General features: G+C 36.2%; 4 protein-coding genes across 4 annotated transcripts; all 4 read right to left on the reverse strand.

Annotated features, from left to right (window-relative positions):
* Positions 1-1,285: 1,285 nt before the first annotated feature.
* Positions 1,286-43,919, reverse strand: LOC144433845 (somatostatin receptor type 5-like). The gene is made up of 3 exons (XM_078122266.1): positions 43,887-43,919; positions 42,675-42,769; positions 1,286-2,417 (listed from the first exon to the last, which is right to left on the reverse strand). Exons 1-3 carry the CDS (start codon positions 43,917-43,919, stop codon positions 1,286-1,288), a joined length of 1,260 nt encoding a protein of 419 aa, XP_077978392.1.
* A 1,923-nt stretch (positions 43,920-45,842) lies between these two features.
* On the reverse strand, positions 45,843-64,322 carry LOC144436139 (calcium-activated chloride channel regulator 1-like). Its single transcript, XM_078124843.1, has 11 exons — positions 64,043-64,322; positions 58,361-58,655; positions 56,643-56,941; positions 55,474-55,725; positions 54,644-54,868; positions 53,474-53,782; positions 52,817-53,047; positions 50,871-51,150; positions 49,754-49,915; positions 48,498-48,716; positions 45,843-47,938 (listed from the first exon to the last, which is right to left on the reverse strand). Exons 1-11 carry the CDS (start codon positions 64,211-64,213, stop codon positions 47,454-47,456), a joined length of 2,928 nt encoding a protein of 975 aa, XP_077980969.1. The 5' UTR covers positions 64,214-64,322; the 3' UTR covers positions 45,843-47,453.
* Positions 64,323-71,818: 7,496 nt separating this feature from the next.
* Positions 71,819-85,788, reverse strand: LOC144433931 (calcium-activated chloride channel regulator 4A-like). The gene is made up of 11 exons (XM_078122379.1): positions 85,618-85,788; positions 81,627-81,921; positions 77,629-77,912; positions 76,990-77,232; positions 76,277-76,501; positions 75,407-75,703; positions 74,805-75,047; positions 73,970-74,246; positions 73,210-73,389; positions 72,582-72,821; positions 71,819-72,297 (listed from the first exon to the last, which is right to left on the reverse strand). Exons 1-11 carry the CDS (start codon positions 85,786-85,788, stop codon positions 71,819-71,821), a joined length of 2,934 nt encoding a protein of 977 aa, XP_077978505.1.
* A 10,698-nt stretch (positions 85,789-96,486) lies between these two features.
* Positions 96,487-106,685, reverse strand: LOC144434186 (calcium-activated chloride channel regulator 3A-1-like). The gene is made up of 11 exons (XM_078122675.1): positions 106,506-106,685; positions 104,421-104,715; positions 101,854-102,134; positions 101,375-101,623; positions 100,429-100,653; positions 99,815-100,111; positions 99,478-99,708; positions 98,900-99,164; positions 98,386-98,565; positions 97,380-97,604; positions 96,487-97,088 (listed from the first exon to the last, which is right to left on the reverse strand). The coding sequence occupies exons 1-11, from the start codon at positions 106,683-106,685 to the stop codon at positions 96,487-96,489; spliced, it is 3,030 nt and encodes a 1,009-aa protein (XP_077978801.1).
* Between the last annotated feature and the right edge of the window lie 23,623 nt (positions 106,686-130,308).

A 130,308-nucleotide genomic window follows, 5' to 3' on the forward strand; every position in this document is an offset into this window, starting at 1 on the left:
TCACAGTGAACATTTATTTTTAATTAAGATCGACATTTTCTTAAAATTAACTATTTTAGATTCAAAATGGCCGCCGAATACGGTGTTGACTCTATGGGAAAATGAAAGATTTATTTTTTTCTTCAGGACCAGGGACAATCGTTCATATCGCACAGTATTACATGTAAGATGTTTGAATAACTTTAGTTTTCAAGCATTGATTGTTGCTGAGGTGTACGCTGCCTTAGGCATAATAAAAAAATTATGTGGCTCCGATTACACCCAATTTTAGAATATATAGGAGGGGTAGGTAGAATTTTTATTTTATTACATTATATTGTTTTTCTTGTGTGGGTGTCTAGATCAGGTTTTCCATTGATTTCCAAATGGTCTCTGCGTTATTTATTTCTTCCTATCAGATGTACAGCCATTACAGATTGGAAGAACAGTTTTATATTGACATTTAAGTTGATGTCAGTTTCCGCATCAACTATTTCTCGTGACACCACCAATTTTTGCGATTTTATTTTTTTTTCTCGAATACGTAAACATAAGTTGAGGATCGGCAGTGAAAAACTAGGAGGGGTCAGGTAACCGGAACCAAGCAATTATTTTTTAGGCCTTCACATGAATTTATCACTAATTCGTGGAACAAAAACTATATCAAAGCTCTGGCGAAGAAGAGGGTTCATAGGTTAATAATATTCAGCATAACAGGTCGGACGGAGAAGTACAAACCGATCAGCAGATTCAGATTTTCAGAAATATGGAGACTAACGAAGTATTTGTGAATTATAACGATATGAATGCCTCGAAATTAAAGGAAGACAAAATCCAAGTGTATGGACTACACAAAAACCAAAAAAATACAAACACTGAAGTAAACAACTATATCATTACTTTACAGATAGAAGCCTAGACGGTTCCATTTCAAACTAAATGAACTGAGAGTGCCCCAGTGGGTTTGTTTAGAAAGACCGAATGAATGAACAAACAAACATACAAACGAGCGTGCGCATTCACAAACACGGGACTGACAGACAGAGAGACAGACTGACTGGCACCCACCCACATAAAGTATGGGAGCTCCGGATGCTGCTTTTAAGGATGGATGGTTGTTAAATCGCCCCTTCCTTTGTAAAATGTTAAACCTTAGCGAAGAAGTCCATTCACAGAGTCGATCGCGACTACACATCCCGAGCGGCTACGGGGCAAAAAAATTAGTAATCATAATACTTCCAATTCGAGGAAATATGAATTTGTTAATCGAAAATGACTTATCAGTATTTTGTTGGGCGTTGTTGAACTAAATGCTGAGATTCTTCAAAATAAGCTCTCTCCGTTTCATATCTTCGGGATCAATAATGACATTGGTTGTCAAAGTATTGCTGTTACATGTAGTTGAAGATCTGCGTGCACTGGTATATTTGTGACGCAAGGGTCTGAAAGTGAACGCTTGTACGAAAGCTCGTCGACAGCGAGCGCTGGTGATAGTGTATATCAGAGGATTAACAGACGAGTTGATGAGCAGCAGCCATCTGTTGAGAGCATATATGCAAATGGAGAAGTTTCCGCCTGGAACCACATGTGTTGCCATGTAGATCACCTGCATGACGTATTTGTAGAAAGCCGGCAAAGTGCAGATGAAAAATACCACTGATATAGCCATGCAAGTTACAAGAACTTGTCTTTCATCCGACTTTCTCGTGTTGATACGGTCTTTGCGTAACTTCTTGACTGAATGTTTAAAATTCTTAACCGTGAGGGAGTACATGGTCGCTACTGTTATCATCGATGATAGGAACACAAGCATGTAGACGACGCAGACGGCGAGATCTGCCCTCTTAGCCAAGACTGGGTGCGTTGGTTTTATCGAACAGTATACGACCTTCGGAACAGCGCAAACCATGCCAAGAAGCCACGAGGCTGCAACGAGGGCCGCGACCCGACCTCTAGTGTTGAACAACCTTGCTTTCAAAGGGTTACAAATGCCGAGGTATCTCTCTATGCTGACTATCGTAACCATCCAGAGAGACACAAAAAGTAAGACGGTGTGCAGAAATGTAATAGTGCATTGAAATGGGTGAGGTCTGTATTCTGGATCGTACAACGCTATCGCGAAATAGAGAACTACTGTAAACAATAATGACATGTCGGATACTGCCAAGTTCACTAAGTATCCGTTCGTTAGAGTTCTCATACACTTCACGCGGCAAAAGACAAACACGAAAGATGCGTTCAACAGGAGACCAATTATACAAATTATAGAGCCTCCGACGTAATATGGATTGCCAGTAACACCACAAGTAAAATCATCATCATCATCGACAGTTCCATTACCAGTATCTGTCCCGGAATTCACAACGATAGCGTCAGATATATTATATGCAGTATCCATGGATACGTTGAGAATCATGGCAAGTTTCCTATTGTTGATCCTGGTGAGTACAAGGTATGAAAACATTGAGTCAATTCTCTATTGTTATTGAATGTTGTAGCACTGTAATCTATAGAAAATATTTGTTATCACTATTTCATTCAAACGCCGTGTTTATTGGAATGAACGAAACACCCTTCCACAACGGAGATTATTGATTGCGGTAATTATTGTCAGAAAACTTTGCTTTCCGTATTACAATTCAAACACACTTGACTCGCAGTCTACATATAAGTATAACTCATATAGGTCAGTTACTCATATCAAACTAACCTCGGGAGATGTGCAGTAGTGCCATTGAACTAATTCTACTTATACCTGACCGATAATTCAAGTTGCAATCATTGCGCTATATAGTGACGTTCACTTTTCTTTCCTTTTCTTTTTTTTTCGGGGGGTGTTCTAATTGGAAAACTCAGCCGACGCAGAGAAAATCAATAAAACCATTGTTCTGTTTCACTCTCAGACTCTCCTTCTCATCTGTTTTATGCAGCTAGCCAGAAAGTCACGTTTTACATCACTCAATTTCCTATTCGTTTGAATTGATACCATCATACTATATGTTTATGTACTGTAATGAGTTACATTATCGGCAGATGTTCTTTGTCTCAGCATATTGTAAAAAAGATATATTAATAAAAACATGAAAACATATTGATAGTGTCATATAGCAAAATTTATTGTATCTCGGGTACGTATTCATACTGTACCAACAGTATTGAACGTCAGCGGTATAACTCAATTGTAAAGATATATGTATACGCATTCTTCGCAAAAAAGTCAAACGTTACGAGTTTAAGAAACTGGGAATTAATTCCGTCATGCAGTGAATGCTGGTACTTGAAAAGAAAATGACGAAAAGAGACTTCTTATCTCCCAATACTCGTTAGGTATATTGCTCTAGTTAGACTACACGTAAACTACCCAATTATAACACTTTATCACAACACTGCCTAACGACTATGTATAGTCTTTGAGAGATGGTTTCGGGCCATCGGAGAAATCCACAAAGTCACTTGGGTTCACCATTTCAATACTGCATCAGTGTTGTTTGGTTAGTTTCATAGAAAATGTATGATAGTAAATAACCTAGCAAGCAATGTGACGTATTTATCATCCAACTGAAACCCTTAGTGGCTAGCAGACTGTCTTGAGACTGTTGACTGTTCCATACATATGTATAGCTAATGCTGACTCCTGCGAACATTCCTGTGTTACGTTCACAACAAACGAACGTGGAACTATAAAAAGATTGTAATCACTGTACTATAATATGAACTCTAAAGTAATTAAGTTGATATTACAGTTAAGCTATAACTTTGGCCCGTGTGCCTGTGTATATAGAACTATGAATTATTAACCAATGACTCCAGCATTGGTGGAAACATTGAAGCCGACGTTCTCGACTACATATACGCAAATTAGAAGGCGATACACACAAGAATATGTGGATTTCACTAATTTAGACGTCCGAAATTTGTTTTCAAACTGATGAAACGGAATACATTTCATGGAATATTACACCTTCTACAAGTGATGTTGATCACCTGTACACCTAATGCTTGTTAATGTATAGATACTATACAATATAAATATTGCCTGGCCCGATAGATGGGTTGAAAATGAAAATTAGTACGACAACGAATAGCGATATTCAAAACATCAAAATTCTGAAGATGATGATGACGAGAAAACTGGATCCACAAGCTTTTTTACCTCCCACTCAGCAGGACTTCTGGAAACGTACAGAAATAAAACTCACCTCTATTTTTTAAATTCTTGAAAAGGCCGATCCTTGCACGGTGTTGCTTTAGTCTAGATTACCAAGTGAAGTAGAAAGCATTTATGCTTCTGGTACAGTCACTGGGGATGTACTTGGGTGTCTGAAGTCTAATGTGCAGCTGAAGCAATCGTTCAAATGTATATTAACTTGAAATGATTGCGGACAATTTTACTAATCCTTTCCCATACAACACGCAACAATACCACAGTCTGGTGCGACTCGTCAGTTTTGCTTGGCCAAATTTGCATGTGAATATACTTTCAAATTAAAATATTTTCCCACAATGCAATGCAATGCACATCAGTGTAATACCTACCCGGGCCTACTTAAACGCATTAAGTATATACGAAGAGATGAACACTTTTCTATTCCAAAATTATGATAAGAGTATGTTCGTAAAATTATTTCTCAGATAACGTCATGTAGTTATGTGATGGAGAACCTGATCCATATCCATTTCTGATTAATCCTCTACAATACCATATAATACATAATACAATATGTTCCTTGTCCCATTACACCTCGACACTCTTTAAAATATGTTTTAGCATATTATTCTAACGAAATAATAATTCAAGTACACAGCCAATCACAGTCATATACACTAAGGGATTTAAGCATAGTGGTATCCGCTGCAACACGATAACATCGCATTTCCCCCACCATAAGTAGTCTACTACGAGAAACTAGGGAAAAGTGATTGTTATTCTAATGGCACACAGGAAAACAAACATCGTGACTTGGTTATTAACAGGGATCGAATAGAGTTATGGAGACAGTTGCTGACGAGGTTTTCTCTTCAAATCATATTTTTCCCAACTGAAGCTTGTTTTTCGATAGTGATTACTAATCTGAGTGGACTGGGGACATATGATTACACAGTTATAATGAAGAATTTAAATTTTATTGACTTACTCGCCTATCAGGGGGCTATGATTATTTCGAAAATTGTTCCTTTTCTTTTGCGATTGCTTTTTATCAGAATGATAAGCGGGGGATGTGCGTTATCACTACGTCATAAGTGTTGGTAGTGTCATCGTAACCATGTTATTATACATACTACCACACTTAATAAGTCTGTTCATACATCTACAAAATGCAATAAATATGTTCTGTACGTTATATACACTTAAAGCCCAGTCTATCAATTCCACCCTTTGCTTGAACTCTACTATAGTGTTTGATACCAACAAATATTTCATCATGTATGGAAAATAGAAATGGGCTTTATTTTGTAACCAAGTGGGCTGGGCTTGGTGCTGTCTGATGTCATGGAAAGGTTATGACCACTAAATTAGATACTGTCGTTTAGAGATATTGTATTTTAATATTGTGTTTATATTACACTAATTGTGTATATTTACTGCACTGTCAATCATCTTAATAATCAAAGGATATCCTATCCTCCAAATAGACGGACACCAATATACACACACACACACACACACACACACACACACACACACACACACACGTACGTACGTACAGACTCAACTTATAGGATTGCTGCTCATAATACGCGAGATTTACTACCTGGATAAATTCGGGTCCATGAGACTTCTAGATTTGGTTATAATGTAAAACTGTGGCGACGTCACAACATGTGATTGAGTGTGAATGAAACGATAAATTGACATACCACTTCGTTTCCTTTATAAAAGTCCAAATTGCTCATCACATTGTGACGGAGAGTGAGTGGGCAGAATGTCGAAGGAAGACGTAGAACCTCCACAGGAATCCCAATTACATCTATGTACATGGGCTGTAATCATTTTTGACTTCAAGTTAGAAGTATGATAATCAAAATGAGAAGTATTCATGACAGAACTACTCACCTGCGTAGACCCAATGTGAATTTTTCAATTTCATGGGCAGTGGTAAACCTGGGTCGTGATATATACAGATAACATGCAACGCGTATGTATAGATACTAGTATATACGTGTTTGTGTCGTCTGCTTGTGGATGTATATATGTATGTATATATGTCTGCTTGCCTGCCTGCCTGCCTGCCTGTCTGTCTGCGATATCGTGACATCTTCTCCATAAAGACTAGTTCGTAGATCATCCTATGGTCATATTGTCTCCTAACTATATTTTCGACAGATATCCGGCGTCTTTAAGCATGCCGCGGGTAAATCAATGTGTCTTGTAATTTCGAAGGCGATATTTTCCTTGGATAAGAGCACCCAATAATAAGTAACTTTTCAAAATGCTGATTACTCGTCAAAATTATTTCAATGTCTAGATCTGATCCTATTTGATGAAATCGTGACTTGGTCGATGACTTATAAGCAAATATCTATGATACATGGCAAGTTCCCATCACACAAACGAGAAGGATGACTGCATGCAGCATTTCATTTTCAGGTCACCTAGATCGAGTCAGACTGATCATTTGTACATGTACAGGTATATAACATATATCTACTTGTAGTCTACAGTTAATAACTTGGATGTTCAGTCTTTGACGGGAAAGATAATGGTGTCAAATACACTACAGTAGCGATGACCCGGATTTTTCCATGATATTACCATATGTTGTATGTATACAAAGCAAAGTCATCGTAAACTGTAAATGATGAAAGATGGTCACATTTTAATACAGTTAATGATTCTTACAGAGTTACTAGCTGGTAAAATACCTTGTGTATCAGTTTACTTCAACTATAAAATGGCCAACACAGTCGCCGACATAATATCACATTTTTTAAGGTACGCGTATGTTTGCAAAGATCAACAGAGATCTAATCATTCGCTCTGAATGAAGCAATTTCGTTGTTAAACGAATCGCGCAATGCTCGATAACACTCTCCGAGGTCGTAAACTCGGTATACAAAGACTAAGGACGTGCAACTCCGCCGAAAGTATCCATCCTGAGTACTACTTGAATTTATCAAGAAAGCTCAGTCGCCTGCTAGATTTATTCCCCAGTCAGGTTTGCTGCAATTCAATTGTAATATGGAATTGCGCATCAATGTTAGTGAATATCTGATGGAAATGTTAATTTAAAAGCGTCGGTGAGATGTTCTCCCGAATACCTTGGATTATGACGGACCTAAAGTGCTTTTCAATTATTACCCATGGCACGGATCTATAGCGGCACAATTGTCCTTTACATCTTCAACTCCCTGGGGAGCAAACAATCAATTGCAGCCTCTATAAGGCCTAATAAAAAAATTGTTTGGTTCCGGTACCCGACCGTACCTACTTTTTCACGCCGACCCCAAACTTATTTTACGTATTCGAGAAAAAAAAATTAAAATAAAATCGCGAACAAGTCTCGCAAGAAATAGTGCATGAGGAAACTGCTATCAACTTAGAAAGACAATATAAAATGTTCTTCCAATCTGTAGAGAATCTGATGAGAAGAAGCCAATAACACAGAGACCATATGGAAAAGAACGGAAAACATACTACCTGAACTAGACACTCACATATTAAACAAATATATATAATAAAAAATAAAACAAAAAATCTACCTACCCCACCTATTCTAAAATTGAGCGTAATCGGAACCACACAATTTTTGTTGTTAGGCCTAAGAGCATATAATTAAAGCATTCATATTACAAGGTCTACCCTACCAGGTCCCAATTATACAGCTGGGTTCCCTAAGGCGCAATCGTGGTTCAAATCTTGCCCAAAGACTTTAGCCATTCAAAAACAAAGGGCAGCGACGGGGATCGAACCTGGAACCGGCAGCTTCCAAGCCAGCCACTCTCACCATTTGCCCGTCATGACTCCACATTGTCATGGATATTGTCGCTGCTGGACTGTAGAAGTTATATCATATATCCCTAGACAAGCTAACGTCACAATACGTTCATTGAAAACAACACACGGAAACTACAGTTGGTTAGAAACGAAGTATTTCTTTTTCCTGGGTATTGCAAGATGTTCTTAGTCGTACCGACAGACTCTGTGTTTCTCACCAGTTGTATCATTTCACACACAAGTGAAAGTGTTGTCTTCTAGTTGTCAAAAGACACTTTATGTGATCAGAGTTTACTTTTGTAAAGGAGTTTGTCATTAAATGTGTTAGGGATGAAGAAATCCGAATATCTGAATGTGTGTTGATAATCCAGTGGTGAGCAATGTTCATAACGAGTCATTCAAGTTCAATATTTCTAGTTTGTTGTTGGTTGATTGGTTGGGTGGGTGGGTGGATGGATAGATGGATGGATGCTAATAATATGAATAGTAGCGAAGAACATTTACATTAATACAATTATTTAAATGTACATGTCGACAAAACAATGACTTTGGTGGTACAGAGTTGAAGTTCAGTTTTCAACTTGTACTGTCAGAGATGTGACGTTAACTGTCACTGGAAATAAGAAGACAATCAGCCAGTACACGGAGTGCCATGAAAAATTAGTGGAAAGTTAATTCCATGGATTAACCATTTCCAGTAAATATTTGATTTAGTTTTTTCCAATGGGAGATCATTAACAAAACACAATGTTCACAATTGGACTAACATTAACAATACATAGCGAAATGTTAAAGCTATAGCATAGAGAGTACATATACCACTAAACATTCGCTGCAAAGGCTGTGTAGACATTGATCACATTCATCTTCAAGAACAAATATTTTCATATCCGAAACTGGCTGTAAGTTTTCGGACAGTCCATTATTAATTACACGTGGGCAAGATTGTCTTTTCGCGCTGATATAAATTTGTCAGTTTATAATGTACATGCGAGATGGAGATAATTCAATAATTTGTATAGCTGGAAAGATGAAATATCCGTAGATCCCTGTGGATGACTTGGAGACGATTAGGTCACCAGGTGTGTACATAGCGTGTACTAATCTGACAATTAAAATCACCTCGTACACATGGCAGACTGATCAACATTCCCTTGTGTGTTAAATGCGGCTGACTACTTACCTTAATGGTCAAACTGTTCAATAAAGATTCACTTGACGCTAGGCCTAGATGCGTGTTCATCCCGTCTGATGGAGTATGTACATGTTTATGTTCATTAACAAGAAGTGACAGTTCATTCAAGATGTTTTAGTGTATATACAGGTACACACTGTACATATTACACCTTACGCAATGTAGTACTTAAACATGGAAAAAGTTGTTTAAAGGGGGATATATATATATATATATATATATATATATATATATATATATATATATATATATATATATATATATATATATGTTACACCCAAACTGTGAAATTGTCCAATTCATGAAATGTGCATGTAACTTTGCCCAGTTCATGAAATAGTCAACCTTATGCAAATGAGAGTATAGATTATGATCTAAAAGGAGCGAAATTAATTTTTATGGGGAAGAGTTTTGAACTGGGGTGTTGATTATCGAACTCTATTAAAAACACAAGAAATACTGAATTATTATAAAATAAGAATTGTGAAGTCACTGTGATGAGTTTGTAAAAACAAGATAATAAAGTTGTTTGATTCTTATTCTTTTTTGTGTGTGTCCTATAAAAGATGCTCGTTTCAAGTACTGAGCATATCTTACAATACCCACTCATAACCTGGGCAACACGATTGACTATTTCATGAACTGGGCAAAGTTGCCTACCCATTTCATGAATTGGGCAATTTCATAGATTGGGTGTAACATATATATATATATATATATATATATATATATATATATATATATATATATATATATATATATATATTAGCAATGTACAGTATCAATTCATGTGTGTATGACAAAGGTACGCTAGCATATTGAATATTTTGAAAATTGTTTATTCATTTTTGCTAACAACTCTCAGAATTCACATCGTTGATCTGCAAAATGTCTTTATCTTTAACATCTTACAAATCTTCGCATTGGACAACTTTATAAGACATGTAGTGCAAAGAAATGTGATATTGACATAGGGTCGTATTTTCGCATTACAATGGAAACTGATCAGATTCTACAATCAGCACTCAGGGGTTGATCATAACCAAGTTTAATATTTCTTTGGCTTTCAGTCTGTCTGACAAGATCTAATAACACGCCGTAAATGACGATTAAACTTTAGTTTTCTGTCTAGATTTTCCGGCATGGAGGTTCCGAACGTGATTTTCCACTGGAACCTACGGAACCGGTAAATAATTATTCTATCAACAATCGCCGTAGAATTTCTCTCAAATTCTGTGTACACAAAATGGCACCAGAGATGAAAAGTGTGTGCAGATCTTTAGAATTAGCAGGAAGACTTCAAAAGGGAGTCATTTGACTCTTGAAATACAAAATGGCAATTACAGAATAAAAGAACGATAGAAAACAGGAAATTTCGGCGCCATAACGTGAAGGCATAGTTGTGACATGACATGTATTGGTAAGGGCACACACCATTCACTAACCTAAGCTTATCACTTAGAAAACAGAACTCTCTGTCAAGGAAAGTGTAATAAAGATATATGTATATGAACTTGGTGACAGAGATATCTTATTATGGCAACGATCCACGCTACAACTTAATATTTAGATTACTCCATTTTCCACTTGCACACCGCCAATCTGAACATACTTCCGTTTTTAGCTTCCTCATTCTTCTAATACAAGACATGCTCCATATAAATATAGTTACGTTTGCTGTCATAATATACGACTGGACAAAGCAATTACCGCTCACCTAGGTGACGTATACTACATCAATAGTTTGAACACTGCTTACATGCGCACTACTTATTATATTTCTATCCCCATAAAATATTCTTTTCAGCGAGACACACTTTTTATGAGCGGATCACAGCAGATTATCGATAGAATAATTTGATTTTGGGAAGAGTCAAAATGTCGTTTGTAGATGAAAAGCACTGACAAAGTAAATCTAGATCCATTTCAATATTCATAGATCCTTATCTTCTACGTGACAAGTTCGTGTGACCGCCTAATGTGAAAGTCTCTCTGTCTTTATGCAACATAGCCCCTGTAATGTTTTCTGAAAAAGCACTTATCAAAATAGATCTAGCGTTACGGTATAAAGCTACTTTAAGCGTTTACTCACTTGAATGAAAGAACTGCCTTTCTAAGCAACTGTCATATACAAACGTCAGCTTTCTCTTTTATGAAACCGATCTTGTAGCTAGGGTAGTTTTACTTACAATAATTTGCTGGATTACTTGCATGAATGAACCCAGACTACAAGTAATCACACTGTGTCGGAATACATTACCTTAGAATAACAATTCAGCCGATTGAAAGGATACCCTTTACGAAAGTCTTTTCGCAATGCGCAGTGCCTTATACATTCCTAACTGTCACCTTAAACCAAGATGTGTTCGTTGACAGGTCCACAAACTTGTAGCCCAAAAGTCATATCCTGTTCAAAGATCTAAATATATGAATCACACGATACGCAGAAAGTCCCAAAAGTATTCATCCATGGTCGGAGGACTGCTATGCATTATACTGCCACTACAATAAAGTTTTCAACATTGTTCTAACGTTTCAGTTTCTAGTTAGTTGGTCGTATCTAATGCTGATTTCATTCATCAGTCAATTATATTAATATAGTGTGTCGTTTAATTTTTCCATAGGGTAGCCTATACCTTCAATGAGTGAAAGCATATTGCAGTCTTTGTCCAATTTACATCAAATATGTATACTTGACTTAATATCGTAAACACATTTTCAAGAAATTAGATAAATGATCATACAGTTACAGCAGTACATTTAAGTTATATATACAGGTTTTCCAGTTGACCCACAAGACACATGAGCGTGACTATCGTGAATGGCTGGTTGTATGGGAAAACATTCAGGAGCAAGCAAAAATATAAAGTTACATAATGCGTCATTGGTAGGCTTCAAGTGCCGAAGTGGGTGTATTGTACCTCTTTTTACATTCTATTTCCTTCTTAATAAGAGAGTGGAATTGGCTGTTCACTGTACCACCTTATACATCGGTGAAACAGCGTCCTAGAGCGTCGGCACCATGCTCATTGAACATCATAAATTCGTCATTCTGTTCCTGAAACACATACGACTTCTGACAAGAACAACGTTATGACCTTTAGCTAGTTATTAACCCATGGGAAACATGGTATACCCCTCAACCTAGCTCGACTAAACACAACATACCATATTATTTCTGAATTTCTAGCATTTCCTTGACATGGCTTTGCTGTGGGATCTGAACACTTAGAGTAATACATCTAAACTATTTCCTTAGATGATAGCAGAAAATCATTTTTATAATCACTATAATCATAGACCGTGCATGCATACAAACATATTCTACTGTACACAACAAATTAGCAGTGATAAATGTATGAATAAATCAATCAAACATATTGATCTTGTATTTTTAATGTCTCTTGGTATTTGGCAACATATTGAAAACAGTACGAAATACAAACAAAATCGGCGCCTAGAATTGCTGATTTCATTAAGGTGAATCGTGTGCCGTTTTTGTCTCTCTGATCTATCGCAATGTTATTTATCCCCATTTTACAATGGAAATCATTACTTATTCCGTGACGTGTTCGTAAGTGTTAAATAAGTATATTTCAAAAATCACCTGGCAAGGTGCTTAGATACAAATCCAGGGACCTTTGCCAATGTGCATTAGATAATTTCAATCTTGGAAAAGACGTTAAAATTATATTGTGAGTGATTTTAGTCTGAGACTATCTCAGACAAATGAGAACAGCAAATGTTTTAGAAGATGACAAAAATTATGTACAAATTGCCAAGGCTGAAATAACAGCTCTTGGCAGAGACCTGCCTTTGTAATTGCTTTAATGTCTCTTAAGTGTTCAATCTTGAAAGTATGTTAAAACTCTCCAAGTTGTTATCAAGCACCTCTTGTGAATTGCTCAGGGGTCATTATCGTTTTTTTTCGTGCCATGAGCCAATTAGTGTCTTTTCAAAAGTTGACATTGCACTGGTTTACATACATCTTTTTTGAAAGTCTGTATAGATGCATAGAATTTCAGTCACGACTCAATACCCATTCACTGTTTAACATTACCAATCCCTTTGCTTACAATTCAAGTTGAACCATTAATATTTTACGATCTCTGCTGACTTTATATCAGTTAAAGTTTAGTTATAACAGAGATATGATTAAACGGTGAAACTGTTCAATTCATGAAATGAGTAGGCAATTTTGCCCAGTTCATGAAATGGGCAATCGTACGCACTTTAGAGTATACCTTATGATCTGAAAGGGGAGAAATTACATTTTTGGGGCAAGACATTTTTTTAACAGGGGCTTGGAAACGTTGGGGGCAAATAATTAAATAAAAAGGTGACGGAGGCTTTCAGACCTCCAGCACCACTTCCACACTGTCCTTCACTTGCTCACATCTTCTACCTAGTTTTCAACCATACCATATCTTATTGTACTGTGTATTTGGTTATCAAATTACCTTGTCGTTCTGCCTCGGCTTCTATTCGAAACCAGGACCCTGTAGTTGAGAGACCTACCTCCTACTCCATAGTCTAAGAGTAACTGCATTTTAAAGTTTCCTCGCGTAAACAAATGTGTGATCCAACAATTATATTTTTTCAAATTTCCCTGTTAGGCGGTATCAGCTTAGTTTATTAAACACGAAAGTTTAACCAAATCCTAGTTTTAACCAATCTGAGTTTCTCATAACCTGTATTCGCGTTAATGCTATGTTGCCCCTGTCAACGGACATCGGCTTCCAGGTATAACACCCATTGTCGTAAACCAAATTCCCTTTAACCCCCAGGTGGTTTAGAATGTACCTCGACGCTAACACTTGTCAGCCACTTACTAGACACCTAGTGAATAAGGGAATCAGCAATAATTACATGGGGAAGGGCCTAGAATGGGGGTCACATTTCATAAATCGTATTTGTAGAAAATAAAGTGAGGGTCCTATCGCTGCTATTTTTGGTCATGCTTTTGAGAAAGGAAAAAAGGAGGGAGATTTGGGGGATGGTCACATTTTATATAAACAATGAATAGACTGGGCTTGATGTCCACGCCCCCCCCCCCCCTTGTAATTACGGAACGTTCCCCAAAACATGTCAGAATAACAAACCCGAGCTCGGAGATGAAAAACACTTAGCTATTAATAATAAGACGTTCTTGTACCACAACCAAGGGTACTTATTACTGATCGACAGGCTTTATCAAACTGCCGCCTCGCGATAAAGCCAACAGACGGACAGTTTGACAAAGCCTGTCCACCTAAACAAGCGAAACATTACTCACACGCTGAGTTTCTAATACCATAAATGGCTAACCCATACATGTATAGAAAAAAACTAATCTGTCGGAGTGTAAACATTTACATATTTCAGGAGTCACATGAATGAGTACATCCCAGGCACAGTACAAAAGGCATTGTCACAGAATTTAATATTTGTAATGACAGGTGACTATCTAGATATTGAAATTCACACCTCATGCAGAAACATCATCTTAAATCATCCACAAACGATACTCCTGTCTGAATCGAAGCAACATGGAATAGAAATGAAACATAAAATGATACTGAAAATAAGCATTTGGAAATGATTTTGGAATATTGTATTTTTTGATTTCAAATGAACAAAGAGTTGGCTAGATTACATTAAATGGAGCAATAACCGATAAAAGGGAAAATCGATTAATTATAAACAGCAAATAAATTATAGATAATAATTTTTAGACTGAGACTGCCTTTTGGACCGGGATAAACAGTTCTATATTGAATAAGGTGGGTGTACGTTAAATATTAATAAATATTAATGTATGCCACGACATTAAACATTGGAAATCCTGAAAGGTGAAATATTGTTTTTGTATGATAATCCTTTTACATAACTTACTTTGTTCTTGTATTGTAAACACTGCCATTTGATAGTGGGCATTGCCATGTAGATATTAAACTTGTGATTTACTTTTAGTTAGTTATCTCTACGTTTAAGACGCAACAATCATACTTTATTAAATTCCTCCACCCCCAATATGTGTTTGTGTGTGGGGGGGGGGGGGGTGTTGTATCTCACACAGATCTTTTATCACCTTTTATGCCATTAGAACCTAGATTATAATCTTACAGTAACGGTAATGAAGAGCCGCTATCAAGGTGACACTAAATCAGTGCTTATTCATGAATATTTTCCAAATGAAACTTCCTTCTGTAGATGAATTTTACTTGTTTTTGAATATTTAGTGAATGCAATTTGCAATACTGTCACCGGATAGTTATTTGTCTAACGTCAATCTTGATATGTTACTTACTGCTTTGACTAAATATCACTTACATTTCAATGTTTTGATGTTACCAATATTAAACACGTTTCTTTATGTGATACTGGAATTGGTCATTTCATGCACTTGGTAATTTTCCTTTTATTCATTTCATGGAGTTATCGAAATATATCTGGAGATTGACAACTGTACACAATACATCGTTAATTGGGTTATTATCTCTAAGGTGTACGTGGCAGCTTGCTCTAATGAGACAATTCAAACGATGCAATCTATGTTAAAAATACTGAGAAATCCAATCTTCTCAATAAGTGATCGGAGCTTATTCCAAGTTTAGACATGAAAATAAATATTACCTAGGTAACTACATCAGAAAAAACCCATATGATTAACCGGGACATCTCTTGTTCTTAATTTGCTAGCAAACTGTGCGTTAACATGCATAGACCTTATCAAATTTATGCAGCCATGTGATAACCACAGGAGCGAGGAACTCTGATTTATGGCTTTATGCAAATTGAAACAAACAACGAAACTACCTGCATCGTGCACGTTAGGGGTAGCGTTCTAGGACTGTTGAACGATTATTTTGGGGACAAAACGTTCCATAGACACACAAACCGTACAGGGGGGCATTAAACGTTGAATTGGAAGATGGCAATCCACGTTTAATTTTCATTGTTCGCCTTTTTATTAGACCTAATTACAGTTATCTAGTCACAGCTTCTGTAATTTTTAATATAGTATTAATCATCTACAAATGTCCTAGAATGTAGGGAACTGTTCACGACCTTAATGTAAAGAGATAAGATTTTTCAGTCATCGAAATTGATTTTTCGTGACATCGACAATAGCTATACACAGAAACATTGTTATTCCCAATCATGTACTCTTTTGTTCCAGGTTATTAAAGAGGTTGAATGTTTCCATGAATTTCAATAATTCAGTTTAGAAGAACTGTAAGTCTACTAAATTGTTAACATAATCGTGTTGTTTTGCTACTGATTTATTGACTCATTATAGAATGACTAGAACAGTATTAACGTAGAATAATTACATGGTGATGCAAGGAGCCTTCACCCTAAGTCAACCAAGTTTTACTTGTCAAGTATCATTCATCCCCTGAAGTATACTCTGTCATTCGAATACACTTATAAACTTACAAAACTGTGCTTAAGTGAAATAGGAAATAAGCTTTATAGACATTCCAATTTGTCTGGAATGTATTTTGACTTTAAAACGTGGAAAACATGTTATGACCGTAAAAAATTACCCACACATATATAAGAATAAACATATTCCTCACTTGTATTGTCCATGGTGACTGAGGCTATTTCATTTCAGACAACTAGTTTCATTGCAATCTACTTTTATTGCATTACTTGACTAGCTAGATGTGTCAGTCATGAGTTCTGAACACTGACAAACCTTTTAAAATACACGACTTACACAAGATAAGGCTTGATGAGAACTTTACAAACCGTGCACTGAATATTTCTTGGAGAGAGTCTATTGAAATTATTCTTATGGACAATGTACTAATGAGACTTCCTGTAGTAGTATATTGGTAAGAAGGAAAACACATTTCAGTTTGAATAACTCGCTATGCCTGCCTTGCCATGAATACAATCATCTCGTTAATATCTATTAATCTTATTGGAGCTTGTTCTTTACACATCTAGTCTGTGAAAAAATATGTAAAACAGTGTGTCTTAACTGACAACGTTTCCTCCACCTCGACATAATTATATTGACAAATCTTCAGCATCATAGTAGTATATGGCATAATTAGTGGTTTATACATCTTCGAGTGACCAAGGCAGGCTTGGTTTCACCACAGTGAGCTCGAGTTTGTCAAAAGAATTTGCCTCTTATTCGAACCTAACAGGAAATACTGAGCAAAAAAGGTTGAGAAGGCTAAAAGTTATGAGTTCTGATGACATCTTTACATGCATTGTTACCTTGGAAATGAGTAAGGTGACCTCCTGTTTTCTACCTATTATCACTAAGCATAGATGTTGAATAATAATTTTTGTGGTGTTTTTGACATCACCTTAAAAAGTAGTATTTCGCCTTAAGTGCAATTGGTTTCCAGTGCAAATTATACAAAATTGTGTTTTGGTTTGACATTTATAATTCTTCTCTAAAGCTTATTTCTGATAAGTTTTGAGGAAGGTCGTTATATATACGTGGCAATCAAACAACCAACCTATGTTATGCATGTAAACCTGAAAACTAGAACTCATATTTTTTATCATTATCCACAGATTCCATGAAAATGGGAAACAAAATAGTAAAAAGAGGGAACGAAATATGAGGGGGACAATTTATTAATATTCACAAGTCTCGATTCACTAGTTAAATTAAAAACTTTTGTATACGGGTCCACTAAGCAAAACTGTGCTGCAGACATGGTGAATTGTATATCTATATTAGTGTGTTTGTCTGTCTGTCTGTCTGTGTGTGTGTGTGTGTGTGTGTGTGTGAACAATTTAACGTCAAAACTTCATCGGTGTACGTTAGTGATATATTTCTTTGAGTATTTAGTTGGACTGTTCTAGACGGCGGCATATATCAAGATTCAAGAATATACTAATAATGCTTTGATTTGAAGAACAAATCTAAAAGTACTGGGCAGATTTACCTGCAATTTGATGTATGACCTTTATATGGTGCATAGTGTCCAAGACTGTTAATATGCAAATTAGGTTTACAACTGAAACCTTTCATAAAGAAAACCTATTTTTCTTAAATTATTGGATTGATTTGTAGTAAAGTTGTTTTTAAGAATGTAAATAACATGATTGTTTTCAAACCCACATAGCCGTCCACATAGTTTAGATGTGAACAATAAGTGTAGAAATATATATTTGGGCAAAACTCTTAAGCGCTCAAAGTATTACGCGTATGAGCGAGTAGGATACTCTTACTGATGAATATGAATAATTACGAAGATTGTAGACATACAAATTTTAAAAAAAACTTACAGTTGGAAATTCATTAGCATTTAATTGTTCGAGATTTGTTAATATTATAGTTCAGACTGAAAGTTGGGATAACCATGCGATATTCTAATCATCGTCTCGCATTTCTCTCCGATAGGAAACGAAGACAAACACAAATGCGAGACTGGCACAAAACATTGCTTGATTAGAGCGTAGAAGCTAGCAAGTACTCTCGACTTTTTTTGGAAAAGCCTTCATTTAAAGTCTACTTGTGGACAATAGCATGATGAGCAGGCAGCTGCGTTACGAACCAGGATATTGAGAGACCCATTATGTGAACAGTCCCTGACTGAGAGCGCAATGCGTTACTTGAAATGTAATTGGCTCATTAAGATGGCATTCTCCACGACATGTGATCTTGAAATCCATACCTTTATATATTTCTTTACAAATTCTAGCTAGTAAATAGGATCTACGTGTTCTACCATTAGATATCACGATTGTACAATATTATTTCATTACTTTTGATACGTAGGTAGTGTCGCAATACTCGTTTAGGTACATTTCGAACTCCTCTAATAATAATGTACTCCATTGTTAGAATTTCCCAAAACGATTCTGACACACGTTTTTAGCGGCAGTAATTTAAGTAAACCCTTCATCACTTGTATGGAATTTCCATGATCTGTCTGTCTGTCTGTCTATCTATCTTAAATATATCCACCCACCCATCCATCCATCCATCCAACCACCTTAACAAGACACAAAAATGTGCATACTAGATAAATAAGGTGGGAATTCCGACTAAGCTTATTCCAACGAATTGACTTCAGACCTGCAATTTCTAACATAATTTCATTGTAGAATTACACGTTTAATTTTCTTGCAGCTGACTTGAATGACAAAGATGCTTCTACATGTTGTTTCGTTGGCGTGAACAGAAGCCACGTGTACATAAAATAATTAGCGATTCACCGGAGTATGAATTCTCTATCTCGATCACTCTTTACAATGTTATTGAATGGTATACCTGACTATCATTTTTGGAATAATTAATGCGCAACAACTCTCACCCATGATATTCTCTTTTTGTCGCCTTTTAAATCAAAATACATCGCAAAATACATAATAATGTTCATACATCGTTTACAATTGATTGCAGTTTCGTGCTTTTCCGAATGTTCTGGCAATATTGTTCCCATGGTATTTGCACAACACGTATATTTTGTAATACTACTTAGACTGTGTGCGTAGACGATGTATATCTGCGTGAACAGTCACTGATCAAAACAAGTCACAGAGGCTTTGGCTTAGATTTGTTTAAAATAAAGTGCCATCGAAGAAATAGCTCCGGATGTAGTTCAAATGCCTGTCTTCTTGACAAAACAGTGACATGTTATTAGTTTGTCAGTCTTCCAATTGCAATTTGTAACCCAAGGGCATGATTATTGGTTACTCACTTAAGAATTCACCCTAATAGAGCAAGTTCTAATCTCCTCTTCGTGGCAAGTTCTATAAACATTATCATGAAAACCTGTGGGACAACGAAATCCTGACATGCTATTTTCGAAACAAAACACTTCATTCAGCTGGGAATTTCATCTTAACACAACATATCGTTAATAACTACCAACCGGGTGATACGGAGATACTGTGTAACATCTAATTAATGGGGTCTGAATTTCCCACTGTCCCTCCCTCATCAGTCGTGGCTCAAATTTCATACCATATTCAATAATTTAGATATCTCTGTGCAGTTGGCTCTCAAAAAGACGAATTATATTTCATCGGCCTAGGTACACTTACAGAATACTTAAAAAGACGAATTATATGTCATCGGCCTAGGTACACTAACATAATACTTAAAGCAATGCAGGTGTTACAATATTCTGTTTCAGTTTATATCGGGTGATGGATCACTACTGGCCATTATCCCGAAGCGAGTGAACGATGTCAAAAACAAGGTAATGTTATAAATATATTTGAACGAAAAGTTTCGGTTGGGCTGCCACTAGAACAATGCCCAAAACATCCTGAAAGTAAAATTTCAGACTTTTCTAATAGCAGAGTGTCAATTAATGTTTCTCCGAGAACAGTTCAATCATTCGACTACAATATGGCACTGAAATGTTACTTCGCTGACCTTTTTGTATTCGGTATCGAGGCTGTTTATAATTAAAACCGATAGAATGATAGTTCAAGAGACTTAAATTAAAATACTCCCTAGCAATTGTTGTTGGCTTTATATATAAAATTCAACCACTGCAATAGGTTGGATATTATATGATTCATATTGTGTAGAACAAAGATGTTAAGGATATTCTAGAACAAAAACACACTTTGGAAATTCCTAAATAGGTAAAGCTACGATTAAAATGGCCCTTAAAGACCGAAGATTATTGTAAGATCCAAGGCCTACCGCGGTGTTAGGATACCTTACATGTAGCATCTGGATATTCTATGTAAATAGCATTCACTATGTGAATAATTAATGTGTGAGAGTATTCCGACATTTTATGGACAGATCACCTGACGTGATAACGACGCGTAATGTCTGATTCAGCAGTGAACATGGGATATTGCAGCAGATATTGAGTTGGCCAATTACTATGGTAAAACTCGACGTCGCCTATTAACAAAATTTATCAAATAAAACAATGTTGCCCTCAAGCTCGAAGTCGCAATTTACTTTGCAAATCATTTATCAACTATTAAAACGCTCAACTTATATTAATTGCCTTATTTAAGCTTTTGCAGTATTGTCTGGTATTTTGTGCAGCATTGCAATTTTCAATTGTCCTGGTGCTGTGTGTTAATTTCCCAAGCACAAAATTCATATTCGTGTGAAAGACATACTAATAACGTAACATGTAAATCTCCAACGGGGTCGGGAATATACCATCTGTTGAATCATAGACACTGTTTGTGGTTGAATGATGTATGAATATATTAAGGGAATTCAGCGAGGGTAAAAACTGACATTTCTTCTTATCTCTGCAATCATCCAGACGATTTATTCCTACATTCACTCACTCACTCACTCACTCACTCACTCACTCAGTCAGTGTCTATGTAATTTCATTCTGCTCACACAGGGAGTTTTAACATATATTTTTGACAACAAAGTTCATGTTTCATATAAAGTTTGATAATATAGCTTGTAGTTTTAATGTCTCATTTAATGATTTTCAGAAATTAGGCTATATCTTAAGAATGCACCTTCAAATTGAATATAATTTGGTACATACTTCAAACAAAACAAAGGGCACATGCCCTGAAAAGCTTGTTGGTGTAGCTTTTAGTTTAAATGAGTCATTTGCATACTTAAAGATTTTCAATAATTAAGCTATATATGACGAGTGTAAGCTTCAAGTTTTATATAATTTGGTACATACATTCATGATGCCAGGGTGTGCATGTCTCACAAAGCTTATTGATATAATGCGCAGTTTTTATGATTCATTTGTCTAATTAATGAATTTCAATAATTATGTTATATATTAAGAATGCACTCTGCAAACTCAACATAATGTGGTACTTACATTAATGAAAACAAATTCCATGTGCCATATAAAGCTTAATAATGTTGCTTTTAAAATGACCCATTTGCATAATTAATGATTTGTAATAAGGCTCAATCTTAAGAATGCAAGTTTCAAGGTGTCGTTCAAATCCGTTACATTACAGTAACTGCAGATAGATGAAGGTAAAACCAAACTGATATAAGATATTTACTGACTGGTCTCACAAGCAACTCTCCCAATTGCAAGTTGTCATTCTATACCTTTGAAGTGTGAGATGTCTCCTCCAGACCTTTGAGCAAGATTTTACATATTTGAACGCAATACACATACATGCATTTTTTATTTGTCCTGTTGTGTCGTATCCTGTTACCATTAATAAAGGCAGACTTGCTCCCACGCTGTTAAGACAATACTGGTGAGGCAGATGTTTCAAGCTAATGGGTCATTAGACAAGTACTCCAATTTCTGTATGGATTGGTTTATTAAACAACAAGGTGTATAAAGTAGACTTCAACATACAGCCAGAGGGTTCTACTTACTGTCATGTTGCTCGATATCAGTACCAAACCTTGGTTTATCCTTTGACGTGTGATGTGTATAATTCTTCGATACATTTGTACAATGAGTCACAGTTAAGGTCGTTAGTTATATACTCCAGCACCAGCCTGCTAAGCAACCAATGCTAAGCAATATACAAGTATATTTCTGAGTATCTAAGAGTAGTGTTCATAGTAAAACGACATATATAGCTAAACTTCTCTTGATAAATTGACATGTTTGGTTTTAGCACGTGCAATATTGGCTTTTATTGTCTGCTTATAAGGAATCGATGCCACTTTCGATTTTCTTCCATACTAAGAAGTCTTTTTACGTCTTTATAAACTTTCAACCAACGAATATCTATTTTCATAAATCACTTTGTAGAGCTGTGGCATAAATTGCTTTCACGAACTATGAAAACTAACCTATGCATTACACTTCACCCGTTGTAACTCAAACGTCATGATAATGTAATTTACACCTGAACAAACGCGTGTTTTAATAGATCTCCAAGGTGGATAGATTTTATATTGAATAATTACTCCTATTTCCATATCATGTTAGATAGGAACAACCTACTACTATACTACTATTTTACACTTCTGTTCTATAATTTGGTATGCGACTGACACTGGGGTCCGATCTTTCAACTGTTCGGCAATTGGGCATACGACCCATATTGGGACCTTCGAGCAAGTCTTCAATTATTTCACATTTCTGTAGCGCTGTTTTTATTAACTGTACCGCATGTGTTCGCCATTGATATGGCGCCTGTATGTTTGATGTATTCTTGTTGGTAAAACCCACGTTTATCACAGTGACTTTGATTGTGGTATGTACCCAAGAGCATTAGCATTTTCAATTTTTATCCAAAACCTATCGCACTACAAACGATTATGCAAAATGCTGCACCAATAATGAAGTACTTTAAATATTAACAGAAAGTCAATTTTCAATTTATTGTTCTGATTAAGATCAAATATTCAACTCTTGAAAGCGGATCGAATTACTAGAATAATGTTGGGGTTGTGCACAAGATCAAGGTAAACTGAGTTTTAACAAATTAGTTGCTGGAGATAGCTCTTGTGTGATGTAGTGAAAAGGTTGGGCAATTGTTGGGATTTCAATCAACGTCATAACTAATTCGACGCCTAAGCACTTACTTGAAATACATTATATCGAGATAGCAGCTAGCACCAATTTCCGAGACTACCCGCAGCTAAATGCACATGTTTAAAGAGCCTATTTAGAAACATACATCCACTACGGTTACCTCAATATATACAACACTAACTGTATTTGCTAAGGCGTAAAACAGTTTGTAAGAATATTATTTCCATTAGTGTTCATTACACTCCGTTAACATTTTATATTACATTGTAATTGAAATTTACACACAGAAGAAATCTCATGTTGGGTCACTGAACGAATCTACACTGGTGCTGTTGATTTGCAGTTCACTGTACTTAGGTTACCAATGTACATTACTTCCAGTTTTTTCATTTGTTGTGTACAGCTAACCTCTGCGAAATTCACTTTTGTGCACGAATCTGTATTGTTCCCACAAGTATTGTAAAAAAATAAAGGAATGTTATTCAACCTAATTAGTATGCACCCTCTTCCACTGCAAAGTGTCAATGTATTATGCTCTGCGAACATGATTTCGAGTCAATTTGCAGACATGCAGGAACAAGATCAAAAATTGTCAAAATTACGGCATTTGGTTGAAATAGTATGAGTTAATTTCAACTAAAACTTAATCACATATTCTTTGACCAAATTTGAATACCTTTATATGTTTTAGATTTGTCAGGAAAAATGGTCTTGACCAATGCAAGACAGCAGCATCGTCAATGTCTGGCAAAAATATGCTAATAGCAGTAATTGATATTCACGGATTTGCCAAAAGTCAAGTAAGTTCTTGTGATGACTAAAACTGTGTGTACAATTTCATGTAATGCAATAAACCCTGTGCTTTTGAGATATTGTGTACATCGACTGACACACACATAGACTCGCGCTACACTACCAATCCATAGGAGAGATAAAACTGTGTACCAGAAGAGCGCAAGTAAGGTGAATGCCACGTGACGACGTTTGACAAATCCTAACATAGCAATTAGATGAGGCGTGTTATACTCACCTCATCGAACAACCAACAACAACCAGTGCACCCGACGGTTCTCCTCATATCAATAAACTTTGGAGTCGTATTCTGTTGTCGTGCGCTCTTCCAGATATGGCCTATATAGTGCACTAGTGATTCATTCAATATTACAATATAATTGTACTATAAACAGATACATGTAGTAAGAATACAAAACTGACTACCATGTTTACCTGAAGTTAAAATTTGAACTTCAACATTGAATATCAACCGTCACTGTCATGGCACAGGCTAGGATGCAACATTGCTTTAATAGTTTTTAATACATAATACAGGTCAATTATTACTTGAACTCTATTTTAATATCTTATATGTTTTAATGAAGTAATTATAAGCATGAGTTATGTAGGCCGCTTGAACATGAAAAATTCAAGTTATAAATGAATAACAGCGCATGGTCACTAGATACTATATTGAATTTAAATGTGTCTGCAAATCGTGACCGTATTCTCACAAATTTAATTCACCAACGTGTGATTTTCCAAAAATGGCTATCTCGTAAAATGTTTTTTTTTTTAATTTTGTATTTTGGTTTAAGATACCTATAATCATTATTTCATATCTAAATTGCATTCAGTATTTTTCATTAAGGTTGAAAACTGGTCTTTTCTACTGAGCATCTTTACTATGCTGTAAATAGTGTTCTAATCTAGTGTAGAGAGTAGGCGCTCACTTGTTGACTGTATGTACTACACATGTGGTTTCGCATACCTTTGACTGTCTGGCATTCACTATAGTCTTATACATCTGAAGGGAAATTTTCTGCAAAGGGACTGCAGTGCACGTATGGATTTATAAATCGATTTATGACAGTGAGTTTACCTATTTTTTCCGACCCAGCCAGCCAAGGAGAGTACTACAACGATCACATAGTATTGAGCCCGGTATATACTCGGTGTGTGGACAAGTTTCGGTCTGGACTGAAAAAAGTCAGTAATTGTCAATGTATTCTGGGGTATGGTTAGAATTTTAAGACATCGGGATTTAAACCTCTGGTTTTACCTCGGAAAGGCTAAGTTCCACCAACAAAACCCTTAGTAAGTTATAGTAACACATGTAGAAAAACCTCAGTTAATTCATGCTGTTAATTCTAAAACTGCTGTAAGCAAGACAATAAGATATTTTTGTGCAACTTTCGTATCAAAAAGCGTATCTTCCAATACAAAGACAATTATTTTGTTCAGACATGGAATTGCATGGAGAACTTCAATCCTTCTTAGCTTGGGTTTCTTTTGTTATCTTTGTAGTTTTCGTTTTCTTTGATCTATCGCTTCTTTAAGTAGCAAAGCTTACTTAGAACAAAGTACACTAATCCTCCTTCTACCAAGGGGATATTTGCCTGTACGCAAAACACTACCACTTAGGTATACATTGTACAAGCAAAGATTAGACATAATATAAAGGTACCGCATGTCACAACGTATAAGAATAGCCTCAATCATGTTAAGCCCACTTCTATATATTCTATGCGACGATTGCAACTGTAGGACATCTGAAAGTATTAAAAATGAATATAATCATGTTTAATATGCTTGTTAAATTAGTGTGCTGAGATGTATATAAAACGTGACTGCAAGTTCATTAACTGTGACAATGTTACATACCAAACATTTGCTTTTGAATTTTCGTTGAATCCCAATGCTTGTCAATGTCTTATTTAGTATTGGTTGCATAGAAACAGATAAACGTCTGAGGGGGACAAAACTGGGCACACTACATCGATAATACTCGTTTTCAAGAGTTGATTACAACGCTAGTATTTAATCAAATACATTTAGATATATAAACGGGGTATTTTCAAATTCGGTCGAATGGATTAGAAAAATATTAGCGAAGTTACGTAGACAATTTTGTTTACTTGTAAAGCAGTCTTCCTACCCCCATAAAACAGATGACCGCAACTGTTACAGCGTATCCCAATTTCATTAGTGTCAGTTAGGAGGTATCATTTGGGAAGTATATTTCTACCTCATTCGCCCCCATGTTAGATCTCGTATCCCTATAACTATTACCATATTGGAGCCATGATTGTTTTTCGTGTGTTCAAGGTTTCCTAACTGCATGAGCAACTTTACTTTACTAAATAAAATCTACCTTACCGCGAGTATTGCAAATTGACATGGCTATAATTAATATGATACCACAGCACATTTTTAGACTTAATTTGCATATCAATCCCATCTTCAAATTGTCATAAAGAATTCTTTTTCTATATACCCTAGAATACCTACACACCAATTTTCAGCCCAATCCGTCCATTACTTTTGACGTAATTTATTTACTTTGAAAATATTATTTTTTACAGTTTTGATCCCCAGAATGGCAAAAAACAGAACATTAATTGTTGAAGATATCTGGTTGTCATAAACAAATCTGAATTTAAAAAAAATCAGTCTTTCTGGTGTCAGAAATGAAATAGATACTATTCATTGGGAAAGCACAATGTCAAAAAGTCGCACTTGCGCAAAGCATCATGGGAAAAAACTTTTCTCTGGCACCCCTCACTTCAGAATTATAGGTAACCAGTTAATGCGGGGACCCTTTTGTTTCATTCAATCTTAAATTAATAACATAACAAATAATATATATCAATATGAAGAAGAAAATGAGCACAGATTAATTTTTATTTGGCAGCAGATAATTTGTTAGCTATGAATCTTGGTGTACATTTTATGAAATATGTGCTTACAATACCCAGAATTAAATCTTGTAGGATTAAAATGAGAATGAAAGACACATATAAAATTTCATAAAATGCATGAATGAAAAACTCCATGAAAAAATAGGTCGTGCAGGATAATGAACTACTGGCTATTTCAAAAAATTGTGCGATTTTTCAAAAAATGCATCGACTTTCAGTTATCGTAACATTTTACCTAATTCGGGGACACCCCATTTTTATTGCATTTTTTTCAGTACATATATTCAATTTCTTATGATGAAAGTATATATAAGAAAATGAGGGTAGAATTTATACTATATAACTACCTTAAGACCACATGAATCAGCTTTAATAATGTCAAATTTCCATGTTTCCATAAATTCATATGACATTGGAAAAATGACAAACACTGATATATATTACACCAACGTCAATCTTAACATAATATTCTGATGTGGATTTTATAACGATATTATTACACAACAACCAAGCTGTATTTTGATCTTTATTTAGTATGCATGGCTACTAACTATCCAATCTAGAATTTGTAAACTATATGGTGTCTGCGTTTATTGACAGTAGAATAGAAAGCTAAAATGTACTTTGTTTGGTTAAGTCTAAATTTCCAATCACTGCTCAATCAATAGGAAGGAGTATTTGAAAAATCGATTTGTGTGGATTTAAGGAGGTTGTCAGCATGGCTTTTCTCAAAAATATGTTATTAAAATCAAATATTGATAATGGAATAGATTGGGGTCAGATAATATCACGCTTGACTTGTTCACGTAAGTGCTACTATTTACACACTCTGTTTTCGAAAATCAAATATATAGCACACGATTACTCGTCTAATCTATAGGAAGTAAAGTGATTTTTTTAGAAAAACTTGCAATTGTACACCATGCATCATTGTTGCCACGACCGAATCATCATCATCATCATCAACTAATGACGACGACGACGACGACAACAATGACGACGACGACGACGACGACAACATCATCATCTTCATCTTAATCATCAACACTGTCACTATTATCGTCTTCGTCAGTTACCAATTATCGACCATTAATAAGTTAAATTTGATGTTACGACCTTCTTGTATGTCCTAGGGCAATAACTAAGATGGTTTTATTCATCAAGTTGTATGGTCTTACAGGTCATTAGTCTCTTATATCACATTAATTAAGTACAGTAGTCGTTGATATGTATTGATCTATGTGTAGTTTGGTGCGTTTTGAATTCTTTCTATTCACGTTTAAAAAAAATCGCAGTGCGGTATAATAACAAAGAAAGCTTTAATGATGCAGTAGTGTACATGTAGTCAATTGAAATTGCTTTGACAGTGATCCCTAGTGGGTCTGCATTTCTTCATGTAATAAAAAACTGATGAATGCATTTCTAGTCGCAACAACACAAGTAAGCCGACAAACTATTAAATCCTATAGCATTAGGCAAACTCAAGTAATCAAATCACAACTCGTGTTTTAGTTTCAATATGTTCACAGTTGCAGTCATGTGGAATTGGTTCAAAGTGGTGGAGTTCTTAAAGCCTACTACAGTCGGAAATTGCTTGTTACCCAAATTTACTACACATGGTCAAATTATTTATCACTTTCCGTGACTTAAATTTGATGAAATGTTTAATACATGAACATTTCAAAGTATCCGAGTCGTGTATAAAGATTGCTCCTCGACTGTACGTTTACTGGCGTAAAGTAAACGCTTATAGTATCAATTTTATGTGATATGTAATCTGCACATGTTAAAAACATGCCGCTGTAACTACATGTACATGTACGTCAAATCGTTTGAATTGAATACCTGTCAACACAAGCATGTTCAAAATCTTAGCTTAGCAGTAAGTGTGAATTAGAGCTGATATTCAACTGCTTATATATATTAACCCCTGCTGCTGCGCCACATACGTAAAAACATATGTGCACTTTCGCAAGTGTTGAGTTTCCTTAGTATAAATACGTATAAGAATCCACATCAACGTACCTAATGTCGGTTGTTTTAGTGTGCTGGTCCACTACCATCCCAAACGTTACATATTACTAAAGATAAAAAGTCGCATGGCAGTGATTTGCTATGTATGTTTCTGTGTCCATCTTTGTCTCATTTGCTTTTATAACTTAGAGGTCAACTTTATCATATACAGCAGTGCATTGCACAGTAGTATTACAGTTGTGTATTGGAGCGCATTGCAGTGTAGTATAGTATTATGATGTGTTGTGCTGTGTAGTGTGTACAATGCAGTCTTGTGGTGTGGTGTGGTGTGGTGTGGTGTGGTGTGGTGAGGTGAGGTGAAGAGGTGTGCAGTTCATTGTCGTGTAGAGTAGTTCAGTTTAATGTAGTGTAAGTTTTCAAGGCTCTTTATATGTTACTTTGTAACTTTTCGTGCTATTGCGATGACAGTGTTGTACTTATTACATGCCGATAGCAGTCTTAACACTACTTTAGAGCCTTACATTTCGTTATTTCATCTGAAAAAATAAAGATCATTTCTTGTAAGAGAGAAAAAACTCAACAAGGAGCAAGACATTGAGCACAGAAACGAACGAATGTGAACAGGCATCATGCAGCCACTGATAAACAGCAGGATATTATATAGGATATAAAACAAAAATCAAAATATATTAAATGACGAATTGCGCATACGTCATAAGAAATCTAAAGTGTTAATGTACCTGTAAAATATGACATTCCATTATTAAATATTATAACACATACTTAGTACATTCGTCATAGGTTTGGTACGGGTCATATCGGCGGTTTTGTTCATTTCAGTGTTTCACTGCTTGATGCCGTCAAGTATATAATGGGATAATAGCAGCACTTCCTGCCGTGCTGTATTAAATTGTAGCGATAAATATGAATGGTTACAGCGACTTATGATAAATATGCACACGTTTAGTATTGCCAACGGCAATTGTCAAGGAAGCACGTTCAAGCAGTGTTACACAGTGCATCAGTGTATGTATGTGTGTGGGTGTGGTTATGAACACACACACACACATACATATATATATATATATATATATATATATATATATATATATATATATATATATATATATATATATATATATATATATATATATATATATATATATATATACTCGCACACACACACACAGACAGACAGGGACAGACAAACATACATATATATATATATATATATATATATATATATATATATATATATATATATATATATAACTCGGTGAGTATCAATCTGCTAAGACAGTGCTCTATACCGCAGTGGCAGAGCGTAATAGTAATATATATATATATATATATATATATATATATATATATATATATATATATATATATATATATATATATATATATATATATATACGAACCACCAAAACTATTGCGCTCTACCACTGCGGTATAGAGCACTGTCTTAGCAGATTGATACTCACCGAGTTATATATATATATATATATATATATATATATATATATATATATATATATATATATATATATATATATATATATATATATATATATATAAATGAAAGAAGACGAGTCTGATATTACATAGTGGAATTACACTACGGACCGTTTCACCCGAAGGATCGTCAGGTGTACACCTGACGATCCTTCGGGTGAAACGGTCCGTAGTGTAATTCCACTATGTAATATCAGACTCGTCTTCTTTCATTTTTATGTATGATAGCTCTCCAAGGTGATCGAGCACTCTACTTGGCAAAAGAAGAATGAAATTATATGTATATATATATATATATATATATATATATATATATATATATATATATATATATATATATATATATATATATATATATATATATATATATATATATACTCGCACGCACGCACACACACACGCAAATGATAACTGGATGTCTCAACAAAACTCAACTCTAAGGGTTTTCAAAAGTGCTGATTGGATCGCCGTGTAAATATGGCACCTTCAGGTATATATAGCTCGGATGAAGGCGTCTCAGTGCTCAAATATCATTGTATCTAGAAAAGTCAAGTTTTTTAGCTGGCGTAATTAACATTTTATATCATGTGCTAATAAGAGCTTGAGCTCAATTAGCTTTTAGTTGCCTGATGATCGCAGGATAACGTGAAACCTATAGTTTTAACTCCTCATTAAGTAGCTGTTCTCTGTCAGTCTCTGTTTCTTTATCATCTACTTATGTTTGTCTCTGCCAGAGTGACCAGTGTATGTGATGTTATTTATCCGTTTGTCTCTGTATGCCCCTTTTGCTGTATTTTCAACAACATTACGAGGTACCGTTGATTTTAGAACGGGTTGAGACATTCAAATGTCTCTGCTTAAAGATAGGATGCCAACAGATGCCATGAGCACTGTATCTAGAAGTCACATTATTGAGTTTGAAAAACACTGTTTCTTTACCCGCATGTGTTTGACAAGTTTTATTGCGCACGGGTTCGGGGATTAGTGATTAAATAAAGTAATATTTTAATCACAGAACGGTTAAATAGATCCACCTATTCATCAATGAATAATCAATCGATAAACGAACGAACGAACAAATCAATCAATCAATAAATGAATGACCAACTAAAGGAATGAACTGGTGGATGGGCGATCGGTCGGTCATCTGATTTAATTAATCAAGTAATTAACATTTCGAAAACTTAATTATAATGATCGGTAGCCCCATCTCACAAATAATACCAATAATATTTGTGATTTAAAATGTCAGACTTTTCTGTTTTCAATACCACATTCCGTAAGAATTTCAGTGTGGCGAGATTTGATTTAATGTGTACACCACTGTAAGTCTTGGCAATAACAAGCTCTAAATTGCTGTCTTCTAAAATGCTGATAATGATGTCACACACAGGGCACTTGACAGTTCATGTTGCATTGAAATATATCTATTGAGTAACTCGACACTTTGAGTTCCAAACGTCGCCACTAACTTTTAAAATTTTATATATGTCATATTACGATTTTAATCGGTTCGTGCCAGGACTATGGTATTATGCTGAAAATGGACGTTTGGGGACTTTATTTTCGTATACGTCATTATTAGAGAGATATCAAAGCGTTAGTAATATACCTTTGTTCATATTCGGAATGCATATCCGATTACACGTACTACTGATACCTCAAAGTGGAAAGGAATTGACGTTAGTTTATGTACACTAGTACCATTAATGTTGAATTCCATCGTAGACTTTGGATAACCTTTCCAAATGAGTTTTAAGGATGAAAGCTGTTCATTTTACAGCACGTGGTGCATTAAATGTATCATTATGTTCGAATCCGTAATTTTTTTTACGAATACAAAGTACACTCCAAAGCAAAGTAAAACGCTACAATCACGCAAGAAGACTTTGTCTTTGCTTTATGACTCCTCGCCTCGATCTCGTTCAGGTAATAACAATTCGATGTGATTGACAGAATATCATAATAAACATTGAGTTACAGTTCATATAGTTACCCTCATATCTCTGAAGCGTTCGATTTAGAAAAAGATTGGTTAATTCATGATTGGTATTGACGGGTAGTTTTAGTCGTCTCGATGTGAACGCAGCATGATGTGATAGCCTGTTTCATGACTATTGTAAACAGTGTCTCATTTAGCACACTAGGTATACAAATGTATATCCCTAATATGTAAAATCCGTCTAACCTTAAGTATTTGCATCACTAAAACCCAGCATGCTCCTTATTAGATTGTCCATTTCAAAATATCGCAGTTAAATTTGTTCAAATTGCTAATTAGTCAGCTGTGTTTTGAATAATTGGACTTCATCAAAATATTATACATCTATTATAAAAAAAATTAACTTATTTATGAAAGTGCAGGTTGCATTTCTCTTTAACGGTTTTTATTAATTGCATTGCCTATGGATCTCTCATATTACTTTATTTAAATATGGATTAATCTAGCCTATTAATGAAATAAAGAGCTCAAAACACATTAGGAGCCTGGAATGTATGTATTAAACTAGGTAACGGTATTGCGAGAAGCGTGCGTAGACTTTAATGATAGTTTTTCTTCAGAAAACAAGTAGTCGCACACACCACGGTAAATGTTTTCTGGCTAGATTTGGTATCGTGGAACATCAGTTTAGGCCAATCAAACAGAATATAGTTTGGTATATATATTATTGAATAAAGAAGACGTCATATCTGGAAGTCCGTTGCCATGAAGTTATCACTAAGTAAATGAGGGTATGAACGTCCATATGACAGAGTAAATACAAGTAATATATTTTCAATGGCGTCACATTTCTACAGTGGTGTCCCACGATTTGTAGACTTAGGTAAAACCAAGACCCTTTAAAACGTGTAGACTTATTATTTACAGGAAAGATACACAAGGACCGTGATTCAAAGAGCACCTCAAAGATCAGAAGTGTTGTAACGTGAACCATATGATATAATTTATTACATTTCTGAGCAAAGTACAATAACTTCAACTGGTAAAATTGAACTAATCAGCTGATATCAATACAGTATACCAGCGGAAACGTGCCAAGGACGTTTTGAATGGGTTTATTCACTAACTTACTATAAAGCATACGATTTTTATATTCATTTCAATAAAATTCACTCTGGAGTTAAAATTGACTACCTGAGTCTATCTCATGTAAGCCTAATACAGAGCATTCATTTCAGCGTCATGAACAATAAGCTGTACATAGGCACATACAGGTCTATTTCAAGTGAGAATACAACCCGCAAATTTAAGTTACGGTGTCACCATAGCAACATGCCAAACACGTAAACTCCTCACACGTCATCATTTCAATGCATGTATACGAAGGATTCAATTTTAAATGGGGTACCCCGTTTCTGATGACCTCTTTCTAATACGCTATACGACAGTTTAGACACTGTCCGTAGCTTATACATGTACAATAAATATAGTGCAGACAGGCAGACAACACACATACGAGCAGGTAGTGACAGACAGACAGACAGACAGACAGACAGACAGACAGACAGACAGACAGACAGACTGTGAAAGAGTACAAATATATTTGAGAAGAATCTGATTGTTTTAATTTCAACAAAGAGAACGCAATTTCAAACTTATATAATTTTGAAATGTTGAATAACAGTTGGTTTCAATTTGTGACTGCACACATCCTCTCTAGCTTTTGATTACTGTTCTACTAATAATGTAAATAAATAAAGTACAAATCTGAAAAAAGTTACAATAAGTACCTTTTAACAAGACCTTGACATTTAGAAGGTACGATTTTGATTTTCTGGAAAGTATGTGTGGCGAAAGAGTATAATCATGTACTTTTCTATTGTCCTTCACTAACATTATCTCCTGAGTACCAATATAGTTACAATAGACTCTCCTCGAACTGAGTCAATGAAGCCACACAAACACCCGTTGTACAACTTAGGAGGAGAGGATTACGTCCAGTAAATATTACCCATGAGAGAACATCTCACACGTAATTCCAAAGGCGGGGGTATTTAACGAACACGTTAAGAGTCGAATTGTAAACTTTAAAGCTGTGCCAGGAAATGTGGAATGACAAAAGAGCTCACTATTGAGGTATAATCTTCAATATGCAAACAACTGTACAGGATCTCTTAGATTTGGTGATACTTCTTTTCAGATTTTTAGGTTCGATGAATAGAGTGAATAGCAAAATGTAATTTCTATCATTTAAATCTTTCTGTATGTTACAGGCACACGAATTGAATGTAAACTATTCTCTGATACCATATTCATGTATATCTCAAATAACAGTTTTAGCAAGCATTCGTGAGAGAAGATACTTTACTTGGGACAAGGCTTATAAGTGTGTATGGAGACGAGCTGCGTACTCTTTTGTATCATTCTCTTTCCCCCGGCGAGTTTGCGTTGCAATAAACTCAGACTTTTATCCATAATCAAAATGCTTGGACACGGTAGGAAATGATAGCGGTTCGCCATCTTTGCGAACATTCAACGACTAACTATTCGTTGAAGGATCGGAATTAAAGTAATGGAGGCAGTGTTTTCAAGTCCATTCGCTCAATATATCTATTGAAATCTTTGACCCTTTCCATGATGAGTAACGTACTAAAAAAAATCAAGAGCCAGATAATTGCTAGGCAAAAAAAAATATGATTCATTATAAAGTCACAAATTTTCAATATTGTCGCAAAATACAATTTAACAATATCAGAGCGTGTCTATCGCTATTAAAAAGTTCATGAAGAGAGATAAACAAAAAGGTCTATACTCCGTCCATCGATTCCTGGCTCCTGTTCACAGCTACGTCTGATAAATTACCATTTTTCGCAAATAAGTACAGAAGTGAGATGAAATGGGAGCATGTGTTCGTTATTTTGCCAAGTAATTTTGCCAAGTTTGATATTTCAAACACAGCAAAATGGCTTAGAAAACAATTATTTAATTAAAACACATAAACTATAATCCATACTGTGATTAAAATTACAATAAGTTGTCAATTTGCAGTGAAAGTTTCCAAATATTTACTTCTAGAATTTAATACCATTTTTTAACAAAGGAAAATATGTTTTACCTCATTGTGTTGAGGACAAAGCATCAGATTATGGAATTCATCTTCAACCAAAGTAGATGATTTCAGAAACCTTTCTATGGCAAGCCGTTCAGGCCAAAAGTATTATTTTATTTTAGCTATAGTATTTTATGTTTTTCGTAGTTGCAAACTAATTTTAACCTTTTAGGTGTTGTTTTTCGATGGAATCAACACTTTTATTCCATGTTAACATTATTTAATTAAAACAAGTTTTCATTTATTTGAGATTATTGTTTTATTTTTCGTCAAACAAGAATCTTTTTTAAGGATTATATATAATTGAAAGTCAAAATATTTTATTTTTTAAAGTTTTTTTATTTTTTAACCTTTTTTTCAACTTTTTTTTGCCGACTCTGCGGACAAGCGCCGGTCACGAGCACGTCGTGCTCGTACGCGGCGCCTGTCACGAGTACGTCGTGCTCGTGACAGGCGTGACCTTTGACATCCATTACGACGTGTTTCGGCGTCAAATACACGTTCCTATTACCTTCGAAATTGATCGCTCAAACATTATATCAGTTCTCAAAACTGTTACTTTACGTATAAGGATCGGATAAAATAAAATATAAAATACTATAGCTAAAATAAAATAATACTTTTGGCCTTAACGGCTTGCCATGCCTTTCGATGGCAAGTATCTTCGGAATCTATGCAAATCAATTATATAAACGTGTTATTCATAACATTAGGGTATGCAAGATGCAGTGACAGGGTACAGTATGTATTTGACAGTCTGAGAATGGCGGACATTTTTGTTGTTATTATTAATTATACCATCTAGATATTCAATACTACATTCACATTGACAGGTATCAACCCTCTTTCAAAGATATGCACAACCCCGCGAGATGCCTTGTACACTCACTTACATGGCAAAGAATGCTGAGATCATATTGTAATAATTTTGCTCTTTGATGCCTAATGTATTTCATTACGTTTTACGCATACACACCACTTTGACATATGTACATTGTACACAGTTAACGTTTCTACTTTACACTTTCATACCTATCGCATGTCTTTACAGTTTAACCACCCCTTGCAACTTTTTTAACACTTTGCTGTTTTTACCATCGCTACTGTTTATTTCAATCGTCCTTTTAATTTATCGTCCATGGTTATTGTATCGTTTGAAGAGTCCAGAAGAGTGCCTCTTGGCGAGAGCCTTAACACTGGGTTTCTATTTATTCATACACTCTACATGCTACTCATATATGTTACCAGAATCTTGTCCAGCTGTCTGAGACTTGATAGAATTGTATCCTTTCTATTTATGCAATTTCCCTTAAAGGAATATTTGAAGAAAAAAAGTTGATTAATCACTGAGTGATGATACACACACAGTCAATTGCTTTTATGACAAAGTATTACATGGGAATTTTTTTAATTATCTCTCTGTACAGCGATTCGTGATCACCTGTAAATGTGTCATTATGACTCATTCACACACATTTTAGTGGTGCAATTTTAATCTTTATTTTTCCCCATATCAAAATGACAATTTGTCATTCAAGGGTCATCATTGGTATACGAAGTAGATATTAAATTATTTTCCTTAATGCTTTAGGTCTTCAGGTTCCTGGTGCACACGGTAATAACTTATACACCGATCATTTAGCAGGCCACAATAAATCTTCAAACTGTCATGTGGTATTAAGTGACGTCATTTTAAAATAGTTGCTTTATATACAGCAAGGTGCTTAGCCTTGAAGGTAATCGTATGAAATAATAAATTGTTAATGCTATCCGGAACTCGGTCGTTGGACCAAATATCAAGCGGATATGACTTTCAGAGACTGGTTGCACTTATTCACATATTTCCATATTGAGGAAGCATGCGAGAGAGAGTACGAATAGGGGTCATTAGATGTTTGGCTCCACAAGTGTAACATTGTAATACAAAGAGTGTCATTACAATTGTTGGCAAGACGAATAAGGTGTTATGGATTCATGTTTTCAATGGAAAATCTGACTTTATGACAAATTAAAGATACCATGTATTGTGAACTGACATACTTCTTCCAAAATCGGTTATTTTAAGGAATACTATTTCTGTAATTGGTATGTGATAATCACATTTCGATTTTTCGGACATGGCGAGGTCTTGTTACACGAAAGAGATTTATTTTTTTGAATGACCATGTGTCAGTTTAAAGGTGTGATATATTTTTTCAAAATCAATCTAACCAAGATTTGTTTCGAGGAATATGTAAAAGCCCTGTGTAAGAATTCGAACAAGTATCAGAAAAATCAAAGTTACCAACTTTTCTGAAAAGGGTCACACTGATGTACGTTGTCGTTGAAAACTTTACAAACGTTCATTGTAAAGAATGGTACAATCTCGTCACTTAAGCCGTGGAGGTATAAACAATCTTTTCCTCGCTAAGCTTATGAGAGAGCAACCTAATTGAGCAATCTACAGGGAAAATTACTCGTTTTTGAAACTGATTACATGTTGACCAATTTCATCGCTGGATGGTGATTTAACGACCTGTCGAATCAGCATATATCTCTCCCTTGGGATCTCGAGTCTTATTGGAATTTGATCATGGGATATTTCAAATCGCACTTTTATAAATGAACACATATAATGATATGCCGAGGGTGATATAACATAATCTGACGTATTTTGACCGTTGCCAACTAGTTTATGACAAGGTGACAAGTGAAACTTCTCTGCATAAAATGTCAAGATATCTGTGTTGTATATGAAGAATAAAGTGACTACTTGGGATTAAAGGCACTCGCTTGCAATTTCGATCGATTAGATTACGCCTTCAGTGGATTTCTGAGTACCTTCCCTTTCCCTTCTCTATATATCAGATAGTCAAAGAGTACTATAATGATTAACTATACTGTCTTTACTATGATCCGTATCATTACCTGGAAAGGTTTTAAGTAAGCTTACTAAAGAAGCTTGCAATAACTACAAGGGGAAGGGCCGGGGAAAATCAAGTATTGTCTGTCGTATAAAATGTTACCCTCCCCAAATTTCATTTCTAAAACTTGGTCTTCACTCAATTTCCTTTCTCTAAAAACACGACTCTTCTCCATGTTCAATATTTGTTTTAAATGCTGTTGGAAATGAACAGAAGCCGGAGACTGCCGAGACTCTATCCCATCGTTGCAACCACATTACTAATTGTAATGGCATTGGTGGTTTCCCACTACTACAACCACGACGAATGTAATTAATCACTAGGCTTTCATCTACATGACAGAGCTGAAGGCAGCCAGACCACCAAAGACTAGGCAGGTGTATTGCATTGATTGGAATCCCAAATGTTTTACCAGTGTTACCACACCACCCCCCCCCCCCCTTCTCTACTGTGAGACGCTCCTCTCCTCATAAGTCATTGAATCATTCCATGGTTGTCAGCAACGATGTTGCTGATATGTCATATCAGTTTGTCATGATATTATGGAACAGCGGTGGCAGTGATGGGATGTGGCAGCAGTGGCAACTAAGGACGCTAAGTTAGATAAGAGTGTAATTTGTACTAAAATAAGACCCTCCCCTAACTGCATTTTTATATGTTGCCCTCACCAGACAATCGATTTGTGAAATCTGACCCGCCCTTCAATTCCCTTGGCTCTTCCTACTTGTAATTCTATAATACTCCCTTAGAATCCACGTCATCTTGAAGGATTCAGTTCAATTTGATCAATCTTAAGATACCCAATCAAATGAATTGAAACTATTTGGAGATCCTTATTGCATAGGGTAATCTTTATTCATTATTGTTTGAAGAATCCCCCACCAATTGGAAACTTGGAATTAGTTTGTTCCTACATATTCCCCCTGGTCACTTGAGTCAACGTTTAAGCGCCAGTAGTAAATTCTCATCGGATGTTTGCTACACAACATTTATCTCATTCATCTTTCATCCTGTGATTGCTGTGTGCCTATTCAATTTACATTTTAATATTTACAGAATGTTTTCAGGTTATTCCATAATAGCTTGATCTGCAAAAGATCGGTCAATTAACCTGTGCTATATATTATTGGCACGAATAGAAAAGCAGAGAAAGGAAAGCCTATGGGCAACCATATTATGCATGAAATAAATTAATAGAAATTCCAATCTATTTATGATCTGATTTATTAGTGTATAATTTCAAACATGTTTAAGTTATCACTACTGTTGAATTACGTAATCATCCTCATATACATGTCTTTCTATATCTAATGATATATTAGTAAAAAAAACTTCGGTATGCAAATGTTTCATTGTATAATATCTCATTGCTTATTAAATGTTAAGGAACATAATAAATTCCTTCCAACTATCTATTTCTCTTTGGAACTGGAAGGAATAATTGTCCATACGTCCGTCAACTCTCAGCTGTTCTTCGAATAAAGTAGTTATATTATTTTAAACAATGAAGGACAAGTTACTATAGCTAATACTAGTATACAAGGTCATGATGTCATGACAAATAATAACTAACCTCGTATACTTACAACGGGTGTTTCAATCTATAGTGTGAGAATTAAAAGTTGACTTTATTTCATCTATCAGGCGTTTCATGCACATGTTGTTCCAATGACTCAAACATCGCCGATTAAATTTCAAATGCTATCATTATTTAATTAAATTATTGGTTGTGCCATCCATGACCTATTGTTATAAACTAATATGTGTCGATTATATTGAAAAGCAATTCAATTAACTAAAAAATCATCCATCCACATTTTTTTCTTATAAATTAAAAAGTGGTGACTTAATCAAAAATTGACATTTTATTAAACTACTGACCACTGCAATGGCTTTTTACATGTAATAATGGAATTACAACTTCTTTTAGAGATAATAGTTTGGTTGTAAAGGTAAAATTATACATTTCTGATTATAAATATATTATATGGATAGTGTGATGAACTACGATCGAATATTGCAAGTATTTGTAACGGAAAGGAGTTGTAACTATAGGAATAGCATATATAAGTATGTCTGGCTCAAGAGAAAATTTAATGACTTGATGTGTGACAATTTTCTATAATGTACCAAACCCAGTCGCTGAGACATTTTGACATCAAAACTCTCTCAGAAAAACAACTTTAGGCTACTAGTTAATTGTCACATTACATAATATGATAAAAAAAAAACTTTTAAGATAAAATGTGCACAGTCCAATAAAGTCGTAAATAGCTGGGAGTAAACCTTTTATGAGCATTGAGAGTTGATGCTGTTATGATACTACATATTATAACACATTGACAAATTTCTTTATATTGAAACCAGCAAATCGTAGAATTCCATCGTACGAGTGCCTAGACGTTTGCATATTTGTTGTTCAGTCGGATACATAAACGTTTGTATGCAAACGCAGGGAAGTGGCTACATCCTCATATCCATCAACGTGTGGCACGCCAGATATTGAATTTCATCAAGTCATTAGTGAACCATGTTTCTGAACCTCAAGCTCTTTTTCTGTATCTATATGATGATCAGGGCATAATATGACTTGTCCAGGCCTGCTGAGACACGGGCATGTCCTGGATGACATAATTTGTTGGCATGAGAAAATGACACATATAACAATCAATGTAAGACAACTTCTACTACATATCCATCAGAGAACCCTGTTTCAGATTTATCAAGACTATCCTAACTTTGAATACAAATACTCGTGTTTTGTCCAAGTTGAGTGTCAACTTGTAAGTCTTACAGTAAGTGACAAGTCTCCTAAAAGTTCTTCATTTAAAATAATAGACTGACCATATACCCTGGGCTAACTCCAGTGGGACAGTGAATGCGATGTTAACTTGCTTTGGATGTGCCACATGATTGGGTCAATAGCATGGAGTAATTTGAACAATTTACATCTCGCGCATCAATTATAAGGCATATCATGTCAGAGAGGATGACTTCCAGAATATTGTCACTGAATAGTTTTATGTAAATTGTCTCTTGAAATCGTAGTTTTCATTTTCTGTCTTTAGTCCTTTCGTGCTTTGCTACCTATGTAATTCTTTTACTTTCGTGAGTGATACCCAGGTGGAAATCAGCTGCGGCAACTGTTACTTCCTATCTATGTATTTTTAAATACATTTTGCTACTACTACTATCACACCATCCTTTAAAAGGACCCACATGCAAATTATTTGTCTTTTACATTCTACAAAAGTGGAAAAGCCTTAGACAAATCTGTGAAAGGCGCAATGGCATTTCCCTTCTTTTTCTTGACATTTATAATTGAATAGCTGACTGAAGAATGATAAATATAGTATCAATTATGGAATAGCCATATCTAACGCATCCAGCAATTCTCCCAAGAGCTTCGATTCACTGAGAGACTCATATTGATAATTGAGGTGAAAGTTTTACTAAAGATATTCAAACGAAAAATACCATGGTAGTTATCTGGGGAATCTGTTGTACATTAATATGTACATAGATAATAACGGCCTTTGTCCAATGCCTTGGAAATGCGACCATTAAGGTGAAAGAATAAAGGAATATTCTTTATTTTGAAAAGTTTGCCTGGAATACTGTCAGTTTCGGTAGATTTCCTCCAATAGCCATTTGGCCATTGACAATGTGTCAATGATATAAATTTTGTGTGCAGCATTTGAATCTCTGGAAACTTATGTCATTGAATTCACCTGACAAGCAAAATTGTATCCAAATTTGATGAAATATGAGAAACTATAACTCTGAAATAGGGAAATAGTTCGTTTAAACTAATACTAAAAGGAAAAACATGTACCCATCAGCTTTTCAAAGTTGGCCAAAGAGCCTTTGAATCCGAAGTGCCAGATATTAAAGAATCCTTCAATCTATTGCAATAATCACGCTCTTTGTTCCGATATGCATTACTAAATAGTTGTTTGACAACCTTATATTCACTTTAAAAACTTACATCACTCGTCTCACGGAAATGTCTCAATAAACTATTCATAAAATGTCCACGTTATACCTGGGAGACAGCTCCAAGCAGGGTTCAAAGATATCCGTTTCACCATGTTCAAACTGATCAGCAATCGGCACTTTCTTGATTTCTTTTTTCTTTTTCTGTTAAAAAAGCATGAATTTTAGAGCCTCATGAATGTGCTAAATCCATAATCATAATTTTCAGGAAAAGTTGCTGAATTTTCTGTTATATTATACTAACCTCATATCAAAATAACCAACATTCTTGTCAAATGCCACTTTTTGTTGAGTTATTCGCTACCATACGGTAAACAGCTAATAGAAAATGGTCAGACCTTTGTTCGAACAATTGAAAATGTATTAATCTTTGTAAACAGCGATGACGGAAATATACATGTAATGTAAACAACAATACTCATTCCTACATTTGCAGTACTAAAATCGCACCTTGCGTCAACACACCTGCCCTACCATGATTGAAGATCTTATTTGAAATAAAGGAAAATGCAAGATAAAGATAAAAGGAAATTGCCCAAATTATTCATATTGTCTTATTAAGAAAGATGTCACATCATCTTATCAATATGTCTGTATCATAGAAAGCAAAGTTGCCCAAAAAGACACATGTACCAATCATGTACACAGACAGACAGACAGACAGACAGACAGACAGACAGACAGACAGACAGACAGACAAAATCACAACATTTATGTCGTGTTGTACAAGAGCTTGACGTTCTCAACACAATATATCACATTTCCATACCCTCTTTTAATACATATGCCAAGCAGGCGGCAGCCTTTCCAAGAGAATAGTCAAATTGTTCTATTAATCAAACATATAACACTCGTAGTTTGCATGATTGTATCAGTACAGAACCTTCAAGATTTTGCGTAATGATATAATTTGTCAATAATTCACACACGGGTTTTATGGTTTTGTTTCTCTTTTCAAGTTTGAGTATTACTTTGGTACAAAACATTTGTCATTTTTCTTGCTATAAAGAGCTACAAACTTGTTCTGTAGGTCAGGGATCAGAAACGAAGGCGAGCGAAGTTGAAATGCGCCGATAGCAATCATTATATGGGAACGAATTACTTGTTGGTAACAATCGCTGCAATCAGTCTTTGTACAGGGCCCATGAGGTATTGTATATCAGTCTTCATCTTTACCGCTTTTCAATTCGGTTTTGGTATTTTACGAAGCTTTCGGGGATTTCGAACGTGACTTGTGGAGACACGAGGAGCTTCATCTTACCAGTAGTGTATTTGTGAGAGAGTTCATGTCCATTTTCAATTTTCAGATTGTAGCGTATATCCGTGTCAGCATCGACACAAAGTTGGTCTTTTTTCGATGACTTTACCCTTTATATGTCAACGACCGACATATATGTTCAGTCGAATTGTTTTCCAATTATATTCTTAAAATGTAATCGACAGGGAATTGTACTTTCGGTGACTAAGTACGTAAATCCGGCTTTACTTTAATTTTCATACATATGAATTATGATAATGAAGATATAAACCGTTATTGATGTTCATGGCGGCTTGTCCATAGATAATCTGTTTTCACTGGACAGTAATCAATTCCACTTAATCAAAATCAGAACATTCATCGTGATCATAACATGACATGTAATTCAAACCTCATCGATTAAGTTCAAGTGACAAGTTCTACAAGTAGATTGCTTTTAAATAGATTTGATAGGTAATTTCCTGTGGTAATTTCAAACTCCCGTAAAATGAAGCGCGATTATCTTTGATTATTGCGAAAAACATTTGTGAAAATACTAGTGAATGAAGTACGGTCAAAGTACGTATGGAAAGGTTGATCGTTATATAATAGTTATCAAATATTGAAACAATCGCTAGTACATTGTTACAGTAATGAATTATAATTCAAACAAACACTTTTCGAGTAGTTCGCCAATAACTTGTGATATCTTGAAGGTGAAATAATATTGCTGACCTCAATTTTCTTTGAAGATTTGGGTCGCATAATACTTACCGAGTCTCTGGTGGATTTTGATCACCGCTGAGTGTTTCTTATAAGACTTGCGTAAGGCAACAACATCGTATGGTCGAATATCTCATTTTAATCTGTACACAATCATATTGCCTCGAATCGATTTCCCATTTAATCTACCTATGCAATGGTAACATATGATGTTGCAGGACAGAGTTTATAATCCTTACTGCTAATTGAAGTTCGTTGATGCGTCACTTGAGGAATTCTTCAACAGCTTCACATTTATGCACTGCCACTGTAAGGAGTTTATTTCAGACAGTTATTTGTACATTCATCTTTGTTAGATTCTAGATGCTTCAGTTTAAATAGATTTCGACTATGAATATCTCGCTAATTCATTGCTGCTGTTTTTGAACTTTTACAGCGTGGTATAAGATTAATTGGTTAGTTTGATCCTCGTCAGAGTAATACAGACTAGTTCAATCAAATTGTGTGCTGTCTTTGTATAAATGCTATCACTACTTTATCTTCGAAAAGAATAGCGCAAATGACACCCCATTCTAACATTGAACACGTATTGCCTGGCCTATATTCGGGCTATAGCACCCGTTTATTACACCCGAGGGACTGTGAGTTACCAGAATCACATGCTATTGAAAATAGCATTTGATTCTGGTAACTCACAGTCACCCGAGGGACTGTGAGTTACCAGAATCACATGCTATTGAAAATAGCATTTGATTCTGGTAACTCACAGTCACGAGGGGGTAATGAACGGGTGCTATAGCCCGAATAATAGGCCAGGCAATATGTGTTTTATAATATACCTCATGCTGTGAACTCGCGGTGGCAGACGACATCGTCAAAAGCTGCCATTTTGACCTGCTGTGAACTCGCGGTGGTCACGTGACCATGTAATAGTTGATGGAACTATTCCCCTACGGAAATAGTCATTCTATTTTCCTATCACGTGACTGATTCTAGCGAATCATGGCACAGCATTATCACTAGGTATATTATAAATACATATATCCATATTTATCTACACTGACCATGATACTTGACACGTGTGAACATCTTTAGGAAGGGAGGAAGTAAGAAGGAATCTAGAGGGTGGGAGGGAGAGATAGGAAAGCACTCACACAAACTGAGACGGACATAAACAGACACACAGGCTGACTGACATCGTGAAAACGAATTTTAGAAACAAAAGATTTCTGAAATTTATTATAACAAAATTGTCTTGATGAATAATTTTACAGGTACAAATGGAAAAAAGGCACAATACAATTTATAAAAAATAGTGAATGTCTTGAAACGTTGAAATGTTCCTCGTTCCTTGTACTTGGATGGGGATCTATACAGCTAGAGAAAAAATTTTAAGTTGAAAATACAGGAAAGTAGTAAAACGCAGCTCGTCGATTTTGAAGATAGTCACATGCAGTGTCAGTGACATTTACGTCACATTGTAGACAATGCACCCTAATTGGGCCCAGGTCAGATTAGGATTAAAATCTAGGTGTGAAACACGGTTGTTTAGCATAGCTATAGAAAAAGTTGGCCCAGAACAATAGAATGATCCAATGTACCTTATTAAGGTAAATAAAATGACCCAGGATTGAAACATAGCCCTTTAAACATTGTGGCTAAACTTCAGTGATTTGCATATCCCATCTTTCTGCAGTATAGCAATATCACGACTAGAAAATTTTGCGATTTTACAGTCTTTATGTAGTTCACAAAGATTAATTTTCACTCATAACCATACTGGTACATTGCATTATGCAGAAATATATATTTTCGCTACTACTTATTTTCGCGTTTTTGTTTTGTAGCGAAATTAACGAAAATAAATCTTACGCGAACATTTCCAGGTTTACAGTACTTGTATTATGACAATAACTATTAATAAAGGGAAGATGTACAGTCACAAAGAGGTAATAATACTGCCAATGGCACAGTCAGTATACTTCACGAGATTTCTACTTCCTGTAGAAATCCACATGGTGTTTGACTGGAACGACAAAATGGAATGCTCATTTCCCATACATATATATAATTACATGATGTTTTCCTGGGAATGCCAACTTCCTGTAAAGATTTATTCACTACACAGTAATAACGTCTCATTATTGATTATCTGATTTCTAGGATGTGCAATTCTTCAAACAATGTGATACTTGTACTTCTATTTACAATGTCATCCACTTTATTCTTTAAAAACGTCGACAACAAAATACTTAGCATTATTTAAGTATAATCACTAGTATAAATATATGAATACACATCTATATAATACCACTAAGAAACGGTGTTATGTACTTCCGTTCAATTTTTATTTTTGTACAGTAACTAACCAATACGAAGCAGGGATATTAGCTAGTGGGATAAGAACGCAAAGCACAATAACAATAAATAAGTTAAATCTATGCACATTAAAGATGAATATGTTTTTAACGAAACTTCATCAGTTTTCGCGGCCTACAAATTATCTAAAGCGAACTATGGGATCTCTTCATGATCAGGACAGCAACTAAACTAAGACTTGTTGAATAAAATATCGATCCATGATATTATCACAAACTTATTTACTTTGGTTTTTATCACGGCTAAATATATTTTGACACTCGAATCGGAGTGCTTCTATGGATAACTTACTAGCTGGGTGGGTAAGGAAGTGTCATTCTGCATATTTCTATAAATGCAACGAGTTATCTGATGACTATAACAGCGTTGCTAATGAGCAAAGTGCTGGAGGTTGCTGATTTTATCTTGTTTGTAGTAATTTGGCCTACGCTAGGAGAATTTGACAAGGCCTGTACACGTAAAGTTTAACCAACTCGTGTCGGTATTTTGTTACACCATCACTTTTGTTCCTCGGATCACCTTCTTGCTCGGTTGTTTTTCTTCAGTGTCATTGGGCGCAGTGGGTGCTTTACTGTACGACGCAGATTTGGCAGCTGATTTCGAACCCTTCTCGTTCCTTCTACGCATTATGACAATGATTAAAACAATTACAACAACAAAAATAATAAGCAATACAATTATTACGATCACAGAAATCAAGATAATGTTAACTTCCTCGTTTGGTTCATAAAATGATGTTATGGCGATATTAGATGAGGCGCCTGTATTTCCGGCGCCATCGATAGCCCTGATAGCAAATGCTTGTCGATTGGTGGCGCTGTCTATTTTTATGGTCACTCGCTCCTTGGCTCCTGCTGGCAATGGTGTGAGCAAATCCCCTTCTACCACAGAGGAGTTGTCCAGTCGTGTAGCCGTCTCAAAATCATCGTATAACACATCGATGTCTTCACTCAGGCGCAGGTCATATTCAGCACCTGCAAGTACGAATGTCACAAGATCGTTAAATTTGAGATCATGTCTACGATTGGACTATATTCACTTCAGGTTCATGTACACTGTCACAGTGGTAGGGGTTTAATTCCTAATAAAACATTCAAATATCCTTCTTGATTTGAAATCTACCTTCACGTAATGAGATGTGAGTCAAAATCGATATTAATATACAAAGATCACTCAGAATACATTTATCATGTGAAATTTTGAATTCTGCACAACTGATACTGAGCGAGTTATAAAATGCGAATTTAAACGAATAATAGTAACACAACTAATATGGGGCATTAACAAGTCTTGCGTCATCACTGGGCACTGTTTCAAATTCAACGGGTGTACATTTGTCTATGAGAACGCAATAAAACCTGACATGCGCACTTTTGTAGTAGCTCCTTTACAGGTGGTGTCAGTTGGAGGCTATTGAAAAAGATATCGCGAGCGGCTATGACTCACACCACTATAGAGAATAGTGGTCTTAGGCTATGATTAGGAATATGTGGCCAACATTTCTATATTTATTTGGGGTAAAGATCAACATACCTCTTCCTTGGTCGTAATCACCCCCAGGGGCTGTCCACTGCAGTGTTACGGTTTTATCGTTATTGGAAACTGAAACAACTTGCAGGTCGATAACTCTGGAGGGCGGGAACACATCTGACGTCATCATTCTCTCGTCATAGTTGCTAACCTCGAATGTCCCTGCACTAGTAGCACGATTGAAAGAGTCTGTGGTCTCGTAAGTCGGTTCAGATAAGCGCCCTGAAAGGGAAGTGAATGCGAGTTCATGTAAAATCAGATACACTTGCGTACTCGTCAGTATTCAATAAACGCGTACCTCAATGCCGATTACTGTTCAAAAGATCTTTCTCGCGATAACACATACATATACCACAAACACATACGTGGAGATCCTGGCCTACTTTTAAGTTCTTTGTCAAATTTTGCAATCATTGCGATCTTTAAAATTGTAGTATATGATTAAAACGTGATAAAGTGCTGTCGTACACAAGCAAATATTCAATTGTACACGATGTAATTCAACTATATCGCTAGATCTACCTCTTGGCAACACTTCCACATGCATGAATACGTTTAGCAGATTGAAAGAAAAAACGGTTCGATACTCTTGACTATGGCATAGTACCAAGGTACTTTGAAAGTGCCGACACATCATGGACATACAGGAGATGGCACAATGATGTAAGCCAATAAGTCGCCTTCACAATGTGTACTCTTGGTGAATTGCATCCAGTATTGTGTTGTATACTCATCGACAAGTTTAAAACAAATGTCAAACTTCATGAATTTGATCGTAAACAATAATAAATTATACTAAAATACACGAGTATCTGTTCTTGGCTAATGTAAGTACATTTTGGAAATGTACTGCATTAGGAGAAAGCTTCCGGCATTGTGAAAATTGTTATTTTCAATGTGCCATCCATATCCAATATATTGAACATTAAATTAAACACTCAAGACAAGATGGTGACCAATTGATTGTCCCTACATCCCATGAGACTCGTTTGCTCAGGTTTACCCAATGTTTGACTCCACAAAAAATCTTACTTCCTGTATGTCACTGTGTGACATTGCTACATTTCATAGCCTAGCTCAACATTATAATTTTGCTGTCAACAGGGCTTCTTCAATAATACAGTAAATGATTCACTGATGATCTGCTAAGACAAAGGTAATTCAAGAAAATTTAATTCTTGGTACGTCGATGTTTTGTTTCAGGTTTGCTGGCTTCAATTGTACAATTTCTCGGTTTCATGTTCATAATCATGACTTACCTTTTCTTATATTGAAAGCTGGACTGTCACTTCGCCCCGATGTTCGAAGCTGCGCAGAACCATCTGTGTTTTCAACCCTGATTTGAACACTGTATCGACCATCTCCAGTGAAACCGAAGTAATAGGCCGAGTACAAGCCATCATATTTAGTGATATCAGCACCTGCAGAGCAAACCATGCATTAAATTATGTAATATTGATATAAAACGGGCTGTTGCATCAGATTAAATGAGTTAAGGGCGACCCTATTTTTTTCTGTTTCTCATTGCTTTTTCATAGCAACTATGGGTCGGTCGATTGATATAAAAAAGAGTAAAATATTAATAATCATGTTTTCTCTGCCTCTCCTTTTCCTCCCATCTTCGTTGTATTGGATTCCTGGTACCAAACCCTTTTCCAGTTCGCTACGCAATTGGCATGTTCTTAGGCCCTACTTGAATAACTTCTGCCAAGAAAGAAATGCTCGTGAACAAGTGTCATCGCCGCCGCCATGACTGTTCATGACGTCGCAGTCCAGACACTTGCTTAGTCTTGCCAGAGAGGGCGCTGTTCCGCAATTATTGAGAGTTGGTGAAATATTTTTTTTTAAATATTTCGCTGTCCGCCGAGCTGAAAGTTTTGGTCGGTCGGGTAATGAGAAGCAAAAAAATATAGGGTCACCCTAATATCAGCGTCGTCAATATGATATTGTGAAAATTAATCAATAATTGAGAGTATTTATGTCTACATTGCATTCGTAGCTGAATTATTAACAGAAGAAACTCTGATCTGCTAAATATGTGCATGTAGTTAGTTGCATGCACGACACCCTGTGGACGAAGAGAATTGCAAATTCGCATACAAAATACAGCGGCGGATTATAACGCGAGCCTTTCTACGTTGATTAATTCCAATTTTTAGTATGAGCATGGCCCTTTTGGGATACGTTTTCAACGTAACAAATTGCATTAGCAATTGATTTTGTAAGAAATTGCATTCAAATCTTTTTTAAATGCTTATTGTCGCGACGTTGCATGCCCGGGTAGACCGGGAACTGGTTCTTGAACGACATAAATAATGCCTTGGTACATGGTAACCTAGCTCTTTACATTACCGTTTGAGTAGTTAGACATCTTACCTGCTCCATTATCAAAAAGTTTGACTACATCTTGCTTGTCGCTGCCTTTGTCAACGATAGCAGTCACCGATGCATTGATAACAGGTTGATAGCCTGCCTTGACCTGTGCATAAATTATAAGTGGTGACAAGCCTTCGGTAAAGTTCACGCCTGCGGCGCTCAGTCGTGACGTCACGATTATTGGTTTTACTTGGTCTTGAACCAGTTTCGATTCTGAACCGACGTTGACAACTTGTCTTCGGCTTGACGGGTTCGTTATCACGTACGTCCATCGCCCACTCTAAATCAAAAAAAAAAGTGAAAATTGTAAAAATTCTAACACAGCATGAGACATACTCCTTTTCCCCCGTTGGGTTTAATTTTCATTTATCAAAGCGTGTAAGTTATCGAGGTATGTAACCGGGAGTCTCGAGGCTATTCACTCAAAGCGAAGGAAGTACAATGTACGTACATATACAGCTGTTTTCCGTAGACCTAGTCAAAACTATTAAATAAACAATCAAGATCAGTGAGCCTGACAATAAGGTTTCAGGTTGAGATAGACATCAAAATGATAACACACAAAAATCACTTACACTGTGTGGGCTCTTTATTTAGTTAATGATATAAACAGTATCAGCATGCAAACAACTACACAAGGTATAAACAATTGAAGTTCAAACAAAATCCATGGTCACCAGCCAGTGAAAGTTGGTAGAATCTGTAGCTGACAATATCCCAATCATCACATCGGTATCACCAATGGAAATTACATGTAAACAGTAGCGCTTAAAAAACATCAAATATCAATAAATATTGATAACTCATCTATATAAAATCACAGCAGTGCAAGTTCACCGATCATCCAAAAACTGAAACAAAGATTTGAACTCTGCAACTGCAACGAGTGCGAATATTCATGGCACTTGGTAAATTGGGGTCAAAGGTGAACTATGAATAAGACAAGGCAATGATGCAATGGCGGTCTCTTGTCGGCTCTATGATCACACTAATTACACCTACCCGTCAAACTATTTCACAATTGATATACATTTTGTAATAACATGCGTCAAAAACAACTATTTCAACTTCAAATTTACCAAAGTTGATTCATGTCCAAAAGTTGTAAACTTTAATGAAACACACATGTTGAACTATATAATGATCAATTACCCAAGAGCTGCCAGTAAATTTGTTTAGCAGGCATACCCCAAGAAGAGGTAATTATTTGTTTTATTTGTTATGGATGTTAAGTTTCTTTAGAGTAGTTTTAATTTCATAGTGACGTGTAAGCCCGATGGGATTTGATACATTAATTGTATTTTATTTTTCATTAGTAATTTGAAATTATATATCACAAACTAATAAATAACAGTTTAATAACTACCATCACTACAACAAAGTGCATGACCAGTATCGTTACGGCAGTAAACGTGCATCAAATCATGACCACGATACGACGAATGGTGCCTTTATAACCAGTAAACTAACACAATAATGTTAACGTTGCTGTACAAAGTTGAAAATACCCACTCTTTGTCATATAAATCTTGCTACAGCAGGGTTAGCTACAAAGTATTCGTTTCCATGTGAAATCAAGGTTATCTTCAAAGCTAATAGACTGTAAGTCTAATTTTGAGACTGACAAGGCTACATGTTGTACAAGTCACTGACAAGACTCGTCATACCCTAAGGCAGGGAGAACAGCTTTTTTTGAATTTGAGCTTTTCAGAGAATTAAATCAGAACACTTACTTTTCTGTATTCATGGAACACGTCCTTATTTATGATGAGTTTTCGTCTGTCGCTAACATCAATGTGTTTGGACCTACAGACCTTTAGATCGCTATATACCTTTTCAATTTCAGACAGTCAGATAACCGCGCAATTTGAGGATGATTACAGCATCCTTTCATACTAACAACACGGGGTACGAAGCGTCATCAATGACATAATCTCACAACTCACCTTTGCTGTACCTGGAATCCGTATTGTGATCATTTTAAGTGATTCATCCGCATTGTACTGGTCTTGATTCGAGCTGTCAATAACGGTACCATCAGGTCCTGTCAATTCAACTTCAATTCTCTGATTTTGCCATGTGAATGAAAATATGGTCGAATTACCCAGTGAAGAATCGATGTATACAGATCCAACTTCCGCAGTTGTGGGTGCAATATTCTTTGAGTCACTGCTCAACTGATAAAAGAAACGGAAAGAAAAAGATGAAGTCAAGGAACGAAATAAAAGATGAAGTCAAGGAACGCTCATTTTAACAATCAAGGGGACGTTGTAAATGTCATTTAGTCTACTCTTCAGCTATCAGAACATTTTTTTATGCATCTGCACCTTTCTTTGCAACATTTGATGTTACCAAAGATATTGATATTTTGCGTTCATGGTAGGTGGGAAGCGCCATAGAATATGAATGACTAAGTGTTATTAAACACAAAAGCAACAAAATCGCAATTTAGGATAATAATGAACAGTGTAGATCTCTGTTTTGTTTATTAATGTTATAGACTTCATATGAATCACTTTAATCAAATTAAGTTCAGTTTTCTTCCATAGCCAAGAAGTGCGCCCTCTATAGAAGCAACACAGAAAATTGTTATCTGCGCGTACCTGTATTGGTAGTGCGTTAACGTCGGTCGCTTCTTCTGGTCGCCTCGTGATTGTCGTTGTAAATGCATCATTTAATGAAGTGGTATCGTCTGAACCAGAATAGAAAAATGAAAATCCACCAGTTTTGGCAGCCAACATTTCCAACTGTTTATCAGCCATGTCACTGAAAGCCACAGTATCGATAACAACACCAGCATCTTGAATATCATTCAATATATCCTCTATCAAGGGTTCCTGGTTTTCAGCTCCGTCAGACACCAATAATATGTAACCACCGCCTGGCCCTTTCTCATCAAACCCAGATAAAACCTGAAAGTAACACGAATGAAGTTACTTGGAGAACATATTTATGTGGGTTGGTATTATCGGTTGTGAAATATGTGTTATAATATATATATGATACATATGTATGACCCAAAGCAATGACACTTGACCTTACTTGTGTGCAAACAGTACATGTTTTAGGTGGTCATTTGTGCCATTACTCTAAAGACGTCACAAATACAGACATCTATTCAAATATTGTCAAAATGAACATAGTAAATTTGGTCTTATATTGTCAGTCAGTCTCTTACTCGGTTGACCATATTGCCATTCGGTCAGTTACTCAATTCAACTGTCAATCATGCACAAGGCCACTGAACCGCAGTTCGTCCACTCCGTCATATAATCAACAAAGTCAGACGCCGTCAGACGGTCATTCTGTCAGTTATGAATCAGTCACTGGGCCAATCAGTCTGTTAGTCAGTTAATTAATCAAAGAACTGTTTAATTACATGTAACAAATCAGTCACTCACACCAGTCACTGAGTAAATCAATCAGTCAGTCAATCAATCAATCAATCAAACAATCAATCAATCAATCAACCAGTCAATCCGTCCGCCAGTCTGTCAGACAGTCATTCACTTAGTAAGTAGGTCGGTCGGTCGGTCACTTTATAGCATATATCAACTGATTTCTAACGGGTGTACTTTGGTCTAATTATAAAATTGATTGGCATCTCAGTTATTACTTTAAGTGCAAATTGTGAAATTCATTAGAGCTTATTAGTCTAAGTTGCAAAATTATAACATATACGACAGTTCTAATTGCGTTATTACTAATTATTATTTTCATTCTGAGGGTCTGTATACTAAATTAAATATTAATATGTGTAAATATTCCCATACTTGAATTCCTTTTTGAATACCAGCTCCGATGCTCGTCCGACCCATAGCATTCTTTGGTAAACTGGCGACCAGTGCTTCCCTGGAATTGTGGCCTGAAATCAATCGTAAATTGGACAAAACAGAGGCGTCGTCTCTGAATTCAACAATTCCAACATGACTGCCATCATCGATGGTATCCCTCAGATAGTTACTAGACACCTGAAGGAGCTGTGTAAGAGGGTCGCCCTGAAAATAATCATGATAAGAAGTACAATATTAGTTGGGGGAATAAAAACGAGTGAAAACTTATGTTGAGATGAATTTGATTGAAATACAGGAATGACAATTTACACAGGGAAATGTTCAAGCACAGAGTTCCTTTATCTGTTGACATTAGTCATTCAGAAGTATGCTGGATTTCAATTTTTGCAAGGACAAATCGATATCGGAATTACTCTGTCTCCAGCTCTATCAATACGTATTTACTCAGCCATCGCTGTTACAGTCTACCTTATCTACTTATGCGATGAGAAGAAAATCGCTTCACGATACCAGTTCGATTAAATACGAATTTACAAGTTGATTATTGGTACAAACAAGTTATGTGATCGCTATCATGTCAAATTGAGACGGTTTTAAAAACCTTGCTTTGTGTAAGGGAACAATATTTGGCGTCATCATAACCAGTCACTGTGTCTGTAATTTTACAACTTGCAACGATTTTCGCATGTCAATTTCTTAGACTATAGGAGTTCGAGTCGACGTAAAATAAAAATATGAACGAGCGCCCTCAATGTGATTAAACTATAACACATTACTCTTTTTTTTCTTTTTTTATTTCAACAACTTACATCCATGCTCCCTGATACATCCAAGACAAATGCTACCCTTCGTTCTCTCCGCTGCACAAGTTTGAAATTAGGTATTGTGTTTACAACCACGTTGTCATCAATCGGTAGGTTGGCATCCTTGTTAAAATCTTCCGTTGACAGGATGATATCTAGCGTGCTTTTACCACCACATAAAGTATTCTGTTTGTTAGGAGCTTCTCGGTTATGGAGACCGTTTGGGTCGTCAGTGTTGCTATGACACCATGAATTAACCTGGTGATATATGACGTAAAATACACATACGATACTACGTGAGAGGGTTATTTTGTTAATCAATGTATGCACAGTGCTGTTAATGTGAGGAAATATAAATACATTCAACGCCAGAATCAGTAAAAGATAATTAGTTTGTATAATTAGCCGTCTACAGGATCAGTCATTTCAAATCATTAGTAGTTATAATTAACCAATAAATCGAGGAGACAAAGACAACCATGTCATTGAGTACTATGACATAGTAGGTGGTGTCTGTAATAGGAATAATGGTGATTGATGGCGGTATTGAAAAGATAACTCTTTCTTTCAATTTAAAAGATCGTTAAATATGTTCCATCGCTAAAACAGACTGATAGATTTGTCGTTTTGCGAAGAGCTCCTGTTAATAATCATCCACTAGCAATGAGATTTGACGTAGTCTCACTACTATCTTAGGCTATATCAAGAGTTGGTTCGGATAGCTTGAGATACTTGAGACCGCGACAAGTCCCTGGGCTAATCATAAGCCCAGAAAAACGATGAGACTTTCAAGTCTAGCATTCCAATGAATTGTTTTTTTCTTAGGTGCCTCGTTGCATACTAATTAATTTTCGTGTAACTGCTCTTGTGGCCAATTCAATCGATACCACAGGGGTGATGCTCCTTCTGACTCTAAACATTAAATCATTTCATGATTTCCTTTACAAATTTCACGCAAAGCTTCAAAATCTATCAGATATACATGTAATTTCCTCATTCCTTCTCGAATCGAAGTAAGACTAAACAATATGGCCGTTGGTGGCGATATTCATGTCTCTCGTATGCAGACCGAAGATGACATAAAAACCGTACGAACATGAACAGTACACCTCACACATACAGTCACGGTGTCTTATAATACGTTCAACGATCGGAAAATTATTAGGTCAACTTACAGAATCGAGATACTGTGCATACATGACAGACCCCGTGGCGTGTTGATTCTCGAGGGGAAAGGGAAAGAATAAACACCCCCTTTCAGGCAGTCCTGTTCTCCTATTGATAGTACAACTTGTGAAGGTTTCTGTTTCTGTCATTTGATTAATTCCTTGTATCTCAAGGGAGCACCTGGTACCTTGAAGTCGCTCACGTCTATCGAGATAGAATGGGTGTACCCCCGGGTCTTCATATGACGTAAAATATTCATCGAATAATCCATATCTCAAGTGGCCCCATTCGTGTACAATTAGTTTGCCTGAAATCAAACAGCAACAAGTACAATCAAAATATTATCACGAAACCCTTGGGTCACCAAACTTTGAGTTAGAATTTAACAAACTTTCGGTCAAAAGTCATTAATAATTCATAATGGAATGAAAATGAAACTCAAAGGAGAAAAACCAATGTCAGAAACCGTGTTAATCCTTGAAGCATACGACAGTGTGAATGGAGAAGACATACATATAGCAACTGTTAGTTTAGTTTAATTATGGTCCGTGGAGACTCACGTAAAGACGGGCTTTCTTTGTATAACACCATAGTAATCTCTAAAGGTCGAGAACTTTGGTTTCCGGGCAATACGTACTATTGTGCACTGTCTATAGAATCAGATGTAAAATCTGAACAGCTTCATATTTGAGTGATCACATTTGGGCTTGGAATAATAACTTCCTGTCTGGTTCGTTCACGTTTTCGTGACATATTTGAAAGAACCCATTGTATGCCATCTACCAAAGTATCTGTGCATTACTAGAGCTGTAACTTAACTCCACTTGTAATTTTAATGTGTTATCATTAAATAATATCTAACCAACTCAATCGGAAAACTTGTCCATTAAATTTCATACTCTCTTGACATCAATTTTTTTCCGTATGAATAAATCTGTTTAACTTTCACTTCAATATACCACGTACCGTGACGTGTACCACAACATAGAAGAAATACAAATAATTGGTAGTTCAACGAACTTTAGTACTATACCCGCCATTTGCCAATGATTATAGCTATGGGGTGGAATACAAAAGATACACATTGAAGCTGATTCATTGGACCCAAGTCTACCAACTCACGACAGACAAAGGGTAAACCTATACATCTTTGTCATTGGCAGTGTTGACTTTCTCTGCTGCAGTCTATATATTGGCTGCCTTATCCTTCCCTTATATACCGAGCCATGCATAAAGACCTATGCCATGGGCTCAGGTTCTCGGTGTTATCTCATGATTCGAGGAACCATTATAAAGCAAACGGATAATTATTTTATTCTGTAAAGTGTTTGAAGGCAAATCAGAATTCATTGAAGCCGGTTTTTTAAGACGGAATGAAACTTTGTATCAGAGTTAATTCATTTTTTCTCACACTGAATGTACAATTACTTTTACTTCACTGTAACCTCTCTATATTGTCAATGTATCTTTTTTGTTCAAGGTGACTTATAAGCCTGATGGGCTGGGGGGTATTTCATGTCACTATGATAAAATAATCTACTACTCTACTATTCTGAACCAACCTTTTCTATAGCTTTGTCAGACAACTGTTTTCTAAACATAAATTGTAGATATATGTTATTCATTTTGATGTGAAATAGTGAACTATGTTGCTCAGAATGCAACTGCCTTTCAAAACGCAGTGAATTACACTGTTTAATACATTATGGTTGTTCTTTCATATTACCTGCTGGTCCATATATGAATTCACTATTTTCTTGATCCAGTAGATATCTAGGAGTCAGATGAATGTATTCCCCTTTGATACCACATCCACCCATTTGTTGGGTGTATGGGTTATCATCCCAGTCAGGGTTGGGTTCGTCTATGATGATATGGGCTCTTTCAAATGATTCATCTTTGGCGGGTTCGTACTCGGGTTGTTGTGACCATGTTTTAGGGATGACTATAGTCACCTCTTTCCAGTATGCTCGCCGCTTCGATGCAGTAAATAAGAAATCCGAACCCTCTGTGAGAACGGCCTAAATTGGAAAGACAAATTAAGTATTGGTGGATTAATATGCTTTATACTGTAAATGTGTTTTTCAAAAATCTTCAATTTTTCATCGTTGGACAATAATGTAATTGAAAGCTAATAAAGAAGCAATGATTTGATCGAAATAAAGAGACAATAAATGGGTTGCTCAAAGTAAAAAAATAACTATTCACAGCAGTGCCAATAATGGTTTCATTGTGGTATTGATAGTCATAAACATATAGTCCCAACGGCTGAAAGCTTGCCTGTATTGCATGTGAGTTGTCTGTCAACGCTCAACAAGAAAGAAGTGAACAATGAACAATATTATTATCACTTTCATAACAATTCTGTTTTTTATTTCCGTGCCTTTTAGATCTCCGACATACTATTTATACTGTAGCACTTCACGGAATACGATCGTCCGCGTTAACTCTTTTAGTTTGACTTTTAATACCTAACGAAGAGCCCGGATCTCCCAACTTGTTACAGAAGTTTTACCAGTAATATGATGGTGCCTAGATTTTGTTTCAAGTTTTTACTAGAGTCGTCGAGTGATAAATTATACAGAATTGCTATTATGCAAACAGAGAAGACGATGTGGAACTACATCAACCACACACTGATAGTTGGCCTCGTTGACAGTAGATCACAAATTATGACGTAAGATTAACTGATTAATTACCAGGAGACGAATAGTTGAGACTAAACAGAGTAGATTAAACATCTGAGGAAAATCATTCAAAGTTACTGACATTGATCAATGTATTGTTTGGCTACTGGGGAACAGAGAAGGGACAATTACTGCCCTTGATGGTAGCTAGCGAGTCGACAACTTCATCTAAAAACCGTCATAGCCTGGAATCTCGAGGGGAATCTATGCAGGGTACGTGTATATCATTTCATTTCATTTCAACCGTCTAGTGTACCATGTATATACCCATGCTGCACCTCAGCATGATATTTATAGAGAGCAAATATCACTTTGGAAACCTGTAATGAAACTATTAGCCAACGTTTGAAAGGATAATGAGCAAATTTGAATATATACGAGGCGAGTTTTAACCATAAATAGCATATCATAGACGTCTGATTAAAAATGTCATAAATTGTATTTGATACGAGTTTTACAGAAAATTTACTAATCTAAACCGGTGTTGAGGATTTCGCATCTTGCTACTAGGCCAGAGTTGTCGATCATGATCAGATCATGTTGTCCGACTGCGTGGCAATGAACGCCAAATCTCTGGGCTAGTAGCGTGCCGTACTTATTCACAGGAGATATATTCACATATTACCTAAATTTGGTAACTGTTTGATGACATATATCTCCGGTAGTATTATTAAATCCTAGAAATTCATTCAATCCAAATATTGTACTAGGCCCATGTGTTTATGTGCGTAAAGACAAAGAGGAAAACATGGTAGTGCTTTAAACCAGTAAATTCACAAAAAGACGTTACGTTCATATATTTTCTCCATTTGTGAATTTAGAATTATTATCCTCACTATGAAGTGTGTCTGAAAGGTGCAACAATACAATATAGTTCTGGAAATATGTGAGGATCGCCTTGGCAAAATGAAGAATTACCCTCGACTGATCTTTTCTCAAGACATGTAGAACGACGGTCTCTTTAAAGTTTTATCAGGCTGTTATATGAGCAGGAAGTGATCGCTTTCGATGTTATAGATGAAAGGAAATCGTTGAGTCGAAAAACTCTTCAAAGAACGAAGAAAAGTGTCATCAATCTCTCGAACCATGAATTCCTGTATTGATGTACTATAGACGACGAATATAGGTCTCCTGGTCGGGGTTCATATATTTTTATAGTTTTAGTTTTCATTACAAACAAACCCATGGTATCCGTATATGGGCGTGGAGAGCTTATTTATCGTCCGAAAGTAATTATAAGATGCAAAATATGGAATAACACAAAACCGTTGACGTTGATTTGGCACGATATACGAATGGCGATACACTGATACCAATCAAGAAGATAAATAAAGTTAAACCGAAAAGATAGTTTTTGGTGAAAGTACGATATTGGACGTCAATGTTTTATGGCTTAATTTATTATCGTGATTTAACCGTAGAAGCCATCTGTTTGTAAAGTCATGTACATGTACTTGAATTTGGAAAAATCGATAGGGGAAGATGCCAAGGTCAGGGTGATGTTGACATACGTCAACACACTAAAACGAATCTTGAAGCATGTGTTAACCATAAATCTATTCCTGTCGTCCTGTACATGGTATGCAAAGTCTGTCTAGGGCTAACCGACATGTCTTACTTATTAGGCAAGGCCGGTGTGAAATATTTCGTTAGACCGGGAATGCTCTGTCCATAAAGCTTTATGCATAAAACTTCACTCGGGGTTGGGCTTCCTTGGCTAGCTGGAAAGTTCAAAGTTTCATGACTGACTCAGTAAATTGTAACTTTCCATCTTGAGACTCCAGATACTAGTATTTTATTTCAAGTTAACTAGTATTATGTGTCAAGTATATTATAGTAATATCGTGCCTGTATTAAATACTAGTACTTTCGAATTAATCTTGATCATCTACATGTATTTCGACCAACTGACAATGTCCAAGTCAATCAATGAATTTGATCTTCTTGACTTGACATCTATAATAGATATATAAATTATAATATCATATGCTCTGTCAGAGAGTGCATCAATTGGGAAAAAGATAACCCTGAACGCACTACACTGTACATGTAGCATAATACCTTTTCGGTTTAGCTACATTTATCTACTTGATTGGTGTCAGTTCTCATGTAATATTTGTGCACAATACAGTACAGTAAAGTACAATGCAATATGCCGCAGTGCGATAGGCCGGTGCTTCATAGTGTGGAACTGGGCATTATGGTGCGGTGTGTGCTGTTGTAATCATATTGGATGCATTAATGTGCAATGTGTCATGGTGTGATTCTGAACAGTGTGGTAGTTTCGTGCAGTAGAATGTGATGTGATCTGGTACAGCACAGTACACTGTTATACAGACCAATGTACTGCAATATGCAAAGTGTTCTACGGTGCAGTGCATTACAATATTGCAGTACAATGCCGTTACAGTGATGTAAACTGCTGCAGTGGGATGAGCTACAGCTCATCACCTCTTGCAAAAAAATCCACAATATATTGCCAATAATTTGTAGAAGCATTTCGATATTACGGTGGATGACGTCATAGGGTTATACATCCAAAGTGTAGATTAAAGTTTTGAAATCGTCTGCACACACATGGGGAACGGATCAGGCTTAACCACAGACATATTAAATATTTCATTTAGTTCTTGATTCAAGTCAGCCATCAGATTGTGAAATATGTAACTAGACAACATTTGAAAATGTATTCGTGATTACAATACAAGTCGTATTTAATCAGTGAAGGATATGTAGCCATCTTTAATAGAGTATTACATCATATCACCTGTCTATGAGTCATCCTTGCAGATCGTCATGTTCAGTAGACTACTTGCTAATTTATCCGAATAAATAAATAAGACTTCCTCAGTAAGATGCGAACAGCTAATAATGTAGGATTCTGAGTCATCCGCTGACTTGTACCTTTTTTCAACGGCTGGGAGGTCACGTCCCCAAAGATACAAAACTTTCCAACAATGCACGTCAACGATACTAATACTATAACGTATGACCTATAACCTCGTACTTTCAATTGATGAGTCTGTACTTTCAAGCAGGAAGTATATCGTTGAGTATTATACATTGTACATAGTACGTTTTCATTGAATGAAATCAGTGAGATGTTCGAGTGAAACCTGATCACAGTGATTCATCGTGTATAATACACATTGTACTTGTGACGACAATCTATGACAGTACAGCAACCCGCAGTGGCCAGCAATCTGCACAATAGTTACACTCGATCTATGACCATGATGACATCTTGTAATAAGGCCTATGCTGGGTGTTAAGTTACGTTCAATCACAGCGTTTAACATTCATCCATATGCCCTTTACACTCGTGTTCCGAGCTAACATGTGTACCCATTTTTGGAGAAGACCCTGTCAATCACTACACAACTTGCATGAAATGTGATGACTATTCTTCCAAAAATTTGGATATTACATATTATTTCAAAGGTTCAACGTCGCCTAACAGAAAATCGGGAAATGTTCAGTAAAAAAATGACCCAAATCACTTATTCGGTGAAATAGCCTTGGTAATGAAGGAGTTCATGAAAGGAGTAAACATTCATTATTATTTTCGTGCTCTGTAATGTTATGTTACTGAATCGCATGCTGCCGTAACTGTCGTGGTCAGGCATGAATTCTGCCGTGTAGGGTCCGATTCTACACATGGAAACAACTCACAAAGGATCGGGGATCCAATTAATTGTCTCTCTCGGACAAAAATAAACAGGCCTATTGTGGAATGGATATGTAAACAGAGAATGTCATTATACATCTGTTTTCGTACATAACACTCACAAAGACAAACAAACCATGCAGAGTGTTGAGAGATGCTTTTATACCAACTACAGTGCATATATTATACAACACGGCAGCATAGATTCCACACTGCAAACAACCATGTGATGGTATACTCAGTGCAATCAGGCTAGTAGTACGACCTGAATCAATGGATACATGACAGCATAGTACTCAGACCACTCACGTTTTACAGGCCAAGGCTTTCCCCATTGTACATAATCAGTTATTCAATAACTGAAGGGTCATCAGATTACATGAATAACACAGGTAGTCGAAAATTCTTATCTAAGTTTGACAGATTGTTATTACAGGAATATGTTGTGTAATGATGCATACCAACATAAAAGTTCAAAGGATGTCGAGTCAGTTCTGAAGACCGTAATATTAGTCATGGAAGTTTGACCATTTCGTGTAGGGTCTGTGGGTGGAGGGCTAGGGTCTATGGTTTGACACACCGTTTAGTCCGTAAAATAAATAACTAACTGCAACTAATCCAAACATCAAATATGTAGGTACATGTATTCATTTGTATTTACACTGACTTGTAAGTTAATGGCAAAGTAAAATTGTACAACCCTAGATACAAAAATCAGTGCATTATGCCTGTTTATGGTATACTTGTCTTCGATTGAGTAGTTTCATGAGAGCTGAGTCAAAAATATCAACCTTGCTTGGCATGACAAGCACAATTTTAAGGACGGAACTGAGTGCTGTTAAAAGGTGATAATACTCGTAAAACAATAGAACAGTACATAGTAAAATGTATACACGGTGACATACTACTAGTACATAATGCATGATGTACTGCGAACAAGTCCGGTCCGTGATATATATGCCTACATTGGCCTTCGATGACCGTGTTGCACATACACATACACATATACACATACACATACATGCATGGGAGCTCGAGGCTACTTAAACCATACCTTAATCCTGTCTATGAGTTGACTGTCTTCCGGTATACTGTTGTGTATTGCCACTAGAAGCCCGTCGTATCCTCCATTCTGTAAAGTAATCGGTGCTCTCGTTCCACCAGATTCGTATCGAAACACGGTCAAGTAAGACACAAAAGCGATGAGAATACAAAGCCTGGACATCTTTACCCTCACTCTAGTACGTCTAGACTGATATGTTAAATATAAGATTGTGGACTTCGAGTTGGTTGTGTCAGCTGGTCCCAAGCGTTAGTAATAAATGATATGCGTTCTTCCGGTCAACGCCCCCACTCTGTAGTCTGCTGCATGCTGTACTCGATCGTCGACGCAGAGTTCATTGTTATGCTAAGATGGTGATGTGTCATTGTTGTTACTTCACTACCTTTTAAGGAAAGTAAATGGTGAACACAAACAGAGCATTGAGTGTGGACATGGGTAAGCAGATTTCAGGTAGACATTCTAGAATTGTAAAATACAAGTTCAAAACCAACGACAACTTTATATATGCGCGTTCATGTAACAACAATGTGGTCTGTAATCATTTCAAGTTGAAGCATACGGTAAAAAGAAAAATAGTTGTAAATGTTCAGGCAATTCAATATGTTTAATTTCATAATTTATGTTTTAAAGTACGTATTGTCACGCGCATACAAATTCCCTGGGTAGTAGAGGTAGTCCATAGATTTATATATATATAGTTTTGGTAGTACTGGAACTCTTTCTTGGTTGTAACAACCAAGAAAGAGTTCCAGTACTACCAAAACTATTACGCTCTGCCACTGCGGTATAGAGCACTGTCTTAGCAGATTGATATTCACCGAGTTATATATATACATACATACATACATACATACATACATACATACATACATACATACATACATACATACATACATACATACATACATACATACATACATACATACATATAAACATATGTTACAATCTGTGAAATTGCCCAATTCATGTAAAGGGGATAGGTAACTTTACCCAGTTCATGAAATACTTAATCATGTTGACCAGGTTATGAAGTGGGTATTGTAAAATTTGCCCAGTACATGAAATGAGCATCCTTTATAGGACGCACACAGAAAATAAAGAATAAGAATCAAACAACTTTATTATCATGTATTTACAAACACATCACTTTACAATTCTTATTTTATTATAATTCAGTGTAGCTTGTGCTTTCAATAAAGTTCGATAATCAACACCCCAGTGAAAAACTCTTGCCCCAAAAATTTAATTTGGCCCCTTTTAGTTCGTAATCTATACTATCATTTGCATAAGGTTGACCGTTTCATGAACTGGGCAAAATTACATGCACATTTCACGGATTGGGTGTAACATATGTTTATATATATATATATATATATATATATATATATATATATATATATATATATATATATATATACTAATGACAACAGTGACTACAGCAATGGATCTATTGTATGAGATATATATAAATCCATGCTGCAACCGTATACACTAAAAGGATACGTGTTAGTTACTGACAGGATATGTTCAAAGTAAACTTGACTTCAGGGTTGAATCCGGTATTCCACATAAAGCTAGAACACCCACAGAAAATTGAAGTAACCCTGAGACATGAATCATGTATATAGATACATGTATAGTGAGCTACTAATAGTACTAACTTAAACTAATGGTAAACCGCAACGTGGGTTTCACTGGTCATCATTCACACATCAAGTTTGTATACGGATCATATTCGTTGATATTACAAGAATGTACAATCATTCATTGATATAGATACCATAGAATTGTCACGACTTACTGGACACAGTACGGGTGTATATGTATACCAGGAGATGAATCGATGTTCCACGAAACAAAATCAAACCCCAAGAGCAGTCGTTTACCTTGTACGTTTGCAAAATTGTTCAGTTTATTTACCTACTATATGTTTAGCTATGATGCAGTCGATAGCCAAGCGAATGTGTACGACTGCCGTAATACGAAAATCTCTTCATAGGTTCAAATGTATTCAATACAGTGGTATAACAATGAATTGACAGTAAAATTGAAGACAATTTTCAAGTACCCTATGGCTTTCAATGATTTGTATGGTTTGAAATTTTATGCCACTATTGGTCCGTATTTTCAAAAAGACATTCCTACCACACCCTCTCCACCATGTACCAGCGATAATGGGGGGAATCCTGTTTCTGACCAAATTTTGCAATTGAAAAGCAAGAGTGAAATGGAAAGTCCTGTTTAAGTAACTCCAATTATAGGTAACAGCCCAATGTGACACCTCTAGCCATGGCCCACCTCTTTGTAAAGAAATCTCTTACATGGTATACGTATTGTGTATGGGTGCTGAAGTCGATTGCCACTGTTATTTATAAAGTAGTGTACCATAGAACAGTGCATCTCTGCAGAATGCGAAATGTGAGAGGGGATTATAACAATCAGTGTAGCCTGGAGGTACGAAAATTCTTGGTTGCATTTCGGTAGGGGGCATGAATTTTTTTTAGAGCGCGAAGGGGGCTGCGATAAATATTTGACCAAAATATTTTCTCCTCAAGCCCCCGTGGTGTAAATTGTGCTCGTTCCCTAAATCCGAAGATCTCTTTCTCCACCAATAAATACAAAGCATAGACCCTACACGACCATTCAGCCATGGTTAAATTATTGTTCGTGAAAATAATTAACGAATTTAACGACGAACGCAATGTTCATGGCTAGTTTAAAACAAATACACATGTATGAACAAATATGTTTGCTATGAGTGTTACATCACAGTTGACCCAAGGGTAAGATTTAACGTTTATGTATCAAGGTACAAGTCTACTAGCACAGTAACATTGCAAGCACATTCTGTCATTTTCCTTTCTATGGCAATATCGAAATATGACGTTAGGGACCTACATGCGATGGTCGATATTCTGGTTTTGAACCCAAACGTTATGACTCATCATACCTTGAATAATTCAATTGCTAGGAAATTGTGACTATATGTCAGTCGTCAATTTGCAACTATGATGTATGATACCTAATATTCACTGTATCTATATATACCACGCATCCATATGAACACAGTGAACCACCCATTCGTATCCGTCGAACACATTTCGTGATACATCAACTGCTGACTTTCTAAGGCTTCTGAGCATAATCATTGCTGCGAGTCAGAAAAATATTTTCCGCGGCGTTGCCGTAGGCCTGGTTGGTGTACGATAATAAATTATGCACATATGCACTAATGCTAAGGTTAACAATAATTTCAATAAAGTAACCATGTATATATACCTCAAAGCACAATTAATGTCTACGCTGTCAAATCTCAATGCAAGTATATAATAAAGGTAATTTTGCACAAATGTACAATCATGATCACATTCAAGCATTCCCAGTATCTTAATTTGTTCCTTTAGTACCAATTGTCACCAACATACTATTCCTATCAACTGTACCCTAGTTAAGTGGTGACATTTTTATAAACAGTGTAGTATTAGCGATTTATTTGGGTTACAACTACGTTTATACATACTAGTATCCCATCGCGAAATCGTGGAACAGAATTATAGGAAGTGATATACTCTGTACAACAAAATTGGCATACAGCAAACATCCAACCCTATTCCCTAACCCTAATTATAGTAAGATTATTAATACAATAAGGTGTTGACCATGTGGAACGGTCTGTGAGACGATCTGTGAAATACTGATCCAAAAGCGTTGTAATAACAGGTTTTTTTTTTCAAATATAGGGGAAACACAACGTAACATCTACCGAAAATTGAATTTCTGATCATGAATGATTTGACTTCTGGATCTGTCAACAAGAGTCAAGGTTAAATACTAGTTTTGTTTTGTCATAACTAGGGTTACGTTGGCAGGGCCTACCTCTGGAATTCAGTATAGAGTTTTCACGTGCAGTTATCCAGTAATTAATGAGAATGAGCTCAAAGATTATCTATGGTTATCTAATATTATCTAACATTATGTATTACTATTGAATCTATGGGTACACTTGCGATGTACATGTGTTGGTACAGAAACGATTTTTTTTTTCGGAGAAAATCATGACATTTTAGTATGGCATGACAAACTATAATCCTGTAAATTCCAAAAATTGAAGTATGGCGTTAAAATTGAGTTTTGTGATAAATTCCATCATGATCATGTCAGAGTATCACATCAACATTACAATTACATGTAAATGGTGAGTTTTGTAGTATACTGTAATAGTTGACAATAGTATTTGCCATATGACCTTTAACCTGTCTGTTTACATGTGTAAAGGTTAAATAACTATCAGTATTTGTTTCTGGTACTGATTATCAGTGATCAGTACTAACCTTAGGGGATTTGTTCCGTTATCTACTACATATCCTACATTGCGTTATCAATAGTGGAGTTGTTGTTGTTGTTGTTGTTGTTGTTGGTGGTGGTGGTGGTGGTGGTGGTGGTGGTGGTGGTGGCGGCGGCGGTGGTGGTGGTGGTGGTGTTGTTGTTGTTTCATAAATATAATGTTTTAATAATGTGGTATTCCTTTCGCCTATACGTATATTTTACAATCCGTTTCGAATTACCGTCCAACCGTTCTGTTTGATACAACCAAATGCACGTTTCTGGCAGAAACCAATAAGATACTGTACGCTTCTAAACTAGCAAGGTCGCAATTCAACGCAACTAGACGCAGGCGTAGGACAGCAGGCCCAAAAGTTTTGACAATCTGCATCCTGGCTCATGATTAGTTCATTTCATTTCACGAAACAAGATGTGTTCATGATCGTTCAATCTTGCAATCTTGAAGTGTAGCATGTGCAGTTTCTTGTTCGTTTCTGTGTGGCTGTATCAACCGGGCTATGTAGAGCACTTGAGTGCGTATCCAGGACTCCGGCATCACGCCGAGCAGTTGGTGTGATGGAGTCGAGTAAAGAAGTGCGCCCTCAGGGGTTGGCGATAAAAGACTGACTGGTGAGTGTTGTCACGATGATTCTACATTCAAGTTTCAATCTTGGTTAATAGTCAAGTTGAAGTATTTGCCTTCATCCAAAAATTACTATTTTGAATTAACAAACGTAAATTTAATATAGATATACAATAAAATTAAACTACTAGTTACAAACATGCATTAATCACATTTCAATTATCAATAACATTTTTTCATGTATTCAATGCATAAACAATGTCTGGATGAAATCAAGTACCCTGTATATGTTATTAACTTTCAGAATTTCTATCTTATAGCATGCCTTTACAGAATCGTGTATCCACAAAAATCTAACTTAAAAGTTTTTTCTCATTTCCACCGTGAACTTTGAAATACATGGTTTCCGTGATTATTCAAAATATATATAAAGAGATAAATAGGCAGTACTACCTCCGGTCCGTAGATTGATTCCCGTTAATAGCGGGATATTAATATGCAGGAGTACGTTGTTGTTCTTTTCATGTTTGTGATAAATTATTGAAATTCTGTGGTCTGTATCTTCACACTAGATTGATCAAGATAAGCCGGTGGCATCAGTAACAATAACTGAGTCATGACGGTACATTTTGTTGGCCCGTGGCAACAAATAAGGCAAAATGGCAAAATATAGCAATCATTGCTTCAGTTGGTGTTCAAGGTCAAAGGTATATAAAATACAAACACGCATAAATCATATTTAATAGATTGCATGATTTGATAGTACACAACCATCACTTTCAAGTTTACGAGATCCTTGATTTGGCATGCGGTTTTTTGTTTGTTCCAAGTTTTTTTTTTTATCTCTGTGTGGCTGTTTGGTTTGAGGGGTTTTGTACTATTTTGTCGTTTGTCTTGTATTGCGGCAGCGCACAGTAGTCTTTTCCAAGCCTATATACAATGTATAATTTCATTGAAATTGTCATTTATTATTGAACAGTGACGTGATTGCTTATGAAACGCTTATAATTAATGATATACTGGTATTATGACGATGATAATCAGTTAGTCACGAACATTGAGGGCGCTATACACTCTGAAAAAATCAAGGGCGTGGACCGACGCTTCTCATACACGAATGATCATTTACCTATTGAATATGAATTCATGCAAATTGTTGCTCACTCACTCACTCACTCACCAACTCACTCACTCACTCACTCACTCACTCACTCACTCACTCACTCACATGGTCAGTCCATCAGATATAATAGTTGTATTAGTAATTACGAAACGTAGTCAACCGTTCAGTCAGTCAGGTAAATCCGCCAGTCAGTCTTATTGTGAAAGTCCGCCATTCAACAAAGTGTGTCAGTTAGATACATGTAGATTGTAAATCAGTTAGTGAGTCAGTCAACTATACCAGCAACCAATCATTCTACAAATTAGCATTTCGTCCTCAAAACTATTGTGTCCGTTACAATTTCTTCATTAAAATTTATATCTACAAATTTGTAAGATAAAAATCCAACAATTGTCAACTCAGTTAGGTGAATATTTACAGCTACTGGTTACAATTTTTGTATCTGAACCAAACAGACGATGTTTATTTTAGTCAAATCAAGGTTGCGACTTGGTCTTGTCTTCCGAGTCAAGGACAATAGAGTAATCCTTTTTCTGTCACACAACAGTTTGTGTTCAGCAAAGATTATGTTCCGTGATCTAATAAAGAAAAACCAAGTCTTACTCAATGAACAAGGATTACAACTATATCATATTTATTATGATTCATCATGACAGTTTCAAGAACTTACAGTTCAAATTGAAAATGAAATGATTTATTCACGGTTTGCATTTTTATTGTTTGTTAAGCAAATGTACACTTTAATGTTACTTTATATCACAAGTTAAAAATTTCAAGCAGTAAAGCGTTGTTTGTTTCCCCTAATGGTTAAATTCCTGTAAATATTCTAGAATCTCACCGCTATAAAGATGATAGTTGAGATTAGACAAGACATATATATTCACACCTAATAAATGTACAGTTTACCATATAAATACTCTTTTATGCAAGATGATTCTATATCGTACCGGGTTTATAGGTACTGTCGTCTTGTGGATACTGGTTACTGGTTTACAATATTGTAAGAGACATCTACAATATGAAAAAAATGGCCTATTCGTCGTTGTCGCCGTATTTACGTATTCGTCGTTGTCGCCAACTTTGATGTCATTATAATATGACCATCATATAGTCATCGTCATCGTCGACGACATCATCATCATCAAATCATCATCATCATCATTATCATTATCATCATTATCATTATCATCATCATCACCACCACCATCGTTAAATTATGCGTCAATTCTACATTCTACATTTTCAAAATGAAATATTTGAAAGAGAAAAGGAAAACTACGTCTGACTGGTACTTGGAATGTAAATGCGTGTTCATATATTTTATACATCCATGATGCCTACACACGTTTCTGTGATAGTTTTTTAGCATTCTTAGTGACTGTGAGATTCTGGTACAAACAATTAATGATATAACAGTGTCAAATGGCATGGATTTAAATCCTTAAATTCTTGCTAACAAAAATACGTTGCGAAAATAAAACAATATATATATTACTATGAATCGGCAAAAAAAAATAGAACTAGTATAAGCCATTACAAATCCATTACAAATGTAGCCTTATTCATTAAAACTCAGACCACCAGTAATTGTTTGGTGTTTATCTTAGATTAAAACAGGTATAAGACTTGTATACTAAAACGTTTATTATATCTGAACATAGAGATAATTGTCGGCAGCCAAAAGTATGTACATTATGTTACGATGTACGATTACATACTGCAAGAACTACATTCTGTATTAGGTTTGTCTCGTAACGTCAGCTCCTTCTGCCTGCGGGGCTGTTTTCTCAACATCGGGTTTTTCATCATTCGGTGCGACTTTCTTGTTTTTGTGGATCTTGAGAATGTATATAGCAATCGCAACGGTCGCTCCCACTGCAGCTACGCATGTAAGGGTGATTAAAACAATGGCCCATGCTTCTAGCCCTGGCAGCATGTACTCCTCACCCAGGTAGACAATGGTTGCCGACACCGACGCAATGTTAGATTTATTACTGTGGTTATCAGCGTCGTCAACAGCAACCACAGCGAAGTAATATGTCATGTTTGTCGTAGTCGGAATTGGGATCGAAACCGTAATTTCCTCCCTTGAGCCTGCAGGTTGGGGTGAGAGCAAACTTCCATCGATGACATCACCTTCCTTTACACGCGTCGCTTCATCGAAATTGTCGAATACTGCCGAGAACGCTGTGTCATAGCGGAGATCATAGTACGATGCTGCGGGAGATGGAAAACAAAAGAAGTCATGCATGGTTAGTGGTATTTTGTGGCGCCCTTTATATAGCGATACAATGCAAATTTTCAACGCAGATGTGAAGATCCCCCCCCGCTGTAAATGATGACGGCTCCCTTATCATTTGAATAATAAATCTATTGCTTATATGTACTACGTGCTTATATGTACTACTGTTATATGTACTACTATTACAAATATATCCAGCAATAACAGGAATCGTGCCATTAATTATTTCCAATTGTTGGTAAATTGTTGACCTTAGTACCTGTCCCTTGGTCAAAGTCATCGCCACTTGCAGTCCACGTTAGCGTAACATGCCCACTGTAAGTGGAATTCACATCTGTTATGTCGGCTAAGTCAGTTATTCTGGATGGCGGGAAAACATCTAGGCTATCAGCAGGATCTCCCACAATGACATCATCAGCCAGCTGTATAACCCCACCAGTCGCTGTACGGTCAAAGTTCCCGACTGAAATTGGATCCTCTTTGTCAACTGGAAGTACAGCTTTGGGGAAAAAATAATATGAACTTTAAGGCGGGTTTCAAGAAGAGCTTAACAGAGTGCATTCATAGAAACAAATAGTGTACATGATTTGAATGATTTCATGATGACATAACAACTTACATTTCAGTGGATGTGTGTATGACTCACAGGGTAATATTGCTCATTCAGCTTAAACAATTTTTAAGCTAAAAATAAACCAGTCACCTTCACTGTTAAATTTTGAGTAACAAGAGAGGCAGCGTTACGAATCAGTATATTAACTTATGAAGTGACCTGGCCATACGTAAAGTACACTATAGTTACAAAAGTTTATTTTGGAGTCAAAGAGTCGGGAACGATTTTTCTACTAACAGTTTAGAGCGCCAAAATAAATACAGCAGTAACTTACTGTTATTGATTGGTAGAGCGCCACTTGCTGTCGTGAACGTCGTAATCCTTGCATTGCCGTCTATGTCGTCTGCCGTCACACTGATCGAGTATCGACAAGGATTGTTGTCGCAATCATCAGTATTAACGTACTCCAAGAAATATGCCGAATATATCCCATCGTCTTTAATGATATCAGCTCCTAATGACGTAATGAACACACGGTTGTCAATTTGTGTCTCTGTGATTTACTTTATTTATGTTATTCAGTGATGATTCCATCATTTATTAGTGAACTATAAATCTGTTCAGTTTGTAGATTAGCAGTCGAGTCCAATGAAGACAAACTGTATATCATATCCGACTACTCAATTTTGAGGAATGGTGAATTATGAATGAATTAAAAAAGAAAATCTTAGAAATTGTTGGAAAAAATTTCTGACGAGTTATTTATTTCACCAGAGCTTACAATCTCTGGTAAACCCTTGTTTTAGTATAACAATTGTTTGTTTATTTGTTTGTTTGTTTGTTTGTTTGTTTTTAAGTTAAAAAACGTTAACATTTATATATAAGCTTGTAGATTTGGACCCAAATTTAATTACAAGCTGTAATTAAAAGTAGTTTAAAACCTAGGTCGACACACACACACACACACACACACACACACACACACACACACACACACACACACACGAGTGTGCATGTAATGACAAAACATATACAACCATGAATGACACGCCTATCGTTCATTCCTTCAGTAACAAACCCAACAATTCACTCACCTGCTCCGTTGTCCAATAATGTCAGCGTTGTTAATTCATTATTCCCTGGTCGATCTATGATAGCTAATACATTGGCATCGATGATCGGTGTATGTGCCCTCCTTAACTCTGCATAAATTACCGTTTTAGGTGGTGACTCTGTTATTATCGGATCACCCACCCAACTTGAAAGTCTCATTGCACCAAGAGCACTGTCTGAAGCTACAGAATGCACGGCGACTTCCACGTAATGGTCCTCAGAGTCGCTGTTCATAATTGTATAAGACCATCGTCCATACTGATCAGGAAAACCAGAACAAGAAAATCATGAGTGAAGTGAATTACGATAGCCCTGTGTACACGATTAGTGTAAACGGATCTTACTTTCCATGAAAAAACACACTGTGCAACCCACCATTGGACAGTCATCGATGTGTCCATATCAAATTAGTTTGAAAATATCTTCCATTCACCAGCTGCAGAAGTTACATGTGTAATGACATTGCTTTAGTATATAGGTTAGAGTTGAACATTTGAAAATCTACTGCAATCGTTTACTAAAATCATGCACATTACTCTGTCAGAGGTATGGCACACTCTAATCGTAAAGGTGAAGCTTACTGAACTTACACAATCTAAATTCAAATTTAGAGTTAAACATTTGACACTTGTTGAAGTCTGCACTTCATCAGACCAGAGCACCAAATTGAAATAGTTAGCATGGGGTGGTGGTGGTGGTGGTGGTGGTGGTGGTGGTGGTGCCCTCTTCCCCAAGTAAGTCCAGACATACTATATACGTCTTCTGATACTTGAGAAAAGCTTTTCTAACTAGCTAGACTTCCTAATAGATATTTACCTCCGCAAGACCCGGAATCTCTATCGTTGTTGTCAGAGTTTTTACTTCAAACATGTATCCAGTGAACTTATCGTCATATATAACACCAGATGGTGAGCTCAATTCAACGGTTATGGCGTCTTGAGCTTGGTTAAACCTTCTTGAGTAGAACAAAAACTTGGTGTTGTTTCCTAAGGTATCATCTATGTAAACATTATTCTTCTTTTGGTTTTGTTTTCGAACCTTTTCCAGTACACTCGCCACCTAGTTGGAAAATCAAACCTTTTATACAGAAGTTGGAAAGAATGGCGGGTAGCTTCTCAGTTTAATAGCAATGATTTTTTTCATTGCCACCATCATTAAAATGATATTGAAGAAGCGCACTTGTCAATAATATTTTTCTTGAAAATTGCACTAGCCTGTATTTAAAATGAGCGCTAATTAAAGTTATTTGAAATACTTGCTTCTATAGCAAATTGTGACGAGACGCCAGCATTGATGTATCATTGTATACATAGATCGACAACACAACTGAACTGACGTTACACTACACATAATACATACTTCGAGAAATTTAAACACTCTATTTTTGTATAACTGCCCGGGATCATAGTATTACATACCGGTATTGGTGTAGCACTATCACTGATATCACGATCAACGACCGTTGACGTAAACCCATCGTGGAGTGCTGTAGAATCGGTTGACTCTGAGAAGTAGTATGACAATCCACCGAAGTCCTGGGATAACGCTGTCAATTTCACATCTGCTTCGTCACTAAATGACATGGAATCAATGGTTACTTGAGCGGCCGTCAGATCATCAATTACTTCGTCTATTAGTGGTGGTGTGTTCTCTTGGCCATCGGACACTAGAAACAGAATACCTCCATTTGTATTGTGCATACCGTTTTCGAGAACCTGGAATACAATACAAAACATGTAGGTTTCCTGCTTCAACACAGAAACAAATAATGGCAGACAAGAATAGTTTATCATATCATATCATTATGATGACAATAGAATTCGATTTGTGTTTTCATTTCTTTACAGATTTATTTTATTTAGCGAAGATTGTAACTCATGTACACACACACACACACACACACATACATACATGCATACATACATACATACATACATACATACATACATACATACATACATACATACATACATACATACATACATACATACATACATATATGAAAAGTATAAATAAAAGTACTTAAGTATAGTATTACTTAACCACTTAGGAAACAGAGATAACAAAGCGGGACATGGACAGGCATATGGAGTACGCCTAGCCAAGAACACAGGAAATCATTTATTATAATGTTGTCCATATAAACATCCAATTCGTGCGTGCCATCCGAAACACACAAGCAAGATGGAGAGTGACGGGAAGCTCTGGACAAGGATCACGTGACAATAACATACGACTATTACACCATTTGAAAGTTGGTGTATAATAAACGGAGATAAAGATCTTACCTGGATACCGGTGAGTAATCCACAGCCGATACATGTTTCTCCATAGGGTGTTGTTGGTAGCGATGCAATGACTTGTTCGCGTACCTCATCACTCGTAACTTGTGTAAGGGGATATGTTATATTAGAATATGTGGAAAATTCAACCAATCCTATCCAACTGTCCTCGGGAATAATATGACGAATGTATGACGTGGCTGCTTGGACTAGTAGTTTGAGTCGGTCGTTCTATCAAGTACAAATTTAGGTATTATTGCTAGGTAACTGACTTGGTTTGAGGACACTTTTCTTGCCGAGATTATGATGCATGAAAAGATTAACATTTCAAAATACATGTGAATATTTTATCGTGAGACCTCTCGATAGTATTTTATTTTATTTTATTTTATTTTATTTTATTTTATTTTATTTTATTTTATAAAGTTTCCTTTCCCTTTTTGACAATTTGTGTGGGTTTTTTATTTGTGTACATATGTTTGTGTATTGATGAAAATAACAGTAAGGTTATGATACTATTGTATTTATACAGCCATTGGCAAATATTGTTGGTGGTCTGAGCTTAAAGTAGTGTGAGGTTAAGTTCGAAAATGATTTGATACACACATATGTGGATTTCCACTAAGTTATGTATAGTGCCGTAAAAGAGGCATGTGGTCTTACGACGATGATAAATATATCAATGTATACGTACGTACGTATAAGTAGCTCCTACTTACCAGTAGCATACTGAGAGAAACGTCCATCACCAAGACAACACGTCTAGGTTGTGCCTTGATAATATTGAAATGTGGAGTAGTGTCGATGCCATGGATAGGATTAGTTGTGGTGAAGTCGGGATGCATTAACATCATTTCCCATGAACTCCTATGATTACATAATTTATTCTGCATGTTATTAGCCAAACGGTTATGTTTAGTAGTAGGATCACCATCTTCTTCATTGTGACAGAAATCTGACACCTAGAGAAATAACATCATTCATTTCAAATTCATTAAAATATCGTTCTCTTTTTTATTCTTGTATTTGTTTCATTTTTTGGTGAGATCTGAGCTTACAGGATGAAACGTTATTTTAACTGTTAGGCAGAAACAATTATTTAGTGTTTAAAATATAGGTATGATATTTAGTGTGATATATAAGTTATTCGATGTCAAAATATCGCTTATGTATTTGTTTAACCTTCATCTTGGTGAAATATTGTTTCCGAGTAGAGGATCAAGTAAGTTGACCCAAGGAACATGTCAGATATACTTTATACACGGTTGAGCGCCCTCAGTGTCGCTATATCTTACAAATCATAATTGAAAAGCTCCATATCAATACAATTAGAACGCCTCTTTCACTAGTTTACTTACAGAGTCTACATAGTTTGCGAACAAGTAGGAACCCTTTCCAGGGTTGTCATTCAGATCTGGGAAGAACATACATCCGGGTTCTGGCATCAAACCGTTTTCTGGTTTCTTATTACATTTCTTGTAATTATTATATATATCAAGACATCTCCCTGTTATTTCTTCCGAACATCTCGTCGGCTGCGTATGACCATTTTCGTCAAAGTAGAAATGCTCGTCGTCAGTTATTGCATATTCATCGAATAAACCCCATCGTAGATGTCCCCATTCGTGAACTATGACCTTTCCTGTGGAATTAATATCGTATTCAACCGTTAGTAATTTTATTTTATATATCTCGGTCGGTTAACACAAAGTGTGTTTACATGTTGGTGATGCTTTCAATTCATAATTGTACTTTTAACAGGACTAGTGAATCCTTAAAAATAACAATTAAAACCAGAAGGATAAGTGCCAAAAACTACATGTACATGACATGTGTATTTCATCAGGTCCCAAATTTCAGCGACAATTTATAATTTTCGCCGAGATACACGTTTGTGGTTTCGCCGTCTCACCATCATTGAAGTTTTATTTTTCTTCAGCGATTCGTTCATAAATGGCGCCGTGTTTTGGTCAAAGTCGAGAAATAGAGGGTTTCTCGGGTCATCAGTAACACTGAATAATATAGGGCCACCCATAGCATTGTACTTTGATAGTTGATTCAGTGTTTGTGTGATCAACCAATATAGGCAGCGTCGTCACACAATCTTGTGATAATGCTGTGTCCGGCAATGTAACACAACACATGACCATCGCATAACCAGCTACTGACCTATGACCCTGGTTGCATGATATCATATCATGATAGAATCATTCTTTATTTGTTATGTTCCATCGATCCCCCACCATAAGCAAACATAGTGTGGAACACAAAATTCTCAGTAGATTTGCCCTACTTCCTATGCTTCCTAATGTAACCATGTGACAAATGTTTCACAAAGAATGACTGTCATGATATTGTCATGGATGTAAATAAGAAACTTTTTTTTTCTGAATTGTAATATACTTATCATTAATATTTCTCTGTTTGATGAATGCATATATTTAGCAATTAAGTAACAGTGAATGATGTGTGCACCCCGGGCGGTCCTTACGCCAACGAATGGTACAGCAGCTTTGTTTTCAGAAACCTTATTATCCTCGAATAGATAATATACATGTCATCATGGTTTCTAGGCAACAAACCTCATCTACAATTCTTAGCTCTAGCATTCAGTTTAAAGTTGTAATCTATAGTTTGCGTGCTACAAATCACCTGGTATTGTAATTGTAAATATCCTATTTTCACCATTAATGCATCTTAGATTGATAAGGTTACATTTACTCAACAAACATGATGGAGAATGCTAGTTTGAAGTCCATAATACTTCGCTTCAATATGAATGTTCGCTTAAACACTAATACACTTTCGACAAAAAGTTTTAGTTTTAATGAGTGATATATTTTTGAAAAGTTACAAGTGTAGATGATTTTGTGTCTTTTAGGCCCAGCCTCCATTGGATTGCATACTCTTAACACTAAGTGTACGTTAACGTTGTGACTGGTATCACCTGTTTGTCGTCGATACATATTCCCTGGCTTCGATAACGACATGTCTCAAGTTCAGTCTGAACACGAAATAGCCCGAATTCCTCTTCGACAGGTCTCATGTTTAGTCTTCAGTGTAATAACACTTGGCGAGTTATACAACAATGTGCCAATTCCCACAAACAAAAATTATCAGCTATAACGAGCAAAAACAACGTAACGCTGTGTGTTCGGAATAGCTAAGACTATACTATCGCAGAGGACACAACCATCCCAGGTAAGTACATGTAACTTAGATGCTATGGTTACAAAGTGATGCACAGGTAAAGCAAATCTGGCGCTAATATGAGTATTCACTCTCCTCCTTATAACACCCCCCTCCCCCATCAGTCAAAGTTTAAATTGACAACAAATAAAAAGCTTAAGATCTAACAATGTCAATTTTCTATATACAATTTTACCAATATTACAGTTACAGTAACATAAAGGGATCAGAAATGTAAATATAAAGACTATCATAGGGGTGGTACGGTTTATCGCCTTTTCCTTAACTCATTGTTTAGATTTAGAACACAGATAAGCAACTTGAGAGCACAGTCTACTTTACGTTAACACAAAAACAACTTGAAAATACGTATACAATGTTATACATTTATTTTCCTTTGTTCCGTTCTGGTTTTAAATGCCAATGTCATCTTCACGGTTTTTTACGAGTTAAAGCATTCCCCCCGTCCTTTGCACTTACAGTGTTTTATTAGATCATTAATGTCACAGTAACGCTGTGTGTTTCTATGCATACATGTATGCCCAACGGTTAGCCTCACTACATGGTTGTTTCTTTCAAGGTCATGTTCACATTGACAGTACATACAAATGGTGGGCCATTGTCGTTTTTTCCAAATATAGATTAGGGGACATTATTGAACACCATATTAAAGAGAGATTTGCATATCCAAAATATACAACCAGTTAATATGTAAAATAATCCGTAACATGATTCCTGCGTGAGCATATATATATATATATATATATATATATATATATATATATATATATATATATATATATATATATATATATATATATATATATATATATATATATATATATATATATATATATATATATATATATATATATATATATATATATATATATATAGTTTTGGTAGTACTGGAACTCTTTCTTGGGTGTAACTCGGAGTTTCACGCATATTGCGATCATCAGACACTCAAATAACGAGTGTCTGATGATCGCAATATGCGTGAAACTCCGAGTTACACCCAAGAAAGAGTTCCAGTACTACCAAAACTATTACGCTCTGCCACTGCGGTATAGAGCACTGTCTTATAGCAGATTGATACTCACCGAGTTATATATATATATATATATATATATATATATATATATATATATATATATATATATATATATATATATATATATATATATATATATATATATATATATATATATATATATATATATATATATATATATATATAACTTAACACTGAGTTTCTATATATAAATGATATCATGAACCATACAGTTCTAACCCAAATATTTCGAAGAGACTGAACTCCTCTTCATCGGTGGGTCTCCAGTTCTGTCAAACAAGTCAAGTTCTGTTGCACTTTAAATACTGAAGACAGTGGTTATTGTCATGCAAAATGGTGTTCTTGTCTTGGAATGGTATGAATATTACACTCAGCCAGCTATGGAGTACTGGTAACTACTGGTTGCTATGTTATTGTTTTCTATTGATGCCATTGGTGAGTGTACCTAGTTTTTTATCCATAATGATATATATATAAATATATATATATATATATATATATATATATATATATATATATATATATATATATATATATATATATATATATATATATTTATATTTGTTTATTTATTTGTTTGTTTGTTTGTTTGTTTTCGACAATCCACATCTGGAACAATCTTGCCAATGACACAATTCAGCCAAAATCCATAGCTGCATTGCGATAGGCTGTTGAGGATTGGTCTCGAACGTGACCAATCCTCAACAGCCTATCACAATGTTGCGCGATTTTAAACTAGTCACAGATTGGGGATTTTTATTTCGAAGTGTGTATTAGCTTATTAATTTAATCACAAACATTACGTGTGTGCGCGCGCGCGCGTGCATGCGTATTCGTAATTCATGCGTGTACCCCATATACATATGTTTTTTTTAATGTTTCACTAAAATTGGTTTAGAGGAAAAATCACTCAAACAATAAATTGACTTTAAATGAATGATAAGATGTTCATTTTTTATCTATATCACTCAAATTTCAACTTAACCTGGATATCGAGCTAGTGGCTAGAACCGATTCGCTAAACACAAATTACTCGTTCTTTTGTTCTTCATACATTTAATAAAAAATAAAAGCAAAGTTACAAGCTGTTACCTTGTGGTCCCCAGTAATACACACTGAAATCTTCGTCTGTTATCCATCTTGGAGTGAGGTGGATATATTCGGCTCCTTGTCCACAAGGCAAAGCTTGTTGTGAGTACGGACTATGCCAATATGCTTGACTTGGGTCGTCCACGATCACATTGGCCAGATCATAAGTTTCCCAAATAGCGGGAAGGTAACTTGGATCGTCAGACCAGGACTTGGGAATGAGAATAGTGACGTTGGAAAGATAGGTGTGGTAACGTGACGCAGTGTGAAGGTATGAGGAAGCATCAGTGAAAACATCCTGTGTGGATAAAACACTTGGAATTAGACGGGATGATTGAACAAACCTTAGATATATACAAAACATTGAGAAGACACGCCAAACCAAACCAGTAATATGTTTCAAGATATGATGCAATATTTTGACGCAACAGTTGTCTTTTTGGGATATTGGAATATAAAATCATTTCACTATGAGGGTATCGTTCCGTTGCGATTACTTTCAAATATAAAGTGATTCAAACTCGGTTGTTTTAAAATAACAATCTAATAATACCAAGCTAATGTTGATGTATGTCGCAATAGTCTCCTGCCATTGTTAACAAAATTGGTGTCATAATAGTGTAAATCATGTCATCAACTCGAATGTATCTTATGCCTAATAAATCCCTAAGTTCTGTCGGCTTAAATATGCTTCCGTTTTTAGACTACGACAGGTATCTTTTACTTTGCAGCAAACTCACCCCTTGTAAAACTAGAAACTAAGTTTATACCACTTTAATCCCCAAATGAAGGATTCTGATCATTACAACAAACTATCGTGTTACTATTACACAATTGCATGTAATACGAATGCATATATCTGTACTCGTGTCCTCGATCAATTCTATCTTTGAAGCCATGTTTTACATATTACCAGGAACGTATAGATAACGTCATGTTCGAAATGCAATTGTTGTGTTACAGAAAATTTTTCATCCGATTACTATCACATGACAGTTTGCTGGTTTCAATAATAATATACTTGATTGATCCAGCAAGGGGAAATTGGGAAACTGCCAGCAGTTAAAATGACAATACTCACACAGTACACAAACTAATGTATACCACGATAGACACAAAAATAAGGATTGGTACAATGTATAACAAGGCAGGAACATAAAATCATTTCAGTAAATACATGTAATACATAAATGCTGTTGTGCAGCTCAACGTCGAGACTGGTCATTAAAGATTCTTGTTTTCTGTGGTAAAAAACGAATTCCTATCTTTGTTAAATTCAATCTTTTTTCTGAAAGTGCTCTTGCATTCTCAAACAGTCAAGTGCAAAGGATGACAGTCATTTTCTAAAATTGTTAACAACTTTTTCCTGCGTAGTCCTTGGTAAAACAAAATGTTTACTACACCATCCCTATATCAACCATGTCATTTCAGCCGGTACACCTGTATACTATTTGATATTATTACCATGGTAACAATAAGGAGCAAAACATAACAAAGTCAGACGTAGTACGGCCACTTCATGCCTGTCTGTTGTTGAACTCAGATTCAACATGTTCAATTAATTTCGAAGCGATAGATCATTTTGGCAGCCAAGTGCTGTGCAGGCCACAAATTTCATTTAAATTGCTAAGTAAAAGAAATATTTGCCTATTACCTCGGTGATGACTAAAACCTTACGTGCAAACCGAATAGGAAGGTTCATGAGCACTCTTAAAACACTTCCTGGTGTCACAAACATTCTGTTTAGTAAGGTAATGCGATTAATCCCAGAGTTGAAGGGGATCAAAAGTTGTAAAGTTTATTTCTCAGCAACATTGAGAAGCGATCGATGAGGTATCATTACCATGGATTTGGTTGTTGTATAGCTATAGATTAGATCAAGAGCTTTTCTCGTCATAATATATTTTAAAGACTTACTAATAGATTTGATAGAAGGTTTACATAGTTCCACCCATGTTCACTAGCTATAGTAACATTTCTGTAAGTGTAAAGCTTTTACAAAAGAAAAACAACTTAAACTCTTAGTGTTTAATTTCCATCTTCTTGTCAAATTCCAGCTATTTTTTCTTTAGTGACAGATGCAAAGTAACCAGAACAAAAGTAAACATTTTGTGAAATGTTGAGATAGATCTTTATGTGTCGATGCCGATGTTTTTCTGTCTAAAGTCCTGAGTCGACTAGAGATGTTGTAATACAAACATATTCTTGGTATGTTACATTCCTTTACAGCGACTTGGCTTCCCCTTGTAATTGGTATGTAAACTGTACATGACTTTTTAAAAATGTGACCGCTATTAAATACTAATCCTATAAAACATTGTCACTTGTGACCAATTACCCTTGGCATTTTTTTTCTTTACCCGTGTCATATCTGTGATTTTGAGGAAAGCTGTGATGACGTCAGTGATTCTTTGTCGGAGAAATGACTTGTGATCTTCTTAAGCGCACTTATTTTTTTAAAAAGCGTAACATGAAGAGAACGACGAAAGATCTTACTTTATCGCAATGCACTTTGAGTTATTTACCAGTCCACAGCAAGTGCACACGCGATGTGCAAACATAGGTGACCTCAAGTGACCTTTACTATTGATCTTACCTGGTTGCTACACCAGATAAGTTCAGCTGTATGATCTACGAATATATCCTGTCTTTGCTGGATTAAGCTAATTGTGGGTATCGCCGACATGAAACAAATCCACTCAAACTCTTCTTGGGTGACCGTTGTTGAGTGGAAACTAACAAAACAATACTACAGGAATTGTCATTAGTTAAGACATTCGACAAAACATGTCATTAAAATCGTTATGGGGACAACACATCTTGATGAGATGCTCGGCAACACTAACTCTCTAACAAATAATGATACGCAAAAAAATGGAGGTTGGCTGTCAAAATGAGACAATGCTAATCTTTACCATATTTATCATTATTAAGAATGTCATCAATTCGATTTGAGATATTTTATTCTCGTTTAATGGCAAAGGAATGCATTGTAATCCCTCACATTGGAATTCCCAATGCGTTGAAGACTATTATTTTATTGGAGTGGACGTAATTTGACACGCTCAGCAATTGTCTACAAATGATAAAGTATTGAAATATTATCTTATATGGTTCTCCTAAAATGTTACCTGTGTACAAAGTCAACGACCTAGACATCGAAGCGTGTGCGTGAGAGAGTGAACGAAAGGGAGTTACATACATTCACATCTGATACACTTTAAGTAAGTTCAGTTTTCGGATAATGTTCAAGTAAACTTTCCTAACAGTTTACCCAAAAAATCGACAGACTTGGAGTTTGTCACAATGTCCAATGAACGATCGATATGCAATGAACAAACGAAAAGCTAATCTCTACAAACAATATTTCCCATCAAGTTTTACACAGTCTTGATTGTTCTAAAGTTGCCATTTTACTATCTTTGATCTATCATTTTGTGAGGACTTTATAATATTTCAAAGTTCTATTTATAGACATTATTGAAAGCTTCTGTCTTTAAGCTTTACATGGAAATCAGAGTGTGACTTTACATGTATTTGTACTCAGGTCAAGTTCATTGTCAATATGAATGCTTCTGAACTGCTTGTGGGTGGATTTATAGTATTTTGTGTATGCCTCTACAATTGCATTAGTAAACACACTCCAAAAGTAAATGTGTCATGCCCTTCCGTCAAGTTTCAATCACAACGCTTATCAATACTACTTGTTTTCCCCCTCAAACGTTTCTCAAATCATTCAACTACTATTGTTTATGTGTTTTTTCAACTTGTGTGTTGTATAATTTGAGTTTGCCGTTGTGTTCTACGCAGTACGCACGTGTCAACGCCGTACCTTCACAAGATCTTTAGTCAGTGAAATATAATGTATACGTGAAATCGGACATTATAGTTACACGGATAATTGTTAGCTACGGCAATTTTGGACAGCGCCTGACACGACTTAGGCTGACCCACAAACTAGCATAGCTTGAGATTTCGAAAGTTTGTTACTTACTATTAATCTGTCTATAATAGTTCGGTCTTCTGGTACGTCTTCGTTGATCGCTATCAGAGGTCCAATAAAGCCATTGTTTTCGAGTTTTATCCGTGCTCGCCGTTGAAGTCCCAGTACATCGCTAGTACTCAAAATGACGGCAAAAAGGAAAACGAAAAACTTCACTGTCATCGTCCGTGACTATAAACTGAGGCTTACAAGTTTTAAGTTATCTATGTCGATCACTTTTGAGTGTTCAGTTCGATTGGCAACGACTTATGTACTAGTTAGTACGTTTCCATAACAACCAAACAATAGAAACTGTTAAACATTAATTATGATCACTTCAGACTCGAACGACGACAGTTCGGGTTGGCGTCACACCTGTTGATTTCCAAATAGTTTGAGTGAATGCCAGATATGCCATCTGTGACATCACTATTTCGTACACCTAGTGACGTTGGTCTATTAACCCGACTTAACCCACAGATAGATAACGTCAGAGATGAATTTTATGGTGATATCATAAACTACATCATTCACTTTTTTTGGTGGGTAATGATCATTATTTCACACCCTTGCACACGTCGACTGTACTGATAGACTTACGGTAGAGCTTACCTAGACCGATTCCACGAGTCACTGTGAGTTTACGTGCTCTCACAGGCACTGTGTACCAATTTTGTATTTGTTGGTACTGTTAAACTTCACATGCACATTATGGAGTGTCATCTCACCTGATATGGCTTGGGACGGGGACTGTTGTACTCCTTATCTCTTACTGCTTACAAATAATCACGACTATAAAATTAACATTTATTGTGAAAATTATTAGGTACCTTAAAGCAAATGCTGTGGAATTCATAAAAGCCGAAATGAACGTTAACATGCAGGTGTCAATAAACAAAATAACAACACTATGCAAGTTGACGTCTCTTTCGGTATCCACTTATCAACTTATAGAAACTGATTTCTCTTCAAATTTAAAAGTTGTGAAGTAGTATATAAGTTAATCAAACCGCCATCGTCGCAAACCACGTCCAAAACGCACCGTCAACAGTTTCGCAGTGTCGCGGAAGAAATAACAGCTCTGGTTTGCGAGAATGGTCAAACGAGCTCGGTCAGCTCAAACCCCTTTAGTGTCATATTTAAATTCTCATTCTATTGGGGGATTAAGAGTAAAAAGGGTTCACAAAAACTAGTTGGGGTATTCAGTTCTGTAGTGATATACTCACTGGCAGACTTCAAGGGCACCACAGACGTAAATATCGAACTTAACACTGTTACCATTCAAAATATAATATTTTGACATATTTTTCAAAACGTTATATACACACACCCACAAATGTAAATTCGTTTCTATTTGGGTCACTGTTTCCATGTCGGCTATCGATAACTATATCCCATTACGTGAGCAAGAATGAACAAACCGGTATCTTCTGGAGATTATTTCTTAACTAACCCTGAGAATTTAATTAAATGGATATACATACTCTTAACAGTTATCTCTTACATGCGACATTTTTTTTAATTTGATTGGAGACATCTTTGATATGAGATTTGATCACGTCACAAGTCAAAAGTTAATTAAAAATTAATGAGAAATTAAATGTTCCTTCTTTAATCCTTTTCTTAATTATTTGACATTGTTTTATATATAACATTATCCATATCGTGGTCTGCTAACAATAAGTTTGCCAAAAAAGATTACATTTGCATTTCTGGGTTAAAGTTAGAATGAGATAACGTCCTTTATATTTTCAATGTCTTTAGAATCCTTTAAATTAGGGTTGAATGTGATTAAATCCTAACATCTATATTATGATGCTGAGACAACCAAACCTTGTGTCTCTGGGACGTTTGAATTTGCTGTGGCGATACGAATACTAATTCACTACTCCTTCAAGGCGATCCCGGTACCTACATGTATAGAAGGTGGAGAAAAAAATTACTGGCTGATAAGAAAACAAAGGTGCAGATATACTTAAATCTTACTGGTACATCTACTCACCAAACAGCTCAATGTCGACTTATACATTTGAACTTATAGTGAACCGTGACCTTTTCAGAGATCTAACAGGTAAATTTACTGGTGCGGTCCTCGAATCACACGCTGCACATACTTCATCAAAGAAATAATATTATAACGGTAAAAAAAGTTGTGTTTCCAATAAGGCGAATAAAGAGTAATTGTGTATTCCCGATAAAATTTCCTCAGAAAATAAGGTAGGTAGATCGGTAGTTTATTTCATTCTATTATTGCATCTTTACTGTTTCAATGTTTTTATTTTCGAAATATATTTCTTCGAGCCAAACAAATGAGAATGTCCGTCGAAATACCCCTTCTGTGATACTTTGATGAAATGTGTACAAACATTACTGGGGAAAGAAAACAGATGTGCATGAACGTCAAGAAGACAAGGGTCTAGGGTAGGTGGTTTAAACTAGGGTCACGTTATGGATTACAACAAAAAGATAAGAAAGTCCTTGTCTTCTTGACCTTCATGTACGTCTGTTTTCTTTCCCCGGTGACGTATGTACATATTTCATCAAAGTATCACAGAAGGCTTGTCATTTGTTTTTTGGGTCGAAGCAATATTTTTTCAAAACAAAACATTAAAAATATAAAATAAAATAAACTCTTGATCTACCTACTCCTTAGGCCATGTTATCGGAAACACATTTTTTATTTGCCTCGGTAAGATGTCGGAGAAAACTGTCCTCCCACAAAAAATATGTTGTAATTCTATTGAAGAGCTGTGAGCAAGTGGTACAATATATATATTGGGGAAAATTTAATACTCATATCCGGAATTGAAACAGTGACTAAGTATTTGCTCATGTATGAATCATTTTGAACAAATTATAACTTATCACAAAATGTCGATCTTTGTTCGACCTTGCAATTGTTTACAGGATATTGTGATTTTTACGTTTTACGCTATCCACACATATGGCGGCTAGATTTTAAACGACGGAGGAGGGGGATTTAAAGAATATGAAATAAAGGAATAAATGTACTTATATAGTCTACACAAATTTCATTGGTAAATAAGTGAGAGTGGAATCTTTGCTTGTGACGACAGACAGACAGACAGACAGACAGACAGACAGACAGACAGACAGACAGACATGTTCATACGTAAATCGTCTGAGCATATTTAATATGAAAATTACAATAAATGTAATTTTTCAGTGAAACATATGGACCATGTGGTACCTGAACCTAAATGGGTGTTCGCCAAGAGTTTTCAAACTTTACCCCATCTGTGGCTCGATCGATACATTGGCAGCACCATAGCTTTAAAGGTATGCCAGGAATAAATTGCTTTCATTCGACGTGTCTTACTCTTCAGGTTAATGTCCATTAAATGATAAGAATGCTAATATAACTGGCAATGTGTCTGTAAAGGTCAATGGATAATTTCTTACATGATTGCGACAACCGTTGCGATTGTACCATTGACATGACTGTGTTGATGTACACACTATATATAGCTGACGGTTGATGTTTTATTACCATACCATTTCATTACAACTTCTGGGTTGCTAATATGGCATTTAGACTTAGCTAGTATATGTACGAAACCATATTTATACATGCATTGATCAAGTTCGCTAACCGATACAAGCAACTATAGGGTATCTGTTACGCACCACTTCTTTGGTTTTGTTATTTTAAAGTCCATACTGTCATAAATAAGCTAAGACATTAGTCATCTCATATATATTCGACCAACAGACGTACACTTCCAATTAGACATACCACAATCTAAGAATTTGACACTTTGGACCGAGGTTTGTGTATTTTACTTCTGACAGAACCCGAATTGAGTGTCTAACATATATATGTTGATGGTGGGTTGATAATCCGTGAGACCGACCGTGACGCTATGTGACAGTCTATTTAGACCTGTTACTCGGATACATAAATACTACACGTTGGCAATTGTTACATTGCACATGTTCAGCTGAAACATGAGAGCAAGGGATTAGATTCTAAATTTATAAGCTCACGACGATTTCACAAAACACTGTGTAATGTGTTTACTGGCTCTTAAATTACAGGATCATTGTGCAATTTCCGAAACCGAGATTATCGTTAAAAATGTTAATTCTATTGTTAGCGTGGGGGAAATAACTCATCCGCAATTTTATTAATTTGGGGTTGTTTGGAGATAAAATTTGTCTCTTAGAGTATCCAAAGTTATGTTGTATACTTACTGTATTTAACTCCATATGGTTGTCATTAAGGTATTAATAATTCGTGTAGGTATTCCCCTAGGTTGCGCATTGTCTTCCAATTCCTGTAACCATTGTATGCCTTTGACTCCATCAAATCAAAGCCAATCAAATCACAATATTCAGTTACTTAGAGGGGTGACAACTGTACTGGGACTTGTAACAATCTCTGGTGCATAGTGCGCAGAAAATATTACAAACTACTTTCACAAGTTGGAAGGAAATGATCCAGTGACTTTTCAGTCTCATTATAAACGATAAGCTTGAAACTGAAGATGTCGACAGCTTCAAATTCGTTGTTTCGGTTATTTCTCTTTTTCATAGATGGTGGAAACCATTGACGGAGTTATTGTGAAAAATGATATCAACAGCTTCTACATATCAACAGACGTTTTTGTTTGATATTAAGACAACTTCAGGGCAGTAATCGAAAGTGTGCTGGCATCCCTGTGACAACGTAGGTTTAAGCATCATATCTTGAACCAACAAAACGAACTAGCTGACAGCCATTGACCGAAAGTTGTACTCGGGGATTTCTGCCAACAACGTACTATCCACATACTATTTGTATTATTAGCTTTCTATTATTCTGATCCATTTTTACTGAATTTGCATATGTATATTTTACTCTTTTTGTTGGCCTTGAGACTGAGCTATTTATAACCAATAAATAAAAAAGTTAATAAATACATGTAAATGTAAATGTAAATAAATACATGTAAGCTTATAATAGTAGAACTTGCATTTCATTTCGTCATCACCTTAAGTTCAGTCTCATGACCTTTAATACTATAACCTGGAGTCAAGATGTGTACATCTCAGGGGTCAAATCTAGAGTTCCCCACAACTAATGAAAACAGCTGCAACTGTCCAATCAACACCTTTGTCTTGACAATAATTGTATTTCACAATGCTAGTAAGTCATAGTAAAGTGCATAGTAAACACCGTCCTATAAAGTAGTCTAAAGAAAATAAAATGAGAGAAGGGGGGTTACATCCATGTCTCTATACGTAGCAGACATTCTTGACATTGTCAACTGCCCACGTGAGCTATTTCAGTGAAAGATATTAGTTCTTGAACTAGTTATTTGGCGACATGTAAAAACATGACATTCTCCTTTCTTCCATTACATTTGTCCTAAATTCGATTGAAATGAAGACATGATAACATTCCAACATAAAAAACTACAAAGCTAAAAACCAACCAGTCAAGTTAAAACACGATGAAACTGTCGTAAGCTTATAGACCACAACACAAGAGAAGAGAAGAAGCACAGATTTGGCTGTCACAATGTTTAAACATTGTACCATAAATGCACTTGTACATTCAGTAGTTCAATATAATTCATGTTATCTATTAAATCGATGGTGTAGGAAAACAAGCCTTGGCGAACTAAACGTCTACTTGGCGCCATTAAATCGACGACGTAAATTGAATGCATAGGTATTGCAACGATATGGATTCGTCATCCAACGGTTGTTCGATAAATGTCAACATTGATTGGCAGCCCTTGAACGTCAAGACTGCATACCAACTGAAACGATTACCTCCTTCAGTGCGAAAAGTAAACCCCGTCATATATTCGACATGATATCCATGGAAAGTCACTCGAACGATTTTGTATCTTTAAATTAGTGATTTCATACAACACAATCTTCTATAGTAGGTTATTATACAACGTAGCAGTTATAAACTTGCTATCACATTGGACGCAATTTTCACGCTATTCACCTCAAAGTGAATTCAGGTCTGTACACTTAGTATTCTTCTTAGAACACTATTGTAAAATATGAGGTTTGGTCTTAGTCCTAGGTTTCAATGGTCACCGGAAAATATAACAGGTAGCGTACATGTCTTTAAGCCTGTATAAGGAGGTACAATGTCTCTCGCATGAATATAACATTTAAGTGTGAAGGAAGGGCTAATTTCACCAGTGGATTTTTGTGGTATGAATTTTGTAACAAAATGTAAAAAATAAAGCGTTATTGCTACAAAGCCTCCTGTCTTTAGTTCCAAAAATAGAGGTAACATCAGTCCCTTCCTGCCGGAACACTCCGTGACGCCAGTTAGCCTTGTTAACGTAGAGGGCAGTGTGTGTGACGACAATCGTACTTCCTTGACTTCTGAGATCATTCTTTATTTAGTACTAGCTGTATCGAAATCAAGTCAACCACATTTTCCTCACAAAAATCACGCAAAAGTGAGACTTATCCTAGCAAAGAAATGTCGCTTTCTGATACGAAGCTGGACTTTTGTAAGCTTACGTGAAAAAGCTGATTTCTTGGAAATTAAATATTTACTGAACAAAATGTCCAAAATGAATTACATATGTTCTCTAGACATGTAAACTATATGGAAACACACAACCAAGGAATAAACTTTTAATTTTTAATACAAGTTTACGATATTTTTATTTAAAACTGAAACTATCTCTAAATAGCATTTTGTACTCTACTTTTTTCTCCACAGTACACGACGTATTTTGACGCAAAGGATTCTAGAATATCTTTAACTTTCATTTCAGCATCAAGTGAAACTCTTTTCTGAAATACTTTTCTCCTATTAATCATGTACTTTGGAAAAATACCTAAAACCAACAACATAAACGAAGCTAATATTGTGTGCTCTAATAAAAAAGGGGTCCAAATGTGGTACAAATACAAACAACAAATCAGAAAGTAAACAAATGAAAATGTAGCGTTTTTCCACACTGGACTTATGACGTCACAAACCTTGTCGAAAAGCTCTGAGGTTAAGCAGTCTTTGTACCTGTTATCAGAAATATATGGTACATCGCTGAACATTAATACGTCACTGTCCATCAATACGTCCCCGTTCGAATTGTCTTTAAAAATAAGGCTCGTGATGTCACCATCAGTGACGAAATGATACACACGTTGTGGATAAAACCTTCGGACTAAGTCAAATATTAATAGTTTTATATCAACATAGTGATTGACCACATTTCTATAAACAGCATGCAAATAGAAACAGATAAGAAAAGCTATTAAAATGTTTGGAATATACTGAATTAGTTTGTCGGCACTGTTCGTAATGTAAATTGAAGACAGAACTGTGATATAGCTAATGATATCAGCCGATCTTAATTGAATCATAAAAAGAGATAATCCCAGAGGAAAGATAAGGATACAATATATAATTATGTATTTATCAATCTTAGTGAAACATGATTCCAATACTAATAGCAAGGGAAAGTATAGTTGGGATATGAATACTATAAATAATGACGGAATAATCATCAAAATAAAGCATGTAAATGCGATACAAAAGTTTTGCATGGAAGAGACAATGAATTTTATGAACTGTGTCATAGCTTTTGCTATAGGTGCTGTTTTGATGATATTTGGAATAGAACTTATAAAATCTTTAATTAAAATAATTCGATTCCTTAGGATATGCCGTTTAGTGCTAACTACACTTTTCTCCATCAACGATACGTCATTATCTTGAAACATAGCATAAGAGCCGTAGGAGAAGAATTTATCGTTATCAATTCTAAGGTTTCCGGAAAACATATCCCTCCGAGCTGCACATATAACTAATGCGATACTGACAATAACGTGAACAATAAGGACATTATGTTTTCCAGAATATTGCATAACGGTAACTAAAAATTCAGTCCAGTGGATATCTTTACCATTGGAAACACTCCACTCTGTGGCTACTCTATTTTCGTAAGAAAAAATCGTATCATGTAATATCATCTGAACATAGATAAATGCTGGACAAAGAATACAAAGGTGAATGAATACTCTTATGGCTACCCAAATATGTCGTATAATTGAATAAAAACTATGCGGCAAAGAATGACATGGTCGAAACTTCATTATTGGAAATATATGTCTCATAGAAATGGGGCTGCTTTCATCATCTGAAATTAAGAAAGTGTCATGCAACATAAGTTTAACCTTATCAACATCATTGCTAAATACTTTATAGATGTCTGTTAATGCAGGAAAGAAATAGATGTAGCCAAGTGGGAAGAGAAGAAGTGTAAAAGTCATGTTAAGAAACGATAGCAACGTGCGAATAACTCTAGGAGTATTGCTATGAAATTCGTTAAAGCAAGTATTTTGATTTCCATCAAGAACGTGTTTTTCGCACTCTGACCACTTTGCACAGCGGTATGTCACTACGCCATAGTATTTCCGAACACCTTCTTTGATAATGAGCTGGCACAAAGTACTTTCATCATTATGGCTGGTGGATAGACCATGTATTATATGGTCGATGACTTGAAATGCCAATTGAAGTTTGCAGACCTCTGTCATCTTAGCGATCACCTCAACTGGACAATGCGTTGTGAACGTTACATCAAGGAAGGCAATAGAGTTGGTCAAATCCCCGAGTGATATATCAGGTAGTGGTTCCACACTAAGAAACATCTCTTTGTAATCGTCGTACAACCAAACCCACTTAGATAAACCAAAACCTTGTGTTGCTTCATACGCCATCGGGTCACCGCCATTGTAGAGTGGAAAATTTAGGCGAAATGTGACGACTTTGGCCCCTTTCTTCACGAGGTTGGTAAATGTTTCATTCAAAGTCTTAATGGAATGAACAGTTTGTAGTGTGTGACTCACACCGCCATTAAAATCACCTTGTTTGTGTATTTGGTGCCTGCTCTGCGAGTCTATGTCAGTGAGTACAAAGTTCACACATTTAGTACTAATGACAACGCTGCTGCTGTAACCGCCATTGTTAACGGAGCCTCCTCCTATGCAGGTAAAAACCACAAATAACTGGATGGTGATGATGACAGACGTCTGGTACATGGTGTCCCAAATACAACTTCACCAACGTTACGTACAAACTGGCAAACTTGTATCGATGAGCGACGTCTCTGATTGAAGTAAACAATAGGACCCCACTATGTTCAATCTTGTGAACTCGACCACACGCGACAGCTGTCAATTTATTTTTGTGTATATGAATAATTCCACATGTCATAGCTGGTGCCATAGGTCATACATTATACAATCATTGATAGCCGTTGGCACAGACCACATCATTTACAACAAAAGACTAACGTTCATCATTCTGTACTGAGATCGACCATCCTTGACCATAGGGGGATCATTGGGGGGGGGGCATAATCCACTACTCTGGAGAAAAGTTGATCATTCTGTCTTAATGTTCTGTAATTAAATCTAGACCATCGACCAGTGGTCACCACCGAAGACCAATAGCCAGCACTCTAGTTCAGTGTCCGTATCTTTGGACCAATATCAATTAGTCTAGACCAATGGCCACATTACTCTGGACCATCACTCTGGACATATGTCCATTGCCTTATACCAACGACCACCACTCGGTCTATTACTCTAGACCAATGGCCCCTTTACTCTGGACCTCAGCTTTGTCCATCACTCACGACCATCGTCCATCACTCCAGACCGTCGTCCATTACACTGAACCAACGACCATCATCATATACCCAGGTCAATCACTCTGAACTTATGTCCATTACCTATATACCAAAGTCCTTGACTCTCTTTATAACTCTAGAGCGATGCACCATTGTTCTGTACCAGCATCCATCACTCTAGACGAATGTCCATATAGTAAGGTCAATACCAATGTTTTTATTTGACAACATGCCAGAATCACTTACACACCACAAATATATTGACTTCAATGTGCGTATTGTTATACATGTAATATAAAATAAAATATCAAATGAACCCAACAATGCAAAATGTTTCGTATTTTATCGAACTACTGGACAGATTTCAGTAGCATGTTACCATAACTTGTATCTTAGCGTCATTAGCTCACAGTAAATATATACATGTATATTTATGATGTAAGAATGGCAGTGCCAAGCTAAGGTTTCACATGCTCTAAACATATTGTTGCCAAGTGATTTGAAACGATCGATATCAATGTACTCATACATACATACATACATACATACATACATACATACATACATACATACATACAAATTTCAGGCATGATTTTAGTATAATTATTTACATATATGCAATGTTTCTATTGCGTCTCCATGCATTAAACCACTCAAACGACATTACAGGGAGAGAATAAACAGTACCAATAACAAATATGAGAACTGGATGGCCTCAATAAAACTCAACTCAAATGGTTTCCAAAAGTTCAACTAGCTTTCGACCTATTAACCTATTATTATTATTATTATTATTATTATTAAATAAGGTATATACTGACACATCTATTTATAAATTGTCGGTTCGAAATTCCTTAAAAGACGGGTCAATGACTATCGACCCGGGGCATATTGCCAATTGCTTCACTACAAAATCTAACCCTAATACCAGGGTCGATAACCTTGACAAACCAGTCATGTGGCTGACTGGCTTTAACACTATTAAATAATACCACACAGGTTTGAACCAGCCTTGGGGAGATACTTCCGCTAACTAAAAACTAACAACCCATAGTTGGTTATCTAGTAAACGAAATACGACACACTTGATGTGATATCGACAGTGTTCGGAATCCCCTTCCCTATTATTACCTTTTATATATACTAACACTTCTATTTACGTAATATACAAAATTAAATTAATACAAGATATCTCTCATTTGAAACCTGTCAAATACAAATATTTTTTACATACATGCCATGATGACATGTTGTAGGTCTACACCACTACATTCTGAATCGACGTTGCTTTATTGTGTGGCATAACCTCAGATTTCCTGAAGGTCATCTGTCGCTTCACCTCTTTCTCGGCGTCTACTTCGACATTCCTTTTCATCTTGTATCTAAATTTCACTACAACCGTAGCAACGATAGCGCCGATGACTACTAGTGCAAACGCAGAAACTACTCCCCCTATCAATATGGCGACCGTCTTGTCGCCATTATGAATCGGTGCCATAGTGATCATTTCATGTTCAAGCGTGGTTTTAGTGACGTTATTTGGATTGTTCGTTATTTTCGGCTTTGTTGTTGGAAATGTTGTAGATGTTGTTGGGGTAACATCTGGAAATATTCCAACTGATATAATGTTTGAAGGGTCCGCCTCATTCCCAGACTCATCAATGGCTCTGACACTGAAGAACATTGTTACATTTGGTTGTATGTGCACCATCCGTATAGTGTGACATTCTTCGCTACCAAATGGTTTCGGAGACGTCAGATTTGCCCCAGTCACGTTGTCACTGGCAATTTCTTCCCCCGTTGTGAAGTCCTGTACGAACGCAGTGAAATTGGTACTATATCGCAGTTCGTAACGGTAAGCTAGAGGAGTTGAAAGAGGGGGAAAGATATTACATGTAATATGATTGCATGAGTCCATAGCCTACTGTTTCTATCTGAGCTATTAAAACTGAAACTCAGATCCAGAAATGATCAGCATTTGTTATATACCAAAATGTCACATCGGGATAATTTGTAATCAGAATATTCGTTTTTATTATTACATGAACAGTATCATGTCATGCCTCCTTCCATATATAAACATCTACATGTACTCGTACATGGTTGGAAAATTGCATACGTGAATAATGTAACTTTGTTTCTAAATCTCACCTGTTCCGGAGTCTAGATCATTTCCAGGTGCTGTCCATTTTAAGGTAACAGTTTGATTTTCATACGAGGTTTCAACGACTCTAAGATCAGTGATCCTAGACGGTGGGAAAGCGTCACCAGGATCTACTGTGACAGGGGCCTGTATGACACCCCCAGATACCTCTCTATTAAACTGCCCCGTGCGTTCCGTGTCATTAGTTCCACCAGTATCATTACTTGGTCCAGCTGAAACAATGAAGTAAACATATACAGACTATATATATTCTTACGTTTAAGCGTCAATCAACGTGGAGGGGTCATAATATACTATTCCATGGAAGGAGGGGGGGGGGGGCGTTTACATGATGCATACATGTGATGAATTACAAAGTGTGGTACTTACTAAGATATTGCGTAATTGCATGCCCTATATTCGATTTGTGTGTCATCTACATCGGGCTAATGTACGAGACAATGCAAGAACTATTCAACTAACTTGTTGACAACAGGTTCATCGTATGATACAAGAATAAGTACCACTATATCCTTCATCAGTTTTCCAAGGATATTTAACAGTATCATGCGATGTGTCAATAGTTGAATAAATTCAGGGTTGGTTGGTTGGTTGGTTGGTTGTTTGTTTGTTTTTGTTTGTTTGTTTGTTTGTTTGTTTGTTTGTTTGTTTGTTTGTTTGATTGATTGATTGATTGATTGATTGATTGATTGATTGGCTGACTGACTGACTGACTTATTGACTTATTTGGTTGGTTAGTTAGTATTATTTATTTATTATTTATTTATTTATTTATTTATTTATTTATTTATTTAAATATTGTATTATGACTTATCTTATAGCTGAATGCCTGGCTAAGTGGCTGAGTAACTGTCAGTTTGATGATCGATTAATTCAGTAACTGATTGAAATGTTCATTATTTAGTTCATCATGAAGACAGTTATCTAATTACTAGTTAGTCAGTATGACATAATTTCTGTCACTTTGAAAAAGAAAGTAGTTGTATCACTCACGAGGTTTAATCGGCAGAACCTCGGATCTGATACCCCATGCTGATGTAACAGGAACTTCGGCAAGGCCATTTGGGTCTTCAGCAATCACTTTGACATTATACCGACAATTCGGACAGGTTGCGGTCACAAAGTCAAGAAATACGCCTGAATATACGCCGTCATTTTTCGTCACGTCGATCCCTGAAAGATAAATAAAGTATTACATGGTATGGAAAGGGTATAAAGTTTATCTATTCCTCGCTGATCATCTAAGTATTGAAATGTTACGAAATTGTTCTATATTTGACACGTACTGTAGAGTGTGTAGTTCACCTCAATCTTCAACACGACAGAAACAGTATCACTAAAAGTGCCTTTCAAAAATTCAAAAAATCGTGAGAAAACACGTGGCAGTATGTAATGACCATCTTCTACATGTAAATCGAAGTAAACACACCTGTATAATCTCAATTTAATCATAAACCATATTCACGAAATGTTGAAGATAGATCTCAATATTACAAATGTAGTTTACCTGCACCGTTGTCCCTTAGCGTTATGGTAGTAGGTGAGTACGGTGCGGGTCTCTCCACTATAGCGGTCACTTGTGCTTTCAAAATAGGTGTGTATCCCTTTGTAACCTGTGCATATATGTTAACTTTTGGTGCTGAATCTGTCACCAACATGTCACCGACTTTAGTAGTAACCTGTATCGGTTGTGTGCTGTCTTTCACCTTTGATTGGATAGATATCTCTACTGACTGATCTGGGCCTGTTATCTCGTATGTCCACTCACCTGGCTGTGCAAGAAAGAGTTGAAATGAAGGCACAGGAGAATACTTGTAAGGTCGGTATATATGTAATTGCCTATATTTTTGTAGCAGTATTGATATGCGCATAAAAGAAAGTCCGATGACAGAGTTAACCACCAGATGATTGTATTCGGTACATGCCTGTCAAAATACATGTATGTATGGTAGGAGATAATCGTTACCTAGGTAACATCGTAACGCATTGGAACCCTTGTATGATTTCACATTAGGCCATGCCACTCAAACATCGCTATGGTAGTTTAGAACAACCTTACCCGGTACCCCCGGACCTTATAATTACCTCAGCAACGCCTGATATCTCTCCAATAACCATTTTCTTGTTGTGGTCACGTACATACTCCGATGATGTTGAATCAATGACCAACCCATTGGGCCTGGTGATGGTGACGGACACCTCAGACGAAGACCACAAGAAAAAGAACTTTGTTTCTCTACCAATAGTGGAGTCTATGACAATATTGCCTGTTATTTTATTATGGCCGTTGGAAAGACTGATTTTCTTGCTTTGCAACTGAAATGAAAATTAGAGAGGTGAAATATATATGAATTTGTAGAACAGAATATATGGAGCGAAAAACATAGATGAAATTGTAGTTTTATACTCAAAGTTAGCTCACTTGAATCGGGGTGCTGGAACTTCCTCCTGTTCTTTTTGTTATCGTTGCCGTCAATGCGTCGTTGAGGGCGGTAGAGTCTTCTCCTTCGGAATAAAAGAATGATATGCCCCCAGTATCTTGAGACAGACTGGCCAACTTCTCGTCAGCTGCATACCCGAAGGCTACAGTGTCGACGATGACTTCTTTACTGATTACTTGGCTCTTAACATCTTGTATTAATGGTTCAGCAGTTTCCTCTCCGTCAGTTATAAGTAGAAGGATCCCACCTTTGGCACTTTTGCCGCCATACTCTAAGACCTGCATATATCGACAGTGGTACAGATAAGTTCATTTTTTCACTGGTCAACTTCGACATGAAAATATCTCTCCGGCTTATTTGATACATGTATGTAGTATGTTTAATACCATAATTTTTAATCTATACGCTTGCCAATTATTTGACCAACCAAGGATCGTAAATAATCGATTTGCAAAGGTGTGAAATACAGGTGGCGAATAAATAAAGTTTGACGGATTTAAAGAATCGTGATTTTTTTCTAGTTGCTTTTGGTGGCAATATGAAGTATCACAATGATAACATGCTATAATAAATGTGTTTCGGGATTCAAAATTACCTCAATTCCTGTAAGCAGAGCGCATCCAATGCAGGTTTTGGTTTGGACAATTGTCGGTAACAGGTTTGCTAAGTATGTACGATCAACACTAGAGGTTATTTCCCTCAGATACGATGTCACATAAGCAATAGAGGTAAATTCTACTAATCCGATTAGACTTCCATCAATCACGGTCGCTTGTATGTATTTCGTTGCCAACTGGTTCAAAATCCCGATACGGTCATTCTGTAAAGTTAAACAAGATTGGAAGGAAATCGAGACATTGTTGTCTTATATCAGTATGGGTCGTGAACATGTACATGATATTAGTGGTTTTCTCCATTGTGTATTTAGACGCATGCGTGATACAAGTCATTTATTCTGGTTATTATGATTTCCACAAGACAGTATGAAACAATGTGAGCAGCCATCCTTATACATATCTGCGAATGTTTCTGTCAAATTGGCTCAAATGACAAGTTACTCCAAATTTAGACAAGACAAAATATAAAAATATATCTTACAAACACAAACTTACATATGATCGATAAACATGCATGATAGAACCAGCACAGCATCCCATCCCACCCCTTCAAACGAACGCTCCAGATGGTCTGAGATGTACATTGTAATATAAACACTCCAATCTATACACACAAGACTGGGCAATATTCACGATATGTAATTAGACAGTTTACATCACAAAGATTCGTTCGTTACTTTGTACACTTAACGATGAAAATATACCGATCTATTATAACCATGTTACTCCAGAACCCAACTATCTTTATTTCCTGGAGTGGCTTTCCCCCTCTAAAATTCATATCATTATTCAGAAATATTTTAGTGCCAAAAGTAGCTTGTAACTAACATCGTGTCTTTGGGATTCAAAATTCAATGAAAAAAAACCGAGCGACTGCCAATCGTCATATTAGCCCACTTTGGGGGACCAAACGAATGTGCCTACCGTAGCCATACTGCCAGAAACATCGAGTAACAATACTACTCGCAAGGGGGCGGCCTTCAAGATGTTGAAAGTCGGTGTCGTATCGGTGACGTCACGGGGTGGATTTGAATCCTTGGCAAAGTCGACTGAGGCAGACATGACATCCCATGCACTCTTATTCTTGCACTGTGTATTTTGTTTATTTGGAGCCATAGAATTGTGCATAGATGTGAGATCACCGTTTTTATCGCCATGACAGAAATCAACGACCTGATGGCAAAAACATATGCAAAGTAGCACAATGTTATATGGTATGGCAAGAAACAACAAAACATTAGAATTCCATTAATGAATGAATCAAACTCTAATGTATATGTACTAGGTAGGTTGTTTTCTCCTCCTAAACCTCGTATCTTAGATATATGCTGCCGTCTTCGAAGGTTGAGAAAATGGTAGAGGAGGCATTTTTACTACATATACGAAAACGTATAAGGTTTTACCTGTTCTAGGAAGCTCATGTACATAAATGATCCAGTTGCTTTGTTGTTGACTAAATCTGGATAAAATCTACAGTATTTGTCAGGCAGAACTCCAGACTCGGGTTTGGTGTTACATTTTTCATCCGTCCTCGTGTTCCAGGAGAATCCAGCAACATACTTCGAACACCGAGTCACTTCAACATGCCCATTCTGATTTAGGTAGAAATGACCGTCGTCGCTTGTAGAATACTCGTCAAATAGACCCCATCTATAATGTCCCCACTCGTGCACAAGAACTCGAGCTGTGAAAGCAATAGTATTTCTATATTTACGAGTTATAAAAAGTATGTATGTTGTGTTTGTAGAGAATTGTTTACTATATGGAAATTTATAACGTTATTTTGAAATATATACCGAAACTAAGCCACTTGAACTAGAGCTTCATCATGCTGAACAAAATCTTACTTACTAGAATGTTACATTCCATCGCCTGGTGGCGCGACCTAGATCGTGCTAGCTACATTTCACACCATGGTCGAATAGACGTGTTACTGAATTTCCTTTCTCCTTTTTATGTGAAATATTATTATGCTAACAAATGGACGCCAAATCACTTACAGCAGTGGAACCATCTGCTATGGTAATGTTATGCCACGCAAAGAAAATGCAGTGCTGCAATACTATTAAAGTTGTTTGTCTGGTTAGAGGATGAAATGTAGCAACGTTTAGTAAGTTTTTGTCGAAGCAGACGACACTTTTTCAGGTAGCATGATTGTCATTGTAAAATTGACGAGCTTTACATAAGAGCCTATTGTGAGTTATCTGATGCATATGTTTACATCGAATCGTCTACATTTATTGCAAGCGATGACGTCATCTGCTACCATTATTAACACGAATATCAATTTTCAGTTGTTATCAATAATCAAGGTGCTGAAACCGAGAAATCAATCTTGAGCCAACAACTCCCCAACAACACAAGATGTGTGTGTATCATTGATGAGATAATAACAATTGATAAAATGTTAGTTGGGAAAGGAACGCAGCAGACGTATGTATTGCTCTACGATTTGCCGTCTCGCGAGATTTTCTGTTTCTGTCGCGAGATTTTATCTCATGCACGGGGACTGTGGTGGTAATTTCCCTAAAAAGTCCTGAAGTTATTTTATACTGTTTGTTAACTCTCATTAAAAAAATAAATACTTCTATTCAGTTCGAGGGCCCTCAGAGAGAAAGACTTGGCACAATGAATTAATTTTTTTGGAGTTTATATTGCCATCAAAGGTAGTTTCTGCTGAATTCATACCAAAAGACATTGTTATCTCGATTTTTATTCAGGTATGCCGAAGTGCTTTCTAGATCAGGTGACCTTTCAATTTGTGTCGCTAGAGAAAGCAGTATTGATTTTTGGCCTATTTAGTTTGGTGTTCCATTGTTTGACACTTACGTACAGGTTATGACCTCAAATCAGGTCGTTTGTAAATGTCATCAAAATTCACTGGTGTAGACAATAGCACACGTACTGACGCCATATTTCAAAGATATAATGACTGGCATAATATTAGAAGGTGAAATACAATCGTACAATGTATGACTAAGTCTTCTGCGCTGCAATGAAATATCCATTTGGTAAGTTTAATTATGCAACTTCAACTGATCATGTAGTTCCCCCAATATATTTTCAAAACGTTTACTTCTGGATTTCGCATATCATTACTTTTGAACTTTGACTTTTTAGTCTAGATTGTATTCAGGAAGCAGGAAATAATAAAAATGTGAACAGAGTATAATCAACTTAAACTATGAGGACAAATGTACTAAATATGTGTATTTGGTTTGTTTCGGATTTTAGGTTTGCTTTTTGATTCCTTTATTTGACAATTTTTTTTTATCTCAGATTCGTTTGTGAAGAAATGAAATTTGAAATAAACCATTGGCAAATTCTACTTATTCAGTGTTTTTTTTTATTAAGTTGATTAAAAATCACCGAAATGACATGATATGGTCGAAATTAACAATCGACCGATAATTAATGGTGTTAACCTTTTCTTTTGAGTTTTTATGGAATATTTCAGAATTTAAAAGAACAATTTGTTTTTAAGAATGTTACAGTAATACAGTTTATAACTGAAGTACGATTTTTGACTATAGTCAATGTGTTAAATGTAAATACATAAATACATAGCATAGTAACACTATTGAAGAAAATTTGAGTCGACAGTGTTGTAGAGATGGCTAAAGCGGAATGCCACTCCAGGAAATAAAAGTAAAATTCTATATAATTTTTTTTTCATAAACTGTGAGTTCTGGAGAATCATCTCATGATTTTACAATGACTTGCAATTTCAGAGGAACATTTAGTTGATCTTGTGCCTTTAAAGGGAATATTTGCTGTGGGTCATTGCCTCATGAGAGTCGGCAGAAAAAAAAAACATTATTATTTGTTGCACCTCAGACCACTATGGTTGTCTGAGGTTGAACAATAAATATTCATGACTCCTAAGTACTTATTCCCTTCAATGTAAAATATACTCATGAATATTCATTGATAATCGTGATAAACATCGATCATGCTACATTGTTATTACCTGGGTCGCCGAATGTCTCCAATGTCCATTCAGTATCAAGGAGGAAGTTTGGAGTCAAGTGAATGTATTCCCCCTCCTCCCCACATGAACCAAGCTGATTTGCATAAGGATTATCTCCCCATAGAGTGTGTGGTTCATCAATTATGACGTTTGCTGTATCAAAGATTTCATTGGTTGCCAGCTCACTCGTAATATTATCACTCCATGTTTTGGGGATAAGGATCGTAATCTCTTTGAAATACGCTCTCTTTTTGGTGGCTCCATGGAGGAGGTTTGATGTGTCGCTGAAAAGATCCTGGAAGAAAATTCAAATCTGAGTTTACTCATTTGTGGTATTATCATCAATGTGTCACCAGTTGTCAGTATCAAAGATTCCGTTAAACCGTACTGTTTTGATCTAGAGTTCACAAGCTGCCATTCCCTCGTAATCTTATGTACAACGTATGTTCTTATCAATCTAGTCGTTATAATACTCAACACACACTAGCAGAGAGTGTGGTCTCGTCCAATTCAAAAACAAAATGAAAATAGAAGAGTCACAATTGAAGAACATAAAAAAGTGTACAATCATCTTTCATCTACTGCTTAAAGCTACTGGAGGATGCAGCACATAGCAATGTTTCTTTAAAATACTGCAAGATCTAGATGATTGTATTCCATTGTCATGATTTGTAAGACTGTTTCAGTTAAAATTAAAACACAAAAGTTTACGTACTTAAAGATTCAAAATCAAAGTAACTTTACATAGAATTTCGGTCATCCCGAGTGTCTTTCTAAGGTTACACGGTATCACATACCAATATTTCAATATCTATCATTTCGTCCTCTTGCCTAAAATACATTAAGTTTATTTCTGAAATTGGGCCACCAGACAAGCACGTGTAGCTTATCCATGACTCTCATCGGTTGACTGGCAAGAAAACTAAGCACTGACAAATTGTGACCAGTTAGAGTAAAAATAATCTCACTGCCTTGTCACAGAATAGGTTAATGAGAGCATATGGTTTTGGTGTCTATAATAAGTTAGAATTTTGCTAGTGATCTCATTTTGAGTTCATTATCATAAACAGCTCATAAAAATGACTTTCTTTACTTGTATCCAATCTTATAGAAGACACTATGAGCTTTTGATTAATAATAGAAAAATACGTAATGTAAACACTTTTCTTAAAGTAATAGTTTTTTTACAATAAAGGGCAAGGAGAAGGAACTAGGTCGAGAAGGTGACTGGTTCCACAAGGAAGCAGGTTGAGAATAATCATCTCGACCTCAGAAGTAAACTGGCGAACCGTACGTTTTGGTCTATTGAGCTATTCCTGAGTTGAGTGTGTTCTCGGTATGACAATGACTTTGAATGTACTGTACAGCTGTGTAGAAGGTTCGCTGCAGTGTTTGGTATAGAGAGAGGGAGAATCCGATACTGGTGACAGTCCGACATATGTCGTGTCAACCCATCTAGCCCTAGAAACAGTGATGGAAACCACTTGAAACAAAGTTATTACCAAGATGGAACTAAATGGATTTTAACTTTGATAGCCATAGTAACCATGGTAACCATAAATAACAATGCAATAAAATTTCGATAACCTCCTCTCCACCAATTCAATGTTTTCAGACGGTTGTTTTTTAATCATATATGTGTTGTTATTATTATTATTATTTTTATCATCATCATCATCGTTGTTGTTGTTGTTGTTGTTGTTGTTGTTGTTGTTGTTGTTGTTGTTGTTATCATTGTAAACTATACCGCCACTAGTCTGTGAAATTCATTCTCATTTTTAATGTTTTTACCGTAACGTAATACGAAAGTACAGGTGATACATGTAACTAGACAGGCGGGCGGAAGGACGGATGGACAGACAGACAGACAGACAGACAGACAGACAGACAGACAGAGACCTATGAAGCCTTGAGTGAGAAGAGATGGATAGTGAGAATAAATTATTACGAAAACGAGTGAAAGAGGGAAAGCACATCAATAAACATCGTAATTCGATTTCCATAAACTCTTTGAATTACAATATCCTCACTAATTTACTGTCATCATGTTATTGAATCTCTCTTTAGTCAGTATTTGATGCCTACCTTGATCCCTTCTACAAGTCTGGGGTTTTCTGGGATATCTTCGTTAATGGCTACCACGAGACCTCTGTATCCATTATCCTGCAGAGTAACTTTAGCTCTCGTCAGTGCTTCAGTGTCGACGAAAAGTAAAACCAGTGATAGTATGAAAATCGTAGACGTTGTGCCCAGGCGACGAGACATTGCTGTTGGCTTTCAGATGTAATGTACCACTATGTTGTCTATGCCACAAACCACACTGATTGAAATCACTGCGTGTGTGCATCAGGTCGTTAAATTGTTTCTTCCCTTTTCTTCAGAAAACTTGAAGACGCAGGTGCTATTAACGAACGGGGGTGTGAAGCCTGAGTATGGCGGGATTCGGCGCCGTGTAATTCACTAGGAATTGTGATGTGAAGTTCCGGGTATTTCGGAATGTTATATTAACTCTTTACTACCTTTTCACTACTTAACAGTCACATCGAACGTAAATTGTTGATTGGTCTGTAAACAACCACAAATGCCAATTCAAATCTGACATTGACTGTGGCACCCCTGGCTAACGACATAAAGTCGCGGAAATCCCCGAGCTATTCTTAGCGTATAGCAACGAGAGTGAAATGAGACTTACGTAGTTGCTACAAATAGTAAGAGAGTCGCCCCTTTTGTATAATTATACGGTGCCTATTTACTCGTATTTTGTCTCAAGTTTAATTTTCATGAGTCTCTTGTCAGTGAATAGAAAAGACTTACCCTAGAATTCGACTCCCTTGTATGTTGGTGACTGCTATACACTATAACAAGTAAATAGTGATGCAAGTTAATACATAGGCGAGAACAATTCTGTTTATGGTAATATCTCGATAGCTGATATTGTGATATAATTATATCACTCTTACGTTTAGAAAGGATTTAAAGACTAAGTAAATCGCCTTAGATATCGACATTTTTATAAATGGGTCAAGGAAGTACAAAAAAGACGGAACTAAGAAAAAAATAGCCCTATTGTATTACTTGCTGTCGGCATGGTTAAGTTAGGTACACAATAAATCTCATTGTCTATGTTGGTATTATTTACCCAGGTCAAATAAGAGTTTAGGCACTCAGTAACTAATCCATTCATTGTAACACCCTCATTAACTTTTACTAGTATTCTGACAGGGCATCTGTGTGTACTATATGGTATCCACCCACGGATGTACCTAGAAATGTTGGAATCTGAGCTGGTAAGTCAATTTGTCACGATATGGCGTCATGATCATATTGAACGGTTTAAGTGGTTGGCTTGCAATCTGCAAGTTGCTGGTATGAGCCTCGCTGCTGCCGTTTGTTTTTGAATCCTTGGGCATAATTTGAACCGCGATTGTGCCTCAGTCAACCCAGCTGTACAATTGAGATTGTCCGCTATAGGTCCATACCAAAGGTGGTAATTGTAAAGCGCTTTGAGCACAGAGTATGGAAGCGCTATATAAAACCTGAAATTAACATTATATGAAACTTTCGAATTTCAGCTCTTACAACGTCAGCATAACTGCTTATCCTGATACCAACTTTGATACGGTTTTTCCGTTTTAGTTTACACTTAGCATCGTAATAAAAACTTGAAATATTCTTAGAGACATGTACAGAATCCTTGTCTATGATGAAATATATGGTTTCGAATTGTGTACGTGTTGTCTTACTTTCAGAGTTCAAATTTAAAATAGACGTAACTATACTGTATATACGTACTGTATTATATTGTAGTGTTGAAATTGAAGGAGAGCAAACATAACCCGTAGCTTCACTACACTACACTGCCACTACACAACACTGCATTACACTGCACTGCACTACACTGCACTGCACTATACTACACTGCCACTACACTACACTGCATTACACTGCACTGCACTGCACTGCACTGCACTATACTACACTGCCACTACACAACACTGCATTACACTGCACTGCACTACACTGCACTGCCACTACACTACACTGCACTGCACTGCACTACACTACACTGCCTCTACATAACACTAAACTGCACTGCCACTACACTACACTGCACTACACTACACTACACTGCCACTACACTGCACTGCACTGCACTGCACTACACTACACTACACTGCCACTACGATGCACTACACTGAACTGCACTGCACTACACTACACTACACTGCACTACACTACACTACACTACACTACACTGCACTACACTACACTACACTACACTACACTACACTACACTACACGATATGTGCTGTGCTCATAAGACAATCTGACAAACAATGCTAAATAAATTCATGCCTTGGTATACTGTGGAGAAATTTGCCAGTTCGACAAACTTCGACCAGCTCATAAATTATTATACTTTTGAATTATTTCATACACATCTCAAAGTTAAAGAGCGCTAGTGGTGATATCTTTAATTAGAAGCCATAAAAAGGGAATCGATTTTATCGTTATATTAGTTGAAATCAAGTGTGGACATTGCCAGTCATTTCAATATGTCCTCTTTCGGGTCACTATTCGTGAATGGTTGAATAAACAAAACAAAATGTTTTGCCATATTTCAGTGAAACTCTTGAGGGCGCGATAACCCGTCATTACTTGCGTATACGTACCGTTACGTTTTGGGTCTACCTCGTGTTACATTTCGGTGTCTAAGTTATGTTCTTTATAGGTAGACAAGTTGTTATTATCCAAAAAAGTAGAGAAGTATAGTTTTGCTGAATATTAAAACATTGCAATGAAGTTAATACTGTCAATTTGTGCCTTGCTCAAAGTGACGTTTGGCGAAACCTCTAAAAGTTGTTACCGTTCAAGTTTCAGATAGTCCATGAAAATCATCAGCAAAGTAAGGTTGTAACTAGTTCGTAGCCCACTCATAGAAAAGGTAACGGATTCATAGCTATAACACTACATGTATAAAGGGAACGTTTTAATATATTAAGACGTCTTCAAAGTACGTGCATCATAATCAACATCTAACTAGAGAAATCTACAAACCAAGTTAACATAACGATTGCTTAGAAAATGAAATATACACAACATTGAATAAACAAAACGACAAACAACGAAGATTCCAATGCTTAAAATGTTTATTCTGTAAAATTGTCAAAATTTGAAACTTGATTACAGAGTATAAGTTTAGACGGTCAATTGCACCATATTTGTTTAATGACTTTAATATCAAAGTCTATAGACATGGACGGATGAAATCAAATGTATTGAGTGCGGTGTTGGGTTTTTTTCTACATTGATATATACATGTGAATGTTTGTAAATTACCACACTGTTACTTTTGTTTAACATTACTTAGTACTTTTGAAGGTTTTTTTAATCAGTAGCTTTTCATTCCCTTTTTAAGTCTCTGTTTCCTTTTTAGTCTTGGGATGTCGTTTGCGGCTCTTTTCAACATATCGTTGCGTTCTCTATAGTGTTCGGGCAATTGAAAGAAAGAAAACGTGAAAGAACGAGTGAAATTCAGTACTGAGATAGACTCAAGATTTGGTAAATCGACATCCGATTTCCACTGAGCACTAACAGAGGTTGAAACAGTGTCAAAAGTTGCATCTGTTGACACGGTCATGAAACTTTCACTGCTTTGCGTTTTCTGTACTCCCGGTTTCGGTTTCTTTTCATCTCTTGACCGAAAGTCTGTCTTGTCCTTTTTGTCTACGCGAGCAAATCTGTCAAAGGACATTGATTGTTTCAACTGTAAAAGTTCCTCTTTGGTTGGCGATCGTCTTATTTTTGGCTTGTCTCCAGGTATAACTTCTGGGACTTTAGGGAGAGTGGTGCTTCGTTTCATCAAGTCATCAAACGAATCGTCATTTTTCTTAGGTAGGGTTGATCTGGTATATTTTAGTTTTGTTCCATCATCTTGTAAACTCAGGTTGCTATTACAGCGTGAAAGGTTGTTTGAACTTGAAGGACGACTTGATAGATTGGCTGGTTCAGCCAGCATGATGCTGCTACGTCTTCTTCTCTCTATTGCAGACATTCCTCCGGAAGGTGGTTGGTCACCTTGTCCAGTCTCCATATTCCTAACTCGACCTATGACTTTTCGTTCCTGTTTGCCTGTTTTCTTTATGATTTGGCGTTTCTCTTTGTTCTGCTGGTTGTCATCTTCATCGTCAACATCCACGCTTTCTTGGTTTTCAACTTCTTCCGAGTCAATTTTTTGGTTCTTTTCTTTTTGTGAGTTTTGGTATTTTCGCGACTTGCCGGCGGCACCCCGCTGCTTTCCCTTTTTGGCCTGGCTCTTTTTTGTCCCGGTACTTTCAGTTTGTGGTTCGCCATCCTCGTTGATTACACCGGCGTATGAACCAACATTACCACCGGTACTCGATGGACTAGGAAAAACATGCTTTCCCAAAGGCCCTGGTTTTGTATCAGGTTTCCCTGTTACATTCCTTACTGCAAGATTTTTAACGTTTTTCTTGCCCTTGTATGATATTGAGCTCCTTCTGCTGGAATTACTGGCTGTATCGACGTCAGTTATCAAACTACTTCGACGACTACTTTGCACACTGTCAAATGCACCTTCCTTTAACGTAATTACACGTCCTGGCTGTTTAGATATCTGGTGTTTATGTTTCCCTTTGATTTTACAATTTGGATCTTTACAGTCACTGCTTTCTTCATCGTCAGATGCGGAACCAAGTGCTTCGTCTGTTGCTTCGCTCCCATTTGTGGATCCATTATTGGACCGCATTTGTCTAACAGAGTCACGTGCTGAAAGTTCGTAAGTAGATTCATCAATTGGTTTACCATTCATTCTTTGTTTTCTGAGCGTAAATGAATCGCTTTCATCTGTCTTGTCACGCTTTCCAATGTTATCACGGTCACTATGGTAACCTTCACTTGTTTCAACGCGTTCATCACATTCACCTTCAATATCTTCTTTGTAATAATCATCGATACTCTCTGTTTCATCTTCATCTAGTTCTGCGATCCCTTCCACCCAACCACCGTCACGTGAACATGTGCGTTTTTTAACCTTCCGGTGTTTTGACCCCACAAAACCTTTACTTTTAACGAAAGCGTCCGTGGCGTCCTCCCCTTTAAGACTAGAATCAAAATCACTGGGCTGACCGTCTGGAGTTTGATTATCGTTACCACCGTGATACACGGGGAGTTTTGTGAATTTGGGATTAAATTCCCCTCCCCAGGCATCTTCGGGGTCTTGATCACTAGTTTCTGATAACAATTTAGTAGCCTGCCTGTCCGCTTTTATAACTTTTTCGTGGCTGAGCATGTCACTTGATGACATTCCGTCTATGGTATCGCTGTCATACGTGTAATGTGGATAGGCATAAGTGTCGGGTCCTGCAGTGCTTGAGCCAGCGAATTGACTTTCGTTAGAAGGCTGCCCGTTCGGAATGAACTCGCCGTTTGAGCCCCACTGACCATCAGGATAGAAAAGTCCATCTGGGCCAATTTGGCCACCTTGATAAAAAGACCCATCTGATGAGTATTGACCATTGGGATAGTACACACCATCTGGACCAATAGCACCGTGGAGTAAGTTTCCATCAGGACCGTATACTGGCCGTGGTGGTCCTCCAGGTCTAAAAGTCCCATCTTGTTCATAATGACCATGTAAATACAAATTGCCATCTGGTCCTTTTACGCCTTGCTTTGCGTTCTGAGCATCCCTTTGCTTCATAACAGCTACTTCCGGTGCAGTGAGAAAATTAAACCCAAGCGCTTCTCCCGGATAAAACGTCCCGTCTGGTCCATATCTGCCATTAAGGTAATGTTTTCCATCCGGACCCATGACGATATGTTGAAATTTTCCGTCTTTGCCAACTCGACCAACTGGATTGAAGCGACCATCTGGACCATAGGAGCCTGGATAAAAATAACCGTCAGGTCCTTGTTGGCCCATCGGGGTATTTGGTCCACTGTGGCCTGGTCCACTTCCGACTGGTTTAAACTGGGCTGTGATTTAACAAAAGAAACTTTCAGTAAACACTATACTTGTGGATAAACTTGAGTAAACCCAAACAATCACAATGTTATACTAGTAGTGCCTATATCCTTGATCAGTATGTCACCTCCAATGACTCGTCACTGACCAAAATAATTATACCTGTAAAGCACACCGAGCAGCATCACCAAGCACGAATGTAGGACACATTATAGCGCCCTCTGTGTTGCATGACTACACAAAATGTTTAATATTTTGGAGCATTTCTTGAAATTCTATCGAAAATCATCACTCCATAACACAATCATAGACTTTGACATCATGACGCTTCGTGTATAAATTAGTGGACTACAAAAGAGGTTGATACCAAAGTTCTATCGTTCTAGGCCAAGTCCAGTGAAAATATTAGGTATGAAATTGAGTTTTAGGCAGTGTAATAATTTTATTTTTCAATAACGCAAAAATCAACTTACGTGTGGCACCTGAATACATTCCTGGTCCTTGTTGGTCGGTGGACATATTAAACCCTGCTCCTTGACCACTGCCCCCATCTTGGCGTTCTGCAGAATCGTTGAGGGCGCTAGTGTCTCTGTCGGTGCGCTTTTTACCAGCCTCAGTGGTCTGTTTGCTCTTTCGCTGCATGTTACTATCTTCGGAGATGTCTTGTGCGTTTTTTCCTTCGGCTGTCTTTGCTTTCGACTTTGAAGTGGTGCCCTTCTTGGATGAGTAGCCTGGAAAATAAAGAGACATACAATCATCTCATACTTCATTTTCTTCCATGATGTTAAGATTGGAAGATAGGTCACACTTTAGGAAGATTTCGAATGATCAATGTGTGAACAAAATTGAATAACCATTGTAATCTTTTACTTGGATTTACTTTCATGCAGTCTCAATGTAGGATACAAGATTTAACGATGTCTTTCTCAATAATATAAGTACCCCTCCCTCTCCTCCTAAAGTTGTACAAAACGTCACATTCAAAACATTGTCAAGTTTAACTACATGTATCTGTCTAATATCTATACCTTGTTTACCGTCCATTGTATCTTCGTCACTGTCCAAGTCATCTTCTAAACTAAGGATATCTTCTGTGACGTCACTGTCATCTCCGATTGTAGATGAGCTGTAAGAGCGGCCATCGATGCCTTTCCGCCTGTCTCTCTTTCTTGGGCGCCCCCTTTTCAAATTTGTACCTGCAGTTCCCTTGATAATAATTGTACCTCCATCGAATCGATGCTGACTGACGTCACCGAGATTCTAATGAATAGAAAGATATCATGACAATCAACGTTGGTAGCAAAACTGAGAATTCAAATAGATTTATTGTGTTTTACTTCAATTTACAGATAGAAGTAGATAAACAATAACTTTTTTTTAAAAGTCTAAAATTCACTAACAGTAATTTACGATAGAAACTGATAAGTCACTAATAGATGAATTCTTTGGGGTTTTGTCCGATATCAGATGTTATCCCGCTCGTTGATAATCAGAATAGAGCCACAAGCACTAGGTCAGAGTCATAACACACTCGTGAGTATTTAGTCTATTATTTGTTAACGGTTCTAACGTGAATTATATGTTTTAACGTTAGACACCAGACGTATTACAATAGAACACGGGCTATGCAAACATTGGTCTTTACCAACCTGTAATAACTGTGAGCTCTGTGTATTCAGTTTATATGCTGGACCATGGGTTGGTCTGTAGAGTTCTTCACACTTGTCCGGCAGGAGACCATACTCTTTCCAGTGACCAAGGCATCGTGGACAATGGAACATCGGCCTTGCTATAGTACCGGATTTGAAATCTCTCTTAATAATCTGAAATTGTGAATATAAAGATTGGCATGACCATTTCTCAGTTTCTATTAAGAATAATTTCGAAAAGAGAGACCTGGATTTGATATATCGTTTGCCTTCAATTACTATTGTTTAAATTTGTACATGTATGCAAACCACTAAAGCTAGCTACAAGAGATTCGAATTTGTAGTTATCCAATACGATGATTGCCACAGTGCTAGTTATTAGTTAGGCACGTTAGCTCCATTATGTCTCCACAAAATCGTTTAGCGATGTCGACTGAAATGAATGAATGAACGAATGAATGAATGAATGAATGAATGAATGAATGAATGAATGAATGAATGAATGAATAAATACATAAACAAACAAACAAACAAATATATATATATATATATATATATATATATATATATATATATATATATATATATATATATATATATATATATATATATATATAGCGAGAAACAGTCTTGTCTACAACTGAACGTCTCTTTGAATCGCAAAGAAACTTAAGTACTAAACAAGGCTTTGAATTGTCATCAGTTAAAAACCAGGTAAAGTACAGAAACTGTACATGTAAGCCATCAAAGAGTTCAACGTCAGTTTGCAGGGGTGAAAACTCACATGACCTCTAATTTAATTAAATAAGAAATAATCTCAGTGGCTACGTATAAAGATAAACTATTACCAAAACAATTGATATACATGTTCATCATATCTGTTAGCTAATTAATTATGTAAAAGACTACAAAAACCTGTAACAACGTGTCCATATCATATACCTATAGCGTGAAAAATGTCAACACTTAATAAATTAAAGACTGATATGTTTAGACTAGAGGGAGTATCCATTGACCGTCCACGTACGAATTTGATTAGGGATAATTATCGATAGATTAGGTAGTCCCTTGGGGGTCAATTAGTGCGTATCTTGGATTAGAAGGGAAAGAATAAAAACAACTGCTATCTGCAGAAGAAGTTCAAAATAGAATGTATTTGATAAATGAAGATACCAACCACACGATTTTCTGAATTCTAGACATTTATAGCAAAAACGAAATGCCACCGTGTTATTGTCGATTATTGATTTATGCCTATGGCCATATGACTTGAATAGCTAAATAGCTTTAAGTTATGATTACAGAGATAATGGGTTCAACTTGTTTTAAACAACAATCACGTCATGGTGAAAATATCATATTACCTTATACAATCGTATGAGTTCTGACATCACGTTTGAGAAAATCTATAAACTCAGTCTGGCCAACGATATTGGATCTGGTAGCGTCTGTGAAACCCCTTTGCTACTTGTCACTCAAGTCAAGTCGACTACAGCCCTAACAACATCGTAATAGCAGCTATCATTGCTGATTCCGGCAATTGATTACAGTTTCAATATTGTTGAGGAAATTATACTCCGGTAAATAATCCACAATACAGATGTGGATTCTAAAATTGGACATGGGAATGCTGATATAATTTGTATCACTATAGGTACGCATATTTTTGGCTTTGATACGTGTATTGGCAGAATCGCCGAGGTATTTGGCACGTCTACAAAAAATAGTCTCGGCGGAAGGTTTCCAATTTGTACACAGCCGGATCTGTTTCAGTGCACTAGGTATTCAAGGTGTTGGAGAAAGATTGTCGCCACTTTGTAAATACAGTTATTGACACTTGGTAATTGTAAAACTCACACCTGTATAATCAAATCTATTTTACCTCAATTGGGATCCCCATCGAGTGGCATATTAGCAATTCTTCCAAGTGTTTGTGTAGCACCGATAGATCTTCTTCACATTCACGACCGACATAATTGGCTGGACGAGTCTGTGATTTCTATAGAAACAAGAGTATTGAAATAATTATTTCAAACCACCTGTTGATTCTTGAACGATTGGCAGATTTCTACGCACGTTTCTAGACATACGGGAAAACGTATGCTGGTATAGTTTGGGTTATACATATGACAACTTTAACAGTTCATACACTGACCCATACGTAAGGATCATTTCAACATAAAAGAAATTTAAATTTTCCGGGGAAAAATACATCATTTTGTACAAATACGATTCATCACTTTGTACCGTGACGCTTAGTAACTTTGTTCAAGGAAACTCAAACCCATTCTGAGAAAATCGGATGTCACCGTACAATATTTTGAAATTGAGGTCTAAATGATATCCAAATTGAACCATTTTAGTATCTAATATGACCGCGAATAGTGTGTTACATGTAACTCTATTGGAAAATAAAAGATTGTTAATTTCCGTGAAAACAAGACGGTGAAACCGAAGAATTATTTGGTTTTTTCCCCGAAGCACTAGAAACAACCTTTCAGATGGGAAGTTTGGGGAGATATTTTATAAACGCACCTTGAGTTTCAGGGGATATTCGTCTCCGGCCCATTTTCAAAATGTTTCAACAGGTTGGTTGTTTCCGATAACAGGAACAGCTTTGTCATTTTTCAGTCGATAGGTTTTGTCAAACTTTCAGTGTTTTCTTATTTGCAGCTAAAATTATTTGTAGGTCTGATACAATCTGATATGAATTTTTACATTAAAATTTTCGATCAACCTAATACAAGGATCCAAACTATTTACTTGGATGAGTCAGCATGATCGTGTTTGGTTTAGATTATTTAGCAGTATTGCATCAGTCAGCATACCACACTCAGATATATTGCATAATGTGTATGTTGTCATATTTCTAATTGTCGACTAGTCTTAATCTAAAGTTTAAGGCTGCGATAATTAACCAGAGCCGACAATCCTAAACATTATTTTCATTTTAAAAGAAATAATGAACCATTTATCTTCCTTCATACTTTACCTCGACTCTCCTTGATTCAGTTGGTGTTCTAGGAGGTGGTAACTGTAGGTCTTTACGGCCTTCAATGGACAATGACAGATCAAGACGACTCGATTTATTACTCGGTGGTTCAGATACATAATGTAAATCAGGTAGCTGAGAAAACTGTAAGAGAGAAAGGATGGAGTAATTAATTCACCAATTTACACATACCATATTAATCTAAGTTGATATTGGGGGGGGGCATGTTTTTTGAGTATTCTACTTAATAAAGTATCACTGGCTATTAGCAGAACTCAGGTAAGAAAAAAATTCGATAACATGATTTGGTGTACAATTAAAACCCTTGTGTCATCAACTATAGTGTGAGACTGTACAAACAACGCTAGAAGACGATGCAAGTGCCATCGAAGACGACATTATGCTAGTATTGTATATAGTTTAATTTAGGTTTTATTCATGTATTTCCACCGGAATTAGAAAGAATATCAACTCATCTTATGTCGGTGTTTACAAAGTTCCGTGATATTATTACATTAGGTATTGGTTTAAGGTGATTGTGATGACATAACAAACAGTAGGCCATCTTTTGTTCTCCATGATCAAACCAGAACATTACGTGGAGAGTCACTATTGTATTATAAGGAAGTCTTGTCTTACAGAACGAAATCAACTAATTGAGGATGGATGGCCAGGTGGCTGGATGGGTGGGGTAGGTACATGTAGGTGGGGGATGCATACACATGTTCAAGTAGTGTGATGTGAGTACTTCCAAGTGTATCATGTAGGCACGTAAAGTTGATTTTTATGTCCTCCTAAGTTCTCCCAAGATAACGATCATGGTAGTACATATATGACATGTACGTTTTATGTACAATGCCGTGGTTGTACATCATGAACCATGTATTGTAGTATTAGATCTCATCAAACAAAACATTTCTACTTTGAAAATGTTGACGATTTCCTAAACTTACGATTGCAACGACACTATATCGGTATCTTAATGGAAAGTTCACTGTCTATTATATTTAGTGGTAAACGTTAACAGCACAACCAAAACCTCACGGTATAGGCCTACTTTGATACTTTTGCTATGTATATTACTGATCATTTAGCTCTTTATTTTTGGTCGCAAATTGATTCAAAAACATTATAAATATGAATTACAGAACCGTGTGTGGCGGCAACTCGACTGGAATTTCAACTCCTGTCAGGAGCTGTTTGTTGAAGAGACGATTGTGAAATGTTGTTGAGTATAAACCTTGATATGTAATTTGAATAATTTGTACCCCCTGGCCTGTCATAAGTTTGGGTACATCCGCTAATGCAATTAGACTTATTAGAAACTATGTTTACTTTGTTTTAGGTCAGTGTATTTGAACCATACAGTTACAAATGACTGAAACACATAAAGCATATTGACAATACTTCTAATAGATGCGAACCTAATCACGACAAACTACTCCATCAGACGACAATAGCAATATAGACAATTCAAGTGATCATGGACACATTCCGTCTTCTCAAGGGACTCGAGAAGGGGGTTGCCATGGCATTACCGTAAGAGGGTATGCATATGCATACGGCATGTGTTGCATACGCATTGCTTCGTTACTGCGCTTAGCCCAAACACTTTAAAGGTGTCTAATAAATTGTAATTTGCTTAATTGTATGAATAGTTGTTATTATACATTGTCAATATGATTTAATTAGCGTCATTTGCTGTCATTATTTACTTGACAGTTAAAATGTCACCTGGGTCAAGCAATACCAGTATGACATGTCCCATTATTGGAATGCACGCCACCCTCTGCATATTTCAACAAGTTTGACAATGTGAGCGATTCGAGACTGTTATTAGATGACAAGTAATTTAGACGTGTCACAGTTGTAAGGGAGTTTAATGCAATTGGCGACATGGAGTAGATACAAGCGTGACTTGGTTGACTGTTCTCGACACTTCTCTGTTAATATTGTATTTGAAGAAAGAATTCGACCACCTTAGTATTATTCGAATGTTTGTAACTTGTTTTAACATGTTATCATATTTGGTACAATGTGGTATTTTAATGGAACTTTTCTGTCGTCAGAGAGATTAAGTATACATATGTACATATTTTTGTACACTGCATGGAATGGACCCTTTTACAAACAAGGAGACTATTTCTTGTTTAGCCAATCTTAGCCCAAGGCAAATGTTGAAAGTATATATTAAAAGAAAGCCACGTCAACATACTTTAATGAAAATGTTCCGTCGCTGTTGTTTTCATATATATTTAAGGGAGGTTTTACAACATCAATTCTAGTGAAGTGAGTTTTCTTCTGTCATCCTCGGTAGTACTTTTATATTATATTTGTATAGTATTTTATTACCAAATAAATCTTACAAATCTTAACTCATGTCACTTTATCCATCATTTAAAACCATATCACTTTATCCACCATTTATTTAGAGGCACAAGTACTTAATTAGTAGCTTCACCTTAACTATGTATTATTCTGTGTTGGTCATGACTTTTCATCGACGGCAATTAACCAAATTACAAATGGTTGGCTGATTGTTGTTGTTATTGTTTTTATTTTTATTGTTTTATGTTGTGTTGTGTTGTGTTGTGTTGTGTTGTGTTGTGTTGTGTTGTGTTGGGTTGGGTTGGGTTGGGTTGGGTTGGGTTGTGCTGTGTTTGATGTGGTGTGCTATGGTGTGTTTGCAATTGTTGTTATGTTTGAGATCCCCAAAGTCACTCAAAATGTTGGGACTAGTTCACTTGGTGTGCATAATATGTTACTCCAACGATGTATAAGCACACCATTAGTTGATCAGTTAGTCGTCCCTGTAATCCATTTACGAGATTAAACATATCTCTATCGCGATTAGACAAATTGACGTATAACCAATTAGTACTACTATCTACACCGTCCGAAGTTCAATAATTTTTAACAAAGCAGCCACTTCAGTCCTGATAGTTAAATATCATTGTCTGATTGGTTTATATGTTAAACAATACATCTGAACGTCAGCAGACACAAAAACAACAACAGCCTCTCATTTTGACGCTTAGTTTGCTTAATTATAATACAAGGGATAATACATTTGTAAATATGATCTAGAAAAGCAACGCATACACTGTATTCGAGAGGGAGCGTGTCTCACCTTGACGACGGTTGCCAAGGAGGTCGCACGCCGTGACAGAAATTCGCAGGTTGGAGGTGTGCGTGTTATCAAAACCTAGTCTTTAGAATCTAAATTGGTTGAACGTACTGTAACTAATTGTTCGGAATGCTTGTTTTGTGCCACCAATTTTTGACAAGTGCAGGTAAAGGCAAATAGGGGGAGAGTCAGGTGTCGGGAAAATAATACTGCTGGTAGGAAGTGCCATTCTGCAATACAGTTACTACGAATGGAATTTCGTTTACCGTAAAGTAAAGTTTACTCTTGCGTGTCTGATGAAAACCACTCGATGCAATTCAACTATCCGTTAATCGGCCAACTTTTCATTCTCACGCCGGATCCGGAAACAGATTTCCATCTGTGTTTTCAACACCGAGATAAAATGTATCATCTCGGAGGGAGGGACGATTTGAATTGTCACCCAATTCAAACTTAGATTTACATATTACATCGCACGATTTCATGAATCGTCCCTTCATCGCGTGTATTTGTCTAAAGTTTTAGCAGACAGAAAGTGAAGACAAATTTGAAAAACGACCATCTATCAATGTATTGTATCAATGTTGTCTATGTTAAATTCCGAACTCAACGAGTCCCGAACCATATCATGCATAATATTAACGGCGCTTTCAACCAAATATTTAAAGACATGCCCACGGTCGTGAAATGGAAAATTAAAGATTTACAATCAAATATTGATACCTCTTCGAGGCTTCAACTCAATTCGATTTGAAAATTAATGTGGCATAGGTTCTTTGATTCATGAGATCTTATCGGTAGAATCTTAAGGATTACATAGGACCATTCTTTTGTTCTACACCAACTTTTTTTCTATATAGCTAAGTCAACTGTTTTTCACACCTACGTTTTCATCGTATTGTGACATGGGCCTTTAATCCCATACAATATTGAGAGCATATATATCATAATAGTACATTTCATTTGTCGTTATAAATAAGTTTGAAACACATTTAATCTAAAAAACGCATGAAAATGGTTTATGTCTTTGATTCTTAGTTTATTAGACATTTACAGTCACAGGCTGAACGATTCATACGGCGACTTTAGAATATTGTTGGAGGTGGGTGATATAACCTGTATTATACCATGTCTAGATATAGTGACGAGTTTTTTGTTGTCTAAAGCGTGGCAGCTGTACCTGATAAAGACCGATAAGTCCATGAAATCACTGAGACATGACTATATCTAGATACTTGATATCAAAAGAGATAAATCGTGGTACAAACACCACCAAGGTTGGAATCAAATTAATTTATCAAATTATTGATCCTCTCCTCATTTATGAATTAAAAACTGCTACATTCAGTGATACATGTACAGTTGCTAAACATATTAGTGTGCAAGTATAGCTAAGAGTAGATATGGTTTATTGAGATATATATGTACTAATGGATAAAAACAACTTGAAACATTGGTTGGGATGGAATCGTTGGGGTTATTCGGGTTGAGATGTTAAAACACTGTATTCCTGTCTTGCGTTTTCTCATTATTATATTATTTGTTCTCCTGTTTGTGTATTTTTGTGTTTAAAGTTTGTAAGTGGCTGTCCATTCTGATTGCATGTATTGCTTCTTTCTCCCATCAGCTCCCTAACTCCCTCTGTCTGTTTGTCTTTATGTATGTCTGTCTCGCCACCCCACCCTCGCTGTCCTAGATAATACATACCTTTCTCCCCTTTCCCTTCTGTTTGCTTGGCAAGGGTGATGGCAACTCGTGTTTGAAAGAACTGTCTAAAGTCTCGTCAATGGTTGGTAATCGTACTGTTTTATCTTGGATACCAGTGATACCGAGGTCAAAATTTGAAGGGTCTTTCTGTTCGGTCGCAGCCGTCGACGTGTCCTCTGCATTGTCTTTGGTGTCCACCACTTTCTTTGCGACGCGGATAAACCCCTGTAAAGATAAACAAGACACGACGTTATACACCCATAATCAAATTAGCCTAAATCTTCCATTTGTCGGACAAGTCGCAGCTACATCTCTGAAGCTGCCGTTGTTTATTAGACAAACATTTCTTTGAAGGCTTCTGTAAAGGGAGTGTTTGTGTTGTTAGCTGATATCGCGATGAAGAGACATCAATCGGCACAGTTATGTAATTCCACTAAAATGTTAAACTTTGGTATAGTTGTACATGTAATGGTACAAACATGTTACACACCTGTTAAGTTTGTTAGTAGACACATAGTTTGTACTCTCAGTGACTGGAATGGGAATTGCGTCCAGGAATTTTATTTGCTTGAGTTTTTTTTCTTTTTTACCAGCTGGGGGCAACTTAAATGGGGTATGTGACAATCTCATATGTGTACCAATGTTTGCTTCTAGTACCAGTCTCTGCCTGTGGGGATTATTCCTAATCAATGTGAGGTGAAGTGATTCAAGTAGTTCAAGAGATGTGGAGGAGGGAAATGTATCCAAGTCTAAGATTTCAACGTATAATTATACGACTATACATTTTCATATATCGAGTAGTTTGACAAGTTATGTGTTACGGTGATATTCTGGTATTCGTTTTACCGCGAGTGGCTGTTACGATAACTAACAAATAACAACGCCCGTAGCTAAACACTCCTAAAGAGCGGGTGAAAACTTTAATACGTGACACTAAAAATATTGACACCTCCAGTACGCTAATATTGTTTACCTAGTTCTATTGATGAAAAGATTGTGTTAAAATTTCTTAGTGAATTAAAACGTATAATTCTATTTTCCTGCGGTATCTAGCATTAAAATTCTGAATTCAAAAAACACAAATTGGTATTACTGGTATTGGTAACACGTATCTGGAAACTTCAAAAGTGTTGATCAATATTTTTGGTACGACATAACTAAATGTTCTCGGTCTGTATACACAGCTATCAAGATACCCGGGTACTCAATATTTTTCTCTTAGCTTTAATGTCGTGGTTCAATTTCTATAACTTAGAAACGCGATATATATATCTTGATGATTTTTTTTCTTCAAATTTATTTTTAGTTGTGGAAAATCAGATTCAATAAATCGCTTGTCAGTCGGCCAGACCAGGTGCATGAGAAAACAAAAATTGTCACCAACGCCAGTTGTCCGAAAACATATGTGACCAACGCCAACATTTTACGAACCACAGCGGTACACCTTTACAGACGCAGAGCCAACAAAGTAACAGTTACAACAAATCCATTTATTCCAATTCGACACCAATATAATATCTACTGTCATCTGTCTGCAGTCCCTACACACAAGCTTCACTTACTTTATGTCGTCTTTGTCCGAGTTTTCGATTGAATTGTCTCTCTCCATTAAGCAACGCCAGCATTTCTGAAGAATTCAGCCGTAGTTCATACGAGAGATTTATTGCTGGGTATGATCTCGGAGCAGTTATGTATGTTAGCGGAGTCGATCAGGTAACCTGTGCTTGTCCTACTGTCAACATATCTATTGTACGACTGGATTATTATAATGAGTCCAAATAAACCCACCATTGGTCTTTTATGGTAATGTCATGACTGCAGCGCCACTTCAGTTATTACATGTACCATCGAAGGAAGCTGACAGCAGTTACTAAGTTGTGGCCTCGTTCAATAAAATCGTTTGTATCATGTTAAAGTTCCCACATGTGTGTGTGATTTATACTTATTTTGTAACTTTGAAATTTGAAGGTAGAAACATAACTAACTGTGAGTAGTCACTAGTAAAAACTAATGGTGTCATGAAGTAAGAAAAAAGTATATCGTTAAATATATTTCTTGGGGTGAGGATAGCAGCCTGGCGTTTGGTTGCCAGGTTTCCCCTACTCAATAATGTTTATTCGTGTGTAGATAGTTGACACTCTACTTCTTGATAAAACTTCAATTACAAGTACATGTCACCTTAGTGGGAAAGTTTGACTCGCAGTATACAGAGCAATAAATTGTGTACGACCCTTTTTCAAGAACATTTTGTATTCAGTAAATCCATGCCGTTTCATGCGGCAGACGCTTTGTGGAAGCAATTTATGAATACGACTCACATATATTTCATCAATAGTAAATCAATGGATCTTATTGACTTACAAACATTGCAACCAATCAACAATCGATCATTCAGACACTATTTCACTGAGTTCCGATCAAGGCAACGCCTACATATATTTACAATAACTTGAACTTCGCAGTCAAGGTAGTTCGTTATTTGGTGTACTGTGGATTTAGTCCTGTATTAATAAATGAAAACAAATATTTTTTTTCCATTCCAAGGGCACGATAGACTGTTTACAAGTCAGTGTAGCTTCATTTTTTAGTGTTATACCACTCCTTTGTTTAATTCAGCATCCGTTGATTGATAAATTATGAGCTATGTTAACAACGGGCCAAGTTGTGTCACAAATATTTGGGATGAATTGTTGATGAAGGGATATGGGCCAGACCTGCACGATTTTCCGTGTTATTTTTGTTTCGCGAAGAATTAAACATGCTATGGTGCTTACTATGGTTGAAATAAAACAAATAAATGTGAAACCATGTAAATGAATTCGATGACGTAACGTTTGGATGCACCAAATATTACCGGGTTATATTTACAACATAAATATGGGTAAAATACGCATGCGTAAACCTATCATTCGTATTTAAAGATTTTAAACTTTTTTGATTATACAAGTCGGTATATGAATATGATACTAGATGAGTTTTGGGTACTAACTATTTATTTAGTGTCTGAAGTTGGTCTGACGTCCCTTTCAATGTTGTTTCAAGTCCGGTGACGATGTTTACAATTTTAATTCAAAGCAGGTACCACTTTGTTCATTGAATTTCGTGGAGTGTCCTTTTTTGCCTTGTGAAAAGTTCTTCATATCGTAATATTGGTGAATTTGAATTAACTAAGCTAATCTGCATACATGTAGTAGGCTATATATAGCATACGTGTATGCGTCACAAGGCTAAAGTTGGCGTTCACCTGTAAAACTAAGAATTATGAGGACATGATTGGGTATCCAAATTTCATAACATATATCACTGAGTTAATGATGATAAAATTGATATTGTTGATCGGTTGTGATAAGACTAAGTCATTAATCCAGGCCTTAAATCTCCTGGAACTAATGTGTCCTTGAAGAGTACGAACAACTTGTGTGTGTTCTGGATGATCCCATCGGTTACCAGGACGAATTAAAACTTAATGTGTCATGCTAAGACCTGTTTATGGGATTTTTTTCTTTTGTTAGCTGGGAGTAATTGACTACTGATCGAGTGGTTGCTTCTAGCAACTTGTTGATATTATGGCATTCAACCTTTGAACTCGTAACTTCACCAGTGCTACTCGTAAGCCTGGCATGCCTGTAACACACACAGTACGTCTAATAACGTTGAACTTCGAGCCTACGTACCATTTGAAAAATGTGACCAATTTCATTAAACTTTGCATAGTTGTAAACCCCAAACTTATTTGTGGCAATCCTTCGTTGAATGCTTTGACGCATCTTCTCCCATTCTTTTAAGAGCGTAACACTGAAATCATAGTGCTTGTGGCTGTCGAGAATATGGCTTTTCGGAATAATGAATCGATTATGCTCGAACATTATTGAAGACAAATGCTGATTGTTCGTAACTTTTTTGGTAGATCTCAACCGTAGTCAGTCAAGAACTGAGTCCATAATCTGTTGTTCTTATTTCAAATTGTGATTATGGGTAGTAACCACCAGTGCTGAATACGACATGTTCATTGGCGTATCCCATAACCCGACCGACCAGTTTAAACCGCCGCCCCTCGACATTTTTTAAACATTTAAAACAAAAAGATAGAAAACTCTTTGGCTTCTTTCCCCAGTGATGTCTGTACATGTTTCATCAAACTATCACAGGAGTATTTTGACCGACAGTTCGTTTGGTTTTGGATCGAGGCAATATTTGTCAAAAATAAAAACAATTCGAAAAATGAAAATAAAATAAAATCCCGACCTACCTATAGCTGCCTACCCTATATTTTTAGGCCATGTTTCGGAAACACACAATTATTTTCTTTCCAACTAAGTTCAAGTGTAATCTCTCTGTTTTCTTTCAAACTTTATGATAGAAAATCGACCTGTTCCCCAGGTTATAAATTCACATGTATTTCCATCAATGGGGTGGCCTTTCAACGTCTACTGCCTGCCCACGTCAGGTCTTTATAATTTTGTCAGATACAGCCACTTATTTCAATCTTGCTTCTTATGTGTTCCGTAGTTTCAGACAGAAACCACTTATCGTTGTTATGCCGGGTCAGTGAATCTTTACCTGTACAAGTGTATGTCGGTAGCCAACAAGTCCTATGACATTCGTTTCTCTCTGTTCAAACAATATCGTGCTTTCGTGATAACGATAAACTTTGACGACCTCGCACATGCACACTACTCGCTGTAATTATTTAAAAAATCATAGAATTGGGTATAGATATGATCGAACATCAAATCGTCGACTACCAGGGGTAAAGTCCAATCTCCAATGAGCAATTCACGTCATCCATAGCTGTTTTAGTCCAAGCATAGACCCTCCACCCACAGATATTATAATCAGAGACGATTACGAATCATCTGTTCAATAACGTTGTTTTCATTGTGCTATCATATAGCAAATAAAAGTTCTATTATGTCTTTAATTAAAGGTTCGTCACATTTTAGGATTTAGAGTCCAGAGTTCAGTATTTAAGATTGCGTTGTCAAAGACGCCTTCCAGTTGGCAATCACAATGTTAATATTACGTACAAGTTTGTGACTGGTTCTTCTAAATGTAGAGATTTAGAACGAGGGTCGAAAAAAAACTGAAAACATTTATAGCTGTCATTTTAAAAAGTACACTGCCATACATTAATAATAGGTACATTGAATATAGATACAGTACTGACCGTGCAATGCCATGCCATGAGAAATAGTGAACAAAGTGATTGTCATTGTTGATGATTGCAGATGAACATGAAAGGGCAAGCTAGATATATGTATATGAAACAAAATGGAAAATGTGTGATGTTACAGTTGCTAACTTGTGGACAGATTGAATTCTGAAAAGCATCACAAGCCACAACTGCTAGATAGATAGTGTATCAATGCTATCAAAACGGGTATTATACGGCGAAGTTTGATCGGTTCACTGTAACTTCAACGATTTGTTGTTTCTTTATTTTCCACTTTCCTTTTCCTTGTTTTGTTGTCTTCAGTTCAACAAACTTTAATCTGTACATCTATTGATTAAATTTGAATTTACTGCAAAACGTATATGACATATATTACAGTACTAGGATTATACTGCCACAAAGTATGTTGATTAATATGTACATTAATGTCACATCGTGACCAATCATGTTCAACAACGTGATCCATGGCACAACAACAAAACTCTCCGGGGTACGAGGAAGGGTAACCGTCTAGTAGTTTAGATTTTTATCATACGATGATTTGTCAATCAACGCTGTAAACTCACGTGTAACACAGGCGTGACAAATTGGGGGCAATTTTACCATTTTGACATTAGTCTCGTATGCTTTATTTATTGTTACAGTATTGTATTATTATCTAGCTTCTTTCTTGACAGAATTTATCAGCAGCCCCTGTAACCTACTAGATTCAAACCAAATGATCGAACTAAAATGTCCGACCACGTCACGGTGTAATTTATGTCTTTATATTTATCTGTACTGAATACCTGTAGGTTAAATCTGTCATTAGAAATATGGAACAGTTCACCTTTCTGGTGGTTTACATACACTATCAAATTAAAAACATCTAAGAGCGGATAATCAACGACTCAATTTTGAATGTGTGGTTTGTTCGCTGACTCACCTGTACAATAATAAATCATTGAAACATGAAGCACAGGTACACTGTGGATAATCCAGAGGTATATGTGAAATGAAAACATGGGTGTAATAATATGGGGGAGGGGTTTCTACAGAAATAGAAGTTGTCTTCTTTCGTCTTAGCTTAAGGACTGAGCTTTGCCTCTTTTGTATTTCTACTGTTCACCTTATGTTTTATAATAATACAATTTAAATTAATTGTAAAAGACGTTAACCTAATAGGAAATGTTAAGCCTGTTCAGTTTACTGTAATCTATTAATATTTTGATCATTTCCAAAATACGGCGTACTATTATCACGATATACAGGACTGGTGTGAAAATGTGACTTGAGTCAGTTTATCTTACACTGTTTGATAACGTTGGCACTGTCAATGACTGAACTTGAAAATGACCGTTCAAATAAGATATGTTCCGATCTTTTGTATTTGGCGATCTATAAACGGAATACATGTAACAACTCATGCCCTTATACATGTACAACATTCAATTGCAGGCCGTCGGAAACGTTGTTCTTTACCTAAAGTTCGGCTTGGCTGAACAAAATTGTATATAACCCCCCTGGATTTAAATGCCCTCTACAGGAAATCAAGAAACATTAAGTTTAAAGCTTACGGCTTGCATCAAAATGGTTCGCTTATTGTTTGCATGTGTATTATAGTATTGTAGGATGCCACATTCATAATTCTAGATTATAGATATACACACAAAGTCACCTTTGATGCTTTGATTTTTCGATTAAAAATTCCATTCATATAGATTTTTTTGTGTTTCCTATGTCGTTAAAGTTAAAGATGACGTTCATCGTCGGCTTTTCAAGTGTTTTCACAACCGTAGCTTTGTTAACGATGTGCGAAGGTGTAATTAAGGTATTTAAACTCCCATGACATCGTTTAACTGTTAACAGTAGTAGTACTAACAATAATCTCAGGTAGTTATAACTATCAAGCCGTACTTACCGCTGCCCCGGGTCGATTTTGAGTCCTTTTATTCAGCCCTTGGTTGTGACCTTGGGTATGGCCACGTTTCTTTGTTTGTTGGAGAACATCAGTGTAGCCGACTTTAGGAGAATCCACAAATTCCGCTATCCTTGGTAAAGTTAGTTTGCTTGAAAACATAGTTTGACTACGTACCGAAGACAGTGGCGGGTGTGTTGAAGAGTATACACACGCATTGAGTGTGACGAGATTGGGTGAGATTTCCCTACATAGCGACAGAGATATCACATTGTTATCACATCGTATCTTGGATGTTACGGAATGCTGTCGCCAGGGAATGCTCTCGCATTCTAGAATGCAACTTGGACGTGACGCGCGTACAAGCGAGATCTGGCGCACATTATTCGAATTGAACTGTCTTACACTTGACAATCAAGGTTTAAGAAAAATATTATATTATAGTAGAACAATAAATAAATAAAAAAAGACTGTGAAGAATAAAGAATAACCGTCCCCGTCCTTCATTTGGTACCATATATGAGTCATGAAATGTATTACGTCATTAAAGTTTTTGTAATTGTTTGGGTGGCAAAACATAAGCTCATACTTAGATGATGCAATTTTCGTTTCACATTTATACTTCAAGTATGTGACCATAATATCGGGGTGCATTTTGATTCATGTACAGATATGATTAAGAAGCTAAATGTGGAAATAAGTTCTCGAAGAAAGTCACTTGTAAAACAGAATGGATCGAATGGCCCGAAGATGTGTTGAATTCAACAGTTGAAAAATTATTTTCACCATTGTGTCAAGAGGGTGCGTGAGTTTTTGTAATACTTTCGATATATTTGTCGATACAAATTACTAATACTGACATTCAAATTAAAGGTTTGTCAAATACAAGTCTTCTTGAGCAGATATCAATCTTTACGAGTTTAGACCAACAATAGATTACATTGTTAGGTTATTAATATGAACAACGGAAGGGAGAACTTGACCTTTGTAATATCTACCTCAACACAATAATATCTTTCAAGGACAAGAGTTCTCCTTGTTGATTTCATGTTGCTAACGTAACCAAAGTGTCATGTTTGTCACCTACTTTGACACATGTGACATGCACCGACATTTACAAAAACAACCAAGTTTATGACAAGGGATGGGGTTCACAGGTCAGGGTGACCGGAACGGTTTTGTTTTATAGTGACGTTGACATTTCATCAAGGACATAATGACAATAAAAGTGATTGAACTGAAAAAATATTGATGTCTTTTATTAGAAGGCCCAATTTGCAAATTCTACCGTTATCACATATAAAAATTGCTTAGATGATATACTTTCTAAAATTATTGCATAATTTGTCCATTGAA

Source organism: Glandiceps talaboti, chromosome 1 (assembly GCF_964340395.1).
Source record: "Glandiceps talaboti chromosome 1, keGlaTala1.1, whole genome shotgun sequence".
Lineage (NCBI taxonomy): Eukaryota > Metazoa > Hemichordata > Enteropneusta > Spengelidae > Glandiceps > Glandiceps talaboti.

Excerpts from the sequence above, each read along its gene's own strand:
- LOC144436139 (XM_078124843.1), bottom strand. The coding sequence starts at position 64,213 with ATGTCCAGGCTTTGTATTCTCATCGCTTTTGTGTCTTACTTGACCGTG. Across the intron at positions 54,869-55,473 it reads ATGTATCAGGGAGCATGGAT|GGCGACCCTCTTACACAGCT; the intron begins GTAAGTTGTTGA and ends GATTATTTTCAG. Across the intron at positions 47,939-48,497 it reads TGATTACGACCAAGGAAGAG|GTGCTGAATATGACCTGCGC; the intron begins GTATGTTGATCT and ends TCGTACTTGCAG.
- LOC144433845 (XM_078122266.1), bottom strand. The coding sequence starts at position 43,919 with ATGGACATGAACTCTCTCACAAATACACTACTG. Across the intron at positions 42,770-43,886 it reads CTCTCACAAATACACTACTG|AAAAAGAAAAAAGAAATCAA; the intron begins GTAAGATGAAGC and ends CTTTTTTAACAG. Across the intron at positions 2,418-42,674 it reads TGCTTGGAGCTGTCTCCCAG|GATCAACAATAGGAAACTTG; the intron begins GTATAACGTGGA and ends TGTACTCACCAG.
- LOC144433931 (XM_078122379.1), bottom strand. The coding sequence starts at position 85,788 with ATGACAGTGAAGTTTTTCGTTTTCCTTTTTGCCGTCATTTTGAGTACT. Across the intron at positions 75,704-76,276 it reads GATTACTCACCGGTATCCAG|GTTCTCGAAAACGGTATGCA; the intron begins GTAAGATCTTTA and ends ATTGTATTCCAG. Across the intron at positions 73,390-73,969 it reads ATTATTGGACAACGGAGCAG|GAGCTGATATCATTAAAGAC; the intron begins GTGAGTGAATTG and ends TTACGTCATTAG.
- LOC144434186 (XM_078122675.1), bottom strand. The coding sequence starts at position 106,685 with ATGTCTCGTCGCCTGGGCACAACGTCTACGATTTTCATACTATCACTG. Across the intron at positions 102,135-104,420 it reads GGAGACATTCGGCGACCCAG|CTCGAGTTCTTGTGCACGAG; the intron begins GTAATAACAATG and ends TTGCTTTCACAG. Across the intron at positions 99,709-99,814 it reads GTTCCAGCACCCCGATTCAA|TTGCAAAGCAAGAAAATCAG; the intron begins GTGAGCTAACTT and ends TTTTCATTTCAG.